The 144,179-nt window shown below is 41.8% G+C and overlaps 5 protein-coding genes across 8 annotated transcripts in view; 4 read left to right on the top strand and 1 right to left on the bottom strand.

Annotated features, from left to right (window-relative positions):
* The first annotated feature begins 4,903 nt into the window (after positions 1 to 4,903).
* LOC132886104 (adenosine 5'-monophosphoramidase HINT3-like) lies at positions 4,904 to 21,015 on the top strand. Its single transcript, XM_060920660.1, has 5 exons — positions 4,904 to 5,083; positions 15,835 to 15,952; positions 16,150 to 16,219; positions 16,333 to 16,450; positions 19,216 to 21,015. The coding sequence occupies exons 1-5, from the start codon at positions 4,955 to 4,957 to the stop codon at positions 19,252 to 19,254; spliced, it is 474 nt and encodes a 157-aa protein (XP_060776643.1). The 5' UTR covers positions 4,904 to 4,954; the 3' UTR covers positions 19,255 to 21,015.
* Positions 21,016 to 24,356: 3,341 nt separating this feature from the next.
* On the top strand, positions 24,357 to 34,023 carry hint3 (histidine triad nucleotide binding protein 3). The gene is made up of 5 exons (XM_060920659.1): positions 24,357 to 24,530; positions 29,328 to 29,445; positions 29,644 to 29,713; positions 29,827 to 29,953; positions 32,573 to 34,023. Exons 1-5 carry the CDS (start codon positions 24,402 to 24,404, stop codon positions 32,609 to 32,611), a joined length of 483 nt encoding a protein of 160 aa, XP_060776642.1. The 5' UTR covers positions 24,357 to 24,401; the 3' UTR covers positions 32,612 to 34,023.
* A 16,649-nt stretch (positions 34,024 to 50,672) lies between these two features.
* On the bottom strand, positions 50,673 to 61,594 carry si:dkey-29b11.3 (actin-binding Rho-activating protein-like). The gene is made up of 2 exons (XM_060920658.1): positions 61,555 to 61,594; positions 50,673 to 51,922 (listed from the first exon to the last, which is right to left on the bottom strand). Exon 2 carries the CDS (start codon positions 51,815 to 51,817, stop codon positions 51,359 to 51,361), a length of 459 nt encoding a protein of 152 aa, XP_060776641.1. The 5' UTR covers positions 51,818 to 51,922; positions 61,555 to 61,594; the 3' UTR covers positions 50,673 to 51,358.
* An 86-nt stretch (positions 61,595 to 61,680) lies between these two features.
* Positions 61,681 to 110,107, top strand: trmt11 (tRNA methyltransferase 11 homolog). 4 transcript variants are annotated; one of them, XM_060920663.1, is made up of 13 exons: positions 61,681 to 61,759; positions 62,662 to 62,727; positions 63,004 to 63,077; positions 63,422 to 63,503; positions 63,593 to 63,685; positions 63,911 to 64,045; positions 64,401 to 64,557; positions 68,059 to 68,139; positions 69,878 to 70,042; positions 71,557 to 71,629; positions 74,060 to 74,194; positions 87,136 to 87,256; positions 109,999 to 110,107. In XM_060920663.1, the coding sequence occupies exons 1-13, from the start codon at positions 61,682 to 61,684 to the stop codon at positions 110,023 to 110,025; spliced, it is 1,287 nt and encodes a 428-aa protein (XP_060776646.1). In that variant the 5' UTR covers position 61,681; the 3' UTR covers positions 110,026 to 110,107. The 4 variants fall into 4 exon arrangements, with proteins under 4 accessions (XP_060776646.1, XP_060776645.1, XP_060776644.1 ...); XM_060920662.1 differs by lacking the exon at positions 109,999 to 110,107 and adding an exon at positions 92,894 to 93,983; XM_060920661.1 differs by lacking the exon at positions 109,999 to 110,107 and adding an exon at positions 92,891 to 93,983.
* A 32,284-nt stretch (positions 110,108 to 142,391) lies between these two features.
* The window catches only part of cenpw (centromere protein W), a 25,788-nt gene continuing 24,000 nt past the window's right edge, over positions 142,392 to 144,179 (top strand). The window contains exon 1 of the mRNA XM_060920657.1: positions 142,392 to 142,561. Within this exon, the coding sequence (XP_060776640.1) occupies positions 142,475 to 142,561 (87 nt within the window). The 5' untranslated portion in view covers positions 142,392 to 142,474. The remainder of the gene's footprint in view (positions 142,562 to 144,179) is intronic.

Raw genomic sequence — 144,179 nt, 5'->3', positions numbered from 1 at the left:
TTTTACATTTTTGAGTTATTTTTAAAGTTAATGTACAAGAGGTCTCATCTCATCTCATTATCTCTAGCCGCTTTATCCTTCTACAGGGTCGCAGGCAAGCTGGAGCCTATCCCAGCTGACTACGGGCGAAAGGCGGGGTACACCCTGGACAAGTCGCCAGGTCATCACAGGGCTGACACATAGACACAGACAACCATTCACACTCACATTCACACCTACGGTCAATTTAGAGTCACCAGTTAACCTAACCTGCATGTCTTTGGACTGTGGGGGAAACCGGAGCACCCGGAGGAAACCCACGCGGACACGGGGAGAACATGCAAACTCCGCACAGAAAGGCCCTCGTCGGACACGGGGCTCGAACCCGGACCTTCTTGCTGTGAGGCGACAGCGCTAACCACTACACCACCGTGCTGCCCACTAAGGTGTCCTGGTTTTCCCAAATCAAAATATGGTCACCCTAGTCCTGGGGTGCCTGTGGACCCCCCCCCCCCCCTTTGTCGGACCATACATTTTTTTCAATAGCCGCATAAGAATATTAGAAAAACGCCCACTGTAATTTTTCTAACATTTTTTTAAACTAGATTGTCACCTCAGCCTCATTAGGGTTTCTATAACCTTGTATGGAGTTGCTGTGGTTTGGGCGCGAAAACCCAGTTCTGCGCAAGCGCAACACGATCGCACTAGAAAGCATGGTCAAGCTGCCAGTGTAGCTGCAGTCTTTTTAGTTGCGAATTACAAGCATTTCCTCTCGTGTTAATAATTGGCCATGCCAAAACAAGCAAAACTTTCCTCCTTCTTTCGACGTGAAGACAGGTAAGCAATTTATTATATATTTTTTCCATCAAAGTTGCATTTTGTGGCTTCGAAGCTAAGTTTTAGTGCTGTTTCTAGAACACATCAAGAAAACGCGGAAGAAACAGCAATAATGGAAGAGCCGGTTTCTAAGCTACCAAAACTAGCAATGGTAATTATTTTTTGTTACATAATGTACTCAGGCTGCCAGTCAGTGTGTGACCCCCCCCCCCCTTTGAAAAATCCTACTCCCCGGTTTATGCAATTTATGTGTGCCTTCTGTTTAGATACAGATTCATCACCACTGTAACAGAACACTGCGATGTTCTTAAAGGCCCCGTCACAGCAGGAATCAAGCAGAACCAGCCGGAATGAAAAATTTTTCAAAATTCGTGCCACATTCGGGCGGGAATTTCAAACTGACCAACATTCTTACAGCTTTGTAAGAATGCCGTTCAAATACTTAGATGCGCTTTGAACCTGCCTCGAATGATTCTTGCATATTCCAGGTGTATTAGCTTTTGAATGCAGTTAAAATGGAGTTGGAACACAGTAGGAATACCTAGAATGCTGTTAGAATGCAGTAAGAATATTAAGAATGCACTTCGAATGCCGTACGAGTGCGGTTTGATTGCTGCCCGAATACCACCCGAAGTCTGGTCGGAAGGTGCCTCGAATGCTGTACGAATTCAGCTCAAATGCAGTCAGAACGCTCCCGGAATAGCCGCCGAATATGTTTCGAACGTCTAAGAATTCAAAGAGAATGCAGCTCGAATACTTAGAATGTACTTCGAATATCCCGGAATATACGAAGAATTTTTATTCCGACGGCATTCCGGCTCATTCGAGGCACATTCAGGACATTCTGGCAGGATTTGAAGTGGCTTGCCATTTCGATTTTTCCCTCGAACGTGATCAGAATGTTTCGAATGCTGTTGGAATGCCGTAAGAATATTTAGAATGCAGTCAGAATGCAGTTAGAATACACTTCGAACGCCGTTTGATATTTCTCCTCTTTGAATACATCTCGAATATTTTGAGCATGAGCAAAACATTTGGGCCGGCCACAAGAATGGGGCTGAATGCTTGGAATGCAGTCATAATTTTTAGAATGCACTTCGAATATCCTGGAATATATGAAGAATTTTCATTCCGACGGCATTCTGGCTCATTCGAGGCACATTTGGAACATTCTGGCAGGATTTGAAGTGGCTTGCCATTTCGATTTTTCCCTCGAACACGATCAGAATGTTTCGAATGCTGTTGGAATGCCGTAAGAATATTTAGAATGCAGTTAGAATACACTTAGATTAGATTAGATTAAACTTTATTGATCCCTTTGGGCAGGTTCCCTCAGGGAAATTAAGATTCCAGCAGCATCATTACAGATAAACACAGAAAAGAAATAGAGAAAACTTCGAGATAAATTAAAAATAAATTAAGTATTTACATATACAAATATAAAAAGAATAAGATATGTGGAAGAGAGGAAGGGGGCAAGGAGGGGGGGAAAAGGTGGGGAGAAGGGGGCGGCGGCAGGAGAGATATTGCACTTTATATTGGACATTATATTGCACACTTTGAGCACTGCTCGATATGTCTCCTCTTCGAATGCACCTCGAATTTTTTGAGCATGAGCAAAACATTCGGGCTGGCCACAAGAATGGGCCCGTATTTTTGGAATGCACTCAGTCAGAATTTTTAGAATGCACTTCGATTATCCCAGAATATACGAAGAATCTTTATTCCGACGGCATTCTGGCTCATTCGGGACATTCCGGCAGGATTTGAAGTGGCTTGCCATTGCGATTTTTCCCTCAAACGCGATCAGAATGTTTCGAATGCTGTTGGAATGCCGTAAGAATATTTAGAATGCAGTTAGAATACACTTTGAACGCCGTTTGATATTTCTCCTCTTCGAATGCACCTCGAATATTTTGAGCATGAGCAAAACATTCGGGCTGGCCACAAGAATGGGCCTGAATGTTTGGAATGCACTCAATCAGAATTTTTAGAATGCACTTCGAATATCCCGGAATATACGAAGAATTTTTATTCCGATGGCATTCCGGCTCATTCGAGGCACATTCGGGACATTCTGGCAGGATTTGAAGTGGCTTGCCATTTCGATTTTTCCCTCAAACACGATCAGAATGTTTCGAATGCTGTTGGAATGCCGTAAGAATATTTAGAACGCAGTCAGAATGCAGTTAGAATACACTTTGAACGCTGTTTGATATTTCTCCTCCTCGAATTCACCTTGAATGTTTTGAGCATGAGCAAAACATTTGGGCCAGCCACAAGAATGGGCCCGAATGTTTGGAATGCACTCAGTCAGAATTTTTAGAATGCACTTCGATTATCCCAGAATATACGAAGAATCTTTATTCCGACGGCATTCTGGCTCATTCGGGACATTCTGAACATTCTGGCAGGATTTGAAGTGGCTTGCCATTTCGATCTTTCCCTCGAATGCGATCAGAATGTTTCGAATGCTGTTGGAATGCCGTAAGAATATTTAGAACGCAGTCAGAATGCAGTTAGAATATACTTTGAACACCGTTCGATATTTCTCCTCTTCGAATGCACCTCGAATATTTTGAGCATGAGCAAAACATTCGGGCTGGCCACAAGAATAGGCCCGAATGTTTGGAATGCACTCAATCAGAATTTTTAGAATGCACTTCGAATATCCCGGAATATACGAAGAATTTTTATTCCGACGGCATTCCGGCTCATTTGAGGCACATTCAGGACATTCTGGCAGGATTTGAAGTGACTTGCCATTTCGATTTTTCCCTCGAACGCGATCAGAATGTTTCGAATGCTTTTGGAATGCCGTAAGAATATTTAGAATGCAGTCAGAATGCAGTTAGAATACACTTTGAACGCTGTTCGATATTTCTCCTCCTCGAATTCACCTCGAATGTTTTGAGCATGAGCAAAACATTTGGGCCAGCCACAAGAATGGGCCCGAATGTTTGGAATGCACTCAGTCAGAATTTTTAGAGATGCACTTCGAATATCCCGGAATATACAAAGAATTTTCATTCCGACGGCATTCCGGCTCATTAGAGGCACATTCTGAACATTCTGGCAGGAATTTGAAGTGGCTTGCCATTTCGATCTTTCCCTCGAACGCGATCAGAATGTTTCGAATGCTGTTGGAATGCCGTAAGAATATGTAGAACGCAGTCAGAATGCAGTTAGAATATACTTTGAACACCGTTCGATATTTCTCCTCTTCGAATGCACCTCGAATATTTTGAGCATGAGCAAAACATTCGGGCTGGCCACAAGAATAGGCCCGAATGTTTGGAATGCACTCAATCAGAATTTTTAGAATGCACTTAGAATATCCCGGAATATACGAAGAATTTTTATTCCGACGGCATTCCGGCTCATTCGAGTCACATTTGGGACATTCTGGCAGGATTTGAAGTGGCTTGCCATTTCGATTTTTCCCTCGAACACGATCAGAATGTTTCGAATGCTGTTGGAATTCCGTAAGAATATTTAGAACGCAGTCAGAATGCAGTTAGAATACACTTCGAACGCCAATCGATATTTCTCCTCTTCGAATGCACCTCGAATGTTTTGAGCATGAGCAAAACATTCGGGCTGCCCACAAGAATGGGGCCGGATGTTTGGAATGCACTCAGTCAGAATTTTTAGAGATGCACTTCGAATATCCCGGAATATACCAAGAATTTTTATTCCGACAGCATTCCGGCTCTAGTGTGACTACCCTATGAAGTTTGATGACAACGGGACTTCTTTTCTACATCAGTGTTTGGGTGAAAGATGTAAACTTCACCCCTTTTGGCAAAAATGGCATTTCAGAGTTGTGTTCTCTGCGCAGTATTAGATGTTCCACATCTCTAATCGAAAGACTCGTCTGCTGATCAGTGAGTCCTGGCTCGACTTTATCTGGCGCTTCTACCTCCATCATGGGCAGATAACGTCACCATGGAGACGAGCTTTGTGACGTCAGTGTTCTGTCGACCCGTAGCATCGTCTGTAAACTCAACCACGTGACGCGTCATCCTTACGAAATCCGGAGCGTTTAAACTGAACTCCTGAAAGGCCGCCATGTTGGAATGACGTTATCAGCGAGAGCCGCGCGCGCACACGCACTCATGCCCGTGCGGCTTTGAGAATGGCGAGCAGTGAAAGCGCAGCGGCGAGCAGCGAGTCTGTCCGAAAGGAACACAATGACAGTTATGAGAGAAAGTGTATTTTCTGTAAGATAGTGAACGGGGAGATGGACACCGAGCTTCTACACAGCGTGAGTGTTAACAGACTAACGTTAATGTTCCTGTAACTGATTGTTTACGTGTGAAACTAGCCGTAATGACTTAGCATAACATTAGCTAGCTAATCAACACTGACTGCAGTACTGTATGTGTTTGAGGGGAGACTTCTGTAACATCACCGGGTAATTTCCTGATCCAGCCTTTCGGTTGTCAGTGGGTTGAGTGACCGGTGTATTAAGACACTTGGCTAAATATTGAGAAATATTTATCATCAGTGTGGAAGGGGAATAGATTCAAGGTTCAAGATGTTTGTCATATACACAATAACAGACACAGCGGTTTATTATTGGGTAATGAAATTCTTATTTTGCAACTGCCCGACCAAACTACGCTTACCAAAATAAAATAAATTTATATATATATATATATATATATATATATATATATACACACACACACACACACACAATGAATATATAAATATAAATATATATACACACAATATTGTGTGTATATATATTTATATTTATATATTCATTGTGTGTGTGTGTGTGTGTGTGTGTATATATATATATACACACACACACACACACACACACACGTATGTATGTGTGTGTATATATTACTGGCCCGTAGCCAGGGGGGATCGGAGGGTTCGTTCGATTCCCCCCCCCCCCCTCCCCGGACACACACGCCCCTCAAGATTACTCAAGATTTATTCATTTGTTCATGTTCGATGAATATACATTGATTCCCATTTAAATTTACAATATCAAATCCAGACTAATCAAAAAAGAAAAGTAGACTAAGTGAGGACGAGTTAGAAAAACGGGTTCATTTCTCCTATGTTTATGTTTACACGTTTTGTTCAGACTGCTTTACACCCCAATCCAGTGGGTGGCGGTAATGCCCCCATTAGACCCCTCTTTCACTGACGTCACCCGAAACCGGAAGTAAACAAACCCTGCGCCATATTGGAAGACCAACAAATTCGTGATTAGGGGAAAATAACGGCAGCGCGCGGTATGTGAACCCATGAGGCACTTGGTTCATCATAAACCTACAATGGTAAACTTTTGTGCTGTGTTAGGGTTCTAACAAAGCTGATGGGAAAGGTGAAAAGAAGTCTTTCTACAGAATACCAGCTGTGATTGAGACACAAGGGGAGCAAACCAAGGAGCTTTCTGCCAGGAGACAGAGAGAGGATTTAGCTGCTTTATGCAGAGCGGATCTGAATACTTCAAGTCTATTTTGTTACTGGTAAGTCACTAGGCTAGAGTGTTGTAGAACATTTTTTTAAATGTTTACTGAGTAAAAACATCCCTAATTTTATCAAATATACTCTACTCTATATTTCATTTCTTTCTTTTGTTTTAATTTTCCTCCCTCCATCCCTCTTTGGATTTTAAATATAGTTTTTCCCCATGTCCAAATAATTCATATATATATATATATATATATATATATATATATATATATATATATATAAAAACAGAAGTAGTAAATTAAAAATAAATTATGAAATAAAAAAATCCATTCTCCCTTGCCCCGAATCTTATCATATGGGTCAAACCCATCAATCACAGCCAGTTTCTCCACATACCGTGCCCTTTCTGCAACTGGTAATGTACTCACATAACCCGAATTATCAGCCATCGTGTCACTTTACTCTCGCTCGTACTTTGTTTTATATTGTGAGTGCATGTACTTGGTCTTCCAATATGGCGCCTAACAAAATCTCGCGGTACGGTGACATCACGCGGTAGCCCTGGATAGAAGAGAAAATGGGGGGAAAAAAGAAGATAAAGACAGAAAACGCAAGAAATCTGCTGCTACTTTGTCCCAAAATATTGGCGCCATGTTCCAAAAAAGGGCCAAAATGGGTAAGGTGCTGAGTGCAGGACTTTGTTTTTCTTTTGTTTACAACAGTAGTGGTAGATCGATCTGTCAGAGTGATCAGTGGGGGGTAGCGTCAGCCCGTCCGTCAGTCTATGTGTGTCAGTGACACGCGCACATAGAGATGAGTTAGGTTGCTCGATGGCTAGGTACTAGTAGCGTCGGACCTGGGGCTGCTTTTATTTTTTTTTCAGCTTGGGAAATCGGAGCTGTGGTGTGGTGTGAAGACAGTAAAATGCGAGACTTTAAGAGCACGTGTTTTTCAGTCGTCATGGTAACATGGCATCATGGTAACATGACGCCCTGTCAGTGGTTTGGCATTTGGATCAGAGTGAAAAGAAACGTGTGCACTAGCTGAAAAATGAAAATGTTCAGACCAGTGTGTGTGAAAAACACCCACTGTTGCTGCATTTGGGCAATTTTAAATTAATTGTCCTTTTAGGGCTGTGCGATATTATTTCAATCTCAGGATTACTTGAAACATTTATCTCAATTAGAAATTATTGTTGTTTTTTTATGCTAAAGCATGGGCAGATCAGGAGTGTTCTGATGCCATAAACAACAACTGAAGTGAGCAACAGAGACAGACAACAACAGACAGACAGAGGAGGGGAGAGCAACGACAGGCAGACAGAGGAGGGGAGAGCAACGACAGGCAGACAGAGGAGGGGAGAGCAACGACAGGCAGACAGAGGAGGGGAGAGCAACGACAGGCAGACAGAGGAGGGGAGAGCAACGACAGGCAGACAGAGGAGGGGAGAGCAACGACAGGCAGACAGAGGAGGGGAGAGCAACGACAGGCAGACAGAGGAGGGGAGAGCAACGACAGGCAGACAGAGGAGGGGAGAGCAACGACAGGCAGACAGAGGAGGGGAGAGCAACGACAGGCAGACAGAGGAGGGGAGAGCAACGACAGGCAGACAGAGGAGGGGAGAGCAACGACAGGCAGACAGAGGAGGGGAGAGCAACGACAGGCAGACAGAGGAGGGGAGAGCAACGACAGGCAGACAGAGGAGGGGAGAGCAACGACAGGCAGACAGAGGAGGGGAGAGCAACGACAGGCAGACAGAGGAGGGGAGAGCAACGACAGGCAGACAGAGGAGGGGAGAGCAACGACAGGCAGACAGAGGAGGGGAGAGCAACGACAGGCAGACAGAGGAGGGGAGAGCAACGACAGGCAGACAGAGGAGGGGAGAGCAACGACAGGCAGACAGAGGAGGGGAGAGCAACGACAGGCAGACAGAGGAGGGGAGAGCAACGACAGGCAGACAGAGGAGGGGAGAGCAACGACAGGCAGACAGAGGAGGGGAGAGCAACGACAGGCAGACAGAGGAGGGGAGAGCAACGACAGGCAGACAGAGGAGGGGAGAGCAACGACAGGCAGACAGAGGAGGGGAGAGCAACGACAGGCAGACAGAGGAGGGGAGAGCAACGACAGGCAGACAGAGGAGGGGAGAGCAACGACAGGCAGACAGAGGAGGGGAGAGCAACGACAGGCAGACAGAGGAGGGGAGAGCAACGACAGGCAGACAGAGGAGGGGAGAGCAACGACAGGCAGACAGAGGAGGGGAGAGCAACGACAGGCAGACAGAGGAGGGGAGAGCAACGACAGGCAGACAGAGGAGGGGAGAGCAACGACAGGCAGACAGAGGAGGGGAGAGCAACGACAGACAACTGAGGTGAGCAACAGAGACAGACAAAGTCACAGCACAGTTGTAGGAAGATAACAGTAATAAGTTAGACAACAGAGAACTTATAACGAATAAAAAAATGTCTAAATTAGAAGATTTGAAGTGTGCTCGTGTATTTGGGGGGTACGGGAGTAGGGGGCCAGATAAAGTCCACTTTTGGGGAAAAAAGATCCCCCCCCCCCCCCCATGTGTGTGTGTGTGTGTGTATATATATATATATATATATATATATATATATATATATATATATATCTCAGGCCCGGAGCCTCTAGCCGCTTTATCCTTCTACAGGGTCGCAGGCAAGCTGGAGCCTATCCCAGCTGACTACGGGCGAAAGGCGGGGTACACCCTGGACAAGTCGCCAGGTCATCACAGGGCTGACACATAGACACAGACAACCATTCACACTCACATTCACACCTACGCTCAATTTAGAGTCACCAGTTAACCTAACCTGCATGTCTTTGGACTGTGGGGGAAACCGGAGCACCCGGAGGAAACCCACGCGGACACGGGGAGAACATGCAAACTCCGCACAGAAAGGCCCGCACCGGCCACGGGGCTCGAACCCGGACCTTCTTGCTGTGAGGCGACAGCGCTAACCACTACACCACCGTGCCGCCCCTAGGAAGGTGATGTTTTAGCAAATATAATTAATAAACATGTGTAGTAGAATAAACATACACATTCTTTCAATAAGATTAACATGGTATATAGCTAGATTGTAATTAATTTGTAACAGACGCGAGATGGACAATCGTAACAGAAGTAATGTAACAGACATCATTTTGGAACTCATAGGCTTGACTTTGGCGCATAAATATGTTTTTATTACATCTCAGAAAATTAAAGTTATCTTTTAACATATCATTCATTAAAGATTACATGTTTTGTGACCTGATGGTAAAAAAAGAAATCGTTTTAGGTGAATAAGTTCATGTCCCCATTTCAGTACCCATAAGCATGGAATCACTCTCTCTCTCTCTCTCTCTCTCTCTCTCTCTCTCTCTCTATATATATATATATATATATATATATATATATATATATATATATATATATAAAATAATTAGAGATGCACCGATACCACATTTGTGAAAACCGATACGAGTATGAGTACTATCATTTCAGTACTTGCCGATACCGAGTACTACCGATACTGTTGATGTTATTAAAATATAATTTTTCAAAAATTGCAGCATTTGAATATTTAATAGGCCTACTTTATCTATTTCCCGTGAATGTTGTTTTCTAACTGGAGTGATCATGCACACGGGTTCACATTGACAATCTCCGCTGCTCCAGAAGCGCAGAGTAGCCTTGAGTCCACGTCACACAGCCAGACAGCGCCTCTTCACGGTAGCGCTTATCTTTTGCAACATTGTTACAATAATGTTGCAAAACCTAAGCGCTGCTGCGCTAGGCCTACTAGGCTACATAACAATGTTGCAAAAGAAGCGCTACCGTGAAATGAAGAGGCGCTGTCTGCTGGCAGTGTAATGTGGACTGCAAGGCTATCTGCGCTTCTGTGTGCAACCTCTCTCAATTGTCGCGCAACATTCACTCCCAGAAAACTACACTCATTGCAAATAGCCTACACAAAGAATTAAATATTTAGCTGCTGCAATTTCTGAAAAAGGCTGCTATTTATTTGGATTAGATTACAATGTCCAACTTTCGAAGTCAAGAAAGACTTGCACTCTTGCAACATGTAAGACCGATTGTTGATGAAGGGAGGAGAGAGCAGTGAGTTACCACATGCAGCGTGATCATTTCACTCCGCTGGTCACTTACCCCCTCTATCATCAGCCTTCCGCAACATTGCGGTCTTGGTTGACTTAAGGGTTGTTCTGGTGGTGCGCTTAAACTACTCCAATTACATTTAGCAACAAGACAAGGGCGTGAAAGGGAGGAGCAGTGACCATCGCAACATCACAGAGAGCGCACAAGATAACAGTGGCGGCCGGCGACGATGTATTATTTAATTTCCGTCGCCAGTAATGCAGACTAAAATATGCCCCCCCCCCTCCCTCCTCTCATGTGCGCACATCCTGCTGTGTGCTGCAGGAGAGTTGAATGCCTCGAGCACGCTCTTGTTCAGTCGCAGAACTTGTTAGGCAGACGCTGTTGCTGTCCATTCGCAACATCGCGTCCCGTGCTCGTGGAGCTCCATACCTGTAGATGGGACGTCAATTTCCTTGGTCTTAGCGTTGCCCTCAACTGAAACAAGTTGGAAAACTCAATCAGCCATTTCTTAAAGCTCTCTCTCTCACTCTTCACTCTTAAACTCTCCCGGTTGGACTCGTACTTAAAAACTCTGCCGGTTGGATTCACCTATACAAAAATCCGATTTTCATTTGTTTGTTAGTGAGTAGCCTGTCCTACAAAACCCTTACCTAGGCGAATAGCCAACATTAAAAAAGGACAACGTTGGGGATCTTAGCGTAGGCCTATCTGCGTATGGCAGCGAAAGGGAGTGGAGTGTGGAGAGATGTTTAAAATGACAGTGTTGGGGAAAGATGTTGTGACGGCACTGTTTCATGACTACGCAAACACATCTTCGTCATGGAAAAATGGGTTGTTGTCGAACAATTTTTTTTGTCTTCTGACGAAATTAGCCTACGCTCAATGCTTGAGATTTACAATTTTTTTCCTGGGAGAGGCTTTTTTTCCTCGAACGGACGCTGGCAAAAGGCGCTTCACGGAACACTATCGGCGCATGGTATAGCCTATCATATTATGCTCAAGCCTGAGCTCAACAATGCTTCAGTTTTTTTTTTTCTCTCTCGAATGGAACAAAAAGCGCTGCGGGGAACATTGGTATCGGCGCATGGGATTGGCACTGGTATCGGTTCATGGTATCGGCAACTGTTTGACAAGTATGAGCATATTAGTGGAGTATTGGGGCCGATGCCAGTATCGGTATCGGTGCATGCTTAATATATATACTGTGTGTGTATATATATATATATATATATATATATATATATATATATATATATATATATATATATATATATATATATATATAATACACATACATACATACACAAGTGCATATGGAATGCAAAATAAAAAGGTAGAGTGAAAAATGAAGATAACATTTAAAAAAAAAAAAGGCAAACAATGTGCAAACATAGAGGTAGATATACTGTGCAATGTCTTGTGCAAAATTGCTAATATAATCCGTGGCTCAAAGCCTGATGGAAATATAGGTAGATGGTGATTATAATCCTTGGTTCAAAAGCCTGATGGCCTGGGGGTAAAAACTGTTTGTCAGTCTAGTAGTCCTTGCTTTCACACTCCTGTAGCGTCTGCCAGATGGTAGGAGTGTGAATAGTCTGTGTTGTGGGTGTGTTTGGTCCCTGATGATGCTCTGTGACCTGGGTGTTGTAAATGCCCTGTAGTGGGGGGAGGACAGCTCCACAGATGAACTGTGCCATTTTAATGACACGCTGGAGAGCCTTTCTGTCCTGAGTTGTGCAGTTCCCGTACCACACAGTGATGGAATTTGTCAGGACGCTCTCCACTGTGCACCTGTAGAAGTTGCTGAGGAGTTTGGTGGACAGTCCAAATTTCCTCAGCTTCCTCAGGAAGAAGATTCTCTGTTGAGCCTTCTTGATGGTCTGTTGTGTGTCCAGGTGAGATCCTCACTGATGTGAGTTCCGAGGAATTTAAATGTTTTCACCCTCTCCACCTGTATCCCGTTGAATAGTGTCAGGAGGAGACTTTCACCTCCTCCTCTTAACAAAATGACAGTTGTGATAGAAAGTGTATTTTCTGTAAGACAGTGAACGGGGAGATGGACACTGAGCTTCTAGCAAAACAGATATCTGTGCAGGCCTAGAAATTCGTGTATTTTTTTTTTTTCACCAGCCAGCCGGACTTGTGACCTTCCAAAGTAACTAGCCGAACAGAAAATCAACTCGCCAAAATTTGTTCATGTATGAATTTTACTTCTGTCAAAAATAACACGAGAGTAGTTACCATTGTTCATGACTAATGCGCATTTATTTCAAGACCCGAGTATTTTGATACTGTTGTTAAATACATAAATGAGAACAACACAGAGCACCGTAATATAATATCAACAAATAATAATATGTTGGAAAACTTGGCAACTTGGTGTATGAGTATTGAAAACAAATATACTTACTATTATGACTAGAGCACCCAAAATATGTCCAACATGCTTTCTGTATTTAACCATTTATGAGAGAGAAAGCATTAGGAGCTTCATATTGACTAGGAATCAACTTGAAAAAAATTACTTATTCCATAAAAATTGTATCGCAGCCAAGTCCTACCCTGCTCCCACGTTTGCTTACAAGTCCTTTGTCGTTTCTCCTTCTCGTACACTTTATCGGCGGCCTTTTTCTCCTCTTCAGACCGAGGTTGCTTTGTCCTCGTGTCTGGCGGTTTCTGTACACCTTTCAAAAAATTCCACATCGCAACGTAGCTTTGGCAGATGTAGATGTAAACAACAACAAAAACACGTTTAAATGGGTGATAATGTGGCCACACCTATTGAATTTGATAATGAGATTACCGCGATATTCAGCGAGATGTGTTATATGCATGCGCAGTAGTGAAAAAACCGACAGCCTGACTCATACACGATATGATTCGGAATTCTTCGGTATTTTCCATCCTGCCAATAAACACATCAATTAACGCAGACACGGCACACGCTTAATATGTGGTGGCTTTAGTTGACGGTGTGTCTGAATCTTCGCTTCATATATATATATTTTTTTTATTTTCAACTAGCCAGCCGGGCTGGCTAGTGACAGGAATTACCCGCCAAATGACAAATTAAGTCGCCTCGGGCGACCGGACCACCGCGAATTTCGAGCCGTGTATGTGTATGAATGAGAGTGTAGTGAAGATGCAAGGAGTAGACGTAAAGAAAGTTGGTGAAGTCTAAGTCTAAAGGTACTTGAAAACCTTTGTCATTCAGTCTGCAACAAGTGTACACCGAACGAAATTTCGTTGCAATTTGGCTCAGCGCAGAAATAAATATGAAGTCTCGTCTCATCTCATCTCATTATCTCTAGCCGCTTTATCCTGTTCTACAGGGTCGCAGGCAAGCTGGAGCCTATCCCAGCTGACTACGGGCGAAAGGCGGGGTACACCCTGGACAAGTCGCCAGGTCATCACAGGGCTGACACATAGACACAGACAACCATTCACACTCACATTCACACCTACGCTCAATTTAGAGTCACCAGTTAACCTAACCTGCATGTCTTTGGACTGTGGGGGAAACCGGAGCACCCGGAGGAAACCCACGCGGACACGGGGAGAACATGCAAACTCCACACAGAAAGGCCCTCGCCAGCCGCTGGGCTCGAACCCGGACCTTCTTGCTGTGAGGCGACAGCGCTAACCACTACACCACCGTGCTGCCCCAGTCAGGACTCTACGGTGGCCAATTTGTGTGTGAAAATGATTCCTCATGCTCCCTGAACCACAGTTTCAGCCCCAAGTTTATGCCCATGCCATCAGGGAAGAAATATCAGTTGATAGGATAACTTAGTCATTCAGGTCGTCAGCTGACTTCATTTTATTGCCGCGTCATGTTGTTGAGCCTAGATGTGACCAAGTGAAGCAACCCCAGATCATAACACTGCTTCCAGAGACTTGTACAGTGGCCACCATGTATGGATTTGAGGTATTGCTTCATACACTTCCATTCTTACCCTGATGTGCCTATTGCTCTAGAGTAGGGTAAATCGGAACTCCTCAGACCACATGATCTTTCTCCATTGCTCCAGAGTCAAATCTGTAAGCTGCATAGCAAATTGAAGCCTTTTCTCCTGATTAGGCTCACTAACAAGTGGTTTTCTTATGGCCACACAGCTGTTTGGTCCCAATCCTAAATTGGGACTAAATTAAATTATACAGCAGCAAAAATATTATAAAGTGCAATGCTATAATAGCAGGGCGGCACGGTGGTGCAGTGGTCAGCACTGTCGCCTCACAGCAAGAAGGTCCGGGTTCGAGGCCCGTGGCCAGCGAGGGCCTTTCTGTGCGGAGTTTGCATGTTCTCCCCGTGTCCGCGTGGGTTTCCTCCGGGTGCTCCGGTTTCCACCACAGTCCAGAGACATGCAGGTTAGGTTAACTGGTGACTCTAAATTGACCGTAGGTGTGAATGGTTGTCTGTGTCAGCCCTGTGATGACCTGGTGACTTGTCCAGGGTGTACCCCGCCTCTCACCCGTAGTCAGCTGGGATAGGCTCCAGCTTGCCTGCGACCCTGTAGAACAGGATAAAGCGGCTAGAGATAATGAGGTTAGTTGGAGGGTGGCACGGTGGTGCAGTGTTTTTAGCACTGTTGTCTCCCAGTAAGCAGGTTATGGGTTTGAACTTGCGAGTTGATTGGGGCCTTTCTGTGTGGAGTTTGCATGTTCTCCTCATGCCTGGATGGGTTTCCTCTGGGTGCTCCGTTTTTCTCCTGCAGTCCAAAGACATATGGATTAGGTCAACTGGCTACTCTAAATTGCCCACAAGTATGAATGTGAGCGTGAATGGTTGGCTTTCTCTCTCTGCGTCGGCTCTGCGATGGACTAGTGACCTGTCCAGGGTATACCCCGCCTCTCGTCCAGTGTCTGCTGGGAAAGTGGAGGTTAATAACCACGGTTCAACCTGGGACATTGTGTTTCCACATTCCTTCAAATAAATGGCTTCAAATCAAAATATGGCTTGGATGAAAACGCAAGTTATGTCATGATGCCAACAGCCTAGTGTTCAAGTTTTCCTGTACTTTAGAGGACTTTGATCTGACTGTGTTCTCGAACATGCTCGATTGGTTTCATTACATGTGTTTCTAAATGAACTGACACATTGTCACAGCTTGCCTCATAATACAGTCCACCGAATCAGTAATGAAATTACTTGCTAGCTGTTTTTATTACCGAATTGTATAATTTTGTCCAGTTGTTGCAGTGCTGCACATGAGAATCCATAACGCGCTTCACGGTCATTATCAGGAGCAAGACTTGATTTGAAGCCGACTTTCACTGGTCATGTTATGATACCACAAGTGATCATTTTAATCATGAACATGTATATGTTACCCTTTCATCATCCTGAAATTCAGTTGTGCTTTCTTCTCTTATGTGGGATATTTGACAGTAACCGATTGTGGTTAGTATCATCTTTTGTGATCAGTAAACTTTTTTTTTCTTTTTCTCAGGATGAAGACATGTCATGTTTCAGGGATATAAAACCGGGGGCTCCTCATCATTATCTTGTTGTGCCAAAGAAACACGTGGGGAATTGCAAATCACTTCGCAAAGAACATATTCCACTCGGTAATTACTCAGTTATTGACTGTACACTGGCTTCAGGGATCCTAAATTGTCATCATTGGGGCAGTGAATGAATTTTATAAATAATTGTAGAGTCAGTCTCCCTCTTCTCTCCCCCCCCCCCTTCCCCCAATTCTATAAAATGGATCCAGTGCAGTTTTTAGTGTGTTCAGCTCTGTGTGTCTCACTGTTTTTCTTAGTGGAGAAATTGGTGGAAACAGGAAAAGCAGTTCTTCAGAAGAACAATGTCACTGACTTAAGTGATGTCAGGTAATTTGAACTGAATTACAATCTTGTATCTGTTTTGTAACATTGTGAGTACGGTAAAGTGCCGTTTTGAAGTGTACCATTGTGTTTCAATATCCTGATCATGTGTATTTTAGGTTTGGTTTTCACTGGCCTCCATTTAATTCTGTTACACATCTGCACCTCCATGTCTTGGCACCCGCCAGTCAAATCTCTCGCTTCATGTACCGCCTAGACTCCTACTGGTTCATCACAGTAAGAATTCTGAATAGATGATTTGAGGCTTGTTTTTGGACGTTTCATTGAAAAGTCTGGGACGAAGGTTACAGGCTGTGTAGGAGTCTGTTCACAGTAGTCTGTTAAGATTTCATTTAATTTGACACTTGGAAGTTAAATATACTGCCTATTTGTCCAAGTTAGCGCAAGGAAAATTACTTGATATTGTGATTTGGCAAAGAATGAAAACCTCTTTTGTTTGCCTCGGCTCAGACAAAACACTGCTGTTCATCTCTATGAAAGGGACTTTCAGCTGATCCTGCATCTCCCTTTAGTAGGCTGTCACAGTACATAGTCACTGCACAAATAACTTATTAACTAGACATTTTTCCTGTTTTTTTTTTAAAGTTAAAATTTTAACAAATCATCTGACAAACAAATCATTTTCACATCTCAGTCCAGAATATGCAGCATGTGGAAAAAGGAAGTCATTTCTGTAGTGATGTTCTAACCTCCCCCCAAATCGTTTATGCTACCACTGACAGTTTCAAATAACAGACCTAAGCATGTGTCCAATTTTCACCCCATGGCATTTGCCTAGCAGTATAACTGTATTTTGAAATAGGTTAGTACTTTAAAAATACACCTTGCCACTTCATAGCGCCAGGGCACTGGCACAATCCTGAGCTCCAGAATCACCATTTCTCCCCCTAGAAATATATGGGTAGGTGGATTGGCTGTGCTAATTTGCCCTTAGTTGGGCGTGGGCGTGCGCACATGTGGACTGTTGCAATGGACTAGCATCCAGGGTTAATCCCATCTCATGCTCACTGTTCTGTGGACAGGCTGTAGGTCCATGGCAACCCTGACCAAGATTAAAGCAGTTACTGAAGATGAATGAATTTGTGATTGAAGCTTGCTGTCCAAATGCTGTCTTGCAAATGGAAAGAGTGGTGATATTTTGAACCTCACGCAGTAACACTACGTTAAATATCCTGTTGTGTGTGTTACGTACATATACGCATATGCCTATCCAGTGCAATCGTTAACTCCTCCCCCAAAGCTGAGTGCACATTACATGATTGTAGCCGTGTTTGTCGAGTCGCTGACTCATTTTGGTGCTCAAAGACTACACTGTACTTCAGCGACTACGTGCTGTGCGCTTCCACAGTGAACGATACCAATGGTGACTTTCCCACTGTAGTCTTACATAATGTGCAGCTAACTGCAGAATTTGTTTAATCTAATCTGAACATTTACCGTTACATTTTACCAACTGCCTCACTGTCCTTTCCTGACTAGGGCTACGTCCACACGACAACGGCAACGAGATGTTATTTTAAAAAATATCGCGTCCACACGGGCAACGATCAGTAAAATATCAGGTCCATACGGCAACGCAACACTTGCTGAAAACGATGCAATACACATGCCACACCTCTAGGGGCGCTGTAAGACGGTCCCTTCGGAGACACCAGAACAATAGAAGAAGTAAGGACGCATGCGCATAAACTAGTATGCGCGAGACTTCATATTAGCCACAAAGTCAGGAAAATCTGTTCGTAAAATTACGTTATAATGACCAAATACAATGAAAAGTATTTTTCCAGTCTCACCTGTGAAAGGTAATCCCATGTGATCTCGTTTGGACGGTAAACCTGTTGGTACAGTTAAACGCAGCACATGAATGAGGCATCTTTATTCTCCGCTTTGACCTATCCAATATGGCGGCGAGGATGACGTATGATTCTACGCGGAAGGCGGCGTCTTTAATGGTCCGGAATAAATTGAATGCTACACGTTGATGGATTAATTTGTTCTTCTACGCCCTTTTTGAGGAATGTATTGTAGGACTTAAACCAACATCTGAAGAGGTGAGATCGCTCCTTTTTTTCCCTATTTTTGCTGGCAGGATTGACTCTGTGCTAAGGGCTACTCTCTCTCTCTCTCTCTCTCTCTCTCACTTTGCACCATTACACAATAAATATTCACAGTGAAAATATTTTGTAAGCGCGTTTCATGAACCAAGTTATAGGATTTGTTGACAACTCGCATCGAGTTCGTTACGCTTCTACCCGGCATGAAGCACTGACAGTCATGTGGTTGTGACGTCATCGTAAACAAATCTGTTCTACTCATCCAGACGACTTCGCAACAGCAACGTTGCCAGATCTTTCCTCTCTGGAACCCGTTCTCAAAAGATTGCGTTTTAGGGCACCCAAAACGCCGGTGCCGTGTGGACGCCAGGCCGAAACGATAAACAATTGTATCGGATTCACCTGAATCCGTTGCCGTGTGGACAGGGCCTAGTTGACATCTCGATAGCAGAAACTAATAAATATATTGGCCTCATTGAATAGTGTATGCAACCACTATTTAGAAAAACAAACTTTTTAATCAGCATAATAAATGTTATGACCTAATAGTGCATACCATTGCATAAATTATTCTTTTTCCTCAAAAGATTTTTTCCATTTTCACTTACCTTAAAAAAAAAAATTAATAGCTTTAGTTTATTGCTATTCAAAAACTTACATATATGCTAATGTGGCCCTATTACAATTTGAGTGACACCCCTGCATGCTTCTCACGCCAGGAAGTAGCATTGATTCTATGGGTGTCCTATTACCAATACACACTACTCCATCACTGGAATAAAATCAGAAGCAGAGATACTTGAGCACTTTCTATGTTGTAGAAAGCATCCTCTGGCATTAAAACAGAAAATAAAAGTTGTATCCTCTTAAATGAGTAGCAAATAAAACCTGTACACTGCCATGTGGTTTTTGTTTTGTATATTACAGGCTGACCAGTTGCTCCAAAGACTGAACTCGATGGACTAATAGACGAATGACAAGATCATCCTGCCTTTACACTGGGAATGTAAATGGATTGACTCAGCGTTTAAGGAAAAAGAGGTGAAGCTGATGTACCTCCAGGTTATGATTTATTTTAATCATTACTTTTGCATGTTGGAGTGTTTGTTTCTGCCAGTCAAACTGGGCAAATTTGGAGATGAACCTCATCTCATCATCTCTAGCCGCTTTATCCTTCTACAGGGTCGCAGGCAAGCTGGAGCCTATCCCAGCTGACTACGGGTGAAAGGCGGGGTACACCCTGGACAAGTCACCAGGTCATCACAGGGCTGACACAGACAACCATTCACACTCACATTCATACCTACGGTCAATTTAGAGTCACCAGTTAACCTAACCTGCATGTCTTTGGACTGTGGGGGAAACCGGAGCACCCGGAGGAAACCCACGCGGACACAGGGAGAACATGCAAACTCCACACAGAAAGGCCCTCGCCGGCCCCGGGGCTCGAACCCAGGACCTTCTTGCTGTGAGGCGACAGTGCTGACCACTACACCACCGTGCTGCCCGGAGATGAACCTTTTAAATGTTATTTTGACGCAAGTGGACAATCTAATTTGAACTTGTGAATGCTTGAAAATAATCCAGCATTTACAGCACAGTCCCTGACGTTGCATTTTTAAGTAATATCCATGTCTGCTAGAATAACTAGAGAAATTATTCCTATGCTGAGAGAAAAAAAAAAATGTACACATTTACTGTATACTGCACCATATTTGTATAGCATGCCATACTCTCAGATCTAATGTGATGTGATGGTTTCATCGGGCGTTTCTAAGGGATAATGCATTCCACTAGTCAGTTTTGGTTAATTACAATTAACCTTCCTGACCATTAATACATATAGAAAGAATCCACATAACTGAGAATAAAGGACGTTGGGTTTTGCTCATATTCAGCCTCAAGTGTCTCATGGTCAATCTGAAGATCAGCACTGTGGCAGGTTTTTTACCTAGGTTCATGAAAGAAAATGGAAAAGATGCAATCTTTTGACTTGGATCGGATGATAGTAATCAACCCTGATTAAGTAATGGAAAATATAAAATTAAATACTTGAAATAAAAATAAATATTTGTAGCGTTTGGGTGGAGATTACCTTTCATGGATGTAGGCAAAAGGGTTGGTATTTTCAATTTGAACTTGAACTGTGTGCGTGTGCGCTTACAGACCAGTCAGAAGTTTGTATACCCCTACTCATTCGGAGGTTTTTTTTTTTTTGTATTTTAACTATTTTCTACATTGAACAATACTGAAGACGTCAAAACTATGAAATAACATACAGAATTATGTGCTTAAACTGTTAAAGAACCAAATGTTTCATATTTTTAGATTCTTCAAAATAGCCACCGTTCACCTTGATGCTTCTTAACCAGCTTCGTGAGGTAGTCACCTGGAATGCTTTTTAATTAGCAGGTGTCCCTCGTCAAGTTAGTGTAATTTCTTGCCACTTTAATGTGTTTGAGCTCAAATAACAAAAATACAGTAAATAACCCTATTCCGTCAAGAACCGCTCAACTAAGTAAAGAGAAACGACATCCATCATTACTTTAAGACATGAAGTGTCTTTTAGCTAATAAATTGTGTGGTGTGCGTGCAGGCAAGGAATGATGATTGACTGGACTTGTTTAGTCTTGGTCATTAACCATGGGCTGCTATACTCTGACCTGAGAATTGTGAATACCTGTGTAATGTAAGAATGTAAACAATGTTATTGTATGTGTACAAAGGTTGTGAATTAAAATGAAATTAATTGACTCAACAGGGTTGGGGTGTGACATTTTATTTTTTTCTCCCTCCTTTCACGGTGTATCAGTGTAAAGGGCATACACACAGTGATTTAGGGTGACAATGTAAAATCAGTCAGCGACATGTTGCGATACCTGGTAAAACACCTGCCGCTAATGTAAAGTGGGCAGGTACAGCATTAAACTGCTCTCAACTTTGAGGTGACTTGACTGACTGAGACTACCAATGGAAGTGAAAAGATACTGTTGAGTGAGAGATGACAACACCCCATTCGATTTTTCCCTCGAACACGATCAGAATGTTTCGAATGCTGTTGGAATGCCGTAAGAATATTTAGAATGCAGTTAGAATACACTTGGAACCAGTGGCGGCTCCTGAATTTTTTTTTCAGGGGGGGCAATTTTCCCCCGTTATGTCTGCATGGACCGTAAATGTCCACAGGACTGAAGTAAATTGACCTAGGTAGCAAATCAATTGGCCGAACTTGTTTTTGCCTGGTAAATTCAGATATCAATATAGACAATATCTCTTCTCTCCACTAGGTGGCAACACTAAAGTTAAAGGTGGCAAACTAGCCTAGTAAACTAGACCCACCCGCCTAGCGCCAAAAATATTTTTGCCTATGAGTGGCAAATATTCACATTTAGTCTGGCTTGCCAGGCTAAAACTAAGGAAGATTCATTGTGAAGCCTTCAAAGCAAAACATTTGGCATCACAATCAATATTACATTACTCATTTATTTTCTCATATTATTCCAGTATTCTATAATAAGTAGACACAAATTCTTAATTATAAACACATTCTAATTTCTTCAGTTCTAAAGAATGCAATTAAAGTGGCAGGATATAAATCCAAAACAAGTGTTTATTTAAGTTTTGAAAAAGATGAAAAGCATAACCATCAAACAAACGTGTGCAGCTTATGTGGTTTTTTTTTAATATGGAATTGCACCATTTTAACAAATAATTCTAAATAAGTCCTGCAGTTTTTTTTCCCAAGAATTCCTACAGAAAGCCATGCCTTAAAAGGAAATTTAAAGTATTACAAGCATGTCAATGAACACAAAAGGCTTTAGTTATTTAGCTATATACACACAAGGTTGGGCGGCACGGTGGTGTAGTGGTTAGCGCTGTCGCCTCACAGCAAGAAGGTCCTGGGTTCGAGCCCCGGGGCCGGCGAGGGCCCTTCTGTGTGGAGTTTGCATGTTCTCCCCGTGTCCGCGTGGGTTTCCTCCGGGTGCTCCGGTTTCCCCCACAGTCCAAAGACATGCAGGTTAGGTTAACTGGTGACTCTAAATTGACCGTAGGTGTGAATGTGAGTGTGAATGGTTGTCTGTGTCTATGTGTCAGCCCTGTGATGACCTGGCGACTTGTCCAGGGTGTACCCCGCCTTTCGCCCGTAGTCAGCTGGGATAGGCTCCAGCTTGCCTGCGACCCTGTAGAAGGATAAAGCGGTTAGAGATAATGAGATGAGATGAGATGAGACACACAAGGTTTTGTAGTCAGTGCAACTTGGCTTAACAAGTTGGAAAAAAGGTAAGGTGCTGCTGGCTCCAATGAACACATACTGTACAATATATAAAAACTGAAAATATGCTTAATTTACACCAAGTCAGAGAGAACTTGAGGCTACTGAAATATTCCAAGCATGGCAATGTTAAACTGACATTGGTAAAACAAAAACATGGCAATGTTAAACTGCCATTGGTAACACACACAAACTTTTGCCTAGTAAATTCAAATATCAGCTATCACTGTACCGTCTGCTGTGCTACTTCCAGGGTGGAAGAGAACGCAAGGGGAGCAAAAAAGAGCATTGACTACATCACAGCCAGCTGGCCAAGTTTTCCGGTGGTACCAGTTCTTGTTAAAACCTCTTGAGCAGGTCTTCTCCCCCTTCGTAGACACTTGCTTGATGTTTAAATTCGGTCTAGGAGGTCCTCGCTGTTTGATTGCCGTTTTCTCCTCATTGGTACGACGACTAAAGGGAACTTCTTTCAGAGACGCTATCGTATTGTTGCACTCAACACTCGCCATCTTCATAGAATGTTCACACATTTCCCGCGCAAGTTGCGTTTTCCAGCCCAAAATTATGTTCAAACCCGCCAAAATGCACTAAAAACCAATCTGGCAACACTTGCGCGGCGCAACAGGCGTATGTCGTAAGCACGCTGCTTGTGCGAGCACATGAAACCTAATAGAAAATGCATTGGGAGCAGGATTTTCGAAAAAAAAACGTACGTACCATTAGTGTCAATGGGAGATTTGGGGGCAAATCTGAACCTGACAGAAATCGCCCCAAAAGGGCGTGGCTACACCAGGCGCGACCTTAGCCTGATTGGACAATGACATTACTGTTGGTAGTAGGAGTAGATTAAAAAAAAAAAACTCCCTCCCTGTTTGGGAGTGCGTCGCCCAAATCGCCCCTATTAACGAGCCGCCAGTGCTTTGAACGCTGTTCGATATTTCTCCTCCTCGAATGTTTTGAGCATGAGCAAAACATTCGGGCCAGCCACAAGAATGGGCCTGAATGTTTGGAATGCGCTCAGTCAGAATTTTTAGAGATGCACTTGGAATATCCCGGAATATACAAAGAATTTTCATTCCGACGGCATTCCGGCTCATTAGAGGCACATTCAGGACATTCTGGCAGGATTTGAAGTGGCTTGCCATTTCGATTTTTCCCTCGAACACGATCAGAATGTTTCGAATTCCGTAAGAATATTTAGAACGCAGTCAGAATGCAGTTAGAATACACTTCGAACGCCAATCGATATTTCTCCTCTTCGAATGCACCTCGAATGTTTTGAGCATGAGCAAAACATTCGGGCCGGCCACAAGAATGGGGCCGGATGTTTGGAATGCACTCAGTCAGAATTTTTAGAGATGCACTTCGAATATCCCGGAATATACCAAGAATTTTTATTCCGACAGCATTCCGGCTCTAGTGTGACTACCCTATAAAGTTTGATGACAACGGGACTTCTTTTCTACATCAGTGTTTGGGTGAAAGATGTAAACTTCACCCCTTTTGGCAAAAATGGCATTTCAGAGTTGTGTTCTCTGCGCAGTATTAGATGTTCCACATCTCTAATCGAAAGACTCGTCTGCTGATCAGTGAGTCCTGGCTCGACTTTATCTGGCGCTTCTACCTCCATCATGGGCAGATAACGTCACCATGGAGACGAGCTTTGTGACGTCAGTGTTCTGTCGACTCGTAGCATCGTCTGTAAACTCAACCACGTGACGCGTCATCCTTACGAAATCCGGAGCGTTTAAACTGAACTCCTGAAAGGCCGCCATGTTGGAATGACGTTATCAGCGAGAGCCGCGCGCGCACACGCACTCATGCCCGTGCGGCTTTGAGAATGGCGAGCAGTGAAAGCGCAGCGGCGAGCAGCGAGTCTGTCCGAAAGGAACACAATGACAGTTATGAGAGAAAGTGTATTTTCTGTAAGATAGTGAACGGGGAGATGGACACCGAGCTTCTACACAGCGTGAGTGTTAACAGACTAACGTTAATGTTCCTGTAACTGATTGTTTACGTGTGAAACTAGCCGTAATGACTTAGCATAACATTAGCTAGCTAATCAACACTGACTGCAGTACTGTATGTGTTTGAGGGGAGACTTCTGTAACATCACCGGGTAATTTCCTGATCCAGCCTTTCGGTTGTCAGTGGGTTGAGTGACCGGTGTATTAAGACACTTGGCTAAATATTGAGAAATATTTATCATCAGTGTGGAAGGGGAATAGATTCAAGATGTTTATTTGTCATATACACAATAACAGACACAGCGGTTTATTATTGGGTAATGAAATTCTTATTTTGCAACTGCCCGACCAAACTACGCTTACCAAAATAAAATAAAATTTTATATATATGTATGTATGTATGTGTGTGTGTATGTATGTATGTATGTATATATATATATATATATATATATATATATATATATATGAGTGATTCCACGCTTATGGGTACTGAAATGGGGACATGAACTTATTTTTAAAAATTCACCTAAAACCATTTCTTTTTTTACCATCAGGTCACAAAACATGTAATCTTAAATGAATGATATGTTAAAAGATAACTTTAATTTTCTGAGATGTAATAAAAACATATTTATATGCCAAAGTCAGAACGTAACAGAAGTGTTGTGGACATATATATTCTCAATTTTAACAATGTAGAATTACTTTTTGAAACATAGGAAGGTGTTGTTTTAGCAAATATAATTAATAAACATGTGTAGTAGAATAAACATACACATTCTTTCAATAAGATTAACATGGTATATAGCTAGACTGTAATTAATTTGTAACAGACGCAAGATGGACAATCGTAACAGAAGTAATGTAACAGACATCATTTTGGAACTCATAGGCTTGACTTTGGCGCATAAATGTTTTTATTACATCTCAGAAAATTAAAGTTATCTTTTAACATATTCATTAAAGATTACATGTTTTGTGACCTGATGGTAAAAAAAGAAATGGTTTTAGGTGAATAAGTTCATGTCCCCATTTCAGTACCCATAAGCATGGAATCACACTCATTTTATATATATATATATATATATATATATATATATATATATATATATATATACACATACACACATATATATATATATATATATATATATATATATATATATAATATACACACACACATATATACACACATAAAATAAATATATATATATATATATATATATATATATATATATATATACACAAAATATATATATATATATATATATATATATATACACACACACACACATAAAATAAATAAATATATATATATATATATATATATATATATATATATAAAATATATACACACACACACACACACACAAGTGCATATGGAATGCAAAATAAAAAGGTAGAGTGAAAAATGAAGATAACATTTAAAAAAAAAAAAGGCAAACAATGTGCAAACATAGAGGTAGATATACTGTGCAATGTCTTGTGCAAAATTGCTAATATAATCCGTGGCTCAAAGCCTGATGGAAATATAGAGGTAGATGGTGAATTTTACTTCTGTCAAAAATAACACAAGAGAGTAGTTACCATTGTTCATGACTAATGCGCATTTATTTCAAGACCCGAGTATTTTGATACTGTTGTTAAATACATAAATGAGAACAACACAGAGCACCGTAATATAATATCAACAAATAATAATATGTTGGAAAACTTGGCAACTTGGTGTATGAGTATTGAAAACAAATATACTTACTATCATGACTAGAGCACCCAAAATATGTCCAACATGCTTTCTGTATTTAACCGTTTATGAGAGAGAAAGCATTAGGAGCTTCATATTGACTAGGAATCAACTTGAAAAAAATTACTTATTCCATAAAAATTGTATCGCAGCCAAGGCCTACCCTGCTCCCACGTTTGCTTATAAGTCCTTTGTCGTTTCTCCTTCTCGTACGCTTTATTGACGGCCTTTTTCTCCTCTTCAGACCGAGGTCGCTTTGTCCCCGTCTCTGGCGGTTTCTGTACATCTTTCAAAAAATTCCACATCGCAACGTAGCTTTGGCAGATGTAGATGTAAACAACAAAAACACGTTTAAATGGGCGATAATGTGGCCACATCTATTGAATTTGATAACGAGATTACCGCGATATTCAGCGAGATGCGTTATATGCATGCGCAGTAGTGAAAAAACCGACAGCCTGACTCATACACGATATGATTCGGAATTCTTCGGTATTTTCCGTCCTGCCAATAAACGCATCAATTAACGCAGACACGGCACACGCTTAATATGTGGTGGCTTTAGTTGACGGTGTGTCTGAATCTTCGCTTCATATATATATATTTTTTATTTTCAACCGGCCAGCCGGGCTGGCTAGTGACAGGAATTACCTGCCAAATGACAAATTAAGTCGCCTCGGGCGACCGGACCACCGCGAATTTCGAGCCGTGTATGTGTATGAATGAGAGTGTAGTAAAGATGCAAGGAGTAGACGTAAAGAAAGTTGGTGAAGTCTAAGCCTGAAGGTACTTGAAAACCTTTGTCATTCAGTCTGCAACAAGTGTACACCGAACGAAATTTCGTTGCAATTTGGCTCAGCGCAGAAATAAATATGAAGTCTCGTCTCATCTCATTATCTCTAGCCGCTTTATCCTGTTCTACAGGGTCGCAGGCAAGCTGGAGCCTATCCCAGCTGACTACGGGCGAAAGGCGGGGTACACCCTGGACAAGTCGCCAGGTCATCACAGGGCTGACACATAGACACAGACAACCATTCACACTCACATTCACACCTACGGTCAATTTAGAGTCACCAGTTAACCTAACCTGCATGTCTTTGGACTGTGGGGGAAACCGGAGCACCCGGAGGAAACCCACGCGGACACGGGGAGAACATGCAAACTCCACACAGAAAGGCCCTCGCCAGCCGCTGGGCTCGAACCCGGACCTTCTTGCTGTGAGGCGACAGCGCTAACCACTACACCACCGTGCTGCCCCGGTCAGGACTCTATGGTGGCCAATTTGTGTGTGAAAATGATTCCTCATGCTCCCTGAACCACAGTTTCAGCCCCAAGTTTATGCCCATGCCATCAGGGAAGAAATATCAGTTGATAGGATAACTTAGTCATTCAGGTCGTCAGCTGACTTCATTTTATTGCCGCGTCATGTTGTTGAGCCTAGATGTGACCAAGTGAAGCAACCCCAGATCATAACACTGCTTCCAGAGACTTGTACAGTGGCCACCATGTATGGATTTGAGGTATTGCTTCATACACTTCCATTCTTACCCTGATGTGCCTATTGCTCTAGAGTAGGGTAAATCGGAACTCCTCAGACCACATGATCTTTCTCCATTGCTCCAGAGTCAAATCTGTAAGCTGCATAGCAAATTGAAGCCTTTTCTCCTGATTAGGCTCACTAACAAGTGGTTTTCTTATGGCCACACAGCTGTTTGGTCCCAATCCTAAATTGGGACTAAATTAAATTATACAGCAGCAAAAATTATATAGTGCAATGCTATAATAGCAGGGCGGCACGGTGGTGTAGTGGTTAGCACTGTCGCCTCACAGCAAGAAGGTCCGGGTTCGAGGCCCGTGGCCGGCGAGGGCCTTTCTGTGCGGAGTTTGCATGTTCTCCCCGTGTCCGCGTGGGTTTCCTCCGGGTGCTCCGGTTTCCACCACAGTCCAGAGACATGCAGGTTAGGTTAACTGGTGACTCTAAATTGACCGTAGGTGTGAATGGTTGTCTGTGTCTATGTGTCAGCCCTGTGATGACCTGGTGACTTGTCCAGGGTGTACCCCGCCTCTCACCCGTAGTCAGCTGGGATAGGCTCCAGCTTGCCTGCGACCCTGTAGAACAGGATAAAGCGGCTAGAGATAATGAGGTTAGTTGGAGGGTGGCACGGTGGTGCAGTGTTTTTAGCACTGTTGTCTCCCAGTAAGCAGGTTATGGGTTTGAACTTGCGAGTTGATTGGGGCCTTTCTGTGTGGAGTTTGCATGTTCTCCTCATGCCTGGATGGGTTTCCTCTGGGTGCTCCGTTTTTCTCCTGCAGTCCAAAGACATATGGATTAGGTCAACTGGCTACTCTAAATTGCCCGCAAGTATGAATGTGAGCGTGAATGGCTGGCTTTCTCTCTCTGCGTCGGCTCTGCGATGGACTAGTGACCTGTCCAGGGTATACCCCGCCTCTCGTCCAGTGTCTGCTGGGAAAGTGGAGGTTAATAACCACGGTTCAACCTGGGACATTGTGTTTCCACATTCCTTCAAATAAATGGCTACAAATCAAAATATGGCTTGGATGAAAACGCAAGTTATGTCATGATGCCAACAGCCTAGTGTTCAAGTTTTCCTGTACTTTAGAGGACTTTGATCTGACTGTGTTCTCGAACATGCTCGATTGGTTTCATTACATGTGTTTCTAAATGAACTGACACATTGTCACAGCTTGCCTCATAATACAGTCCACCGAATCAGTAATGAAATTACTTGCTAGCTGTTTTTATTACCGAATTGTATAATTTTGTCCAGTTGTTGCAGTGCTGCACATGAGAATCCATAACGCGCTTCACGGTCATTATCAGGAGCAAGACTTGATTTGAAGCCGACTTTCACTGGTCATGTTATGATACCACAAGTGATCATTTTAATCATGAACATGTATATGTTACCCTTTCATCATCCTGAAATTCAGTTGTGCTTTCTTCTCTTATGTGGGATATTTGACAGTAACTAATTGTGGTTAGTATCATCTTTTGTGATCAGTAAACTTTTTTTTTTTTTTTTCTTTTTCTCAGGATGAAGACATGTCATGTTTCAGGGATATAAAACCGGGGGCTCCTCATCATTATCTTGTTGTGCCAAAGAAACACGTGGGGAATTGCAAATCACTTCGCAAAGAACATATTCCACTCGGTAATTACTCAGTTATTGACTGTACACTGGCTTCAGGGATCCTAAATTGTCATCATTGGGGCAGTGAATGAATTTTATAAATAATTGTAGAGTCAGTCTCCCTCTTCTCTCCCCCCCCCCCCTTCCCCCAATTCTATAAAATGGATCCAGTGCAGTTTTTAGTGTGTTCAGCTCTGTGTGTCTCACTGTTTTTCTTAGTGGAGAAATTGGTGGAAACAGGAAAAGCAGTTCTTCAGAAGAACAATGTCACTGACTTAAGTGATGTCAGGTAATTTGAACTGAATTACAATCTTGTATCTGTTTTGTAACATTGTGAGTACGGTAAAGTGCCGTTTTGAAGTGTACCATTGTGTTTCAATATCCTGATCATGTGTATTTTAGGTTTGGTTTTCACTGGCCTCCATTTCATTCTGTTACACATCTGCACCTCCACGTCTTGGCACCCGCCAGTCAAATGGGCTTCATCTCTCGCTTTATCTACCGCCTAGACTCCTACTGGTTCATCACAGTAAGAATTCTGAATAGATGATTTGAGGCTTGTTTTTGGACGTTTCATTGAAAAGTCTGGGACGAAGGTTACAGGCTGTGTAGGAGTCTGTTCACAGTAGTCTGTTAAGATTTCATTTAATTTGACACTTGGAAGTTAAATATACTGCCTATTTGTCCAAGTTAGCGCAAGGAAAATTACTTGATATTGTGATTTGGCAAAGAATGAAAACCTCTTTTGTTTGCCTCGGCTCAGACAAAACACTGCTGTTCATCTCTATGAAAGGGACTTTCAGCTGATCCTGCATCTCCCTTTAGTAGGCTGTCACAGTACATAGTCACTGCACAAATAACTTATTAACTAGACATTTTTCCTGTTTTTTTTTTTAAAGTTAAAATTTTAACAAATCATCTGACAAACAAATCATTTTCACATCTCAGTCCAGAATATGCAGCATGTGGAAAAAGGAAGTCATTTCTGTAGTGATGTTCTAACCTCCCCCCAAATCGTTTATGCTACCACTGACAGTTTCAAATAACAGACCTAAGCATGTGTCCAATTTTCACCCCATGGCATTTGCCTAGCAGTATAACTGTATTTTGAAATAGGTTAGTACTTTAAAAATACACCTTGCCACTTCATAGCGCCAGGGCACTGGCACAATCCTGAGCTCCAGAATCACCATTTCTCCCCCTAGAAATATATGGGTAGGTGGATTGGCTGTGCTAATTTGCCCTTAGTTGGGCGTGGGCGTGCGCACATGTGGACTGTTGCAATGGACTAGCATCCAGGGTTAATCCCATCTCATGCTCACTGTTCTGTGGACAGGCTGTAGGTCCATGGCAACCCTGACCAAGATTAAAGCAGTTACTGAAGATGAATGAATTTGTGATTGAAGCTTGCTGTCCAAATGCTGTCTTGCAAATGGAAAGAGTGGTGATATTTTGAACCTCACGCAGTAACACTACGTTAAATATCCTGTTGTGTGTGTTACGTACATATACGCATATGCCTATCCAGTGCAATCGTTAACTCCTCCCCCAAAGCTGAGTGCACATTACATGATTGTAGCCGTGTTTGTCGAGTCGCTGACTCATTTTGGTGCTCAAAGACTACACTGTACTTCAGCGACTACGTGCTGTGCACTTCCACAGTGAACGATACCAATGGTGACTTTCCCACTGTAGTCTTACATAATGTGCAGCTAACTGCAGAATTTGTTTAATCTAATCTGAACATTTACCGTTACATTTTACCAACTGCCTCACTGTCCTTTCCTGACTAGGGCTACGTCCACACGACAACGGCAACGAGATGTTATTTTAAAAAAATATCGCGTCCACACGGGCAACGATCAGTAAAATATCAGGTCCATACGGCAACGCAACGCTTGCTGAAAACGATGCAATACACATGCCACACCTCTAGGGGCGCTGTAAGACGGTCCCTTCGGAGACACCAGAACAATAGAAGAAGTAAGGACGCATGCGCATAAACTATTATGCGCGAGACTTCATACAGTTAAACGCAGCACATGAATGAGGCATCTTTATTCTCCGCTTTGACCCATCCAATATGGCGGCGAGGATGACGTATGATTCTACGTGGAAGGCGGCGTCTTTAATGGTCCGGAATAAATTGAATGCTACACGTTGATGGATTAATTTGTTCTTCTACGCCCTTTTTGAGGAATGTATTGTAGGACTTAAACCAACATCTGAAGAGGTGAGATCGCTCCTTTTTTTCCCTATTTTTGCTGGCGGGATTGACTCTGCGCTATGGGCTACTCTCTCTCTCTCTCTCTGCACCATTACACAATAAATATTCACAGTGAAAATATTTTGTAAGCGCGTTTCATGAACCAAGTTATAGGATTTGTTGACAACTCGCATCGAGTTCGTTACACTTCTACCCGGCGTGAAGCACTGACAGTCATGTGGTTGTGACGTCATCGTAAACAAATCTGTTCTACTCATCCAGACGACTTCGCAACGGCAACGTTGCCAGATCTTTCCACTCTGGAACCCGTTCTCAAAAGATTGCGTTTTGGGCACCCAGAACGCCGGTGCCGTGTGGACGCCAGGCCGAAACGATAAACAATTGTATCGGATTCACCTGAATCCGTTGCCGTGTGGACAGGGCCTAGTTGACATCTCGATAGCAGAAACTAATAAATATATTGGCCTCATTGAATAGTGTATGCAACCACTATTTAGAAAAACAAACTTTTTAATCAGCATAATAAATGTTATGACCTAATAGTGCATACCATTGAATAAATTATTCTTTTTCCTCAAAAGATTTTTTCCATTTTCACTTACCTTAAAAAAAAAAATTAATAGCTTTAGTTTATTGCTATTCAAAAACTTACATATATGCTAATGTGGCCCTATTACAATTTGAGTGACACCCCTGCATGCTTCTCACGCCAGGAAGTAGCATTGATTCTATGGGTGTCCTATTACCAATACACACTACTCCATCACTGGAATAAAATCAGAAGCAGAGATACTTGAGCACTTTCTATGTTGTAGAAAGCATCCTCTGGCATTAAAACAGAAAATAAAAGTTGTATCCTCTTAAATGAGGAGCAAATAAAACCTGTACACTGCCATATGGTTTTTGTTTTGTATATTACAGGCTGACCAGTTGCTCCAAAGACTGAACTCGATGGACTAATAGACGAATGACAAGATCATCCTGCCTTTACACTGGGAATGTAAATGGATTGACTCAGCGTTTAAGGAAAAAGAGGTGAAGCTGATGTACCTCCAGGTTATGATTTATTTTAATCATTACTTTTGCATGTTGGAGTGTTTGTTTCTGCCAGTCAAAGTGGGCAAATTTGGAGATGAACCTTTTAAATGTTATTTTGACGCAAGTGGACAATCTAATTTGAACTTGTGAATGCTTGAAAATAATCCAGCATTTACAGCACAGTCCCTGACGTTGCATTTTTAAGTAATATCCATGTCTGCTAGAATAACTAGAGAAATTATTCCTATGCTGAGAGAAAAAAAAAAAGTACACATTTACTGTATACTGCACCATATTTGTATAGCATGCCATACTCTCAGATCTAATGTGATGTGATGGTTTCATCGGGCGTTTCTAAGGGATAATGCATTCCACTAGTCAGTTTTGGTTAATTACAATTAACCTTCCTGACCATTAATACATATAGAAAGAATCCACATAACTGAGAATAAAGGACGTTGGGTTTTGCTCATATTCAGCCTCAAGTGTCTCATGGTCAATCTGAAGATCAGCACTGTGGCAGGTTTTTTACCTAGGTTCATGAAAGAAAATGGAAAAGATGCAATCTTTTGACTTGGATCGGATGATAGTAATCAACCCTGATTAAGTAATGGAAAATATAAAATTAAATACTTGAAATAAAAATAAATATTTGTAGCGTTTGGGTGGAGATTACCTTTCATGGATGTAGGCAAAAGGGTTGGTATTTTCAATTTGAACTTGAACTGTGTGCGTGTGCGCTTACAGACCAGTCAGAAGTTTGTATACCCCTACTCATTCGGAGGTTTTTTTTTTTTTTGTATTTTAACTATTTTCTACATTGAACAATACTGAAGACGTCAAAACTATGAAATAACATACAGAATTATGTGCTTAAACTGTTAAAGAACCAAATGTTTCATATTTTTAGATTCTTCAAAATGGCCACCGTTCACCTTGATGCTTCTTAACCAGCTTCGTGAGGTAGTCACCTGGAATGCTTTTTAATTAACAGGTGTCCCTCGTCAAGTTAGTGTAATTTATTGCCACTTTAATGTGTTTGAGCTCAAATAACAAAAATACAGTAAATAGCCCTATTCCGTCAAGAACCGCTCAACTAAGTAAAGAGAAACGACATCCATCATTACTTTAAGACATGAAGTGTCTTTTAGCTAATAAATTGTGTGGTGTGCGTGCGGGCAAGGAATGATGATTGACTGGACTTGTTTAGTCTTGGTCATTAACCATGGGCTGCTATACTCTGACCTGAGAATTGTGAATACCTGTGTAATGTAAGAATGTAAACAATGTATGTGTACAAAGGTTGTGAATTAAAATGAAATTAATTGACTCAACAGGGTTGGGGTGTGGTATTTTTTTTTTTCTCCCTTCTTTCATGGTGTATCAGTGTAAAGGGCATACACACAGTGATTTAGGGTGACAATGTAAAATCAGTCAGCGACATGTTGCGATACCTGGTAAAACACCTGCCGCTAATGTAAAGTGGGCAGGTACAGCATTAAACTGCTCTCAACTTTGAGGTGACTTGACTGACACTACCAATGGAAGTGAAAAGATACTGTTGAGTGAGAGATGACACCAACACCCCATATGCGCGCATATATATGCATGCTGGCACATCCCTTTTGAAAAAGTTGGATGTGGTGTACCATTCTACCCTGCGCTTCCTAACGGGCAAATGCAAGGACGCATCACTGTAACCTTTATCATATGGTTCATTGGACATCTCTGTCTATAAGAAGGAAAAGTCATATTTTAATATTTGTTGCAAAAGCTATCTTAGGTAAGTTGCCGTTCTATATATCTAGTCTGCTTGTATGGTGTACGTACTTATAGCACTCGTGCATCAGAGAAAATACTTTTTCAAGTTCCAATGTCACGAACAGAACTTGGTAAAACAGCCTTCTGTGCATATGCACTGTGTGCTTGGAACGAGCTACAAAATACACTAAATCTTGTGACAACACCCTCTATTACATTTTTTAAAAATTGTTTAAAGTCAGTACTTACAGAAGAGTGTCATTGTTTTTAATTAAGGCTACTGCTTCTTCATTTTATACTACTTATGTCTCATTTTTTTCTTACTCTGTGTTCTGTGTGTGATTGTTGACTGTTTGTCTTAGTGTTTTGGTTTATGTTAGTCTGTATTTCTTGTATGAAACTTAAGTCGCTATCTTGGCCAGGACTCCCTGGAAGACGAGATATTGTATCGCAGTGGGACCTGCCTGGTAAAACATGAGATTAAAAAAAAAAAAAAAAGAGTTCCCCCAAACATTTTCCGTTAGGAAACATCCATGACTCTGCAACCATTTGCAATGTAGGAAGCAATGAAATACCTTTGCAATCGATCCCATGCCAGAACATGATTATTGTGCCAAGACAGTTATTTTGGTGGAACTTTTAGCCAGTCATTTTCTTTATAAAAACTCTTTTTGATGAGAAGACTCTGTAATAGCCAGATACTGTGCTCACACGATCAACAGTCAACTAGGTAGACGGCCTAATATGTGCCTAAAGTGTTATAGAAACCAGAAAATATTATGGCTTTGATCTATAAATTGCAATATCTGTGAACCAAGAGATAGATGAACTGTCACTATTGAAGCATAGTTCTGTTTTATATGCATACACTAGTGCTTATTTTATATACACTACCTGGGCAAAAAAAAAACAACTTGATTTAAATAAGCAAATACAACCCCGATTCCAAAAAAGTTGGGACAAAGTACAAATTGTCAATAAAAACGGAATGCAATAATTTACAAGTCTCAAAAACTGATATTGTATTCACAATAGAACATAGACAACATATCAGATGTCGAAAATGAGACATTTTGAAATTTCATGCCAAATATTGGCTCATTTGAAATTTCATGACAGCAACACATCTCAGAAAAGTTGGGACAGGGGCAATAAGAGGCTGGAAAAGTTAAAAGGTACAAAAAAGGAACAGCTGGAGGACCAAATTGCAACTTATTAGGTCAATTGGCAATAGGTCATTAACATGACTGGGTATAAAAAGAGCATCTTGGAGTGGCAGCGGCTCTCAGAAGTAAAGATGGGAAGAGGCTCACCAATCCCCCTAATTCTGCGCCGACAAATAGTGGCGCAATATCAGAAAGGAGTTCGACAGTGTAAAATTGCAAAGAGTTTGAACACATCATCATCTACAGTGCATAATATCATCAAAAGATTCAGAGAATCTGGAAGAATGTCTGTGCGTAAGGGTCAAGGCCGGAAAACCATACTGGGTGCCCATGATCTTCGGGCCCTTAGACGGCACTGCATCACATACAGGCATGCTTCTGTATTGGAAATCACAAAATGGGCTCAGGAATATTTCCAGAGAACATTATCTGTGAACACAATTCACCGTGCCAGCCGCCATTGCCAGCTAAAACTCTATAGTTCAAAGAAGAAGCCGTATCTAAACACGATCCAGAAGCGCAGACGTCTTCTCTGGGCCAAGGCTCATTTAAAATGGACTGTGGCAAAGTGGAAAACTGTTCTGTGGTCAGACAAATCAAAATTTGAAGTTCTTTACGGAAATCAGGGACGCTGTGTCATTCGGACTAAAGAGGAGAAGGACGACCCAAGTTGTCATCAGCGCTCAGTTCAGAAGCCTGCATCTCTGATGGTATGGGGTTGCATTAGTGCGTGTGGCATGGGCAGCTTACACATCTGGAAAGACACCATCAATGCTGAAAAGTATATCCAGGTTCTAGAGCAACATATGCTCCCATCCAGACGACGTCTCTTTCAGGGAAGACCTTGCATTTTCCAACATGACAATGCCAAACCACATACTGCATCAATTACAGCATCATGGCTGCGTAGAAGAAGGGTCCGGGTACTGAACTGGCCAGCCTGCAGTCCAGATCTTTCACCCATAGAAAACATTTGGCGCATCATAAAACGGAAGATACGACAAAAAAGACCTAAGACAGTTGAACAACTAGAATCCTACGTTAGACAAGAATGGGTTAACATTCCTATCCCTAAACTTGAGCAACTTGTCTCTTCAGTCCCCAGACGTTTACAGACTGTTGTAAAGAGAATAGGGGATGTCTCACAGTGGTAAACATGGCCTTGTCCCAACTTTTTTGAGATGTGGTGTTGTCATGAAATTTAAAATCACCTAATTTTTCTCTTTAAATGATACATTTCAGTTTAAACATTTGATATGTCCTCTATGTTCTATTCTGAATGAAATATGGAATTTTGAAACTTCCACATCATTGCATTCTGTTTTTATTTACAATTTGTACTTTGTCCCAACTTTTTTGGAATCGGGGTTGTATTTAGGAGTCTTTGATTGGGTAATTACTACACTGATATATATTTCACCTGGTAAAAGTTCTTTTAACCCTAATTGATGCAGTGAATAGCTTCTCATTTCTTTAAAAACCATGTCTGAAGACATATCCTGTGGTCATGGAAGAGAGGTTACTGTGTTTCAGAAGGGTCAAATTATTGGCCAAAGAAAACAACTAAAGGAGACTGCTGAAATTACCGGAACTGGGTTAAGAACTGTCCATCGTATTATTAAAACCTAGAAGGATGGCAATGAACTGTCAACTTCATGGAAGAAATGTGTTCAGAAAAAAAATATTGACTGAGCATGATCAGTAGTCACTTAAACGCTTTAAGCTGAATCATTTTAAAAAAGAAAAAACTGACATCAGAACTCATGCCTATGTTTAATAGTGAAAGTAGGAGTATTTCCACATGCACAGTGCGATGAGAACTCATAGGATTGGGAATAAACAGCTGTGTGGCCATAAGAAAACTATTTGTAGTAAGGCTAATCAGAAGAAAAAGTTTCAATTTGCTAGGGAGAATAAAAAGATTGGACTCTAGAGCAATGGAAAATAGTTACGTGATCTGGTAAGTCCAGATTTACCCTATTCCAGAGGGTGCATCAGGGTAAGAAGGTAAGTGCACAAAGCGATACATCCATCATGCACAGTGGCCATCTGGATGCAGTGTTCTGATCTGGGGTTGCTTCAGTTGGTCAGGTTGAGGCTCAGCAACATTATGTGGCAATAAAATGAAGTTGGCTGACGAACTAAATGACCAGGTTATCACATCAATCGATTTCCCTTCCCTTAGTGCATGGCCACAACACTGGGGCCAAATTGTGAAAGAGTGGTTCAGAAATCATTTTCACACATGAACTGGCCACCACAGCGTCCTGACCTCAACCCTATTGAAAGTCTTTGGGATGTGCTGCAGAAGACTTGACACAAGAAGACTTGGTTCAACTCTCCTGTCATCAAGACAAGATCCTGGTGAAAAATTAATGCAACTCTGGATAGAAATAAGTGTTGGGAGATTGCGTAAAGATGTTGGAACAATGCTGCAGGGAATGCATGCCATAATCAAAGCTAAAGGTAGTCCAATAAAATAGTGTGGGGAACTTTTTTTGGCTGTGCAATATATATGCGCGCTTGTTTCACTCAAACATTTGAGGATGTAAAATATTTACATTTATGGCATTTTGCAGACATCCTTATCCAGAGTGACTTACACAAGTCACCCCATGTAAAGATTAGTAAAAAGCGCTAGAAAAAATCCACTTGTTGAAGTAGCTTCATTACTGATGTAGGTACAGTCCACTATACTTTTAAGAAACTACATTTCCCATCAGCCAACTTCTGCGTTGACCTACGTCACGCCTGGGCAGGATCACTTTCATCACATCCTCCATGATTCCGTAAAGGACCTGGAAATCCGCCATATCTTTATCTCTTGTGTCCGGATTCCAAGCGGTCTGGACGCACAAAGAGATACGCTCCGCCGGGCAAACCAAATAAGATGTCTTTTCTTTTTTCATTTCTTTGTTTACCACTAGCTACGGTAGATTCTAAGATCGCGCGATTTTTTTTTTAAAGATATTTTTTTGGGCTTTTTGCACCTTTATTGGATAGGACAGTGTAGAGACAGGAAATGAGCGGGAGAGAGAGAGACGGGAAGGGATCGGGAAATGACCTCGGGCCGGAATCGAACCCGGGTCGCCCGCATTCATGGTATGGCGCCTTAACCACCTGAGCCACGACGCCCCCGGGATTCGGGGGCGATTCGGGACTGAGCCGCTGTGCGCAAGTCACTTACCACTTGCAAGTGGAAGGATGGCAAGCCTAAAGACCATCATAACTACACAATGGGCAGTATTTGCATCAGTATTTGCAGTATTTTCATACTTTTATACTCTTTAATGAAAGGTGATACAAGGCAGAAGTCCGCGCCGTTTTTCAGCAGTCGCGTTACATGACCAACACCAGCGAATCAGGAAGGTGGATGTCACAGTGACGTTGTCCAATGACGACGCCAGCTAGAGCTCAGCACAGCGTATCCGCGTATTCTCAATGTTTACACAGCACCGGATCAGACACGATCTGGATTGAATACGTGGACCCTGGCAGATTCCCGTTTTCCGGTGTTTCCAGGCGTTTTAATGTAAACGGACAGTGCATCCGCGAAGAAAACGAAACAGATACGGTCTAATGTAAACTTGGCCTTAGCTACACAAAGCTAATTCTCTTTTAAGCCACACCCACACAAGGCCTCTCACATACACACACACCGTTTGTATATATTCCATCTGGTATTATCCATTTTTATCTTTGTTATAATAAATTCATTTATTACTGAAACTGTGGGTTTTTTTTGTGTTCCAATAATATACTCGAGGTTGCCCAATCTCCAAAGAATTCAGAAAGGTGCATATAAGTTATGTAATACGGTAAGTGATCATAATAATTTGGAATATACCATAATTTGTCTGTTTGGTAATTTATTATTAAGCACCAAAATTAACGGTACGATTCACCTGAATGATTCACTTGAATGAGTCAATTTAAACAATTCAAATAAGACTGATTCAATTTAATTATTAACCTTCAAATTTAATATGAGACTGATTTAATGAGATTGATCACTCAATTACCCAAATGCACCCACATATTAAACTGGTGCCCCGTGTGAGGAGATTGGTTTGTTGACTTCTTGAATATTGTTGCAACAACAGATAAACCATCAGTTTGTTTAAGCAACTGCTAAGGTATATTCCCAGGTGTTAAACGGTTAACAGTAGCGTGATAACCATGTCACAAATACTCATAACCTATTCATAACTTGGGATAAGAGAACATTTCCAAACAACAAGCCTTTTTGATTAATTATGTAGTTAGTTAATTAATAACGATTAATTAATAATTAACTCATTGATTCATTAATTATCCTAGTATCCAGCCTAAGTAAAATGGCATCCCCTCGTGTCTCAAAAATTGAAGACAACGCTCAAGACGTGTCTCATCTTGAGGTCATCGCAGACCTCATTCACTGCTCTGCCTCCAAAAAGGCGAACATTAGGAACACGAGTAAGAGTGAATGCCAGAACAACATAGATAACTCGAACAAACATATGAGAGATCCAAAAAGAACAACTTTTAGTGTCCAAGCGGCACTCGGTAACCTATTCCTGTCATACTTCCGAGATACTGATTCAGAAATCAGATGCCTCCGCGGAGAGGTTGAAAGGCTGACCACCAGCAACGCCGAGCTGGCAGCCGATAATAATGATTTACATAGGGAGTGTGAGCTCTTGAAGAACTCCCTTGGGGATGGCACCGAAAGGCTAGAGAAAGCCGAAAAGGCTGCCAAGAGGGCTGCCGAGGAGCAGACCCCCCAAGAAGAGCGCGAGGGGCATGACAGACCCCCAACAATGCGCCGAAGCTCAGAGCGGGAAGAGGCGTCTGAACCGGACACCGTAGATGACCTGGTCGAGGACCAGACACCCCGCCAAACTCCATCAACTCGCTATACGACTTCGTCGTTTAGCCAGGGTGGAGCCATACTGTGCTCATTCCGAGCCCAGGACCATAGCACACCCAGGTCAGTGTGCTACAGTACCCCTGATCAATCTTCGGATGAATCAGGCTATGAATCCAGTGCGAAATGGGAACAAGACCAGAGCAGCTTAGATAGTGAGTGCTCAGAAGAGCCAAGAAGGTCGCACAAGGACGTGCACCAAACCCTTCACTTACAGCAAATTGACCTACTTGCCAAAGATGTCGAACGATTCGATCCCGACAATCAAAGAACTAATGCAAATGATTATTTGCGAGAAATTGACCGATGCCTGATGGACCTGCCAAACGCCACAACGCGAGAAAAACTTAAACTAATCTGGAAGACCTCCAGTAGCAGCGTTCGTGCCCTTTTAGAGACACTACCCCCAAACATTCACGATAGTTATTCGAAACTTCGCAACTACATGAGGGAAGAATATGCGCCATACACGGATGAAACCTCCGCGATATTGTGTGCATTACAAATCAAACAAAAACGGTCTGAGGCGCCTCGTGAATATTATAGATGGCTACGTACTGCCTATTTCCAAGGTAGTAGCGCACCAGGTTTGGAAGAAGATAGAGGTTTCAAATCCCTCTTCTTACATAACCTCCACCCAAGCGTGCAGACTCACGTCGCACTGACGTGTCGACAGGGTTTCCACTCGATGAGGGAAATTAGGCGACTAGCCCAAATGACCTGGTAGACCATTGTCAAAACCGCAAACGGAAACGATGATAAACCCAGAGTCCTTAGTCTCCAGAGTGCAGACGAGTCCCCGCTAGCCTTAGGAGGCGGCGAAGCTCCAAAAGGGGGACCCCCCTGGAGAAATCCCGGTCCAAACCGCCCCTTGCCGAGCCATCACCAGTGTGAGCGGAGAAATCGGCAAGGTAAGGCCAGGAAGGACTGAAGGCAAGTCCACAGTGACTATGGCAACCGCCCATCACATAAAAAGGGTCGTAGGGAACAAGGCGGTTGGCAGCAAAACCGTCATCCCCGCTCTGGCCAGAGACGGCAGGAGCGTTCCGACCATAACACTAAACGTAGGGGTAGAGATGAACAACACAGTGACTCAGACCAACCTGGTAAGATCAGCTCAGAGCTGGAATCTTTAAAAGCCCAGTTGGCGGAGATTAAAGAACTGTTACAACAGAGGTCGGACCCCTCAACAAAATAAATCGAAACGAGCGTAAAAGAACAAAAGGCCTACTACGACCGAAAAGCCTCCCATCACACATATCAAATAGGCGACAAAGTCCTATATTTTAACTTTACCAAGCCGGTAGAAGTCTCAAAAAGTTCCTACCACATTGGTCGGGACCTTTCGATCGTAGGAAAACCGTCCCCCGTCGCGTATCGCATTAGGACATCCAGGCCCAATCAAACGCTCTCATATCGATTTCCCTACCAATCAAATCAAGCCTTTTGAACAGTCCTCACTCCAAAAGGGGGGGGGGGGGACGACAGCTAGGCCCATCCTGTCCACCTAGCTTGTACGCCTCACTCACCCATAAGCGTACACTAACATTCCCGGTCAGACTTACCAACCCAATAAAGTAATAACCCTTCGGTATAACATGGTAGATAAAATACTAAAATCCGCTATTATTACTAGTGTGTATTCATCGCAAATACACCTGGCATATAGTCTTGGCAGTGCTATCCTCATTTTTGTGAATCCACAAGACTTAGAGATGTGCACCTCCACTAAAGACATCCACTGGGTCTGCCCAGGCAACCCATACATAACACTACACGCCAAGCTGGATAAGATGATCTGCGGCCCTGAGAGCTTTAGCCGCAGTAGCGCACGCTTTCTGGCCAGACCACCCACTGCTATTGAGGTATTTCACCTGACGTCACAGGGTCACGTGACGCCCCGGTGTCCGCCATTTTGGACGGCAAGCTAGCTAATGTCAACAACAGTAGCTGGTATGTTACTGTAGCAATGTTTACGTTCAGTCATTTGGATGACTGTTAAAACCTTTCAGTCTCAAGTTTTTCCTTTACTGGATTTACTAGTTTACTGAACCAGCCGGCCCCGGAGCGCCGGCCAGCCGGCCCCGGAGCGCCGGCCAGCCGGCCCCGGAGCGCCGGCTAGCTAGCCCCGGAGCGCTAGCTAGCTAGCCAGCCAGCCAGCCAGCCAGCCCCGGAGCGCTAGCCAGCCGGCCCCGGAGCGCTAGCCAGCCGGCCCCGGAGCGCTAGCCAGCCGGCCCCGGAGCGCTAGCTAGCCAGCCAGCCAGCCCGCCCCGGAGCGCGCTCAGTAAACTAGTAAATACAGTAAAGGAAAAACTTATAACGGGCCATGTCTCAACAGACTAAGAAGTTATTTCAATGACATTTAATAACATTTTGTTTATCTTGAGGACCGAAAGTAAATGAAAATGTGAACAAACCTTAGCTGTCAGTGAACAATCCTGGTGGAAGCAGGTAAACGTCGTTCTCCAAGCCTGCTAACCTCAATTTTTGCAAATACCTCTCCCTCTGCTCGCCCTGTAAATGCCCTACGTCGCTGGATAGTGAAGGTGTTTTCTGCATCTCGCTCCTTTTTCTTTTATGTTTTTCGTTTGTCACCTTCCTCGCATTCAAACTGATTCGAGCCGTGCCGTCCAAAATGGCAGCGTCACATGACTTGGTCACGTGAGTGAAATACTTCAATATCACCTTCCCAGAAGATTAGGTTTGCCAACCCAAACACTAATACTTCTTTCTTTCCTTCATTTCTTCTCTTTTCTTGTTTTTTTATGCATAGGAAATTGAACACTACATGTTTCATGTTTAATTTTTTTGATGTGATGTTGACCTAGTTAGCTAGAATGATTATATGCCCAAAATGCCTATAGTGATTATATGCCCAAAATGCCTCTGCCTCCAACTGTCTTACTGGAACTCATGAGTTTACACAGTTTTCACAGGACACCATGGACTGTGCAGAGCAAGGCTACCTCAAGGACTATGGACATGCGGATTGTACGGTACTGTGCTCTCAGTGCTACGACTCCATCATACCCCTGAGACCAAAAGGGGGACTGTAGGTACAGTCCACTATAATTTTAAGAAACTACATTTCCCATCAGCCAACTTCTGCATTGACCTACGTCACGCCTGGGCGGGATCACTTTCATCACATCCTCCATGATTCTGTAAAGGACCTGGAAATCTGTCATATCTTTATCTCTCGTGTCCGGATTCCAAGCGGTCTGGACGCACAAAGAGATACGCTCCACAGGGCAAACCAAATAAGACGTCTTTTTTCTTTCTTGCAAGATCCACCATTCAGCGCGATTTCTTTGTTTACCACTGGCCATGGTAGATTCTAAGATCGTGCGATTTTAAACTCAGTGAGTTACAATCGGTTTTTCATTCATTCATTAAGTACGTACGACTGCAGCTCAAAGCAGTTCATTTATAATTAAAGCCGCAAGCGGCCTCGACGGGCCCTCGCGCCAGCGGCCAAGGGGGGCGGGGGCATGCGTCCCCGCGAAATACCTTCCACAGCTTCTTCGGCAAGAGACATTACCACAAGGTAGTGGTGTGAAGGAAAAGCATTATGGAATTATTTACCAAAAACCCGTGTTGGAGCAATTGCGTCGGCCAAAAACAGCGCCCCCCATGGACGAAAATTCCCAAAATGTGGTATACATGACATGGGAGGTAGTAAGAGGGTGGCCGTGAAGTCTGACCAAATTTTAGGAAAGATTGGATTTTTTGCCCAAAAATAGCGCCCCCAGTGGCGAAATATCACAGAAATTGGGTAACATGTCAGAAGCCCAATGAGTGACTTGCGTGTGAAGTATGAGCAGTTTTGAGCAATTAGAAGATTTGTTATGAATTTTTAAGCATGTAAAATTTTGCAGTGAAAATTGATTGACGTATAACTTCTGAACGGTTTATGCCACGTGAAACGTATTTAGAAACTTTTGTCAGCCATGTCTGTAGATCATGTGTATCAATTTTGGTGACATTCCTATGAACGGTCTAGGAGGAGTTGCGCCGTGTTCGTGGCCATGCATTTCGCACAAAAGTGAAATTACCTCACTTCCTTTTGGGCGTGGCTAATGCAGTGGCATTACATTTTTGTCCGGCTCAGTGAGATACATATGCGTACCAAATGGCATGCCACTACTACAAACTACATGGCAACCAGGCACCTTAATGCGGGAGGCCAAAATCACAACGAGTTAGGGGGCGCTATAGAGGCCCTGAGGCCCGCCTGGATCTGGGCTTCTGGTTCTCAGTAGCGGTGGCAGTCTAAGAAAAAGGAGCCAAATTTCGTGCGTTGTCGACCATGGCAAGCGCCCCAATAAGGGTCTTGTAAAGAGTTTGCTTGGCAAGTTTGACAGATCAGAAGCTGCAATAGCATTTTTGCCATAACCAGCACCCCCAGGGGCGAAAGTGCACAAAATTTGGTGTAGATGTCAGGTGAGCTATGAAGAGTTTGCGTATGAAGTATGATGACAATTGAGTAAATAGAAGATGAGATATAGATTTTTGAAGAATAAATTTTTTGGTTTTTCCCATGTCAGTAGGTGGCGCTATGCTGTACATGAGCGATTATGAGTTGGAAAAATAAGTGTCTACAACAGCAACGTACTATCACAAGGTAGTGGTGTGAAGGAAAAGCATTATGGAATTATTTACCAAAAACCCGTGTTGGAGCAATTGCGTCGGCCAAAAACAGCGCCCCCCATGGACGAAAATTTCCAAAATGTGGTATACATGACATGGGAGGTAGTAAGAGGGTGGCCGTGAAGTTTGACCAAATTTGAGGAAAGATTGGAATTTTTGCCCAAAAATAGCGCCCCCAGTGGCGAAATATCACAGAAATTGGGTAACATGTCAGAAGCCCAATGAGTGATTTGCGTGTGAAGTATGAGCAGTTTTGAGCAATCAGAAGATTTGTTATGAATTTTTAAGCATGTAAAATTTTGCATCGAAAATTGATTGACGTATAACTTCTGAACGGTTTATCCTACGTGAAACGTATTTAGTAACTTTTGTCAGCCATGTCTGTAGATGATGTGTATCAATTTTGGTGACATTCCTGTGAACGGTCTAGGAGGAGTTGCGCCGTCTTCGTGGCCACGCATTTCGCACAAAAGTGAAATTACCTCACTTCCTGTTGGGCGTGGCTAATGCATTGGCATTACATTTTTGTCCGGCTTAGTGAGATACATATGCGTACCAAATGGCATGCCACTACTACAAACTACATGGCACCCAGGCACCCTAATGCGGGAGGCGAAAATCACAACGACTTAGGGGGCGCTATAGAGGCCCGGAGCCCCGGCCAAGTTTGGGCTTCTGGTTCTGAGTAGCGGTGGCAATTCTCGGAACTGGTGCCAAATTTCGTGCGTTTTCGCCCATGGCAAGCGCCCCGAAAATGGCCCAACAGCGGAGAAAAATAAAGAAGAAGAAGAAGACGGAAGAAGAAGAAGAAGAAGAAGAAGAAGAAGACGGAAGAAGAAGAATAATAGTGAACTCTTACAAGAACAATAGGGCCTTCGCCCATAGGGCTCGGGCCCTAATTAGGAGCAACCAGAATTCCTCCTGATTGAAGCGCTGTGCACATTATTTTGATCAGAGACTTTCTTTTCATGGGCGGCACGGTGGTGTAGTGGTTAGCACTGTCGCCTCACAGCAAGAAGGTCCGTGTTCGAGCCCCGTGGCCGGCGAGGGCCTTTCTGTGTGGAGTTTGCATGTTCTCCCCATGTCCGCGTGGGTTTCCTCCGGGTGCTCCGGTTTCCCCCACAGTCCAAAGACATGCAGGTTAGGTTAACTGGTGACTCTAAATTGACCGTAGGTGTGAATGTGAGTGTGAATGGTTGTCTGTGTCTATGTGTCAGCCCTGTGATGACCTGGCGACTTGTCCAGGGTGTACCCCGCCTTTCGCCCGTAGTCAGCTGGGATAGGCTCCAGCTTGCCTGCGACCCTGTAGAACAGGATAAAGCGGCTAGAGATAATGAGATGAGACTTTCTTTTCATCACGACCGTCGTCAGATCAAGAAGTTCTCTGCTCCACAGAATCGACTCACGTGCTCCACAATGGCGAACCTCCGAAGTCTCGGAAAATCTTTTCATAATCTCGCGTAGAAGCGGGATATTAAGTAAGACTTTGGCATTTGGGCATAATTAAGCTAGTCTTAGGAATTTGCTTTTATTGAAACAGTGTGAATTTAAACTCAGGAAGGTTTTGTTTACACTATTAGACACGCAGCGTGTCGAATTGAATTGTTCTGTTTGTTTAATCTCTCAATTGTGTTATTAGATAGGCTGTGCATGCTTCTTTATTCCTTACTAATATCCTCAATTTCATTATCACACATCTTGATCTCATCAAGATTTCAGCGGATTCAGTATTGTTATGAGCTAGTGGGTTAGCTACCGGCTAGCCCTTTGTTACTTAGAAACACGTGTTCACCAGGCCTGGCCACACACAAACACACATTAGCAACACAAAGCTAATCTAGGCCTACCATGTGCTCAAACACACCCTTCTTTTGTTTAACTCCACGAGGTAGGGTCCTTGGGCTTTAGCTAGCCACACGGCTAATTCCTTTGTCTCGTTAGCAAGCTAGGCTAACCTTTGCTCAAGCCACAAGGCCTACACCACGTGGGGACACACACACACAAACACACGTGGAGTTAGCTACACAAAGCTAATTCTCTTTTAAGCCACACCCACACAAGGCCTCTCACCCCCCCACACACCTCACCATTTGTATATATTCCATCTGCTATTATCCATTTTTATCTTTGTTATAATAAATTCATTTATTATTGAAACTGTGTGGTTTTTTTTGTGTGTTCCAATAATATACTCGAGGTTGCCCAATCTCCAAAGAATTCAGAAAGGTGCATATAAGTTATGTAATACGGTAAGTGATCATAATAATTTGGAATATACCATAATTTGGCTGTTTGGTAATTTATTATTAAGCACCAAAATTAACGGTATGATTCACTTGAATGATTCAATTTAAACAATTCAAATGAGACTGATTCAATTTAATTATTAACCTTCAAATTTAATATGAGACTGATTTAATGAGATTGATCACTCAATTACCCAAATGCACCCACACTGACAAAACAAGAAAAAGCCAACCTTTCTCCAACCGAGTCATGGATTACAGCTTGAAAGTTCCTACACACTCCAATCACCTCAAAAGCGTATAATTTAAATATGCTTCAGTTGCAGTGTTCTTTTAGCTTCCAGGGTGCCAATAATCGTGGCACGTGTTTTTGTTGAGCATAATTTCTTGATGAGGGATTTGTTTTTCTTTGAATGAATTTATTTCAATTTAAAGTTGTTTTTTTTTAGTGCGAGATGAAGCTAATTCACCAAAAGGTGGATTTTTTTCAAACCCTTTTTACAAATCTTTACAAGAGGTGCCAATAATTATGGAGAGCACTGTACATATACAAGAGGGTTACCTAGGCAATGAGAGCTTGGCCTATGAGCAAATCGCTTTACATCTAGACAGCCCTAGCAACAAACTATCAGCGACAAAGTGATGGGCAACAAGAAAATTGCTTCCTGTGTGTATGCCCCAGAAGAGGTCTTCTCTGTATCTGCTTCCAGAATGTGTATTTATGCAGATCACAAATCTAGTGTGTGATTTTTCAGCCATTTCAGTGTTTTAATATCCATGCTGACACTACCAAAAAATATTGTATTTTTCATATTATTATGGACTATTCATACAACCTACCTATTTCTTCAAAAAAATAGTTTAATAAGTTATTGCGACTTAACACATTAATCCTGTCATCATAAAGTGCAAATTTAGTTTGTAGCCTAAAGAAAAACATGTAAGAAATTGTAATTGCTTGTGTAAGAAAAAGAAAGAAATGCATTTATATTGAATTGCCATGGGGCAGCACAGTGGCACAGCTCCAGGGTCTTCAGTTCAATCCTGAGCTTGGGTTCAAATCAAAGTCCTTCCCACGCCATGTGGCGCATAGGACGGCGCCGATCTCCGTTTCCGTAGCCCTCGGCCTCTCGCCTATTACGTAGCTAGGGTTACAGTGGGGGGCTAGTCCTCTGGTAACCGCGAGAGTTTGACTCCCCACTCGCATCTGTATTGCAGCGTGCCTTGCCAGATGGCAGTAGGTACCATTTTTATGATGGTCTTTGGTATGACTCGACCGCAAGTAGAACTTGCGATCTCCCACTCAAGAGGTGGACACACTAACGGCTAGGCCAACTCACGATTGAGCTTGGGTTACTAATTATGAAATTGTGGAGTTCTGTGATGGACTGACTGATACACACCAGTGCTTGACATTAGCACTTGCCCGATGGCCCGGCGGTGGTTTTTTACGTCTTTCGGGCCAGTTTGGGCCACTAAATTTGGCCAAACAGTGGCCCGGGCGGGCCAGTACGTTTTGATACAAATTAACAAATTTTATTACTCATATTTTACCCAGAATTGTGAAGAAATTGTTCGTAAAAACGCACCTTTTCGATACGAGGTCTTTCATCTTTGTTTTCGTCACACTCCGCTCCGCAGCAGGAGCATGTAGTCTTTGTGCATCTTCGGAGATGTTTGGCACTGTTCGGAAGCGTCATTTTGGCGGGAAAATAGCATCTTGTAGACGAAGACGGTTGCGGCAAGGAGACCATCAAAACGGTGAAATTCAAATAGAAATATGTTCAAACTCCACGCTCCCCAACCTGGCCAAAGGCCAGGTAAACAGTTTAAATACGATCGTGCGTAAATTAACTATCGGGTGTTAACGAACGGCTTCATTTTGAACTCGGCAGCCAATCAGAGCGCACGACGTCACGCTCGGTTTACAACTCGCCAAATATGGCGCCAAATCGTAAAACAGCATTTCAACACACGCGCTTTAGCTTCAGATGGTGTAAAATCGTTCAGACTTTGTATATTAATATCAAAATTTCAGGATACACTGCCAAGAAATATGGCTACATGTGTATCAACTTTTAGTGATTAAAGAATGAAGTATAAATGTTGGTTGCTATGACTGAAATAGAAGAGATAAAATAATGTGGTAAATTAGATCTGATCCCATATATTATATTATTCAAATATCCAAAGATAATGAAATATCTCAAAGTAGCCAAACTAGGTTTACATTAGTTCATTACAACAAATAATAACTATTCTGACCCTCTCTGGTACAACCAGACCATGCTAAGCCCAGTATACCCCCAGTTGCTTGGGTATCTGCTGTTGCTATGGCAATGGTTTATGCAAATGAGCTGAATTTGCAAAAATTTACTACTAGTTCCCCCAAGGGCATATCCTGAAAATTTGGTGTTTATATCTTGTCTTATTAAAAAAAATACAACATTTCACCCCTTTTTGGCTCACCTGAGCATACCTGTTAATTAGCTAATTAACAGATAATTAGGGTTATAAATCACCCCCGAGCAGGTAAGACTTTGCAAAAATCTCACTAGATTATTCCCCAAAATCCACCCTTTCAGGAAATGTATGGTTTGTCAATGATTCTCATGATATTTTATTAATTAAGAAGTAAAACTTCTTCATGGACAATAAAAATGCCCATTTAAATCCAGCATGATGAGGGTTAGTATGCCACCCTCACCTTTCATCCAGACTTGGGACTGGCCTGTGTGTGTCTTGTGGCTATTATATAAAGGTGTATGTAAAAAGTTCATTGTACTTCTATTTCTATAAGCATATCTACAGTGGTGAGAATTCAATATCTACAATGTTGAGAATATATGAGCCAAAGTTGAAACCATGACAAAAAAGGAAAATATGTCTCCATCACACAGGGTGGGTTACAGGCAAAGCTTATTCTATAAACAAGTTAGTTGCATGGTGAGGCAAAACTTAGCTTATAAAACTTATACAAACAATTGTTAATGTAAAACAGTAATCAACAGCATGTGTTAAATGAACAGAGAACAAGAACAAAGGAAATTTTTTAATGTAACTAAGAAATTGATAGAACAAGAAATGCAAACAAAATATAATAAATGTTAACAAAATATGAATAATCTTATTTTCATTAATTTCACCTTAAAATGCACCAGAATGCCCGAATATTAATTGAAAAAATCAAAATTTTCTGGGGGAGGGCCCCCGGACCCCCCTCTTTGTGCAAGCACCTGTGGTGCTTACAGCGGCTGCCTGCAACAGCCGTGGTTCGGGTACCGCGCGCATTCGGGCCACCACATTTTCCATTTGGGCCAGTAACTTTTAAATTCTAGTGGCCCAATGGGCCACCAGTGGTAAATGCTTAATGTCTAGGCCTGCACACCCAGGGTGTATTTTGCCTCATGCCCAGTGTTCACATGAGTGTGATCAGGATAAAGCAGTTACTGAAGATGAATGAATGAATGAATGAATGTGACTGGTGTCCTTCGGTAGTTCCATAAATATTTCATAATTGTTAATTCATGCAATTATTAATGCTTAGATTAATTAAGATATCTTAAATAGCTTGAAGCTGTGATTCTGTGCTTTCACTAATTTCTTCTCTAGTTTCTGCTGAAGGGGTTAGAGGCAGCTGGGAGGTATAGGAAGTCATATAAAATGTTTTCATGACAGTTGCAATTTTCTGAGCAGACAGCAGAGGGCTCTGAGGATTACACACTGCTTCTTTAATGCATGTGTCACTAAGCTGAATCCACTCAAGCAAGACCCAATTGAAGCTTTGCTGCAACTGTGAACTCACTCAGAGAAAAGCCAAGGATACTGGCCTTATTCTGAGAGTACTCCATATAATTACAAAAAATGTTCACAACATGATTAATCTATCATTCAAAAGGCTCACAATATGATTAATCTATTCATTCATTTTAATAATTGGTTATGGAAGCAGTGAGATAAGCACTAGATCATCTTTCCCTTGCCACAGCATCTCCCCCTCGAATTGCACAAGCCCTTGTTTCCGTGCCCGGAGCAGTACTCCCACCAGCTTGTTCGAAATTGAGACATAATGATCAAACAGCGTGCCAAACTCAACTTCTCGTCTCCCATCTTCTCGTCTGTGCCCAAGTTCTCTAATAATCTGGCACAGCTCCGTCACCTCCCTGCCGATGTGGGAGTGAGCTTCCTTCCCTCTGCGCTCAGTGTGAGAACCCTCCGGAGGTCGGCCATAGTCCTCCTGACCCCACTCGGGATGAACGGCCAGCACCTCATCACTAGTGAATGGATTGTGCTTCTGATAATCCTTGTGATCTTCAGACCATTTCTGCCAAGTCTGTGTTAATCCTTTCACTGAAGCTGCTTTGTGTTCAGGGGTTTCTGATTGCCTGGCTGTCTCCATGATGCACTTTATAACATCTCTCTGTTGGATTGACACGCCAGGAGTGCGAGTGCTCAGCTTCGTGTGTCATTTACAGGACACCAAGGAGATCCAACTACAGCAAACCTATAAATATTTTAACAGAAGTACAAACAAGGTTAACCTGCTGTACTTAGTCCTTGTCTTTATAGTTAAGTAGAGGTACACTCCACTCACATTTGCATTTTTTTGGAACAAAATTAGAGTAATGCTTGACACTTGTGTGACAGCACACACACATGATATTACATGGTTGCGCGAAGATATGAAGGTTATCTTCGAGTGGTGAACATACAAGTGAGCGAAGTGAATGAGTGAAAAATATTTATAACACAAGAGAAACTTCATATCTTCATGCCACCATGTAATGTTCTTTATATTCTATGGACTCATCCACAAAAATAAATTTTATATATGCGCGCAAGTTAATCAAAACAATTGTAATTTTGAACCGGTTCGCTATTTTGACAACGCGCGTCCAGTCAGCAGGAAAACACTGGGAGTGACGTCATCAGAGTGAAATATCGAGAATTATTATACATACAGGACATTTTTTCAATGGAATAAAAACACATGTTCTATTCCCTTCCAGCAGATTTCATTCATTTGGTTTGATAGCATGCAATATTGTTAGCATATCGCTTATCCTACCCAATGGAGAATGAGCGTTGAAGATGGTTTATGATATTGCATGGTTGTCAAGACAACATGACGTCACACGTCGGAGACGTAAAACTTCCGCGCTAGTGAGCGACTGGGACAATTTGTAAACAAACATTGCCAGCAGGTTTGCTTCGTTAAATACGGAAGATTTTGAGAGAATTTTGAAAGAGAGGCGTTGAACACCCAAAAGGAATGTGTATGTATAATAATAATAATAATAATAATAATAATAATAATAAGGGCTGACTTTTTTTCGTGGTATAGCATATATTCCATTCAGCTAGCATGATACTAAACTTGTCTTTGACTCGTTCAGTATCATGCTAGCTGAATGGAATATATCCAATATACCACTTAACACCAGCCAGTATTATTTAAATGTCACATAGATCCATGATGCATTTCGTATGAAAAATGCGAGTTTTTCAACACGAAAAGATAAACTTCATATCTTCAAGCTAACATGTGATCTACAGACACATTCACAAAGTACCTAAATTTATCAGAACAATTCATCGATTTCCTCATGAGTAACATATAGAGATTTATGTCACAGTTTTGGTTCTCCATGTCCCAGATGTACAACCCCGATTCCAAAAAAGTTGGGACAAAGTACAAATTGTAAATAAAAACGGAATGCAATGATGTGGAAGTTTCAAAATTCCATATTTTATTCAGAATAGAACATAGATGACATATCAAATGTTTAAACTGAGAAAATGTATCATTTAAAGAGAAAAATTAGGTGATTTTAAATTTCATGACAACAACACATCTCAAAAAAGTTGGGACAAGGCCATGTTTACCACTGTGAGACATCCCCTTTTCTCTTTACAACAGTCTGTAAACATCTGGGGACTGAGGAGACAAGTTGCTCAAGTTTAGGGATAGGAATGTTAACCCATTCTTGTCTAATGTAGGATTCTAGTTGCTCAACTGTCTTAGGTCTTTTTTGTCGTATCTTCCGTTTTATGATGCGCCAAATGTTTTCTATGGGTGAAAGATCTGGACTGCAGGCTGGCCAGTTCAGTACCCGGACCCTTCTTCTACACAGCCATGATGCCGTAATTGATGCAGTATGTGGTTTGGCATTGTCATGTTGGAAAATGCAAGGTCTTCCCTGAAAGAGACGTCGTCTGGATGGGAGCATATGTTGCTCTAGAACCTGGATATACCTTTCAGCATTGATGGTGTCTTTCCAGATGTGTAAGCTGCCCATGCCACACGCACTAATGCAACCCCATACCATCAGAGATGCAGGCTTCTGAACTGAGCGCTGATAACAACTTGGGTCGTCCTTCTCCTCTTTAGTCCGAATGACACGGCGTCCCTGATTTCCATAAAGAACTTCAAATTTTGATTCGTCTGACCACAGAACAGTTTTCCACTTTGCCACAGTCCATTTTAAATGAGCCTTGGCCCAGAGAAGACGTCTGCGCTTCTGGATCATGTTTAGATACGGCTTCTTCTGAGTTTTAGCTGGCAACGGCAGATGGCACGGTGAATTGTGTTCACAGATAATGTTCTCTGGAAATATTCCTGAGCCCATTTTGTGATTTCCAATACAGAAGCATGCCTGTATGTGATGCAGTGCCGTCTAAGGGCCCGAAGATCATGGGCACCCAGTATGGTTTTCCGGCCTTGACCCTTACGCACAGAGATTCTTCCAGATTCTCTGAATCTTTTGATGATATTATGCACTGGAGATGATGATATGTTCAAAATATTTGCAATTTTACACTGTCAAACTCCTTTCTGATATTGCTCCACTATTTGTCGGCGCAGAATTAGGGGGATTGGTGATCCTCTTCCAATCTTTACTCCTGAGAGCCGCTGCCACTCCAAGATGCTCTTTTTTATTGCCAATTGACCTAATGAGTTGCAATTTGGTCCTCCAGCTGTTCCTTTTTTGTACCTTTAACTTTTCCAGCCTCTTCTTGCCCCTGTCCCAACTTTTTTGAGATGTGTTGCTGTCATCTCATCTCATCTCATTATCTCTAGCCGCTTTATCCTTCTACAGGGTCGCAGGCAAGCTGGAGCCTATCCCAGCTGACTATGGGCGAAAGGCGGGGTACACCCTGGACAAGTCGCCAGGTCATCACAGGGCTGACACATAGACACAGACAACCATTCACACTCACATTCACACCTACGGTCAATTTAGAGTCGCCAGTTAACCTAACCTGCATGTCTTTGGACTGTGGGGGAAACCGGAGCACCCGGAGGAAACCCACGCGGACACGGGGAGAACATGCAAACTCCGCACAGAAAGGCCCTCGCCGGCCCCGGGGCTCGAACCCAGGACCTTCTTGCTGTGAGGCGACAGCGCTAACCACTACACCACCGTGCCGCCGTGTTGCTGTCATGAAATTTCAAATGAGCCAATATTTGGCATGAAATTTCAAAATGTCTCACTTTCGACATCTGATATGTTGTCTATGTTCTATTGTGAATACAATACAAGTTTTTGAGATTTGTAAATTATTGCATTCCGTTTTTATTTACAATTTGTACTTTGTCCCAACTTTTTTGGAATCGAGGTTGTAGCTTGTATGGAAAATATGAGTGGTGTATTTCCCAGTAAAACACTTGTGTCCATATGATATGTATGTATATACAGTGCCTTGCAAAAGTATTCATCCCCTTTAGTGTATATCCTGTTTTGTCGCATGACAAGCTGGTATTAAAATGGATTTTGGGGGACTTAGCAACATTTGATTTACACAACATGCCTACCACTTTAAAGGTGCACATTGTTTTTTTCATTGTGATAAACAATAAGATGAAAAAACAGAAATGTGGAATGTGCATAGGTATTCACCCCCCTCAAAGTCAATACTTTGTTGAGCCACCTTTTGCTACAATTATTAGCTTAGCACATCCACACCACCGTTCAAAAGTTTGGGGTCACCCAGACTATTTTGTGTTTTCCATGAAAAGTCACACTTATTTACCACCGTAAGTTGTAAAATGAATAGAAAATATAGTCAAGACATTTTTCTGGCCATTTTGAGCATTTAATCGACCCCACAAATGTGATGCTCCAGAAACTCAATCTGCTCAAAGGAAGGTCAGTTTTATAGCTTCTCTAAAGAGCTCAACTGTTTTCAGCTGTGCTAACATGATTGTACAAGGGTTTTCTAATCATCCATTAGCCTTCTGAGGCAATGAGCAAACACATTGTACCATTAGAACACTGGAGTGAGAGTTGCTGGAAATGGGCCTCTATACACCTATGGAGATATTGCACCAAAAACCAGACATTTGCAGCTAGAATAGTCATTTACCACATTAGCAATGTATAGAGTGGATTTCTGATTAGTTTAAAGTGATCTTCACTGAAAAGAACAGTGCTTTTCTTTAAAAAATAAGGACATTTCAAAGTGACCCCAAACTTTTGAACGGTAGTGTAGCCACTGGGATTTTTGCCCATTCCCCAAGGCAAAACTGCTCTAACTCCTTCAAGTTAGATGTGTTGAAGATTGCTGTACACCAACGCAAGTTATGTCACTGATTCTCAATTGGATTGAGGTCTGGGCTTTGATTAGGCCATTCCAAGACATTTAAATGTTTCCCTTTAAACCACTCCAGTGTAGCTTTAGCAGTATGTTTGGGGTCATTGTGCTGCTGGAACGTGAACCTTCATCCCAGTCTCAAACCTCTGGCCGATTCAAACAGGTTTTCCTCCAGAATTGCCCTGTATTTAGTGCCATCCATACTTCCTTCAGTCCTGACCAGCTTTCCTGTCCCTGCAGATGAAAAACATCCATACAGCGTTATGCTGCCACCACCATGCTTCATTGTAGGGATGGTGTTCTCAAAGTGTTGGGTCTGTGCCACACATGGCATTTCCCATGATGGCCAAAAAGTTAAATTTTTGTCTCATTTGACCAGAGAAACTTCTTCCATGTGTTTGGGGAGTCTGCCACATGCCGTTGAGCAAACTCCAAACGTGTTTTCTTCAGCAATGACTTTTTCTGGCCACTCTTCCATAAAGCCCCACTCTGTGGAGTGTATGGCTTAAAGTGGTCCTATGGACAGATACTCCCATCTCTGCTGTGGATCTTTGCAGCTCCCTCAGTGTTATCTTTGGTGTCTTTGTTGCATCTCTGATTAATGCCCTCCTTGCCCGGTCTGTGAGTTTTGGTGGGCGACCTTCTCTCGTCAGGTTTGTAGTGGTGACGGGGTTTTTTTTTCCATTTTGCTATAATGGATTTAATGGTGCTCCGTGGGATATTCAAAATTTGGGATTTTTTTATAACCCAACCCTGAGTTATACTTCTCCACAACTTTGTCTCTGACCTGTTTGGAGGCTCCTTGGTTCTCATGTTGCTTGCTTAGTAGTGTTGCAGAGTCAGGGTCCTTCCAGAACAGGTTGATTTATACAGACATCATGCGACATTTTGATTGCACACAGGTGGATATTAATCAACTAATTATGTGACTTATGAAGTGAATTGGTTGGAGCAGCTCTTATTTAGGGGTTTCATACGAAAGGGGGTGAATACCTATGCACACTCCAGATTTCTGTTTTTTCATCTTAAAATTATTGTTTGTATCACAATAAAACAACAATTTGCACCTTTAAAAGTTGCAGACATGTTGTGTAAATCAAATGATGCTAACTCTCCAAAAATCCTTTTTTTAATTCCAGCTTGTAATGCGACAAAACAGGACAAACACTTTTGCACAGCACTGTAGTTATTTATATGTACCTAAAATTTTTGCACAGTACAGTAATATATATATATATATATATATATATATATATGGGTCTGTCTCAGAAACTGGGTACTGTGGGGGTACCCCATTAAATATACTCACAGTCAAACTATACGGTTTTAAATGGTGATGTTGGTTTTAATTTGAAATAAAATGATGAAAGAAATAATACAGGTAAAACTAAATCTTTTATGTGAATACTCTATTCAGAATTTGGCAAAATTTCTGCAAATTTGTGGAAAAATGGCGGCTTAATCTGGGACATGATAAATGGTTGACTACATCGCATTCCCTTAAAAGGTTGTAGTCCACTGAAAAGTCTACAGTTATCACTAATTATATTTTAAGTTGTAACTTTATACACCTAAAGACTGGTGCGCTCACAGAATAATCATAACCATAATAAAACATCATGCAAAATATTTGATCACCATCGTAACTCCATTTTCCGCACACCCAAAACCAATACGATCGTGTGTTTTGATCTAAACTGAAAGCCTCAGGGTCAAGGTCACGATCTCACCAAAAGTAGTAACTTAAAATCACTACGCCATATAAAAATTGTTATAAATCTGTGATTTTGTTTTTTTTAAACGAAAGCTGAACGTTAGGTATAGAATATGTTTCTTACAGAATATGTTCAGGGGCTTCAAAGTTTGGGAGAACAGCAGAGTACAAATAATTTACAGCAGGGTGCAAAATGGTAAAAATGTCTGCCAGTGGCAGACAATGTACGCAAAGCGTGCAGGGGGGGTTCAAAGGGGGGTGCGCCCCCCTTTGGGCACGGAAAATGTTATGAAATGCAGTGGCCTCTGGTAACTTTTAACAGTGAAAATAAAGGGTAATCAATACTATTTGGAAACTTGAAATATGAAACCATACCTCAGTCATTTTATCAAATTTCAGAAATATTTGCAAGCAAACACATAAAAAGTAGTCCGATTGAAATCCACATATGGATGATATAATAATTTTAAGTCTGATGTGCACTTTGACTAAGCTAAGGTGACAAGTTTCTCCAGATTCTCTAATACTATTGAAGAATATGGTGAAATCTTGAATACAGATGAAGAACAAAACAACTTCAATTATAATCAAAATGTTTATTTTTTGGCAGTCAATAAACTGTTACATAAAATGCAGCTACATGTACTTCATCAGCTGACTTCATCGTTATTAAAAAACAGCAGCTAGCAGCACTCATTGACAGTCTCAGCATTTCTATTGAAAATAACTTTTATCCAAATCTTATCAACCTAATCATGTAAGGGCCTACTGAATAGAAATTATATAAATCTAGTTATTTAGTGCGGGTTAGGCACAACAAATATTATGATTGTGTGTGTGTATATATATATATGAGAGAGAGAGAGAGAGAGATGCAAGTACGAATTTTTCATGGGGCGGGATGGTTTGGAACAGGTCATCTAAAATTGGGATAACATTTACCCGGGACGGGTATTTGAGGCGGGTCGTCTAGCTTAAGCTTGATTAGCGTTGTTACGCACACAGTTTGTTTTTTCGAGCAGCTGTCAAACGCAGAGTCAACTTTACGATCTGCGATTATAATGTCTTAAGCAGGGCTGAGAAACGGTAGTCTAAGACGTATTTATTTTTCTATATCAACACAATGACAGAATAAATTTGCGTTCAAAACGTACTTACCTTTCCCTCTAGATCTTTTTAGCCACGCATCCAGCATGGAGCCACTTACAACTCTCTTCGTTGCCATTTGTGAGTCACATGATGGTATGAACCATTCACAGTCCATGGAACACTCTAAGCCAATCAGAGTACGGCTTACATATGGCACAAGGGGCAGTAATGGCTGCACTCATGTCGAGGATGTAAACAAAGTTGACGCGGCAACGGACATACATGACATAGTGGATGTAATTTACGTTCACAACTTTTTTTGCAGTCAGAAATATTTAATATTAAATTTTGTGACTCGACTGACAATAGCCGGCGGCATAACAAGCCACAGACGGCGATTTGCTGCCGGTGACCGGCTACTTTTGAGACCGCAGTATGTTACGATGGTAGCTGGTCTTGTATGAATTTCTGAGCTATAAAATGAGTTGTGGTCTATTTTTTACCGTAGCGTGTTATTTGTGTGCGGGGAAGGACACACATTAACAATTTGCATGTGTAGAATGGAATTTTCCACTCCAACAGTTAGAAGTTGATCGTGCTTCCATTTGTGGTCTTTCTGTTACGCGAGTGATCTGTTCGGAGGTTATCACTGAAAAGGTGAGTTGACAGTTTTATTTTGTTTTAGTCTTGCAGTATAAGGCAATAGAATGTTTCTTTTTCATCTTACTTTCATATTTCATAGTGTTTGCGTATTTTTGGCCAATATTTTGCAACCATGGTCAATTTAGATCGAACTTTTGGATGGAATCTACGGCCAGTCATTTTGCCCTGCCTCGCGCTCCGTCCGGTGCGGTAGTGATGTCCCGTTGCTCACGTGCGCAGAGTACAGTCGCTTCAGCCGGTACAGTCACTGTTCTTTTACCAGAGCCATTATTCTCATCTTTCCGGTGTGTTCTTGAGTTTTCCATTGTGTCCTATTTCGCCATATCAAATACCTAAAATGTATCATATTATTCATATTTAAGTGAATAATCAATTCAGTCATCATAACTTGGCATTTTTAACCCAAGCAATCAAAAAGAGAAAATTTATTCAATATTTTCACTCATCTGTGAAGAAGGGGCTTTAATTCTTCATGATGTAGTTATTTTATATGTAAATCAAATCAATTTTACAAAAGCATTTGAATTGTAATAAAAAAAAAAAATTTCCACAGTGGAGGCCAGATAAAGCAAGATGCTATCTTTATTCTTATTAAACATGACAAAAGAAACATTGAGTTTTAGGTAAATGCAAAAAAAAAAAGGAAAATTAAATTTATTTTTTGACCATAATGTCCCAAATGAGAGACCAGTTTCTGAGATGGACCCATATATCATCTCATCTCATTATCTCTAGCCTCTTATCCTGTTCTACAGGGTCGCAGGCAAGCTGGAGCCTATCCCAGCTGACTACGGGCGAAAGGCAGGGTACACCCTGGACAAGTCGCCAGGTCATCACAGGGCTGACACATAGACAACCATTCACACTCACATTCACACCTACGGTCAATTTAGAGTCACCAGTTAACCTAACCTGCATGTCTTTGGACTGTGGGGGAAACCGGAGCACCCGGAGGAAACCCACGCGGACACGGGGAGAACATGCAAACGCCGCACAGAAAGGCCCTCGTTGGCCACGGGGCTCGAACCCGGACCTTCTTGCTGTGAGGCGACAGCGCTAACCACTACTTCACCATGCTGCCCTATACACATACATATATACATATATATTACACTGTGCAAAAATCTTAGGTACATGCAAAGAGTGAATATTTGGTGTGGTGACCCTTTGCTTTAAAAAAGTAAATTTGTAAATGAGCTGTAGGTTTTACTGAGCAGCTTGCAGAAGCAGCCACAGTTCTTCTGTACACTTTGACTCACACACTTGCTTCTTATTTTTCCCCCCTTTCTTTTAAATCTGAAAAGTGTCTCTTACATCACACGCTGCTTTCTCAACTGACATACAAACATTTTTCTGTAACATTTAATTTTATAAATTAATGTTTGGAATCTGAAATGTTTTGTACTGACTCCATAATGTAGAAACCATAAAATACACATCTATAACAAGGTTTCCCTGGGGGACATTTGCACAGAAGGGACACAATTAAGGCACAATATTAGAACTTAATTACAACTACTGCGTTTTTGTTTTTCTCCTGGGTTTATTTACACTGCTTCTACGTTGGGAAACAAACAAGTACTTGTTAAAGATATTTGTGTACTTTCTGAAGTAGGGAATGTATTAGTGCATTTTTTTATCCAATTATGGGCAAAAAGGACATGAGACCCTCCCTGAGACTCTGTACTCCAAAAAATAAAAATAAATAAATAAAAAAGAGTTTTATTGTTCAGAGAGAAGAATATTCAGTGTAAAAGTCTCAGCTGAAACCCAAAAGGTTTTCGTTTTGAGCGAGTTTGTCTTTTACTTGTCGCAGTAAAGTGGAGAGAAAGAAAGATTGCAGGATTATACAACGACCTGTGTCTTTTAGTAAAGAGAGTAAAATCACCTGCTTGTAATCTCTGGCAGTTTCAAAGCCATACAGTATATAAACAGTAACCTACTTACATTCCTCATGTGCTGCATCATAATCTTTTCGCAGTCTGCAAAAAACTGCAGCAGTATAATGAATCCACGAGTATTTCGATCAACACCGAGTACAAATGATAAGTAAAAACAAATAAATTCATCCATACCTTTATCAGACCAAATCCCCAATTTCTCTTCAGTACCACAGTTCCTACCAATCGACAACGCCAGGTAGGAACTGTGTTTGTGAAGGCAGCGTTGCCTGTCGGACTGTTTTGTTCGTTGCACTAAGACATGGCGCTACACTGTGGGAAAGCATGCCGGCAATATTTACTACATTTAGCACACGACAATGTCGACTTCAGATTACCGGTATGTGATACTAAACCTGTAAACACCACAATCTCTTCTTATACTCGATGAAGAAGTTTGATTTTATGATTTCAAAGCGTGGCTTACTGTAAAATCCTGTTAGCAAGCGATAGTTAGGTTGATTAAATATTTTGCATCAGGTGATAATGATAATGAGTTTATTTGGTAAAATAATGTGCAGAATACAAGTATGGTGCACGTTAAAATACATGGATAGCACAATAAAGTGTAAGCACTTATTTCCATTGTGGTCCAAGTGGTAAAAAAAAGGGTGTAAACAACAACAACAATAGCAAAAAGGATGTACAGGAGGTATACAAAATAAAATATGGCATAAGCTAGAAAAACTAGGACATAATAAAATTATTTTGTGATTGCTGATAAAATCGATCAAATTAAAAAAATTCTTGATATTGGATTTAAAACTATGTAAAACATTTATGGACTGTAAATAACTTGGTAGTTGGTTCCAGGCAGTGATCACGGTATACCTAAATGAAGAAGGGCCAAATGACTTTACAGAGGGAACAAAAAGGGACAGGACCTGAACGGGTATTATGGCAGGGATTCCGAACACTTATAGAAGATGTGAGATATCTCAGAGCATTACCATACAACATGTTGTGGATGTGATTTAGTTTTAACTGTTTGACTCAGAGATAGACTGGCAACATGTTGACCTGCTTGAACTCAGTATACCCTATAAGAGTCCTGGGGAAGGCACTAAGTATAAAGCGGATAATTTTATTTTGAGTAACCTGAAGACGATTCGTATAATTCTTGGTAAGGCCAGAGTACCAGGTAGAGCTGGCATAGTCAGAAGTATCAGAATTAAATAATCTATGTAAATATATGAATGTATGTATAATTATTTTGTTTGTTTATTCCTTTGTTTGTGTTAGGAAATAAAATCATTGCTGTCCCTTGTGGGTCGGCAGTGTGTTCCAGCAGAAAACTTCAATGAAAGGGTAAAAACCATCATGACACTTAACAGATGCTTTAACATTTATATTCAGGTTTTATAAGAGCATGAAGTCAATGAGATCATATCACGTTTTAAAATAGATCCAAAAATATATATTAGAAGCTTATGGCTTTCAGGACCCAATTATACAGGAAAAAAACAAGAAGTGCATTGCTGTCAGATCTGTCTACACCCATTTTTATTTGCTTCTGTCTTTGCTTAGCTTTTTACAGCTTTTCTCTTAACAAACCAAAGTGTGATTTCTTTTCCCCTCCTTCAGTCACCCTTTTGGCGCCTGCATGGCCTATCAGAGGATGACGTGAGGAGCGTTATGGCAAGAACAGTTTGTGCCAAGTAGGTGCGAGTGACATTGAGCAGAGAAACTAATCCGAGATTGTTTTCCAGACAAAGAATAAGCATAAGGAATAAATCATGTACTGTATGTTACTACAGCTCAGTGGGTTAGGTTTTGTGATTTGTGATAGGAAAGTTTAGTTAAAATACAAGGACTGCCAGAAAGGCTTATTATCCTCAACTATTTATCTGTATCCCTGGACCATTCCACATCACTTGTAGTTTGCTTTAAATAAAAGTGACTGCCAAATGATTAAATGGAAATGTAAGAGTTGGTGTCGCTATACTATGGAAGTCTTGAGTGGAGCTGGAGTGTTGCTGTACATCTTTAAATACACATTTAGGTCTGCATTTGAGCTTTGGGGTTACGGAAAAACAGTGTCCGAGCTGAAGTCGTCAGTACTGGAGTATCCCACAGAGCATATGGTGTGTCAGTTGCTTGGTTGTTCAAATTATCCATTTATTGTTTTGTACAAATTTCTTCTCACTAACTTTTATGCATTTTTTGCACATAGACTCCTTTTCTACAACATGAGTCAACATACAAGATTAATGTCTACACTTTCAACAAGACATTATTGTTCAAAGACAGAATAGAGAAGATAGATGTAAGTATCATCTTATTGCAAAGTTCTTCAGTTTCTTAATACTTATAAGACTGAATACCCATAGCACATAACTTTAAATGAAATACACGGCAATGTGCTAATGTACAAATGTTGAAAATACATTTTAGCTAAATATAATGTCTCCACTGTCTCTCTTGTTTTCTAGGTCAGTTTATTTTGTTAAGTATTAATAGGACAGAAAATTAACCACCTGTTTTCCAACAGGCCTTAGACTTTCTCCCTTTTCAAGGTAAAGTCAATCTGAAGGATCCCGATCACACTTTCTGTTTATTAGAAGACTATGGACTGGATCCTAATGACATTCCTGATGAGCCTTTCTGCATTTATTTTGGACGATTTGTAAGTGAGCATTTAAGGCATTAAGACTTTTTCGACAGTTATATACTTTAATTTGTCTTTTCTTTAAATGTTTTCATCATTAATTGCTTCAGCAATTGGCACCAAGGCACATTTATATTTTGAATATGTAACCAAGCCCTGATGGTTGTAAGCAAAACAGCAAAACTAATTTTAGGCTTTAATGGATCAGTTTAATTTCATATGTTGTATGATATTATTGAAAAGAGGTGGGTTTTGGCTTAATTAGTGCAACCCATCTTTACCTTAAATTATTTCTTGTAGTAAAGCAGTACTTGGTGTTTTTAAAGGCTTGAGTGATACCTTGCTTAAGGTTTTAACTCGTAATTTCTCCCAGATTGCAGACGGGCAGAGGGAACTAATCCGCTCTCACAGTGTAAAGAAGAGACACTTCATTGGGAACACCAGCATGGACGCAGGCCTTTCTTTTATAATGGCCAACCAGGGCAAAGTAAAAGCTCATGATCTGGTGTATGATCCTTTTGTTGGAACAGGTGAGATAAAACACACTCTAAAGTCCAGCTGTAAGTGATGCTGTGATGTGTAGGTCAGGCTTATTTTTACATTGTGTGTACAAGTGTGTATGCAATGTGCGGATGACACAGAAGTACAGACAGAGTGACTGTGGTCTGGGCCATTTTGCATACACCTAAATGGTTTATTTATTGTAAATTTATAACTGAAGTTCTGCACATCATTTGTACAACATCTTTTTTTTTCAGCACCAACAGAAATGAAATATTGTCATGACTCATTTAGTCATCATAAAGCTGTTTTCTATCCAAAAAGAAACAAAAATGGACGATCACTTTGAAATGACAGTCAAAATATATTTTCCAGGGACTTATTTATTTATTTATTTATTTATTGCATAAATACGATGCCCAATGCCTTTGGCTTCTCTACATCTAAAATAAAGGTTACCGCTAATGTTGAGGCTACTTTTCATTCACAAAGATCCTTATTTTGTAGCCTTTGAGGAGGAAGTTCATGACTCACTAACAGTAAAAAAAAAAATAGCAAAAATAAAACAAAATTAAATTTACTTAAAGGAGAACTGAAGTCATTTTTAAACTTGCTTTATTTCTTAACGTGTTATTCAATTACGTTTTCGGTTTCAGTAACCTTGTATCGTGACTCGTATTGGCAACTAATTGCAATAAAATATTATACTTATCGGTCTATTTGGTTTTTAGCCATGTTGAATTTAGTTCGTTTGGTTCACGGCAGGCGTCGCTTATCTGCGCGATCTTCACGAGACTTGTGAGAGACTTCGAAACGTGAAGTGTCAGCCAGGTGTTGGTGCCGCCATTTTGAAAACTGTTTTCCAAACGAAATATTGCACAAAAATGAGTTTAAATGACAATTACTGCCTACTTTTTTCAAACTTTCCTGATTGCCATCAAAACAAACAAAACTTCCGGCTTGATTACATCAGCATTCGAAAGAGGGCGCGCGCGTCTTTTGACATTGTTGGCAGATGTTGGTCACTTCGATTTCCACTGTACATTTTACTTCCGTCCTATGAAGTCTCGCACAGGTCTCGGTGAATCTCGTTTACGGCCATTGCTTTGACATATGGACTGATATATTACAGAGCATATTTCAAACACTCATAACTTGCTATGGCAGTGACAAAATAGCTATCAAAAATGCATTCCTATATTTAATAAAATGAGAAATAGAATTTTGATAATTTGAAAATTGAAAATTTTACACAATTTTTTCCTGCTTCACTATAACCCAGTTCAAGAGACTGTCATGCATCACGTGGTGAACTTTCCCCGTTCACGCAAGGCATTGTGGGATACAAATTTGAAACAGGAGAGAAAAATAGAGGACGTGAGTGTGCGAATGAAACGTGAAAGACCGAATACAGTAACAAAAGCAAGAAGAAAAGACGTTATGTTGTGAAGGAAAGGAAACGCAGGACCAAACTAATAGATATCGGCGGTCAGCGAGCACCTCGGTGTGATCAGCTGTTCATTTAGCGACAGAATGATGTAACTGTCAGTGCACGGTCAAGGTAAACCTGTAGATGGCAGTAATGCAACACTGTGGATGCCAGCTGCTGTAAAACCCAAAAGAAGAAGAAGCAGGTAAACCTGCGCATGCGCACACGGACTTCCTCTGTCTGCTTGACTGCGTGAAGCGAGCGATTTCATGCACATTATTTGCTCGGGAATCTCCTCAAATTAAATAACTTCCCAGCCACAGAACGGCCTGATATTTTTTTTTTTTGAGATGTTACAGAAATAAACATATGGCCAAATTTCAGAGGGAACTAAATTTCACTGATTTTTTGAAATTGAAAGTCCGTCTACTTTTAAGATTTAATTACAGTTTACTTTTCTATCATTACAAAAAGGAAACAAATATATCCTTGGTCAAATAATAATAATAAAATAATAATGATTATAATTAAACATTGTCAATCGGCTCCAACAGCTAAAGGTACACATTTTCTACAAACTTTCATTTTGAAGCACACATGCATGCCTTGAAAACATGGCCAGTGTATCTACTGGCATGTTTTTTGGGTATTTAGAGGAATCATGAGAACTGAGGAAACCCACGGTGACATGAGAAGAACATGCACTCAGGTTTGAACCAGTGACTCTGCAACTGCGAGGCCGCTGCACCATAGCGCCACCTTCTGTGGGTCTTGTTTGAATTGACTATTGAATAAATTACAGCGGGCGGCACGGTGGTGTAGTGGTTAGCGCTGTCACCTCACAGCAAGAAGGTCCGGGTTCGAGCCCCGTGGCCGACGGGGGCCTTTCTGTGCGGAGTTTGCATGTTCTCCCCGTGTCTGCGTGGGTTTCCTCCGGGTGCTCCGGTTTCCCCCACAGTCCACAGACATGCAGGTTAGGTTAACTGGTGACTCTAAATTGACCGTAGGTGTGAATGTGAGTGTGAATGGTTGTCTGTGTCTATGTGTCAGCCCTGTGATGACCTGGCGACTTGTCCAGGGTGTACCCCGCCTTTCGCCCGTAGTCAGCTAGGATAGGCTCCAGCTTGCCTGCGACCCTGTAGAACAGGGTAAAGCGGCTAGAGATAATGAGATGAGATGAGATAAATTACAGCACAAAATGTCTTAGATTTTACTATTAAATTCAGAAGTCTTTGATTGAAATTTGAACAGACGAATCAGTTTCCTGGAAAGGCAGGCTGCAAAACACAATTTACAGGAAATCTCTACAAAATGGAGGTGTGAACCTCAGGTGTCAACACATTATGATACAAGTATAATTAATAAGGCAATGATTCAATAGTTGATGATGTTTCTAAATGCATTTCGGTTTGATGTAGTAGCCTCTGATCGATTTGTGACCAACTTTGTTCAGAACATGGGGTAGGCCTAATGTTAATTCATGAATGATGATGTATAGAAGGACTATTGTAAAAGAGATGGCGGTTTTAGATAATAATCTATATATATGATTATATATGATTGTTGCATCATTTAATTTCAACCGTCGCCTTTGAAATTGCTGCATCGATCCAAATAATTAGATCCTGACACTCCTACTACCAACTAATGTCAAGTTATTAATGGAAATGTAAGAGGATACATTCATGGTTAAAAGGGATTGAGTTTGCATGGTCAAGGAGAATGACCATCATTTATAGCTTTATCTGGAGCTTATGTTGTTTTAGGGTGGAATGTAACTTTAACCACATCTAACACTTCTGAGGTTTGTTCTCCTTTCTGTGTGGGTGTAGCGTGCCATAGTGCCTGTGCTTTTGCCAAGCGTGTGCTGTTGTGCCAATCATTCTCTAAGAGAAGTGTGAGATCTGCTGGCCAGATGTGCTAATTTCCTACCAGCTTCAGTGGAAGACCTGGGCATGTCTGGACAGAGCTCTCTATGCAAACTTTAGATCTGCACTGTTAAAGCATTAACGAGGACATTTCTGGATTAAAAAATGTCAAATTAAATTGCTAAACTTTTCTTGTTCTTTCTGCATTTTGTTTTTGTTTCTATCTTCTCTAGGTAGTCTTCTTGTAGCATGCTCACACTTTGGAGCTTATGTGTGTGGAACAGACATTGATTATAACACTATACATGGAGTAGGTAATTGAGAAGATCTGTTATTTTTTTGGAGCATACAATGTCTTGCAAAAGTATTCATCCCCCTTGGTGTTTGTCCTGTTTTGTCGCATTACAAGCTGGAATTAAAATGGACTTTTGGAGGGTTAGCACCATTTGAGTTACACAACATGCCTACCACTTTAAAGACAAAAATTGTTGTTTTATTGAGACACAAACAATAATTAAAATGAAAAAACAGAAATCTGGAGTGTGCATAGGTATTCACCCCCTTTCGTATGAAACCCCTAAATAAGAGCTGGTCCAACCAATTCACTTCATAAGTCACATAATTAGTTGATTAATATCCACCTGTGTGCAATCAAAGTGTCACATGATGTCTGTATAAATCAACCTGTTCTGGAAGGACCCTGACTCTGCAACACTACTAAGCAAGCAACATGAGAACCAAGGAGCCTCCAAACAGGTCAGAGACAAAGTTGTGGAGAAGTATAGATCAGGGTTGGGTTATAAAAATGTATCTCAAACGTTGAATATCCCAGGGAGCGCCATTAAAGCCGTTATAGCAAAATGGAAAGAATATGTCACCACTACAAACCTAACAAGAGAAGGTCACCCACCAAAATGCAAAGACCGGGCAAGGAGGGCATTAATCAGAGATGCAACAAAGACACCAAAGAGAACACTGAAGGAGCTGCAAAGATGCCTAGCAGAGATGGGAGTATCTGTCCATAGGACCACTTTAAGCCGTACACTCCACAGAGCAGGGCTTTATGGGAGAGTGGACTGACAAAAACTCATCGCTTAAGAAAACACATTTGGAGCTTGCCCAACACACATGGAAGAAGATTCTCTGGTCAAATGAGACAAAAATTGATCTTTTTGGCCATCATGGGAAATGCCATGTGTGGCGCAAACCCAACACCCTAAGAACACCATTCCTACAGTGAAGCATGGTGGTGGCAGTATCATGCTGTGGGGATATTTTTCATCTGCAGGGACAGGAAAGCTGGTCAGGACTGAAGGAAAGATGGATGGCACTAAATGCAGGGCAATTCTGGAAGAAAACCTGTTTGAGTTGGCCAGAGGTTTGAGACTGGGATGAAGGTTCATGTTCCAGCAGGACAATGACCCTAAACATACTGCTAAAGCTACACTGGAGTGGTTTAAAGGAAAACATTTAAATGTCTTGGAATGGCCTAATCAAAGCCCAGACCTCAATCCAATTGAGAATCTGTGACATAACTTGAAGATTGCTGTACACCAACACAATCTATCTAACTTGGAGTTGGAGCAGTTTTGCCTTGAGGAATTAGTAAAAATCCCAGTGACTAGATGTGCCAAACTTATAGAGACATACCCCAAGAGACTTGCAGCTGTAATTGCAGCAAAAGGTGGCTCTACAAAGTATTGACTTTGGGTTTTTTTTTTTCTTTTTTTTTTTGGTGGGGGGTGTGAATACCTATGCACACTCCAGATTTCTGTTTTTTTTTTAATCTTAATTATTGTTTGTGTCACAATAAAACAATAATTTTCACCTTTAAAGTGGTAGGCATGTTGTGTAAATCAAATGGTGCTAACCCTCCAAAATCCTTTTTAATTCCAGGTTGTAATGTGACAAAACAGGACAAACACAAAGGGGGATAAATACTTTTGCAAGACACTGTACATGCTGTGCTTATTAAATCTTATTTGGTTTCTGACAAATGTAACAGTAATGAAGCAACATGCAGCCATCTATTGGTGTATGTCTGGTTTACAGGGAAAGCCAGCAGAAAGAATCAGAAATGGAGAGGTCCAGATGAGAACATCCGAGCGAACCTGCGCCAGTATGGGACGGAGTGCTTTTATGTGGATGTCATGGTGTCTGATGCCTCGAAACCTGTATGGAGGAAAGGGGCACTGTTTGACGCCATTATTACAGACCGTATGTTTCTGCTGAAGGATTTCACACCCTTTCTCAGCACACCTGCTTCATTTTATTGCTCGACTTTTATTGCATTTTTAAATTAATGCCCCAGTTTTTGTCATATGCAAAACCAAGATCAAATATTTCATTTTCCTATACATCACATAAAAATCACATTTTATGTGATTTTTAAAATCCTGTTGTTTCCCCCACTTTTGCCAGGAACAAGTAGCAATTTAATCATACTGCAAATGTGTACATCATTTTGTAAATAACACAAATGAATCCAGATTGTTCAGGTTTTTCAGTTGGCTATTGCAGTTAATTACTGTATGTCAGATAGCTCGCTTATACATCTGAACTGTGAATTACTAGCTTTGAAGTTTATGCTGCTTTCACTTGTCTGTAGTTCAGTGATGGGTTTCCCAAAAGCCTCTTAACGCTTAGAGCATCTTAACAAGGAGAGAGAGTGTTCATTGTGCTGCTCACTCTCCCATTTAACAATGATCTTTGTGCTACGATGCTTTTGGGAAACTCAGTTCAGTTCTTCATCTCATCTCATTATCTCTAGCCGCTTTATCCTGTTCTACAGGGTTGCAGGCAAGCTGGAGCCTATCCCAGCTGACTACGGGCGAAAGGCGGGGTACACCCTGGACAAGTCGCCAGGTCGTCACGGGGCTGACACATAGACACAGACAACCATTCACACTCACATTCACACCTACGGTCAATTTAGAGTCACCAGTTAACCTAACCTGCATGTCTTTGGACTGTGGGGGAAACCGGAGCACCCGGAGGAAACCCACGCGGACACGGGGAGAACATGCAAACTCCGCACAGAAAGGCCCTCGCCGGCCACGGGGCTCGAACCCGGACCTTCTTGCTGTGAGGCGACAGCACTAACCACTACACCACCGTGCCGCCCCCTTTTAACAATAGACAGTGTCACAAAGCAGCTTTACAGAAATCGACATGTAGATTTAGATCCCAAAAGAAGAAGGGAAAACACAAACTGCTGAAAAAGTTAATGCTGACACCTTTCTGTTTTAGCCAGCATTAACTTTTTCAGCAGTTTGTACTACAGTAGCTCTTCTCTGGGATTGGACAATATGGGCTAGCCTTCGTGCTCCATGTGAATCAGTGAGCCTTTGACACCCATGATCCTGTCGCCGGTTCACTGGTTGTCCTTCCTTGGACCTCTTTTGGTCAGTACTAACCACTGCGTACCAGGAACACCCCACAAGATGTGCCGTTTTGGAGATGCTCAGACCCAGTCATCTAGCCATCACAATTTGGCCCTTGTCAAAGTCAGTCAGATCCTTACGCTTGCCCATTTTTCCAGCTTCCAACACATCAACTTTGAGAACTGACTGTTCTCTTGCTGCCTAATATATCCCACCCCTTGCCAGGTGCCATTTTATGAGACAATCAATGTTATTCACTTCACCTGTCAGTGGTCATAATGTTTTATATATGTGTGCGTGCGTTTTCTTGTGCTAGATCATGTCTTTTCTATTTTGGCTCTTTCGCAGCTCCTTATGGAATCCGTGAATCAACAAGGAGAACCGGTTCCCACAAAGAGATCATGTCTCCTCCTGAGAACTTGTAAGTCTATTATGTCTCTCTCAATTCATTGTATTGCAGTTAATTAACATCAATTTGCTAGTTAACTGATGAGCCAGGCATCAAATCAAAGTGATGTTTGAACTCTTACAAAGCTGTGGATTTTCTTTAAAATTTACACTTTTAAAAGGTTTCTGACGAAATAGTCCCTTATAAAGGATTTACAGTCTGTTTTATAGTGCTCTGTAAAATCTAGTGTTGGCTACAGCATAAAACGTAGAGATCCATTCCCCAGCTTTCATGCACCAAGGATTTAAGGAAACATGCATTTAGATATTTAGCAAACTCATTATGTTAATAGTTGTAATCAGCTTCTTGTGAAACTTGCCTTGCCTTTTTGGACTCAGTCTAACATTAGCCAACTTTCCATCCAGTGAATTTTGTGTGAAAAATATTTTAGGAATGTGAAATGTTTGCCAAAGTAGGCAATGAAAAAGGCATTTATCTGTGCTGTTTTTCTCTATTTAACTTCAGAGGATAATTTTTTTTTTTGTTCTATGAAATGTCAAGAATAACCACAACTGAAATATTTTTGTCAGGAAAAATACTACAGTTAGTGTAAAATTATGTGCGGCATGTTTTGTAGTGGCATGTGGCATCATTTATTCGGTTTCTTTCCTACAACAAGCCAATAAAACACACCAACGGAAAAACTAAGAAAACGGTGTGTTTGCATATCTTGTTGTTTTGATTTTGCTTGTTACTTTTTATATTCATTACTGACTATATCTTTATTTTATGTACTTTATGTACACTCGTGAAAAAAATAAGTACATCCCATGGAAACTGTAGACTTTTCTCAACATATTTAAACAAGCAAACATTTCACCCTTTTGATACAGTGCCTACAGACAACGATGATTATACTTGAACAAAACAACAAGGAAAATTAGCTCTCTTTCAATCATTTATTCAACAAATATATCAATAGATGTAATATTCTTCTGTGGAGAAAGTAAGTACACCCTTGGCTTCAAGAGCTAGTATTGCCCCCTTTAACAGAAATAACTTCTTGTAAGCGTTTTGCATAATTATCCACCAGTCTCTGACATCGGCTTGCTGAAATCTTTGACCACTCTTCCATGCAAAATTCCTTCAGTTGCAAGATGTTTGTGGGTTTTCTTGCATGTACTGCCCTTTTCAAATCTTCCCACAACATTTCAGTGGGGTTCAAATCTGGGCTTTGACTAGGCCATTCCATAACCCTCCATGTCTTGGTGGATTTGCTCGTGTGTTTAGGATCATTATCTTATTGAAAGGTCCACCTCTGGTTCAACTTCAACTTTTGAACAGATGGCTTCACATTATCTTCAAGCACTCTTTGATATGATTCAGAATTCAAAGTTGAATCAATGAATGTAAGATTCTCAGTCCCTGAGGCAGCGAAGCAACCCCAAACCATAACATTTCCACCACCATGCTTCACAGTTGGTATGAGGTTCTTCTCCTGAAACGCCATTTTTGGTCTGCGCCCCACATGCGTACTCTTACTGTGGCCAAACAACTCTACCTTTGATTTGTCTCTCCAGAGCATGTTATTCCAAAAGGCCTGGTCTTTGCTTGTGTGTTCATTGACAAACTGTAGTCTTCCTTTAACTTTCCTAATGTACAGCAAAGGCTTTTTCCTGCACACCTCCCATGCAGGTCAAATTTATCCAATCACTTTCCGATTGTAGATGTATGTACTTTCACACCAACAGTTACAAGAGTTGCCTGCGGATCCAGTGATGAAATTTTTAGGGTTCTTGAAGACAACTTTTAGCATCAAATGGCCTGCTGTTGGGCTGAATTTGCTGGGGCAGCCAGTCCTGGAAAAATTGGCAGTTGTTTGAAATCTACACCACTTGGAGATGATTTTCCTGACAGTGAAATGATTTATTTCTAACAATTTGGAGATCCTTTTAAATCCCTTGCCAGATTCATAGGCATCCACATCCTTTTTTTTTTTTCTGAGATCATTAGAGAGCGCTTTAGATCTTGGCATGATGACACCACACACCTCAATAACAAAGAAAACACCAGACCCTAGATGTCAGGTTTAAATAAGACGGGTTCTACCTGCACCTCCACCTGTAGGACGTACTAATCAGTGGTACCTAATCTGGAACATTTGATTCTAATTTTATGCACTTGAATGTGTGATGAATGTAAGGGTGTACTTACTTTTTTTTATTATTTAAATTATGAAAATGACTACAAAATGTCGATTTTATGTGTCGTTTGTTGGCGTATTCTACCTTCAATTGCAGGCATTGTATCAAAGAGAATTAAATGTTTGCTTATTTGAATATGTTGAGAAAAGTCTACAATTTCCATGCGATGTACTTATTTTTTCACATAAGTGTATGTATGATGCTGTATAAATGAAGTTCTGTGTATTAATGTGCTGCTGCGTTTTGTTGTGCTGTGCAGTGATGGCGAGAGTCATGTCCCTGTTTCCATGGAATACCATCTAAGTGACATCTTTGCTGACCTCCTGAATTTTGCAGCTCATCACTTGGTCCTGGGTGGACGCCTGGTTTACTGGCTACCAGTTTACAGACCAGAGTATGTAATAGTTATTATTCTACTTCGCCTACAGGAATACTAAAATGTTAACATGTCTGCAGTCTATTTAGCATTGGTCAGAGTTGAACTGGCCGTGTTGATGTCATTCGGCTCCGCAGTCAGCCACTTTTAGTACAAACCTTTAGTTTTATTGCAGATGTTTCACTAGGGGGCAGCGTGGCACTTTGTGAGAGCTGTAACCTGCATGATAATTATGAGCTTGCTCACTTTGACCTGCTGAGGCCTGCTGCCTGTGGAGCAGGTGGGAATAAGGGACATTCCACTCTGCTCCTGCAGATGCTGACTACACACAGCCGTGTCCATTCGGCCACTGATTACAGGGCTGAAGAGCAAAACTGAGGAAGAGGGAGGTGATCTGTTTTACAGTCAGCGCTTACCTCATCTGACATATGCAAGCCACCATCAATAGATTGTTTTTTCTTTGTGGGGAAACTCTTTTCTTCAGGCTTGCTGACTCAGACAGTAATATGACAGGCTTGTATGTGGTCTGTTTATGTAAAAAAAAAATGTTGCATGTGAAAGTGCTGTTTACTGCCTGTCTGAAGAATTATAATAACAGAAGTATGACACATTTCTCGTCATTCAGGGAACGGAGTCAGGGTTAATCCTTCATAATGCATGTATAGATTAAACAGAGTCATGCTCTAATTTAGGGATGATATGGGTGTTCTGTTTCAATTGACCTGAATGCGTGAGGCTCTGATGACAGACATAAAAGGATTTCAGTAAGAGCCGTGACCACACAGACCTCACAGGAGGTCAAGTTCCTGACGTATAGGCAGTTGGAACGTTGTCCGTTTTTACACTATATAATCTTTTAAAGGTGGAGTCAATGATTTTTAGGTTGGTAATATTTGATGAAGTTCACCTTATATTCATGCAGCTTTTAAAGAAGTATTTGATCTGGGGGATAATTCCAGTCTCTATGGCACACCAGACTCTGTAAACAGCCAAAAACAAACAAATGATGGGGACCACCAATATCCAGCCAATCAGGACATTGAAGTGTTTCGGCTTGCCTATCAAACATGTTATGTATCAGTTGAGAGCACTCCCTCTTGGGCATTAGCATTCAAGCCTTCTATGGCTATGGCACGGGAGGGAACACCAAAGAGACAGGCTCGATTTGTTTGAATTTACATCTGCCAGAATTACTAAGTGCACCTTTAACTAAAGTTGCACTTAACTTATTTTCCTGCTGTGTCAAAGTAACATCATCATACTGGAACTGAGCAGATAAGAAAAGAAGAACAGGAGGTCTATAAGTAGTTCTTACTCTTACTGATGATCTGCAGGGTCTCTTTGACAGACTGTATCTAGAGTAACTGTGTGTAGCAACACTGTTGTTTATAAACAGCAGTGTCTAAAGACTGGACGACTGCCACAGAAATGTGGTGCTGTGGTGCCACTGGGAAGCCCACAGTCAGTTCGGGAATCAGTGGACTTTCCCCTCAGGGAACACAAAGGCTTGGCCACTGAGCTCACCATCAACCTCCACAGCAGTTGAAGCCAAACAAAACCCAAAAATAAATGTCGTTTGCCGATCACGGCAAGTTCCCTGATGTGCCCTTCACATGTTTAAATTTAAAAATAAAACTTTATAACAACAGTTTATCCATTTTGAAAGTGATGATATTGCTAAAATAGGCTTACCTGGCCCAGTCATTTGCACTGAAACTGAATATCTGCTTGAAACGTAACTGGATCAATAGTACACTGTTTATCTTAGTAACACAGAGCCATCAAATAAAGGCTTCTAATTCTAAAAAAAAAAATTAGGAGGCGCCACTGTTCTCTCTCTCTCTCTCTCTCTCTCTCTCTCTCTCTCTCTGTGTGTGTGTGTTCACTGTTTCAGATGGGTTAAATGCAGAGAAAAAACTTCACTGTGTTATAATATGTATGTGACAAATAAAGGCTTCTAATTCTAAAAATCTAAGCAGAAATTTGTTGTAACCATGTGATTTTTACCGGCAATATAATACGCCAATCAACAGACTCCACTTTTATGAAGCTTAAATCTAATTTGGCTAGATAACACACATGCAGTACCGACACACATATAGACGTGGACAGATTTTTTCGTACCCTTACAATTCATTGAAACAATGCTTTATACCTCCTGAAAAGTAATAAAATTAAAAGTAATTTTCTCATGTATACTTGCATGCCTTTGGTATGTCATAGAGTAAAGAAAAAAAAATATGAAAAGAAATGATTTTATTGTTTATTTTACAAGGATATTCTAAAACAGCCTGGACATATTTGTTGCTCCCTCTAGAAAAGATTATAGTGATATTTCAAACTAATTGTTTAACCTTAATTAGCATCAGAGGTGTCCTTCAATCTTGTAATCAGTCATTCACTCTATTTAATTGGAGAAATTTGCTATCGTCACTCTGCCATTTGGTATCGTCGTGTGCACCACATTGAACATGGACCAGAGAAAGCAGAGGAGGGAGTTGTTTGAAAAGATCAGAAAGAAAATTATAGACAGGCATGTTAAAGGGAAAACCTATAAGACCAATTCCAAGCAGATTGATGTTTCTGTGACTACAGTTACAAATATTATTAAGTTGTTTAAGTTCCATGGGACTGTAGCCAACCTTCCTGGACGTGACTGCAAGAGGAAAATCGAGAACAGGCTGAACAGAAGGATGGTGCCAATGGTAGAGAAAGAGCCAAGGACAACTTTCAAAGAGATAAAAGTTGAACTCCAAGGTTAAGGTACATCAGTGTATGATTGCACCATCCAACACTTTTTGAGTGACTGCAGGCTCAATGGAAGAAGACCCAGGAGGGCTCCACTGTTGGAAGAAAAACTTAAAATATAATAAAATAAAATGAAAATAATTTAAAAAAGCCAGACTGGAATTTATTAAAATGCATATTGACAAGCCACAATGTTTCTGGAAGCATGTCTTTTGGACAGATGAGACAAAACTCAAGCTTATTGGCAAGTCACATCAGCTCTATGTGCACAGAAGAATAAATGAAGCTTTTAAAGAAAAGAACACCATACCTAGTGTGAAACACAGAGGAGGCTTGGTTATGATTTGAGGCTGCTTTGCTGCGTCTGACACTGGGTGCCTTGAGTCTGTGCAGGGCACAATGAAATCTCAAGACTATCAAGGCATTCTGGAGCGAAGCGTACTACCCAGTGTCTGAAAGCTCGGTCTCTGTCACAGGTCATGGGTCCTCCAACAAGATAAAGGACGGGAAGGAGCAGTAGCCTAGCCTAACAATAAGCAATACCGAACAATGTGCAATATAATGTGCAATATAAAGTGCAATATCTTTCCTGCTTCCCCCCCCCCACATACACACACTTACCCTAACCCCACTTCTCCCCCCTTCCTCTCTTCCCCATATCTTATTCTTTTATATTTGTATATGTAAATACTTAATTTATTTTAATTTATCTAGAAGCTTTTCTCTATTTCTTTTCTCTGTTTATCTGTGATGATGATGCTGGAATCTTAATTTCCCTGAGGGAACCCTCCCAAAGGGGTCAATAAAGTTTTATCTAATCTCTAATCTAAAGACCCAAAACACACAGCTAAAAGCACCCAAGAATGGCAAAGAATAAAACATTGGACTATTCTGAAGTGGCCTTCTATGAGCCCTGATCTGAATCCTATCGAACATCTGTGGAAAGAGCTGGAACATGCAGTGTGGAGAAGGCACCCTTCAAACCTGAGACAAGAGTAGTTTGCTCAGGAAGAGTGGACCAAACTACCTGTTGACAGATGCAGTCAAGTCTCACTGAGAGCTACAGAGAGCACTTGTTAGCAGTGATTGCTGCTAAAGGTTGTGGAACAAACTATTAAAGGAGAGACGCAGAACCATGGCCTCACTTTCGTTTATAAATGCCTTGAGACCTCAAGAATGACACAGGAATAGTTTTAAGTGTTAACAATAAATCTCATCTCATTATCTCTAGCCGCTTTATCCTGTTCGACAGGGTCGCAGGCAAGCTGGAGCCTATCCCAGCTGACTACGGGCGAAAGGTGGGGTACACCCTGGACAAGTACAATAAACCTAATATAGTAATTTTTACGATTAAAGTGATTCATATAGGTAGCGGTCTAAGTGAATGACCTTGACGTCCGTAACGTCACAGCAGGAAGTTTATCGGTCTCATCGCCATTTCCGCTATACTAAAAAACAGAGCTGACTGCAACTCCGATCCTCCGTTTTGAGCTAATTTATCGCCATGCCACGTAGATGTGTTGCTGGCCAGTACAGCAACACGACAGAAGGTGGATTTATGTTGCATTCATGGCCCAAGAATGTTCAAACTGCAAAGATTTGGACGCGTTTTGCCAGAAGTTCACGGGCACATTGGGCAGCTACGAAGTGGTCTCTCCTCTGCTCTGCACATTTTACTGAGGACTCGTACGAGACCTCTGATCTGTTGAGGAGTGTTGGCTATAAGCCTGTATTGAAAGAGGGTACAGTACCCACAATTAAATAAAACTACAAGAAAAGGAAAGTATTTATTTATTTTATTTATTTTTTAAAGGAAAGTAAGTTCAGATGCACCAGTCCTCCTGGAGTGTGAGCCAAGGGTTGTTGGTAAAACTGGGGACAGAACGGGACGTGACATATTATCACTTGGGCAGTGACCTCCCAACAGTTGTTGCTAAAACCGGTGACATCCCGTCCCGGGTTTTAGTAATTGCCTGAGCCGAGCAGTAATGGCGGAGTACTCAGTATGGAGAATGAGTGGAGCAGCCGTCTGATTTCTCTGCTGGATATTGCTGCCATCTCACCCTTACGTGGAAGAAGCAAATGAACAGAGAACTGAACGAACAACTGAAAGTTAGATTGTTTTGAAACAATCAGCCACAAGATCGGCCTTCAAGAAGCGAGAACACAGACGGGTAAGCTCCGACTCTCATTTGGATACAAAACAACAAAAACAACACGTTGTTTACCTGCAATTAGATTAATACATGTAACTTGTATTGTGTGTTTAAGTTACCGGTATAAGATTTAATTTGCTTCAGAATGTGATTGTCTCAGTTCATCTGATTATTTAATTAGCCTTTTACGTTTTATCAGTGAAAATGCATGCATGTACATGTATGTTGCATGTACATGTAAGTTATAACACCTATCCTGTTTTAATGAGAGTCAACCCACAATCAATGAAGTCAAATCAGTCTTAGTTGAGCAAGTCGGTAACGGTATTTCTTACTTTCACCATAAATTTTTATTTATATGACTTTGGTCTATAGCTGTCAAAGGCCTCGGCTTTAAAACCGGTTACCGCTGTGACGTCACGCGCTCAGGGCTGGCTGGCTCAGCGGGGCAGTTCGAATGCCAACTTTGCGGTCGATTTTAACTCTCAAAAATATATATTTTTTTATTCCCATTTATACAGCATACAAGAATCAAGGATGGAGATACTATCCACTCAGAAATGTATTTAAAAATAAAAGTTCTGCGTATATCCTTTAAGTTAAGGGTACCATTATTTTTGTCCATGCCATTTTCATTTGTTTTGTTCTGTAAAATCTTCAGTTGAGTCAAAAATCAAAAGCAAAGTCTGATTCGTGTTAAACATGGAATAAGCAAAGATGGATGCCATTAACTTTTGTCAGTTTCAAGTTATTTCAGAGATAATTGTGGGGCTTTTTTTGTTTGTTTGGTTTGTTTGTTTGTTTGTTTGTTTGTTTGTTTGTTTGTTTTTGTTTAAGTGGAAGAGTATATACAAATTTATCAATGTCCATTGCCATAGTAACACAATTCTTGCTGTTGAAAAAGATTATTTTTCTCAGTGAATCAAACCAAACAAAAGCACGTCACCATAAAAGTACAAGGAAAAATTAATTTTTGAGGGGAAAAAGATATTGAGTAGCCAGTGATGTAGCGTTTATAGGCAACAAAAGGCTCCCAAAAGGGGTGTGTGTGCGTGTTCACTGCTTCAGTCTCATCTCCTTATCTCTAGCCGCTTTACCCTGTTCTACAGGGTCGCAGGCAAGCTGGAGCCTATCCCAGCTGACTACGGGCGAAAGGCGGGGTACACCCTGGACAAGTCGCCAGGTCATCACAGGGTCACTGCTTCAGTGATTGAGTTAATTTTTAGAAGAAGAAGAAATAGCCTTTATTTGTCACATGCACACTTAGGCACAGTGAAATTCGTCCTCTGCATTTAACCCATCTGAAGCAGTGGCAATGAGCACACACACATACCCAGAGCAGTGGGCAGCTATGCTACAGCGCCCAGGGAGCAGTTGTGGGTTAGGTGTCTTGCTCAAGGGTACCTCAACCCAAGGCCACCCCCATGTTAACCTAACCATATGTCTTTGAACTGTGGGGGAAACTGGAGCACCTGGAATAAACCCACGCAGACACGGGGAGAACATGCAAACTCCACACAGACAGGTCCCTGTCAACTGCTGGGCTCGACCCAGAACCTTTTTGCTGTGAGGCAAGTCAAGTCAAGTTTATTTGTATAGCGCTTTTAACAATAAACATTGTCGCAAAGCAGCTTTACAGAATTTTAACATAAAGTTCAATTTAGCAACACTGCTAACCACTACAACACCGTGCTGCCCACATGATTAACACTCGGGCATCTTCAGGGTTGTTTACAATAATTTAGAAGCAATGTATCCACTAGATCTCTGCCTCGGTAAGTGTAAGCGTGTAAGTGACGTCACGATCTTGGATTCTCTCGCATAATTTTTACTCTGAGTGCGATATTTGAACCTCGGAGAGAGTGAGATGTCAGCGCCCAGGGACATTGTTTTTCTTTTAAAATAAAATCTATAAACAGGATACAGGTACAAATATGAACAAGTGAACATGTCTTGTAGGATACTATCTGTCAGTATAAAGAAGTTTATTTTTTGGCATGGACGTCGTTAGGTCCATTTTAGGGGGGCTTAAGCCCCCCTAAAATGTTCCCAAGCCCCCCTATAATTTTCAGTGTCTAGCTACGACACGAATACAATTATCGTTATGTTTCCCAGCATAGCCAGGTAGGCGGGCATGTGCGGTTCAGGCGGGAGCTGTATGTTATTAGGCCTACTTGCTGTAATGTTACGTTCCTGAGGCCAGCAGAGTTATTAAGAGAAGAAGAAGACTTAATTCTCAGTGAATGATACAGTGAACAAGAGATTGTAAGTTGATGTCAGTCATTGTTAATTGCTTAACGTTACCTACGTTTATCTAAGGGGATGAAAATGTGATGTTGTAGGCTACTTGTCCCTTTTAACATTATGGCAGCTAAATTGAACTTTATGGAAAATGTTAGCCAATGTTAGCGTGAACAGTTAAACTTGACAGCTTTCTATATTCTGTCCCATCTGTGTATTGGTATGTTCTTCAACTATTGCAAGTGAAAACTAAATGCCATTAGTTGCAATAGTTATGGCGAGAGAAAATTGAATGTGTCCTTTCAATTCATTGGCTAGATGGATATACGATGATTTTTTAAGAGAGTGAGTGAGGAACAGGAGAGTGACAAGGGAGCTGATGCTGAAGAGGTCTGCGTGATCGAGGTCAGTAAATGTCAACAGAGAAAACAGGGCCGAGTTCAACCAATGCACTGTTTTGAGACGGTTTGATCTAGGCCAGTAATTGAATGAGGTAGCCTATTTGGCCGCAACGTAGTAGCTCACAACGCTTTCCTCGAGTCAAAGATGACAACGCATTGCATAAGAATGGAAACTGTAGGAAAATATTTCAAAACATTGTGACCGCATTGGCCTTTGCAATTGGCTTCTGAGTTTGTTTTCTTTCGTTTGGTAGGTGTGTCAGAAGTCACCATATCAGCACTGCTGTGCAGGCTATCAAAAATGCACCAAATTAAAAAGACAACATGCACAGTAGGCTATCCACCTCCAGTTGAATGATATAAGAGTGAAAATAAAGTAATCCCCATATTTATATGCCTTAATCAAGCTTGGATAAAAGCAAATGGCAAGCGATGGCCCACTCAGCTGCTCCTGTCTGATCAACGCCTTTAGATTCTGATAAATGTTCTTCAAGTAATGAATAATTGACGAAGCCTATGTAGGAGCAATAAAAAAAATTTTGGCGCGCGCGCATTACTGAACACACTCCTGGGGCTAAGCCCCCCCCCATCTCTCAATCCTAGTGACGTCCATGTTTTTTGGGTTTTGTTTGGGTTTAAACACCTCAGTGCAGAGGAAGCACAGCCTCTACCATGCATTAACACACAGTACAGCTTCTTGAACTCTGCTCGTTTTCCACTTTATTGATGTCAGAGATGTTGTAATGTTCCAGCTACAGCAGCATTAGTCTTGGCCAGTACTGACCAGAACATACATGGTCAATGCTATCTCATGGTCTAATGCATTTTTCAAGAAAACAAAAAACTAACATCAGCTTTTTCTAAATACACAGGCTCATGAACTTTAATTTCTCCTGCCATGTTTTGTAAGCCACCAGAACTCCAGAAATGTGAGTCAGTGTGATTTTCAGACACTACGGTGAACATGTCTGAAGTGAATTGCACCACGTCATATTGCCTTATTTAATTTACTGGATTTGAAGTGTTGTGTGTGTATATGTTACAGGTCAGAATTGTAGGTCAGATGGAATTTTTTAACCTACTGTAGGTTAGAATTTTTAACCCAGTTCATAATTTGCTACTTGTATTAGGGAGATTTACTATATCTAGGGTTAGGTTTAGGATTTGGGAAGACTTTGTATTTTAAGCTACTTGATGATGTAATAAGACTGAACTCATTAATAATAAATTCAAAATATTTTTATCACTCCTTTCATCCCAATCATTGTTGGTTAAGGTGTTGGGCTAAGAATCAGAAGCTTCCAAGCTCAAATCCCGGTTAAGTATGAAAAAAATATACATCAAAAAAAAAAAAACCTAATTAGATAGATAGGAATAGGTAGACAGACAAGAGGAAATACTAGGTTGGTGTAGACAGAGAGGAAGTGGATGGAAGAGAGATAAAAGAAGTGATGGAAAATAACTTTTAAGGAGCTGAGATAAATTTTACCTAGGTTGGAAATTATGAACTGGGTTAAAAATTTTAACCCAAGTCAAAAAAAAAATTTATATATATATATATGTGTGTCTATGTGTCAGCCCTGTGATGACCTGGCGACTTGTCCAGGGTGTACCCCGCCTTTCGCCCGTAGTCAGCTGGGATAGGCTCCAGCTTGCCTGCGACCCTGTAGAAGGATAAAGCGGCTAGAGATAATGAGATTTTATATATATATATATATATATATATATATATATATATATATATATATATATATATATATATATCGCCTATGTTTAATTTTTTTTTTAATCTGTAACATATACATTAATATTGGGTTAAAAGGGTGATTTTATTCATCTTGGTGTGTTAGCTAATCATTTTGGCGTATTTACAATACACTATTCATGTAAATGTTATTACATCTTGTGGTTATAGAGAAAATCACATCAATGAACCTGTTATCATTTAACCAAATTAATTGAACCGTGTACATATTATTTCTAACAACTGATTAAAGATGAGTGGTGAGCCTGTTTGGCAGCAGTTGTCAAAGATCTGCAGAGTCCTGTAAGCTGTACAAGGTAACACAAAGCAAAAGTATGCAAGCTCATAAATAGTGTGAAAGCTTTTCTCTCATCACTGTTGTCTTAGCCTTCACTGTTTAATCCTAACAAACACTGGCTCAAGTAAAATATGTGTGGCCCTTTAAACAACACGGGCACCACAAGACTTAAAGCCTACTGAATGTAATCCACACAAGTTCTGACTTAGTCTTATTAAAGCATCCAACAGCAGTGCTGGATGGCATCAGTCCACTCTGACTCACAGCTCTATATTCTGAAGAAGACCGGTCAGCTGATTTCTATAACTGGGTCTCTAGAGCACGCTTTCCCGGAAAGAAGGCATGTTTAATATTTCTCCTAGGTGACAGCAAGAGTACCACGTAAACCTCTGAATGGAGGTTGTATGTGTGTCTTTCATTGGGCCTTAGAAACACTCTCTGGGGTTAGGGGTCACTGAAAGGGAAGAAAAGACCTTGTGAATTGTACATGTTCATATAAAACACAAATGGGGTGTTTTGTTTTTGTTCATACTAGCAACTGACAAGTCACTTGTATTGCTTGTGGCTTGGCGTGTAGTGACTTACTGTGGTCAGTTGTAGGTCAGGCAAGGGTTTCTTTGTTTGTTTGTTTGTTTGTTTGTTTGTTTTAGTTCCTATGAGATGCTGTATATAGCTTAGAAACCTGATGAGTTAAACACAAATGAAGTAATGCCTCAATATTTCTGAAACTTGTGTTTGCTATACGGTGGTGCTTGAAAGTTTGTGAACCCTTTAGAATTTTCTATATTTCTGCATAAATATGACCTAAAACATCAGATTTTCACACAAGTCCTAAAAGTAGATAAAGAGAACCCAGTTAAACAAATGAGACAAAAATATTTTACTTGGTCATTTATTTACTGAGGAAAATTATCCAATATTACATATCTGTGAGTGGCAAAAGTATGTGAACCTTTGCTTTCAGTATCTGGTGTGACCCCCTTGTGCAGCAATAACTGCAACTAAACGTTTCCAGTAACTGTTGATCAGTCCTGCACACCGGCTTGGAGGAATTTTAGCCCGTTCCTCCGTACAGAACAGCTTCAACTCTGGGATGTTGGTGGGTTTCCTCACATGAACTGCTCGCTTCAGGTCCTTCCACAACATTTCGATTGGATTAAGGTCAGGACTTTGACTTGGCCATTCCAAAACATTAACTTTATTCTTCTTTAACCATTCTTTGGTAGAACGACTTGAGTGCTTAGGGTCGTTGTCTTGCTGCATGACCCACCTTCTCTTGAGATTCAGTTCATGGACAGATGTCCTGACATTTTCCTTTAGAATTCGCTGGTATAATTCAGAATTCATTGTTCCATCAATGATAGCAAGCCGTCCTGGCCCAGATGCAGAAAAACAGGCCCAAACCATGATACTACCACCACCATGTTTCACAGATGGGATAATATTCTTATGCTGGAATGCAGTGTTTTCTCCAAACATAACGCTTCTCATTTAAACCAAAAAGTTCTGTTTTGGTCTCATCCATCCACAAAACATTTTTCCAATAGCCTTCTGGCTTGTCCATGTGATCTTTAGCGAACTGCAGACGAGTAGCAGTGTTCTTTTTGGAGATCAGCAGCTTTCTCCTTGCAACTCTGCCATGCACACCATTGTTGTTCAGTGTTCTCCTGATGGTGGACTCATGAACATTAGCCAATGTGAGAGAGGCCTTCAGTTGCTTAGAAGTTACCCTGGGGTCCTTTGTGTCCTTGCCGACTCTTACACGCCTTGCTCTTGGAGTGATGTTTGTTGGTCAACCACTCCTGGGGAGGGTAACAATGGTCTTGAATTTCCTCCATTTGTACACAATCTGTCTGACTGTGGATTGGTGGAGTCCAAACTCTTTAGAGATGGTTTTATAACCTTTTCCAGCCTGATGAGCATCAACAACACTTTTTCTGAGGTCCTCAGAAATCTCCTTTGTTCGTGCCATGATACACTTCCACAAACATGTGTTGTGAAGATCAGACTTTGATAGATCCCTGTTCTTTAAATAAAACAGGGTGCCCACTCACACCTGATTTGTCATCCCATTGATTGAAAACACCTGACTCTAATTTCACCTTCAAATTAACTGCTAATCCTAGAGGTTCACATACTTTTTGCCACTCACAGATATGTAATATTGCATCATTTTCCTCAATAAATAAATGGCCAAGTATAATATTTTTGTCTCATTTGTTTAACTGGGTTCTCTTTATCTACTTTTAGGACTTGTGTGAAACTCTGATGATGTTTTAGTTCATATTTATGCAGAAATATAGAAAATTCTAAATAGTTCACAGACTTTCAAGCACCACTGTACATGAGATGTGCTAGCTTCTTCAGCAATTTAAGCATGGCTGGGTGTAATATGTATGAACTACATACACTCACCAGAGGCAAAATCAATTTATGCTATATAAAGTTTCATGTTTGCATCTCATACAGTAATTCAGGACCAATTGCTGGTAGGAAGTAAAGTTGTGAGTTGGAACTTGAATGAAGCTGAAAGAAATGTCAGACCACATACACCAAAGGATTGGTCCACAGAATCATTCAAGCCAATCTCATATATATATATATATATATATATATATATATATATATATATATATATATATATATATATATATATATATATACACACACACAACTGTTCAAAAGTTTGGGGTCACCCAGACAATTTTGTGTTTTCCATGAAAAGTCACTTTTATTTACCACCATAAGTTGTAAAATGAATAGAAAATATAGTCAAGACATTTTTCTGGCCATTTTGAGCATTTAATCGACCCCACAAATGTGATGCTCCAGAAACTCAATCTGCTCAAAGGAAGGTCAGTTTTATAGCTTCTCTAAAGAGCTAAACTGTTTTCAGCTGTGCTAACATGATTGTACAAGGGTTTTCTAATCATCCATTAGCCTTCTGAGGCAATGAGCAAACACATTGTACCATTAGAACACTGGAGTGATAGTTGCTGGAAATGGGCCTCTATACACCTATGGAGATATTGCACCAAAAACCAGACATTGAGTAGAATTTAGCTAGAATAGTTATTTACCACATTAGCAATGTATAGAGTGTATTTCTGATTAGTTTAAAGTGATCTTCATTGAAAAGAACAGTGCTTTTCTTTCAAAAATAAGGAAATGTCAAAGTGACCCCAAACTTTTGAACGGTAGTGTATATTTGTGACTTCTGATTTGCATAGATTTAAGAAAATCTCAGTTCAGCTATCACTTTGTCACTTTCTGCTGTCACTGAAACCGTGAATCTGTGTCAAGCATACACAGAGAACAAATAGTAATCTGAACATAGAGTGATGATTGATCTGTTTTTATGTTTGCTACAGGTACTGTGAAGAGATGGTGCCGTTACATCCCTGTCTCACACTTGTCAGCAACTGTGAGCAGATTCTGTCCAGCCACACATCCCGAAGGCTCATTACTATGGAGAAGACCAAGGAGCCAGAGGTGTGTGTGTGTGTGTGTGTGTGTGTGTGTGTGTGTGTGTATTTCATTTAAGTATTTGTTTTTAGAGCAGTTATGTTTACAGTGTGTTAGTTAAGAGTAGTGGTTACATGATGCTCAACATCTGGCTGTAGTTGACTCACTTTTTTATACTACACTTTAATGTCTTAATCACACATTGCATGGAAAAGAATTAATCTTTGAATTTGACAACCATTTCACTTCAATACCCCAAATTGTTCCCATAAAGGCTTGTGTGAATCATTCACACACAAAGGAGCAGTATTTTATATCTGTGAAGACTGGCATGTGTCTCAGGCTGCTTGTGCATCAAGCCTGGAACATATAACGTGTCACGTTTCATAGCTCGTACTGTTGCTGCTGTTTGCCCCCTCCTCATTTTCAGGAGAGCCTGATCGCTTTCATATGATCACGACTGCAGTTCTCAGCCAAGAATATATTTTTGCTCAGGGTTTCTTCGAAATAAATATTTAGTTTGTGTGACACTTGTTATTTTTCATGCAAGTTTAGCCAGCTATAATTTACTCGCTCAGAGTTTCTCAGCCTTTTGAATGTGGTTTGCTCCTCACTGAAACAGTAGTACTGAATTGAACTTTCATGAAATTTTACCTGTTTATGTTTTATTGACCTATTCCTGTCTCTAGAATTATCTCACAAATTAGTCTTACATCCTTGGTTCTTAATACATAACTAAATGTTTAGATCGGGTTATGAGTCATGCAGTAGCCAGTGTTATTCTTTGTGTGACTGGGACAGCATTACATGAGTTTACATTTTAATAATTCTTTGTTATCGAGTGCAGTATTCCATGCACTTGACCTTTTCCTGCAAATAAAACAAGAAATTACACTTCATGGTCATATATTAAATATAAGTATGTGATAGTTATGTATTCCTTTTCCTTTATGAGAACACCCAACCTGTGATTTACCTTAAAATAGATTATCACAGACCCCTTTACATAACATGGAAATCGTGGCTGGGGAAGCTTTTTGACTAATTAATCATTCACGTCATCATAAGCACTATAATTTAAAAAAATGTATTAAAAATATAAAATGGGCAAAATAGAAAGGCGTCATGGCAACAAAACCAAAAAGGACCAGTGCTCACTGACTTGAAAGCATTTATCACAGCCTATACTGCTCAGTTATCTCTCTCTCTCTCTCTCTCTCTCTCTCTCTCTCTCTCTCTCTCTCTCAGCAAGAGAACAGTCAGTTCTCAAAGTTGATGTGTTGGAAGCTGGAAAAATGGGCAAGTTTAAGGATCTGATAGATTTTGACAAGGGCCAAATTGTGATGGTGAGATGACTGGGTCTGAGCATTTCCAAAATGGCACCTCTTGCAGGGTGTTCCCGGTATGCAGTGGTTAGTACTGACCAAAAGTGCTCCAAGGAAAGACAACCAGTGAACCAGCGACAGGGTCATGGGTGTCGAAGGCTCACTGATTCACATGGAGCATGAAGGCTAGCCCATGTGGTCCAATCCCAGAGAAGAGCTACTGTAGCACAAACTGCTGAAAAAGTTACTGCTGACACCTTTCTGTTTTAAACAGCATTAACTTTTTCAGCAGTTTGTGCTATAGTAGCCTTCACCATTTGGCCCTTGTCAAAGTCGCTCAGATCCTTACGCTTGCCCATTTTTCCTGCTTCCAGCACATCAACTTCGAGAACTGACTTTTCTCTTGCTGCCTAATATATCCCACCCCTTAACAGGTGCCACTGTAATGAAATAATCGGTGTTATTCACTTCACTTGTCACTGCTTTTAATGCTATGGCTGAGCAGGGTGTGTTTTATTTACATATATATATATATATATATATATATATATATATATATATATATATATATATATACACACGTGTGTGTGTGTGTGTGTGTGTGTGTGTGTGTGTGTGTGTGTTCATACTGTACTAACCTCCCTAACAATGGAACTAATATGAGGATGTGTTTGTAATAGAAATTGCAAAGCACTTCTGTAAGTTGCACTGGATAAGAGCACCTGCTAAATGCAATAAATGTACAGTGGTGCTTGAAAGTTTGTGAACCCTTTAGAATTTTCTATATTCCTACATAAATATGACCTAAAACATCATCAGATCTTCATATGACCTAAAACATCATCAGATCTTCACACAAGTCCTAAAAGTAGATAAAGAGAACCCAGTTAAACAAATGAGACGAAAATATTTTATTTGGTCATTTATTTATTGAGGAAAATGATCCAATATTACATATCTGTGAGTGGCAAAAGTATGTGAAACTTTGCTTTCAGTATCTGTTGTGAGCCCCTTGTGCAGCAATAACTGCAACTAAATGTTCCCAGTAACTGTTGATCAGTCCTGCACACCAGCTTGGAGGAATTTTAGCCCATTCCTCCATACAGAACAGCTTCAACTCTGGGATGTTGGTGGGTTTCCTCACATGAACTGCTCGCTTCAGATCCTTCCACAACATTTCGATTGGATTAAGGTCAGGACTTTGATTTGGCCATTCCAAAACATTAACTTTATTCTTCTTTAACCATTCTTTGGTAGAACTACTTGAGTGCTTAGGGTCGTTGTCTTGCTGCATGACCCACCTTCTCTTGAGATTCAGTTCATGGACAGATGTCCTGACATTTGCCTTTAGAATTCCTGGTATAATTCAGAATTCATTGTTCCATCAATGATGGCAAGCCGTCCTGGCCCAGATGCAGCAAAACAGACCCAAACCATGATACTACCACCACCATGTTTCACAGATGGGATGAGGTTCTTATGCTGGAATGCAGTGTTTTCCTTTCTCCAAACATAACACTTCTCATTTAAACCAAAATGTTCCATTTTAGTCTCATCCGTCCACAAAACATTTTTCCAATAGCCTTCTGGCTTGTCCACATGATCTTTAGCAAACTGCAGACGAGCAGCAATGTTCTTTTTGTAGAGCAGTGGCTTTCTCCTTGCAACCCTGCCATGCACACCATTGTTGTTCAGTGTTTTCCTGATGGTGGACTTATGAACATTAACATTGGCTAATGTGAGAGAGGCCTTCAGTTGCTTAGAAGTTACCCTGGGGTCCTTTGTGACCTCGCCGACTATTACACGCCTTGCACGTGGAGTGATCTTTGTTGGTTGACCACTCCTGGCGAGGGTAACAATGGTCTTGAATTTCCTCCATTTGTACACAATCTGTCTGACTGTGGATTGGTGTAGTCCAAACTCTTTAGAGATGGTTTTGTAACCTTTTCCAGCCTGTTGAGCATCAACAATGCTTTTTCTGAGGTCCTCAGAAATCTCCTCTGTTCATGCCATGATACACTTCCACAAACGTGTTGTGAAGATCAGACTTTGATAGATCCCTGTTCTTTAAATAAAACAGGGTGCCCATTCACACCTGACTGTCATCCCATTGATTGAAAACACCTGACTCTAATTTAATCTTCAAATTAACTGCTAATCCTAGAGGTTCACATACTTTTGCCACTCACAGATATGTAATATTGGATCATTTTCATCAATAAATAAATGACCAAGTATATTGTTTTTGTCTCATTTGTTTAACTGGGTTCTCTTTAAGTACTTTTAGGACTTTTGTGGAAATCTGATGATGTTTTAGGTCATATTTATGCAGAAATATAGAAAATTCTGTTTTAGGTCATATTTATGCAGAAATATAGAAAATTCTAAAGGGTTCACAAACTTTCAAGCGGCACTGTAATTGTACGTGTTTTTTTAAAAAAATACTTTCTGTATGTCACATAGTTCCGTGTGTGTTCTATATGTTGTATCCAAGTTTTAGTGTCTTCAGTATTGTTCTGCGGTGTAGAAAATGGTAATACAAAAAAACTGATACAAGTCACTGTACTAATGCGTATCACTGATACTGTATAAATCCCTTAAGGATTAATTTGCACTTTGAAAATCTACCTCTTCCCTTGGTTCATTGCACATCTTGTGTTCATTGTTTGTGCACTGCTGTCTTTGTCTATTTGTTTTGTTGTATTGTATAGCCTTTGTCTCATCTCTCTCATCTCATCTCATTATCTCTAGCCGCTTTATCCTGTTCTACAGGGTCGCAGGCGAGCTGGAGCCTATCCCAGCTGACTACGGGCGAAAGGCGGGGTACACCCTGGACAAGTCCCCAGGTCATCACAGGGCTGACACATAGACACAGACAACCATTCACACTCACATTCACACCTACGGTCAATTTAGAGTCACCAGTTAACCTAACCTGCATGTCTTTGGACTGTGGGGGAAACCGGAGCACCCGGAGGAAACCCACGCGGACACGGGAGAACATGCAAACTCCGCACAGAAAGGCCCTCGCCGGCCACGGGGCTCGAACCCGGACCTTCTTGCTGTGAGGCAACAGCGCTAACCACTACACCACCGTGCTGCCATATAGCCTTTGTGTTGGTATAATAAAAAAAAGGCTTAATTGAATGGTCAAAAATGTAAGTGTAGGCAGTATCGATCAGCTTTTGAAGAAACTTGCTGATAAACCATTGAAGTGTCTTGTATTCAAAGTGATTATGGCAGAAAACACAACTGTTCTTTTAATTTTTGTGGAAATGCTAGAAGTGTCATATGGTGATCTGTATGATAATGTTAAACATTGCCTGAGTGTTTCTGATATATTAATAGGCACAGGTAATTGAGAAATGGAAACTAGCTTGTACTATTGTCAGATATGCAGTGTTCTGTCAAGTTATTTAAAAAAGCATGGAGCTTCACTGTGTTAGTTTGTCAAACAACACTCAGGCACCAGTGAAGACTTGGTTTCTGTCTTTTCCACACACACTCAATCTCTTTATAGCTCCACTTTAACTCTGTTTGTTATTTGGGATTTTTGGTGTTGGGGTAAGACTGGATTGAGCCAGACTGGCAGAAACCATGTGTAAAATGGACGGAAATAGTTGAAGGCGGCAATGATGATGCAAAGAGGTGGATTAGTCACTTCCAGTTTTTCATGTCTCTGGCACCTCGTTATGTGTTTTCCTCCTGGTCTGCATCAGTAGTCCCAGCTAACAACCTGGCCTTAACTTCATACAGGAAAAACTGAGGTGCTTAATATTTTTGTCATTACATGTTACACTGTGAGCTTATGAGCTACGTAAACAAGATAGTAGGATGTAGATTACTTTTGTTGATCATTGTCCTTGGTGTAGTGGTGGTGCTTCATTTTTCAAAGTTGAGGAATTTACAAAATTTCTGAATTAACCGATTCATAGCCCTCTTTTGCGGACTTAATTGCTAACTGATGAAAGATGATAGGGGCACACTAGACTCCAGTGATGTTTGGAACAACTTAAACTTGTGTTGGAAACAATTAGTGGAAAATTTGACCCAGCCAGTTTATGCCTAGTGGAAACTTTTTTGAGCAAATTTTCATATTTGTCCATTTTTCATAATGTCTGTGCAGTTATGGGATTTACCCGAATAAAAATAAGTCTTGTGTGTGGAACATCTTGCTTGCAGCCACCAAAAGTGTACAATAAATACAGTCAGTACTGTTGTTTGGATAGCAAGGCAAACATTCTGCCAAAACATCATGGCCTAATAGTACTATAAAATATCCAGTAATAAAAATAATTATGCTGTCATATTGACATACATCTGTGTTTTCTTGCAGAAGTCAGATGTGTTAGCACAGTTAGGAGACCCACGCTTCAGCCCATACCAAGGCCATAACTCTTTCAGGGAGAAATATTTCAGTGGCATCACCAAAAAGAACGGAAAAGGCAACGGGAAAGAACTGCATCGAACAAAGGAGGATGATGGATGAAATTTAAGATTTTAAACGAGCACATTTATACATGTTGCTTTATTAAAGTTCTTCGTAATTTAATTTTTACTACTTCTTTTAAAACATACTTTACTTCAGAATGTGATTTCAATTAAAAAAGCCTGCCTCTTGTCCTTTTTTGTGCTCTCTTTTATATCTCACCTTAGGTGAAAGCAAGCCCAAAGGGATCTGATGTTATTTATGACTGCATTATCGTTGAGTATTTAGATAAAGTGTGAAAGGGATTGCAGTAATCCCTTTCACGGAGCAAATGCAGCAATGATGTAGAGGCAGTTTCACCTACTGTACATTGTGGGAGGATGATGGACTGCTGCTTCCTGTTGTATGAACTTTAGTTAAGATAGCTGATTAATGAATCGCTCTTGAATTTAACTCCAAGAAAATCATCTGGGAGACTTATGTTCAACATAAATTTGATCCATGAACATTAAGGAAAGCAATTGCTCTTCTTTGGTTGGACATAAATCTAATATTATAAATCAAAAAGATGCACATCCAAGTGCTTCTGCGAGGATTGTCTTCAGGTAGAAGTCATTTTGTATGGGCTTACATTACAGATTGTACATTCCAACTGTCACCAAATCTCGTGAAATTTTTCTTCTTGTTTTCATTGTTATAATTTGTTAGTTGCAAGATTTCACTCATCTTGGTTGGTGTGATGGTGTGATGGTCAACTGTTGCTTTTAGAAGATTACATATCTTCAGAGACAGCAGTCTGTTATTATAAGTGACAGTATGTATGTACTGTATGTAGCAAGACTGAAGGTTAGAATTTTTTTTACCATAAACACGATGCTGTTCGTTACATATGTAAACATGGTTCTGGGAACCCCAAGCGAGGGGTCAAACACCTGGATACCTCTTTGCCATCTCTCATACATACAGAGATCTTTCAATAAAGTCTCTACATGACATATAATATTTGGAATAAATGCTTCAACATTTGGGATCCCATTTCATGAATGCTCACAGCTCTGGCATGCCTAGGTAAATCAGTAATGCAGGCAGCTGCCATCAGCCTTAGTATCCTTGAACTATATCAGCAGTACAATCTGATAGGCAAGTGTAATAATATCTGTCATTAAGGTGATGAAGTGGCGATGATTCTCAAAGAATCTGAACTGTGTGGCCTGCCTTAGTTATAGGGAACTTTTCTGAGAGTTCAGTGTAAGACCATGATGGATGTATAGTGCTTCTAGTACTTATGAAATATTTCAACCTCACTTAACACCTTTGGAGTGAACTGGATCACTGATCACAAGCCTCCACACATGACATCAGTATCTGACTTCGATTAAAGTTCTTGTAGCTGAATGGTCATAAATCCAATAGAAAACCTTCCCAGAAAAGTGGAGATAATTATAACAGCAAAGTGGGGACTAAATCTGGAATGGGACTCGTGAACTTTTGGCCATATAGTTAAGGGACCAAATCTACTGTATTTAATTGTGCTTTAATATTCTTCATTATAAAATACTAGTTAACGCTGCTATCCATCCATCCATTATCTATACCGCTTATCTGTCAGGTTCATGGGGAAGCTGGAACCAATCCCAGCAGACTTTGGGTGAGAAGCAGGGTATACCCTAGGCAAATAGCTAATCTAGGGCAGGGCTCATAGAAACAAACAGCCATTCACACCTATGGGCAATTTAGAGCAGCTAGTTAACCTAATCCACATGTCTTTGGGCTGTTGGAAGAAACCCACGCAAGCATGGGGAGAACATGCAAACTCCACACAGAAAGGCCCCAGTTGGATGCAAAGTTCAAGTTCAGACCCTTCTTGCTGTGAAGCAACAGTGTTAACCACTGTGCCGCCCATAACTCTGCTATTTGGGGAGCTTTTCCACACCAACAAACCCACACTGGCCTTCAGCAACCATCATATTGTCACCAAAATATTTCTGAAAGAATATTGATGGAGATTTCACTTTTTGGAAGAAATTTGTCAGTCAACTGTAATACTAATTTATCTGGCTGTGTTGCTCAAATATGGCATTTTTGGTCATTGTGAGTTTAACACATATGAGTCGCAATGTTTAAAGCCTGTTCTTACCTAGAAAAAAAGCTACATAGGTTCTCATCTCATTATCTCTAGCCGCTTTATCCTTCTACAGGGTCGCAGGCAAGCTGGAGCCTATCCCAGCTGACTACGGGCGAAAGGTGGGGTACACCCTGGACAAGTCGCCAGGTCATCACAGGGCTGACACATAGACACAGACAACCATTCACACTCACGGTCAATTTAGAGTCACCAGTTAACCTAACCTGCATGTCTTTGGACTGTGGGGGAAACCGGAGCACCCGGAGGAAACCCACGCGGACACGGGGAGAACATGCAAACTCCACACAGAAAGGCCCTCGCCAGCCCCGGGGCTCGAACCCAGGACCTTCTTGCTGTGAGGCGACAGCGCTAACCACTACACCACCGTGCCACCGCTACATAGGTTAACATACTTTTTTAAGTATTTCAATTGGGGCTTGGCTTTCACTCTTATAAGTGCTTGAAAATATCCTAATTGACATTAATCTGCATACCTTCTTTTTGTTTGTAAATGAACTGTGAAGTTTAAATTGGGTGCTCATGAACAAGCAATAAAACTAATAACCAGCAAAAACAAGCACATACGCTTTTAGCAAACTAAGGAGACCAGTGGAAACTGCTTTATTAGATACAGATGGTAGCAAAAACAAATGCTTCTCATTCATCCACACACTCCACAATATGTTTAGGGAAAGAAAAGAACAAATAGCCAAGGCTAGACCAAATATCCACCCTTTAGTTCTATATTCTTCACAGTTTGTCAGCAGCTTCCCCCCCAGCCACAGTTTACAAGTGGCCATGCACTTATCCACCTCAGAATTCTCCACCACAATTTGTGGTGCTCTGTGCTTCCACAAATGTTTATCAATGAGCTATAGCTTTGAATACGTTGTCCAAAAGAAAGGCAGTCACTTTATGCTAGGTTTTTTCAGTGTGTATAGTTTCAAGTTCCCATTTTGGCTTCCTGGGATAAGCCACGAGGACTCCCCCTTCTCTCCTTCACTTCGACCCAAGTAAACAAACAGTCCATACAGAGGAACAGATGTGTAGTCCAAGCTTGTTGTTTTTGTTCCCCTATCCCATGGAAATTTGCCACCATGTAACATTTAAGACCAGGTCGAGGAAAAGATGTCCCGTTTTTGTAAATTTCATTTAGTATAGGGCTTAGTTTAAGATGCACAATGTATATATATGCTTATTCTTATGGCTCTCTACTGTTATTCCCAATATTCTTGTTGTATATTATATACAACGTATATATGTCATCTTTATATTTTTCTCAGGGTTTTTTTTTTCAGGTTTGTAATGGATGGATAATGGAGGTTTTAACATTTGCATGCACTGACCTTGACTGAGTAAACTGATTAAAAAAGGCATCCTTTGCCAATATATTTTGTGAGCAGACAGTGACATCTCAGCTTGCTGCCACTGCCTTCTGGTTCATAAGAAAAGGCTCCCTGAAATGCTGAGTCAGATATTTGGAATGATTAAAGAGCAATATCTAGGGCCAGGCTGATATAGTCATCACTCCCTTAAAAACACAACGAGAGGGTGGTCAGTATGAAGCAAAGGCCAGTTAAATGCCTCAGTGCCAAGCTGATAAAGTTCTTCATTTACTGGTTTTGATTGATTGGAGCTGTGGGAGGATTTCAGCTAAATTCAATGTAAACATATGCCTCTGTGCACAAAAACTAACACCAGATGTGTGAGAGCCCCTGGATTGCCTATTGTGCATCGTTTCTGTCCAAAGAAAACCTTGTCTATCTAACAGGCCTTGTCTGATCTAGATCAACATGTTGTATAGAGTTGATATTATTGCTTTTATTGAATGTAAAAGGTAGGGGATACGATGAGGTCTGCAGCAGCCAGTTTGTTGATAAAATACAGAAATTGTCAAAAGTGGTAACTTTCTTGTGGCTGTTCATTCAAAGGTCACCTGTGATTACCCAAACTGCCATGCATATGGTAACATGAGAGCAAGGGTTCATTAATTCTATCCATAGGCCAGCGTTTCACAAACCAGTCCTTGCTTCACACAACTCTCTAAACCCCAGATAGTCTGGAGTACTTCAGCCCCAAGCATAAGGTCTATTTTTGGTATTACGAAGTGTTCTTGGTTTAGGTGTTCTGGTAGCTGGGAGAAAGAAAAAATGAGCCCCATGCTCAGGGCCAGAGAATCATTTTGGGTGATGCTGGACTAAAAATGCACTGCCGAATTTCATTATGAATCAAATTATTCAGAACTACTGTGTAATAACTCGACAGCAAGAGATTGGAAATAATTAATTCTGCTTTATAGTGTCTCCTTCAGGTTTTTAACTTTTCCTCAAAACCTGATAATATGCTACTGGGATATAGTTAATATAATTGATTCTTAATCACCACAATACTTTCAAGAGCCAAGTGTGGTAATCATGAATCTCAGTGGTACAATCTGTCTAGGTTAGTGTGAGTGTCTACCAAATGATTGTGTCAAATCCATTATTTGCTTTAATATTGTCCAGACTGGCTCACACTTCCTTCAAAAGATGGAAGGAACAATGTCTGGAATCCTTAAGATACGGAGCATAAGACATTTGATATATGCCCTTTTGGATGTGGACAGGTCAGTGATCTGGAAATGAACAGTGTCAATGACCGGCCTGTCCTACAACTTGAAGTCTGCTTCTGCTATCCTGGCCTAATTACAATACCATTATACAACAAGATTTTTTTTAGTACACAGAGTGTTTATTTTTAACACATCATGCACCTAAACCTCGCTTAAGCTTTTAAACTCTCTGGTTCTTATTCAGTTTATCTTAGATTCAGGAGTGATGTAATTTCAACGACTATTAATTATAAGAATTATTTTGTTACTAAAACTATATTCCTAATAAAGGAATATAAAACTGGACTCACCAATATGTCCTCAGAGTTTAATGGGTTTATAAACTGTAATGAGGTCCTTGATAAACAATAACATTGGATGGGAGAGGAAAAGTGATTAAATTAATCACAATTAGTCATAATGAAATTAATTTCTTGGTGTGGTGTTTAGAAAGAAAGAAAGAAAGAAAGAAAGAAAGAAAGAAAGAAAGAAAGAAAGAAAGCACAACTTTATTCATCACACACTTGTGAAATTACTTTCTGCATTTAACCCATCTGAAGCAGTGAACACACACATACCCAGAGCAGTGGACAGCCATGCTAACAGTGCCTGGGGGGCAGTTGGGAGTTAGGTGCCTCGCTCAAAGGCACCTCAGCCCAAGGCCGTCCCATATTAACCTAACCGCATGCCTTTGGACTGTGGGGGAAACCCACGCAGACAAGATGCAAACTCCACACAAAAAGGCCCCCACCAGCCGCTGGGCTCGAACCCAGAACCTTCTTGCTGTGAGGCAACCGTGCTAACCACTTACACCACATTTGTCATACCTCTTTTTAATTATGCAAGATGCCAAATGGGCAAAAGCTCCATGACGCCATCGTTAGTACATTTCCCTTTCTGTTCAATCTTACAGATTCCTATTGTTTCTATAGTGACCCATTCTGAAGCAAAAACAAGGAGGTTAATTTAGGAAACCTAAGTCATTCTGTCCATTACCAGTTGTTGTGTCTTTGAGAACAGTTCCAGTAGGTTAGATTTATTCAGTGTTGTCATTTTGATACATGCACATTTTATACACGACTATAAAGCTTTTATGCAAGCAGATGTGATTTTAGATGAAGGGTCAATGCTCTTAATCTTAATAGCATCTAACATTCTTCATTTTGACCATAATCCTGAACTCACAGGGATGTTTTTGATTTAAATGTCTGAGATAAGCCAAATTCTTTATGAAGTAATGTTTATAACGTCCTTACTAACTGATGGAAGAGGCTTTACATTACTGTCCATACTAGTTCAGTTACAAAATAAATCCGTTACAGGTTAAATCTTATGTGAACTTGAGAAATGGTATCTTTTTGAGGTAAACTTTTCTCATTCTAAAGTGTTTGCTGTGAGGGTCGTTGAGTTTGAATTTCAGCAGTGTGTCTGAGTGCACATGGGGAGGGTGCACTGGTTCTGTGTGTGTGTGTGTGTGTGTAGGCATAGCTGCCAAATTTTGCTCTCATGGCTGCCTTGCATGGTGGAATGCACGCACGATGAGGGCACACGTTAGCCAAGGCCAGGAAATACATATGCTGCTGAGATGTTGTTTTCTCTCTCACAGCTCCACACCCTTATCAAGGTAGGTACATCTGTAGAGGTAAACATGCTCCTTTCTGGCCGAGACAGAGTACCACCTGTTTGTGGCCCATAGGTGAAAGTGTTACAAAGGCTTGCCCACATTTCGGTTCAGCCCCAGTGTTCACCAAATCCTAAAACATTAATATGGAATGTTTATGTGGAGCCATGGTTTTCGCCTTATAGAGTATACAGTATGTTCAGATATATGTCAGTGTGTAAGCATGAGCGCAAAGCTCAGTAATCTTTATAAGAATGTATAAATAATCTGGTTGTGTTCAGATTTGCATTATATTTAGACTCATGGATGTTATCTAATTACAAACCTGAATGCAAACATATATATAATTAAAATCACTTAAAGAGGCATATAAACTGATCTAATGCTGTAAATGTCAAAGTAAATTACAAGGTAACATCCGTTAATGTACAATGTTTTGACTAATAGTCTTTGAGTTTGTCTGGTAATTTTCTTTTTTTAATTCTTTTTTTCTATGTTTAGAGAATTAGGTTAAGCTGATTTTCTTTCAGCATTTTCGCTGCTTTCAGTTAGACTGATGTTTTAGATTGTTTTGGCATGTTGCTCACCCTTGAACCATTTCATTTTATTTGTAAGGAGATTTCTTTCAAGTTCACAAACAAAGAAAGGAAAAATAAATAACCCATTACCACTGAACATGGGTTTTTGTTTGGGCTGGAAGTTGGCTTGGCAATTCTTTATGTGCAGCCTCATGTTTTTCTCTTTAAAACTTAGGAGAAAAATGTAACAAGCTAGTCAAAGAACAACAGTTACAACTGGCTATGTGCTTTATACACCAAACACTCTATTATCTTAACCACTAAGTGGAGATCATTTAGCATTGATCTTGTACTTAGAGATTACAGTGGTGCTTGAAAGTTTGTGAACCCTTTAGAATTTTCTATATTTCTGCATAAATATGACCTAAAACATCATCAGAATTTCACACAAGTCCTAAAAGTAGATAAAGAGAAACCAGTTAAACAAATGAGACAAAAATATTATACTTGGTCATTTATTTATTGAGGAAAATGATCCAATATTACATATCTGTGAGTGGCAAAAGTATGTGAACCTCTGGGATTAGCAGTTAATTTGAAGGTGAAATTAGAGTCAGGTGTTTTCAATCAATGGGATGACAATCAGGTGCGAGTGGACACCCTGTTTTATTTAAAGAACGGGGATCTATAAAAGTCTGATCTTCACAACACGTTTGTGGAAGTGTATCATGGCACGAACAAAGGAGATTTCTGAGGACCTCAGAAAAAGCGTTGTTGATGCTCATCAGGCTGGAAAAGGTTACAAAACCATTTCTAAAGACTTTGGACTCCACCAATCCACAGTCGGACAGATTGTGTATAAATGGAGGAAATTCAAGACCATTTTTACCCTCCCCAGGAGTGGTTGACCAACAAAGATCACTCCAAGAGCAAGGCGTGTAATAGTTGGCGAGGTCACAAAGGACCCCAGGGTAACTTCTAAGCAACTGAAGGCCTCTCTCACATTGGCTAATGTTAATGTTCATGAGTCCACCATCAGGAGAACACTGAACAATGGTGTGCATGGCAGGGTTGCAAGGAGAAAGCCACTGCTCTACAAAAAGAACATTGCTGATCGTCTGCAGTTTGCTAAAGATCGCGTGGACAAGCCAGATGGCTATTGGAAAAATGTTTTGTGGACGGATGAGACCAAAATGGAACATTTTGGTTTAAATGAGAAGCGTTATGTTTGGAGAATGGAAAACACTGCATTCCAGCATAAGGACCTTATCCCATCTGTGAAACATGGTGGTGGTAGTATCATGGTTTGGGTCTGTTTTGCTGCATCTGGGCCAGAACGGCTTGCCATCACTGATGGAACAATGAATTCTGAATTATACCAGCGAATTCTAAAGGCAAATGTCGGGACATCTGTCCATGAACTGAATCTCAAGAGAAGGTGGATCATGCAGCAAGACAACGACCCTAAGCACTCAAGTCATTCTACTAAAGAATGGTTAAAGAAGAATAAAGTTAATGTTTTGGAATGGCCAAGTCAAAGTCCTGACCTTAATCCAATCGAAATGTTGTGGACGGACCTGAAGCGAGCAGTTCATGTGAGGAAACCCACCAACATCCCAGAGTTGAAGCTGTTCTGTATGGAGGAATGGGCTAAAATTCCTCCAAGCTGGTGTGCAGGACTGATCAAAAGTTACCGGGAACATTTAGTTGCAGTTATTGCTGCACAAGGGGGTCACACCAGATACTGAAAGCAAAGGTTCACATACTTTTGCCACTCACAGAAATGTAATATTGAATCATTTTCCTCAATAAATAAATGACCAAGTATAATATTTTGTCTCATTTGTTTAACTGGGTTCTCTTTATCTACTTTTAGGACTTGTGTGAAAATCTGATGTTTTAGGTCATATTTATGCAGAAATATAGAAAATTATAAAGGGTTCACAAACTTTCAAGCACCACTGTATATTCGGTACCAATGGATAAGCTATCCAACAAGTTCAGAAACCTATTAGTGTAGTTACATAAGAGGAAAACAGTGATGAAGTGAGGGTGCATTCTGTTCGCAGTAATCTGGCATTGATTGAATTTTTTTTTTTTTTTTAATGTTGAAGTTTGGGTGGCACAGTGGTGTAGTGGTTAGCACTGTTGCCCCACAACAAGAAGGTCTGGGTTTGAGCCCCGTGGCTGATGAGGGCCTTTCTGTGTGGAGTTTGCATGTTCTGTCCATGTGGGTTTCATCTGGGTGCTCTGGTTTCCCCCACAGTCCAAAGACATGCAGGTTAGGTTAACTGGTGACTCTAAATTGACCATGAATGGTTGTCTGTGTCTATCTGTCAGCCCTGTGATGTCCTGGGTGCACCCTGCCTTTTGCCTGTAGTCACCTGGGATAGGCTCCAGCTTGCCTGCGACCCTGTAGAACAGGATAAAGCGGCTAGAGATGATGAGATGTTGAAGTTTTCAAGTTATCCTTGAAGCTGCTGATCCCTCAGAACAGTCAAACTTCCAGGATTGTCTGCCTTGGGCATATACCAAATAGACTTCTATAGCATAGAGGTCTTGCAGGTAGAGGCAAAAAAGCATAATTTTAATTTTATTGTTAAATGTATGTATTTGTTTATTTATGTATTTAAAATAATAATTAAAAAACTTCACTCTTTGCAAATAGAAGCTGTTTGTTTGCTGAACTAGTCAAGATATAATGTTAAAAAAAAGAAAAAGGAAAACTATATCTTATACCTGCTCAGTATAGTACACCAATGATGTGAAGGTGGGCTATGCATATTTTGGATGTATCCAGTTATATACAGTGATGTCTGATTTACTATCTATCAAGGCATTGGGGGGGGTAGCGTAAATAATCCAACTCGTTCACATTCATTACACCTCAGATTATACTTTATTTATGCCTTCTCAATCACTGCTAATGATGTGCTATGGATGTGTCAGCGACATGTGCTGAAAAATGTTGGCCCATACAGAGATCAAATCTAGAGAGTGTTTCATTCTATGCAACTACCTGGCATGACTGCCACTGAAAGACTGATAGAGTCTGGGCTGCAAAGAAGTCAGCCCCAGCCTTGCTTCAAACCATTCTGTGTATTTTACTTCAGACCGTTGGTGGTGCTATTGTGCTTGGTTCCATAAAACCCCAAAATTATTCACCTTTAGACATTTGTTAACAGCTAATAATCTGATTTGAATGCCACAACCGAAACCTTATATTTATAGCATTTTATCTTTGAAAAATGTTGCCCTGCTATCTCATTTATACTAGCTGCTCTTGGTCTTATGGTTCCGTTATATATCCATCCATCCATTCCATTCTGTCTATTATCCATAACCACTTATCCTGTGCAGGGTTACCGGCAAGCTGGAGCCTATTGCAACTGACTATGGGTGATAGGCGGGGTACACCCTGGACAAGTCGCCAGATCATCACAGGGCTGACACATAAGCTGTGTTCATATATATACACCGGTACAATAGTGGTATAACTGTATCGATAAAAAGTATACCGGTACAGTTTAGTGCATCTGTCCACACTAGCGAGAAATGTTTGCGGTTTTCTTTCACGGTAGTTGAAATGCACGTGCGCGAAATGTTTCCGTGGTTACCGAGTAACTTTCTTCCGAGAATATGGCGGATGAAACAACATGTGTGTGCTTTTTGTTGTCAATGTACAGTCTGTATTTCTGGTGGTCATTTATTCAGTCGAATCATATAAAACGCGTGAGGCAGTTGAGCATCGCTCGTCTCCCCAAAGCTCCAACAAACACATAACTTCGTCTTTGCTCCATGTAGCTCCACAGTCGTTTTGAGCCATTTTGACGTTTTATTTACAGCTGGAAAGCACATGCGTATTGTATTGTATGAATAACCCGGAAGAAGTAGGAATGGTTCATTGCGCATGCGCATTATATTTGTATCGATACAGAACCGCTTCATCTGTCCACACTACAACGAAGCGCTACAGTACCGATACTGTACCGGTATGAAACCCATACATTTGTGGGTTTCGTACTGATACAGTTATACTGCTACAGTACCGGTATAGTTGCTAGTGTGGACAGGTGTTGCGGTACGAAAGTAGTATCGTATCGGTACAAAATCCCTAGTGTGGACAGGGTAATAGAGACAAACAACCATTCACATTCACATTCACACCTATGATCAATTTAGAGCCACCGATTAGCCTAACCTGCATGTCTTTGGACTGTGGGGGAAACCGGAGCACCCGGAGGAAACCCACGCGGACACGGGGAGAACATGCAAACTCCGCACAGAAAGGCCCTCGTCAGCCACTGAGCTCAATCCCAGAACCTTCTTGCTGTGAGGAGACAGTGCTAACCACTACACCATTGTGCCATCTCAAGTCCAAGTTTTTAAAGAAAATTTCGAGTTGAGTCCAAGTCCATCCATCCATCCATTATCTGTAGCCGCTTATCCTGTTCCACAGGGTCGCAGGCAAGCTGGAGCCTATCCCAGCTGACTATGGGCAAGAGGCAGGGTACATCCTGGACAAGTCGCCAGATCATTGCAAGGCTGACACAGAGACAAACCACCATTCACACTCACATTCACACCTACGGTCAATTTAGAGCCACCAATTAGCCTAACCTGCATGTTTTTGGACTGTGGGGGAAACCGGAGCACCTGGAGGAAACCCACGCAGACACGGGGAGAACATGCAAACTCCGCACAGAAAGGCCCTCGTTAGCCACTGGGCTCGAACCCAGAACCTTCTTGCTGTGAAGGGACAATGCTAACCACTACACCACCATGCCGCCCCATACATATACATTATATATATTGTTACAATTTTTAAAATTTTTTCTAAGCATTAATACTTTACCCTGCATTTTCTCCATCTCAGCACATCTGTCCTAGCACTAGCAGTACTACATAGTTTGAAGGAAACCTCTAGGAAAATCATACCAAAGAAAATAATACCAAATAACACTATGCAGAATAATATTTACTGCTGGAAAATTGAGGATTACAGTTTGGATTCTGTGGCTAGGGTGATGGAAAGCAAGGGCTCACAGATCTTTTTGCTCTCAGCAGGCTTTTCGCATTCATACAGAATTATGAATTTGGAGCCTTTCTATTTTTATTTCTTTTGAAAAATATTAAACTCTGCAACTTTATTGGTGTTGACTTCCTGTTGGCCCTCACTTTTCATATGTGGAAAGCTTACAGATCCAACTTTCCACAATTAAAAAAAAAAAATTGTAAGATTTTACATCCCTCATCGCAGTAGCTCTGCAAACTACTGATCCTACTGATCAGTGCACAAGCTATGATGGTGGCACAAAATCTTTTTTGTTGCATTAGATTGTAAAGCAAGATACATTATTCTCATCTTGACGGGTGTAATTTATATGGAACCCAGGGGTTCTCTTAAATCAAATAAAAATAATAAACAGGAAACTGAGGGAAAGGTTTCAGGAGTAGTCTGTCAGTGGTAATCAGAAGACGTATGAGTTTATGTGATTCCTTGAAGCGGGCAGTCATCAAACTAATATCCTACTCTTTCAACAGTCTTTTTGGTCTGTAGTGAAAGATAAAAAAAATCCCTGAATGAATGATGCCTTCTGAACGATGCAGTGGAAGGCATGATCCATTAAACATCAGTTGAAAGTGGAACTATTTTACTTGCAGTTAGCCCAGAGGTTTGCAGAGATTTGAAAGACTCTTACCTGATTTAGTGAGTAGTTTATGAGATACTTAGCACCTCATCGCTTTCTCCCAGATGGAACCATAAAAAGATGGAGCCTGGAGCCTTACCAAATACATATGGTGCTTTGCAGCTGATGGCACATCAGACCCTCATTATCAGACCTGCGCCTGTGTGCTGTCTACATTGTAAAGTTGAGTAGCTGGGTTTTACTCCCAGACAGAGCTTTTCAACTCCAGTCTTGGAATTTTAGTGCCTGGAGAGTTTCCAGGTTTTGTTTCTCCCAAAACACCTGATGCAGCTCTTTAGCAAATTATCAAGACATTCATGAGTTGAATCAGATGTGCTTCGAGCAGGAGCATTTTGAAATTGTGCAGGGCAGTGAATTTTGACGGCCTCTCTTCTAATAGATCAGAGAAGGGAAATCACGGAGCACCACAGTAAAGAGACTCAGGGTCTTCTTGCATTCTTTGTAGGTCTCACAGATCCTCCTGGGTTTCCAAAGCCAGCAAACCAGAAAATGGCAAGTGCAGCACCACAACATTTCCTTTTAAATTTTGATCTATTTACCTGTTTGTTAATTTTTTGTAACAATAGTAAAAGTAGACATTATAGACATTCGCCTATGCGTTTAAGATACTAATTTGACTTTGCGTTTCTTCTTCATTTTACTTCATGTTAAGCAAATGCTTTTTAATTAGACCTCAACAAAGTGATTATGTCAATTGTACATTAAATTTTAGATGCTGTAGTGTCTGTAGAATAGAAAAGACATGCAGGTTAGGTTAACTGGTGACTCTAAATTGACCATAGGTGTGAATGTGAGTGTGGATGGTTGTTTGTGTCTATGTGTCAGCCCTGTGATAACCTGGCGACTTGTCCAGGGTGTACCCCGCCTCTTGCCCATGGTCGGCTGGGATAGGCTCCAGCTTGCCTGCGACCCTGTAGAACAGGATGAACGGCTGCAGATGATGGATGGATGGATGAACTAATGTGTAGGCATCAGTAGCCAATTTCAGAGCTTTTTTGTTTTTTTTGTCTAAAAGTGCAAAGCCATTCAGTTCTGTTTATTAGTATCTCCCAATAGTCTGAATTTCAGACCGTTGGCTGTGATTTGTCCCATTGGCCCAGGAAAAAAGAACATCATAAATTATTTTGGACATAACATTAATCTATCAAATATCAAACAAACCATCCCTGAATGAATATTAATGAATATGTGCGTACTATATGCAATGTATCAAAGGCTTTCTTGTATTGTTTCAGGATCTAGTTTCTTCAAAAAATACAATTAATCAGACAAATGTGCTTTAGAAATCTAGACACTGCATAATATTACAGGCAGGGATATGCTCAACATTTTTGTTTGTTTGTTTGTTTGTTTGTTTGTTTGTTTTACCCACCCACCCATTTGTTATAAATTAGTGTGGTTTGGTTGACATTAAAGTACTTTCTTTCTTTCTCTCTCTCTCTCTCTCTCTCTCTCTCTCTCTCTGAATGATATGGCTAAGTGTTTTTCATAATGCAGTTTCAATAAGTCATGAAAGGCACATTGATCTTTCATCCCATAATCAATCCTTTCATCTAAATGAGTATTGACAGAGTGATTTGATTAATTGTGAAATATAAGATAATGGCAAATGGATCTTGATTATTGATTTTTAATTACTAATTAATTATCTCTTTGCTCATGTTTTCTTCCATGGTGCTTTGGCTTTGTTATTCTGCTACAGTGAAACCCATTTGTGCAGATATTATCATCAGTAGAGCCCCCTGATGCTCTTTCTGGTTTCATGAACTCTTACCTAACTTGGCTCAGGAATGTCAAGATGAAGAATTATGAGCTACTTAGATAAGGTGCATCCCCTGTTTATGGATGTTGGTCTGACAGGTTCGAGCTTCTGTTCTTTTAAGAGAAACAAGATGTTGCCGTCCAGTAAGTCCCAAATGCTTATATATTGCACCCTGAAATGTAAAAAAGATGTAGATCAAGGCTAAGCACAACAGTTATGCAGTATATACAGTAATATATTATAGTATAGTATATGATGTGGCATTGTGCAGGTAAAAAAGATATAACCATGCAATGCCATGGCAGCATTTTGTAGTTTTCAGCCACTTGCTTTAGTTTGGCATCATTACAGTAATTATTGATCCCATATTGGGTAATTATTCACTTAGAACTTGATCAGTTGATCTGTACATGGCACTTTATAGGACCTGGACTGTTACTCTTCATCCTAACAAGATAGGACACTTCTGTTTTATTCTACTCCAAGTAGCTAAATTCTCTTCAATTATAAGTGAGTGGAGTTTACTGATCTGATATTTCTTTGGCTAGTACATGCACAAATGCCATACCACATTGTGGAACACCTGGTGAAAAGCCACATTTTGAGAAAATGCAAAATCCCACTTGATTTATATTATGGAAATTTACTAGGTTTATATTCACATCCAGTTCTAGCCAGCAGTATCAATTGCTTGCCAGTGAGCATTAAAAGTTCATTCCATGTCAAACACAAGAGTCCATGTGAGCAAAATAAGCATGAGAAATATCGGGGAACTCAAACATTCTTCAAATTTCCAGATACGTAAATATCTCTTTGCGGTAATAATAATGGCTTATGACTGACAAGTTTAGAGAGCAATTGGCTAGATAGTTTCAAACTGAGCATAGAAACTGGTGCAGCTGAGCAGATTTCATTGCAGTGAATGGAACCAGTATAGACCCTTAGGTCCATAGAGATTTCTAATTCATCCATCACCAGACAAATTTAAGAGATCTTTAGAAGTTCTCAATTGTTTGGTCTGAGAGAAAACAGTTAGAGACTATTGCCTTATAGCTGTGGGCCTCACTAAAGGAGAGCAAAGCAGCAGTTTGCAGAGGTATGTGGAGGAAAGCAGTGACAGGCTTTTTAAGCGTCCTCTTTGATGTCCTTCCTCCTCTGGGAGTTGAAAGGGTAACCTGAGAAGCCAGAGAGCACAATGCTGCTCTCACCTGTGCCCTTTGAAGATCCAAAAGGGCCAACTATACCCAGGACATCTCCATCACTAGATCCATAGATGCTTGTGATCCTTCCCCCTCCCCCCCCCCCCCCCCCCCTTATTTTTTTTTTTGGTCCCGCGTGCACAAGTTAGGCTCTACAAAGTCTTTGAGGTAATGTGTCCCTTGGTGCTTTGGTTACAATGGCTCTTGTTCAGTATGGGGTGAAGGACATTCTGCTTCATGCCTCAATTACTTAGTGCCTGTATGCCATTCAACCATAAGGTTCACCTCCTAGCCTTGCCACTCATCTGACCAATCTTTCTCCATATAACAGTTTCCTTTAGACACCTCAACAACTGTTTTAAAGTCTTGTGAGAATGGAGAATGGATTGAACTAACAAGCTACAGATAACTGAAGGGGCTGAAGACATTTCTTTTAATCAGCACTTAATCTGTAGCCTCAGTTGATTGTTATAGGGAAAGATATAAGGCTCATAATACAGTCATGGGGAAATCTTTCTGTCAATGCAGCTATGTGAAGGAGTTAGTTGGTCAAGAACACTGAATACAGGTCAGCATGAAGAGTGTAAACACAAATGATATCCACAAAAGGATAAACAAAAACTATTCAAGAGGCTGTGAATTAACAAGAGCATTATTTATGGGACATTGAAAGATATGGTTTGAATCAAGATGAAGGTAGTATTCCAGCGCAGACAGGTGAAAAAGATACTCTTCCATGTCAGGGCAAGGTCATCATGCAGGAGAAAGAAGAGCAACTCTGCATGAGGTAATTCCTTAACAACCACACATACAGGTGTGTGTGTGTGTGTGTGTGTGTGTGTGTGTGTGTGTGTGTGTGTGTGTGTGTGTGTGCAGACTCACATACACACACACACACCAATTTCGTATGGCAAGGGCTCATTGTCAGGGCAAATACTGCTGAAGGGTTCTGTCCCTCTTTGGTCGGGTCACAGAGGACCTGCTCTGAAACAAAATAGCCCATACACCTGCCAGCCATCCAATGGCATGAAATATTCATTTGTATTCATATCTAGCTTTCTAAACAGACACCATAACAGTAAAAGTAGTATAAAGTGCCGGTAGCATCTTTAGACTTTGCATTTCATATAGTCTGCAGACCTTGTGACTACTGACTATCGCAGAAACTGAAGTGCTATATACTGTAAGTAACCTTCTATGATCTATACCCTTCCCCTAAGCCTTAGTGAGTCACCCAGTGTATCTCCGTCAGGAGCCCGAATCCTCCCTATCATATTTCCATCTGGAAATAATAACCACATTAATCTGGCCTCTGTGCTACTCATCACCCATAAGTCTCTGCTACAACCTTCATGACCCTCACCTCCACTGGTGTCTTTTCCATACAAAGGTCGAGTCGCTCTTTCCTGCCTGTCCACTCAGCCAGCAGCTTTCACCTCTGAGTGACTCTAACTTCTGGCAGCATGACAATCTCTGTCTGTCTCCACAGGACCCGCCTGAACCAACACTGGCCTAATCCCCAAGGTTGCCTTCCCCTCATGGGGATACAAGCACTGACCAGCCAGGCAGAGCTCCAGAAAACTCTTCTTTTAATCTCTGTGCAAAAGCAAGCCTGATCATAGACACATTATTAGCACAGGTGGTGTATTAGCAACCTTGTTTATTACTTTCAGATGGTGTGATGTGGTAGTGCTATGTGCTTATGGGTGTTTATGTTTGCCTATTTATTTACTTTTAGTGAGCCTGCAATTGACACGTTGTACAAGATACAATAATAAGAAATGACAGACCTGATCCAGATCTTGTGGACTTAGCTTGCATTGTTGAAATTTTGTCAGTACCATTTTTTTTAATGGAATGATGGAACCTGCCAACTATTTTTGAAGATGATACTGGAATGTCCATGGTCTTTATTTAGTCTCAACATGCCAACTGGCAAGGCCAGGCAGTATTAGCAGGTGCTGCTAATCAGACAAAGTAACAATAACCGACTAGGGCCACAAATAGGTGTTATATAGTTTCAGAATCTGTAATGCCTTCCTCAGTAGCACTTTGACCATGATAAACTGTTTGGATATGCTTAATTTCAGCACTCAGTCATGGGTCAGACAACAAATTACCGATAGGGAGGGTTTAGTAGCCATGTTGATTTAAAGACATCACACACATCACTGTTTTCTCTCCTCATGTTCTACTTGAAGTTGTGAGGACCTCCCACACCAGTGTAAGACCTTTGTAGAATGATCTCATGAACCACAGCTCTTGATACCTTGTATTGTAGAAATAGATAAGATCAGGTTTGATAAAAATGTGATGTTGTATAAGGAGAGACCCTAAGAGTGAGGAGACTAAGTGAATGGGACTGCAAGCATGAGAGGCATCTCAGCCCTGTAGTCCCATATGTTCACAGGCTAAGGTCAGTGAACCCAAGCACGTAAAACAAACTGTTAAGCTAACAGAGGGCACCATGCCTCACCGCACACACATTCTTGTCAGGAGGAGCTCCCATGGCTCGCACAGTCAGATGGCTCGATTGAGTTTATTTAATCCTAGAAGAAAACTTTGACCATGGACTCCAGTCTCCCAGGCAGATGCTGTGAGACAATAGTAGATAGGATTTGTCTGTTTGTCTGTCTGTATGCCCGGACCACAATGGAAATAAGTGTTATACACTTTCTTGTGTTATCCATGTATCTTAATGTACACTATATTTATGTATTTTGTGCATTATTTTACGAAATAAAATCAATCAATCAATCAATCAATCAATCAATCAATCAATCGTGTGTGTGTGTGTATATGTGTGTCCTATGGTTAATTGGATTGTGACAGGGATTGTTGATAGGAGAAAACAGTCAGCCTGCATTGCTATCAGAGTAGTATTGACTTGATAACACAAACACTCCATTCCCAAAAAATCCCACATCAACCCTGACAGGAGCTTTTTTCACTCCAAAATGGTTTCACACAGACACACACAAAAAGACCATACCTCAAATCAAAATTACTCACAATTTTTAACCTATTAAACTCTCACCTTATTATTCTCTTATTCATATTAAAGTACATTATTTTGTACCAGCTATGAACTATTCAGTTATTCCAACGTCATTCATTGGAAAAGGTATGAAACTGATGACAAATTTACATATACGGTATATTTACAAACAAATGGCTGGCATAACACAACTCATTTACAGTTAAGCAGCTAACATCGCATTATGCTCTGTGACGTTTAAAAATGCTGAAAAAAATTGATCTATTGGAAAAACATCAATAAACATGATTGGAAGTGTGCATATTGTGCTTGTGCATTCGTGACATAAGGAAAACTGAAGAGCAACTGTTCTTTGGGTGATTGAGAATGTCAATGCAGGGTGTGATCAGATGTTGAGAAAGAACAGTTCATCTACAACTATACAGAGGGAGATAGTACAGTTAGGTTACCATGTATTAAACCCATTATTGCAAAGAAGATTGTACACTTGTGATTTCAGTGGACCAAAATCCACAGGCACTGGTCTAGCAGTGTGGGGGAAAAAGTTATATGGTCAGATGGGTTATCTGTCACCATAGAAATACGTATGACAATACTTTAATCTTTTGTGAAAATAGTTTGAGTGTCATCATCATCGGCGATCACTCATAACGAGTATGATTGTCCTCCTGACGGTGAGTCTGGTCACCTCTGGGTCATCAGGTGGTGGTTGAGGCCAATCCTCGATCCACAGTCTCTATTGCAGTGGGGGCATATGTAGATTGTGGTGGTTTGGGTTTGGGGAGCCGTTTTGATGGTGGTTCTCTCCTTCCTCAGTTGCCTTTTAGTTTCTGCGGCACGGTGGAGGTCCTCTTCTAGGTGAGCTGTACCCTCATGGACCATCCTACTCCACTCATCGCTTTTGAGGGCAGCCTCCTCCCAGTTATTGAGATTGAAGTGACACTTTCTGAGGTGTACTTTGATCATGTCCTTGTACCGCTTCTTCTGCCCTCCTTGGGTATGCTTTCCTTCCTTTAGTTGGCCATACAGAATCTGTTTTGGAAGGCAGTAATTGGGCATGCATACTACATGACCTGTCCATTGTAGCTGGTGCCTAGCGATAATTGAGGTGATGCTGGCAATGTTGGCTTCCTTTAAGACACTGATATTAGTCCGTCTATCTTCCCAGCTGATCCTGAGAATCTTGCATAGGCATCGCTGGTGATACTGCTCCAGGGCTTTCAGATGTCTACTGTAGGTAGTCCAGCTATCAGCTCCATAGAGCAGGGTGGGAAGAATGACGGCTTGATAGACCAGGAGTTTGGTTTTGGTCAGGATTTCACGGTTGCCAAAGACCCTGTCTCTCAGCCTAGCAAAAGCTGCACTGGCACACCCTATGCAGTGGTGGATTTCTGCATCAATGTCAGCTCTTGTGGATAGAAGACTGCCAAGATACATGAATCGGTCCACATTTTCCAGGGTGTTGTTGTCCACATGGATTGCTGGGACTTGAGAGTGTGTCAGGGGCTGGTTGGTACAGTATCTGAGTTTTCCTGATGTTAATATCAAGTCCCAGGAGTTGGTAGGCTCTGGCAAAGGTGTCCATGATGCTCTGGAGGTCCGCTTCAGAAAGAGCCACTAGGGCGTTATCGTCAGCATATTGGAACTCCATGATGGAGGATGTGAGCACCTTGCTTTTTGCCCTGAACCTGTTGATGTTGAAGAGCCCGCTGTCTGTCCTGTATATGAACTTGAGACCCTCAGGTAGGTTTTGGCTGGTGAGGTGGAGGATGGTGGCAATGAAGATGGAGAAGAGGGTTGGTGCAATGATGCAGCCCTGCTTGACACCGGTGTGCACTTTGAAAAGGGGCTGTTTCACAGCCACCATTTCCAACTATGGTTGCGGTCATGTCATCATGTAGTAGGCACAAGATCTTCAGATACTTGTCTGGGCATCCGATCTTGGATAGAACGCACCAGAGGGCAGGTCTGTTCACGGAATCAAAGGCCTTTGTAAGATCGATGAATGCCATGTACAGGGGTAGGTGTTGCTCTCGACATTTCTCCTGCAGCTGGTGAGCTGTGAAAATCATGTCGGAGGTTCCTCTGGCGGGGCGGAAGCCACACTGTAACTCTGGGAGGATCACTTCTGACAGTGGCAGTAGTCGGTTGGCCAAAATATGGGCCAGTACTTTGCCTGTGGTGGATAGGAGGGAGATGCCCCTGTAGTTGCCACAGTCCGCTTTATCTCCCTTCTTGAATATGGTGACAATCAGGGCGTCCCTGAGTTCGGCAGGGAGTTTCTCCTCCTCCCAGATCTTAGAAAGGAGGCTGTGGGTGTGACTGAGGAGTTTGGGCCCGCCTTGCTTGAGGATTTCTGCTGGAATCCCATCTGGTCCAGAGGCCTTGTTGTTACTCAATCTCCTGATGGCACCCAAGACCTCACTTTCAGTGGGAGGGTCATCCAAATGCTCCATGATGGGCCGCTGAGGAATTTGGTTGATGGTTTCTGAATCAACTGTGGTGTTTCGGTTCAGGAGCTCCCGGAAGTGTTCTTCCCATCTGGAGCTGATCCCTTCCTCGTCCTTCAGCAGGGTTTGCCCATCTTTGGAGCGGAGGGGATTGAGGCCTTGATAACTTGGGCCATACACAGCTTTGGTGGCATTGAAGAAGCCCCTGGTGTCACCCGAGTCAGCAAGCCTCTGGATCTCCAAGGCTTTCTCTGTCCACCACTGGTTCTTTAACTCTCGCACCCTGCACTGGACAAGTGCCTTTGCCTTGGAGTGGGCCTGTCTTTTAGTCTTACAATTGATGTCATTCTGCCAAGAACAAAAGGCTTTCCTTTTGGCATCAATTAGCTGTTCTATTTCGGTGTCACTGTTGTCAAACCAGTCTTGATGTTTCCTGGTCTTGTAGCCAAGGGTGTCCATGCAGGTCTCGAGTAAGATGGTCTTAAGGGTCTTCCAGTGTTCTTCCATGTCCTCAGGATATTCTTCAGGGAGTCGTTCAAGTAGGGTCTTCTGAAGTTGTTGCACTCTTTCTGTATCCCCCAAGCTGTCGATGTTGAATTTAGGACGTGTTTGCTTCCTTTGGGTCCTCCTTTTCTGATGTAGCTGGATGTTCATTGTGGAGCGGATTAGGCGATGGTCTGTCCAACAATCATCCGCACAGGTCATGGCCCTGGTGATGTTAACATCCTTGCGATCTCTAGCCCTGACAATCACATAGTCAATGAGATGCCAGCACTTTGATCGAGGGTACATCCAGGAGGTTTTGAACCTGTTTCTCTGGCAGAAAAGGGTGTTTGTTATGACCAGCTCATGTTCAGCACACTTTGACAGTAGGAGGGTTCCATTGGAGTTAATATTTCCAACACCCTCTTTGCCTAGGGTGCCTTTCCAGAGCTTGTGATCCTTGCCAACCCTGGCATTGAAATCCCCGAGTAGGAGGATCTTGTCTTCCTTCTGGACCTGGTCAAGGGATGCATAGAAGGCCTCCTTGTCTTCATCCTGTGAGTCCAAGGTTGGTGCATAGGCACTCACAGCAGTGGCCATCTGGTTGTTTGAGAGCCTCAGGGGCAGTGTCATGAGACGTTCATTGATACCTACTGGAGATTCAGAGAGTTGGGAGATGGGGCGGTTCTTGATGGCGAATCCCACTCCGTGGATTCTGGCTTCATCAGCTGGCTTTCCCTTCCAGAAGAAGGTGTATCCACCTTTCTCCTCCTTCAGTTGCCCCTCATCGGCCAGGTGGGTTTCAGACAGGGTAGCAATGTCGATGTTAAAACTTTTCAGCTCCCTAGCAATTATTGCAGATCTTCTTTCGGGGCGATCGTTGGGGGCCCTGTCCATAAGAGTCCTCACATTCCAGGCTCCAATGTTTATTGTTTTTTGTTTTCGACCGCTATGAGATGAACCCACTGGGTGCGGTATTCCAGCCAGGTTTAAGAGGCAGGCTATTTTTAGGGCACCTTTTCTAGCCCCTTCCCCATTGTGGGGTGAGCAGAGTGGATCCTTAATAGGGCTGCTCAGACGTGAGTGCTGCTACCAAGATGCTTTCTCTGCCTCAGTCCAAGAGCAAAACAACTGAATCAGACACCCACCGCCTATGTGCCAGTGCATGACTAGGAGCTCCCAGACTTCACTGTCCTGCTCCCGTTACCATTTCCTGATTGCCATAGGACTTGAAGAGGGGTTGGGTGTTGGGTGGGGGGGCAGGAGAACGCCTGTGCGTGGAATCGTTTAGAGTGGGGAGACTGGTGCACTGGCAGCCACCACACTGTTCTTGGCAGAGAGAGAGACAGACTCCAATGGCCTCTCTTTGCTGCAGCCTTCTTCTGCCTTTGTGACCATTGTGGTGCACTTCTGCCACCTTCCTCCACCCACTCCACCGTTGAAGGACTTGTTTGGGTCGCTCTTCGTCTGGAACCTCCCCTTCGACCTTACCGCCATGGGTGACCCTACCAGGAGCTTAGGCTCCAGACGGCTTTGCTCTCAGGTTCATCGGAACACACAAGGCTCTCCACCACGGCAAGGTGGTGACCCAGGGAGAACAGTTTGAGTGTAACCCTTGGCAGAGAAAACACACACAAGGGGCTGAATACCAAATGGTCAAGGTATAATGGAGCTGAACACCTTATATCCTATGTAGGGCCAAACAAAATGAACATATACAGTGGTGTAGTGGTTAGCACTGTCGCCTCACAGCAACCAGGTTCTGGGTTTGAGCCCAGTGGCCAACGGGGGCCTTTCTGTGTGGAGTTTGCATGTTCTCCCTGTGTCTGTGTGGGTTTCCTCTGGGTGATCCAGTTTCCCCCACAGTCCAAAGACATGTATTTAGGTTAACATGGGGCGGCCTTGGGCTGAAATGCCATTGAGCAAGGCACCTAACCCCCAACTGCTCCCTGGGTGCTGTAGCATAGCTGCCCACTGCTCTGGGTATGTGTGTGTGCTCATTGCTTACATGTGAGTGCATGTGTGTTCACTTCTTCAGATGGGTTAAATGCAGAGAGGAATTTCACTCTGCTTGAGTGTATGTGTGATAAATTTGTTCTTCTAACTGGAAACTGTACTTGGATCACATACTGTATAAGCTTAAGCTACATATTGATAAGACATTACTGTAGGTAGGTAAATAAAACAAAACTGCTTAAATGATGTAAATTGCTGGCCTCTTAAATCCACCAGACAAATGACTTTGGAGAAGAGTAATAAATATTGGCAGAGACAACTCTAGCCTACTTTTAATGATTTTTGTGCTGGTAGAGTAGAGAAGGGACTTCAGCCAGACACATTCATCAGGATGATTGTGGAAAAGTGCTATTCGAGGGAAGGGTCAGTGCAAATCAATAGAAAGTTCTTCTGACTGACCACCTTTATCCTATCATGAAACATTTCTACCTTGATGGGCATGGCCTCTTTCAAGAGGAGCCCATCTCCATCCATATTGCATGAGGGCTTACTGGATGGATTGATGCATATTAAATGAAAATGCTATGATTTATACAGTTACCAAATCTCAACCCAGTAGAACATATATGGGAGATTTTGGAGTGACATGTTAGACAGTGCTCTCTATCACCATTATCAAAACACCAAATGAGAAAATACCTTTTAGCACTTTACCTTTTACCTTAATGAAGCACTTTATGTTGTTTCTTCCATTAATTTGTCGCTCATCAGTATATAGTTATGAGTGTTATGAGAATTGGTCTTGGGAGTTTAAAAAAAAAAGGATGACGAGGATTTCATACATGAGTCATCCATCCTCTAGAGTAGTAACTCAAGCCTAGACAGTTTTATGTAGTGTGCAGTTTCCAGCAAAGGTGCAATTAATCTGGTTTGTTTGCTCATTGCACCCATTACACTTCTCTAAAACTTTGACTTCCTTAACTATACTAAATATTGTGCTGAGGATAGGGTCAACATCTTAAGCATTTAGTTATAAAATCATCGTTATTTTATACATACCTGCATTTCTGTCAGATTTCTTTTCAAAGATTTCAAAACTTTGTGTTAATTCTTTTAATACACTCTTATTGAGTGCAAATTATAAATGGTCAGATCACTTCAACTGACTGAGTCATATAATAAATGCATGTTCTCGTAATTGTGCATAGTTTCATGATCTCTTTCCTGAAAGCTTTTAGGAGGCCAAAAGCCACACTCTACACTCATTTTCTGACTGTTAATGGGGAAACACTGGTGAACGGATGCAGTCAGTGCATCTTGGGAGAGCTCATGATGTTCGGATAAGACTGCAAGCTGTTGGAATCTTCAGTGTGTCTCTGACACCCAGGAATGTCATCAGATAACAGACTGCATGAAGTGAGACAGGAGTTTTATTCTCTCTGTGGGGGGCAATGGAGGTTCAGGAGAGGGAGTTGGATAAATGTTCAGGAAGTGGAATCATTGTTAAACCGAGAACCAGTGCAGTCTCACATACAATATCCAGATATTAATACAAGCTTGATGAAATAAGATATGCTGTATTTAAAGCATACAAGATGTGCGGATATTAGAGAATGATGGAATGAGCACAACATTTCTCGCAACAATAAACACACATTCTTTAGCTGAACAGCGTTTTCAATACTACAATCAATGGCCAATCCTGTGACAGCTGCTTGTTATTCTTCAATCAGAAACCTTTTGTTACAAGTAGTGATCACCCACCCACCCCCTTAATCCATAACCTTGTCAATATTTATCATTCTTAATATGCAGAGCTCCGGAGTGTCTCGCTCGTACAACCACAGTTGGGTCTGTGGTCAGTCGCTGTACCACAGGGAACATAAACACCATGCGGGAATGCAAACAAACGTTCCATCTCTCTTCACTGTTTCCACTTTCTCTCAGAGCCACACTCCTTTTACTTGCTTCCGCAAAAGATTGCATTTCAAAGGCCACACGGACAAAGCTCTCAATAAACTTCTTGGCTCTGGAGTTGAAACATTTAGTTAAATAAGCACAAGCCTGATTGATTGGGTTTGTAGTTAGGCAGTTATTCTAGTAGCATAAAGAGATGCTGAAGACAGATGTATAGCAGGATGTACATCACATCCCACCAGACTGAATGATTGATATTCCTGGGCAGGACAGGTGATTCTGCTGATCAGCAGATGTCAACTTCATTCATGACTCATTTTCAGATAGTTTATATGTTCAGTGGATTCGATATATACAAGAAATGTACTAAACTGTGCCATTCCTTGTTGCTGAGGTATCCTCAAACATACATTTTTTTTTACCATTACTGTGTATCTTTTACATAGAAAGGAGCATTTAGTGTGCCTATAAAACTGAACACTAAAAAGGTAATTGTGGTCCAATAATATACCTTAAATCTTTTTTAAAAGTGAACTATACCCACATTTCAGCAAAAGATACAGTTCATTACCCTTTTTTCTAAGATGGTAGACGTGTTTAACTGAGAAAGAATTTGTGATCAACATGCATATTGCTGTTTTAGGCTTATGGTTGTGACACTTCTTTTAGTTGTTGCCATATTTACCTCATTATGTCTTATCAGGTAAACAGATAATTCACACACAGTTCTAGAGACAATGAAACATCCAAAACTCCCGACACAAGATCAGATAAGGTCATATACAATCTACATTTATGTATAATGTGTAAAAGGACAAAACTGACATGTTTAAATACTTAAAAGCCTGTCTCTCATTAAAAAGCCACAGAAAAAGTATACTCCTGATAGATATAAACCTCCTCCTGTTCCTGTTCACCTCCTCTTCTGATGAAACCCTAAGATTTGACCAAAAAAAAAAAAATCCATTTGGACCACATGGTACTAGTAGAACTTTCCTCCTACAGTGAAACATAATTCCACACTGTCCCACCACATTGTTTTTCTCTCTCCTCATGATATTCAACTTTCTCACCAGAACGGAAAGTAAAACTGTGAGGCATTGTTATTCATGGTATGGAAATAGCAAGAAGAGGATACATACGAATATAGGCACAAAGAAAATAGAAGATTTGAGTATTCAAGGTTTTTATTCAATAAATTCTGTGAATTCTGTCATATTTAAACATTGTATAAAAAATCAGATGTTATCGTACCTTGAAACCTTCAACAAAGCTAAAGATACCATTATTAGAGTGGATTTCATGAATGCGGGGCAGCACAGTGGTGTAGTGGTTAGCACTGTCGCCTCACAGCAAGAAGGTCCTGGGTTCGAGCCCAGTGGCCGACGAGGGCCTTTCTGTTTGGAGTTTGTACAGTATGTTCTCCCGGTGTCTGTGTGGGTTTCCTCCGGGTGCTCCGGTTTCCCCCACAGTCCAAAGACATGCAGGTTAGGTTAACTGGAGGCTCTAAATTGACCGTAGGTGTGAATGTGAGCATGAATGGTTGTTTGTCTCTATGTGTCAGCCCTGCGATGACCTGGTGACTTGTCCAGGGTGTACCCTGCCTCTCGCTCATAGTCAGCTGGGATAGGCTCCAGCTTGCCTGCGACCCTGCACAGTATAAGTGGCTACAGATAATGGATGGATTTCATGAATGCCAGACAAACCCACTGAACATCTGTAAAAGTGGTCTGGACCAGTATTCTAGATGTGAATAATTCATTAATCACATGTATATGATTCACAGAGGGCGGCACGGTGGTGTAGTGGTTAGCGCTGTCGCCTCACAGCAAGAAGGTCCGGGTCCGAGCCCCGTGGCTGACAAGGTCCTTTCTGTGTGGAGTTTGCATGTTCTCCCTGTGTCCGCGTGGGTTTCCTCCGGGTGCTCCGGTTTCCCCCACAGTCCAAAGACATGCAGGTTAGGTTAACTGGTGACTCTAAATTGACCGTAGGTGTGAGTGAGTGTGAATGGTTGTCTGTGTCTATGTGTCAGCCCTGTGATGACCTGGCGACTTGTCCAGGGTGTACCCCGCCTTTTGCCCGTAGTCAGCTGGGATAGGCTCCAGTTTGCCTGTGACCCTGTAGAACAGGATAAAGCGGCTAGAGATAATGAGGTGATTCACAGAATTCTGGAAATACTTGTCATATTCTTTTATATTTCCATAAGTGACCTTATGTCACACACACACACCTCAAAAAGAAATTGTATCACAAGTATATTGCAGCAATATGCAGTATATTTACATCTACAGCATGGGCGATTGCTCTAAGACAACGAGGGAGGCTCAGCCTCCTCTAAAAATGACGAACATCGTGTAGGATGAATTGCGCTAGGCTTATGTTATAGCCGACCTTATAACATTGCTATTTCAGATCCAGAATCATAGAAATATATGTGCTCAACCCAACTACAGTCCGAAATCATTCCATTATAACTTTAATGTGTGCGTGAGTTTTTCCCCCTCGTGACAGTGCGATGCAGCCCAGCCTCAGTGGACTTCAATGGCATTTGGGAGCTATGCGCTTTTCAATCTCAAAATGCAAGACGGTTATTGGACAAATACTGCGAAAACGCCCACCCACCGGACTCCCAGCCTCAGTGGACTTCAATGGCATTTGGGAGCGATGCGCTTTTCAATCTCAAAATGCAAGATGATTATTGGACAAATACTACGAAAATGCCCGCCTACGGACTCCGAGCCTCACATGGGAGGGACATGGCAAAGCTTTCCGCGAGGAGACTGGTGATTGGTGAAAGCGGCCGGATATTTTCTTTGATTGACAGCTCGTTTCAAATATAGACAGGCAGCGGTGAATTTCAGTTCAGTCCCATGCGGATTCGCAAGTGCTGTGGTGTATTGTAAGAGATCAGCTTACATTTCGATTTCATTCATTACATACGATTTCTACCAGCTTTTTTAGTTTGTATATATTTTCATTGTAAATAAAGTGTAAATATAGTGTTGTCAAGTTTGCTATCTTAGTTCCAGAAATTTCGTTTATTTGAGTGACTGAACTTGAACTTGAGGGGGCTAGTCAGCTAGCAAGAAAGCTGCGCACGGATGCCAAGCATTGCTGATTTAATTTTGGCGAAGCCATTTGCCAGTCTTCCTTTCGAGGAAAAAATTAAAATTAAAGAGCAGGGTAGACCAACGCCTCAAATTGACTTGGTGAAAAAGGTAGGGAATAATACTCGTTCCTTTCAGCTCTCCTGGTACGAGAAAGTGAATTGGCTAACAGCAAGTGACCCACATCAACAACAGTAAATAGGCTACTTTAGTAATATGTCATGGATGGACCAAAAATATAGAATCTATTTAAAATGTTTATGCTGAGTATATTATATTGGAATATATATTTTTCTGGATATGAATTAAACACAGCTACAATTTGGAAAACATTTTTAAACAAAAACACAGCCGAGAATATTTCACACTACAGACCTGGATTAAAAGTGAAGGGTTATCAAAATTGTCAATAAAACATTTCTCAGTCAAAATAAGTAAAATATAGGGAAAGTGTCATTGAATGAAATGTGTGGCACCCAGCTCTATGTTTGGCTCCCCAAGGTCAGTGCTTGTGCCTATTCCAGAACACTCTGCTGTTACTGCTGAGGTTTCTGACAAAGAGCTGCTTTCAATAATGATCAATTTTTAAACAACATGCCACAATTTTAAAATATAAAATGTTAAAATATACCCCCCCAACACCACCATCATGTATATTGGACAGTAGGCTAATGGGCCAAAAGAACCTGTTATTTCACAGTTTGTGACCCTGCCAACAATCAGCCAGATCAGAGGCAAGAGTATGGGCAAAATTGATGTGTTTTCTTTTTTCTTTTAAAATCTGGAAATATCGTAACCGACCAGCCTACCCTGTTTGAAAGACTACCAGCCGCCACTGATCTACAGTTAAACTCTCAGATTGGATTAAGTGCTTGCACACTCATGGGGGGAAAAAAAAATCAGTGAAATCTGTACTTTGCCTTTAGCTTGAATAATTTTGGGAAGCAAGAAAGCTTTAGCTATCCAAAGAACCCTTGAAGATTCTGAGACTGCTGAGAATGCTTACTTTCATTAATAATAATAATAATAATAATAATAATAATAATAATAATAATAATAATAATAATAATAAGGAACATGCCTTATTGATTACCTCAAATAGTATATAAAACAATAAGAGTGCTGGGAGTGTTTCTGTAAATGTTAAAGTGGTGTTTGAAGGTTGTAAACAGAATTGAAAGAATGAATAAAGAGAACAATTCAATGTTTGAATGACAAGTGAGAAAATATTCAATGTCAATAAAAAAAAAATGCCATGGCATAAAAGCATGAATTAAACTGTCTTTCATTGAAGAGTGGCACATAGAAAAAAACTAAACTAGTCCAGCAAATATTAATGTGGCAGCGGGGGCGTGGTCAAGCGTCGGTCTGTGACCGGAGGGTGGAGTCAGGGAAGGTAAGTGGCAGAATCACTGCACCTGATGTGAGTTAACGTGTGTTTGTGTGTCTTCCCCAGTGACCATGCCCTATATAAGGAGAGGGAGAGAGAGCAGAGGAGAGAGCTCTCTCCCCAGCCAGAGGACCTGTGTGTGTGTGCGTGCGTATGTGGCTGGGAGAGGTTAAAGATCACTGAAAAGTGCCAATAAAGAGGGTTTTTTTTAACTCAGTTCTGGCCTACCATCCTTCTGTGCTCCACCCACCCATCTGAATTTCCACAGTACCGAAACCCAGGATCAGAGCACAGAGAAGAACAGCCCCATGGAGTCCTCCCCCTTCGCGGACCTGGTCCACGCCCTTGCCACGGCCCAGCAGAGCCAGCACCAGGCGCTAGTTGCCCTCTGGAAGGAGCAGGAGCAAAGGTTTGAGGCCCTGGTGCTGGCGCAGCAGGAAGATTGTCAGGCGTTCCGGCACCTCCTCGCATCGGCGGGGTCCACCACCTCCACCGCCGCGGGCCCTCCCCACCTCACCCTAATGAAGATGACCCCGAGGCCTTCCTCGTGCTCTTTGAACAAATAGCAGAGGCCTCAGGCTGACCGGTGGAACAGCGCCCGGCGTGTCTCCTCCCCCTGCTAACGGGCGAGGCGCAGCTGGCCGCGCTACAGCTCCCTGCCGACAGCCGGCTGGTCTACGCAGACCTCCGCCAGGCCATCCTCCAGCGTGTGGGGTGCACCCCAGAACAACATCGACAGCTACACCGCGCTCTACACCTGGAGGAGGTCGGCCGGCCATTTGCGTTTGGCCAGCAACTCCGGGACGCCTGCCGGCGGTGGCTGAGGGCTGACAACCGTGATGCCGAGGGAATTGTCGATCTGGTGGTACTGGAACAGTTCATCGCCCGACTACCCGAAGGGACCGTAGAGTGGGTCTAGTGCCATCGCCTCGTGTCGCTGAATCAGGCCATCGAGCTGGCGGAGGACCATTTGGCGTCTGTTCCGACGGCAGGACAGCAGATCTCCTCTTCTCTCTTCTCCCCTCTCCTCTCTCTCTCTCTCTCCCCCTCCCCTCCTGTGTCTCATCCTTGCCCCGTTCCCTCACCACAGAGGTGGGGGCGGTTCCACCCCAGCCGACCCACTGCACCCACGGTGCCCTCCCGTTTCCCACTTCCGTGTCTGTCTCTTCCCCCCCTCAGGTGAGTGAGCCCCAGAGTGCTGGTGCAGAGAGAAAGCCCGGGCCGGTTTGCTGGCGCTGCGGGGAGCCGGGGCACCTCCAGCAGCAGTGCTCGGCAATGGAGGTGGGCACGGTGGTCCGGATCCCCGACACACCAGGAGCCGCCCTCGATCGGACCGGAGCGTATCGCATACCGGTGAGTGTCCAAGGGGATACGTATCAGGCTCTGGTGGACTCTGGCTGTAATCAGACCTCAATCCACCAAAGCCTGGTGCAAGACGAGGCATTGGGGGGAGCATAATTGGTGAAGGTGTTGTGTGTGGACGGGAATGTTCACAACTACCCTTTAGTGTCGGTCCACATTCTTTTCTGAGGGGAAAAATTTAGTGTAAAGGCAGCGGTTAATCCTTGCCTTACCCACTCGATAATTTTGGGGATGGATTGGCTGGGATTTCGGGAATTAATGACTCATTTAGTTAAGAGTGGGTCCTGCCGTAGTTCAGCAGGGGGTTGTCCCAGTGTGGCATTGGCGGGAGCAGCTGTCACAGAGCCTTCTACGTCATCACCGCGTCAGAGCGAGGAGCCGCAGGCTCCTCCTCCTTCTCTCGGGGAATCCCTCGCGGATTTCCCGTTAGAACAGTCGCGGGACGAGACTCTGCGGCATGCGTTTGACCAAGTGAGAGTAATCGATGGTCGAACGCTCCAGCCAAATGCCACCCCATCCTTCCCCTATTTCTCCATTATGAGGGATAGGTTATACCGAGTGACGCAGGACACTCAGACTAAAGAGCTGATTACACAACTTTTGATTCCAAAGAGCCGCCGGGAATTGGTATTCCAGGCGGCTCACTTTAATCCCATGGCTGGACACTGGGGTCAGGATAAGACACTAGCCCCAATAATGGCCCGGTTCTATTGGCCAGGGATTTGCGGCAATGTCCGTAGGTGGTGTATGGCATGCCGCGAATGCCAGTTAGTAAATCCAGTGGCCATTCCAAAAGCGCCTTTGTGCCCTCTACCATTAATCGAGACCCCGTTCGAAAGAATTGGGATGGATCTCGTCAGGCCATTAGATCGGTCAACACAAGGGTATCACTTTATTTTAGTTCTGGTGGACTATGCAACGCGATACCCGGAAGCAGTGCCTCTTCGCAATATCTCAGCATGCAGTATTGCAGAAGCGCTCTTCCGCATCATCTCCCGAGTCGGAATCCCCAAAGAGATTCTGACTTATCAAGGCACCTCATTTATGTCACGCACACTGAGCAAACTGTATGGGTTATTGGGAATTAAGCCGATCCGCACCAGCGTTTATCACCCACAAACGGACGGTTTAGTCGAACGGTTCAATCGCACACTCAAGAACATAATTAAAAAGTTTGTTCGCGAGGACGCACGCAATTGGGATAAATGGCTCAAACCACTGTTGTTCGCAGTGCGAGAGGTCCCACAAGCCTCCACGGGGTTCTCCCCATTCGAATTATTATATGGGTGTAAGCCGCGCGGCATCCTAGATGTACTGCGGGAAAATTGGGAGGAGGGACCTTCCCTGAGCAAAAATGAAATTCAATACGTTATTGACCTGCGCGCAAAACTCCACACACTTACACACCTAACCCAGGAGAATTTGCGGCAGGCCCAAGAATGGCAAACCCGCCTGTACGACAGAGGTATGCGCCTTAGAGAGTTCGCACCGGGAGATAAAGTACTCGTACTGTTGCCCATGTCGAGCTTCAAATTGGTTGCCAAGTGGCAAGGATCCTTTGAGGTTACATGGCGAGTCGGGGATGTTGACTATGAGGTGAGGAGAACGGACAGGCGTGGGGCGCTACAGATTTACCACCTCAATCTGTTCAAACTCTGGAACAAGGAGGTTCCTGTGGCGTTGGCGTCGTTGGTTCCGGAGAAAGCGGAGCTGGGGCCGGAGGTTCAAAAAGGGACATTGACATCGCTTACCTCTCCGGTCCCCTGTGGAGACCACCTCTCCCTGACCCAACTCACGGAGGTTGCCCAGTTGCAGACCGAATTTTCGGACATGTTCTCGCCCCTGCCCGGCCGCACCCGCCTCATAGAACACCACATTGAGACGCCCCCGGGGGTGGTAGTGTGCAGCCGCCCTTACAGGCTACCCGAACACAAGAAAAAAGTGGTTCGGGAAGAACTCGAGGCCATGCTCGAAATGGGCATTGTCGAGGAGTCCCACAGTGACTGGAGCAGCCCGGTGGTCTTGGTTTCCAAGGCTGACGGGTCGGTCCAGTTCTGTGTGGACTATAGAAAAGTCAACGCGGTGTCAAAATTCGATGCGTACCCAATGCCTCGTATTGATGAATTGCTGGATCGACTAGGCATGGCTCGCTTTTATTCGACACTGGATTTAACAAAGGGATATTGGCAGATCCCCTTGACTCCACTATCCTGAGAAAAAACGGCCTTTTCCACACCGTTTGGCTTACACCAATTTGTCACACTTCCTTTTGGGTTGTTTGGGGCACCCGCTATGTTCTAGCGGCTTATGGACAGGGTCCTCCGCCCCCACGCCACCTATGCGGCTGCATACCTAGATGATATTATAATCTATAGTAATGACTGGCCGCGGCATCTACAACACCTGAGGGCCGTCCTTGGGTCGCTGAGGCGAGCGGGTCTCATGGCCAACCCGAAGAAGTGTGCGATTGGGTGGGTGGAAGTACGGTATCTGGGCTTCCACTTGGGCAATGGGCAGGTGTGTCCCCAAATTAATAAGACAGCAGCGATTGCAGCCTGCCTGAGGCCCAAGACCAAAAAGGGGGTGAGACAGTTCCTGGGGCTGGCTGGCTACTATCGTAGGTTCATACCTAATTATTCGGACGTCACTAGCCCGCTGACTGATCTCACTAAAAAGGGGGCACCAGATCCGGTCCAGTGGACGGAGCAATGCCAGCGGGCTTTCTCTGAGGTGAAGGCTGCACTGTGTGGGGGGCCACTGTTACACTCCCCTGACTTTTCTCTCCCCTTTATGGTGCAGACGGACGCATCGGACAGAGGGCTGGGGGCTGTTCTGTCCCAGGAGGTGGAGGGGGAGGATCGCCCTGTGCTGTACATCAGCAGAAAGCTGTCGGTGCGTGAGGGATGCTACAGCACAATAGAAAAAAAGAGTGCTTAGCCATCAAGTGGGCGGTCCTCGCCCTCCGCTACTACCTGCTGGGATGCCCTTTCACCCTCTGTTCGGACCACGCGCCCCTCCAGTGGCTCCACTGCATGAAGGATGCCAATGTGCGGATCACCCGTTGGTATCTGGCACTCCAGCCCTTCAACTTCAAGGTGATCCACAGGCCGGGGGTGCAGATGGTCATGGCAGACTTCCTCTCCTGTCAGGGGGAGTCGGCTGCAGGCCGGACAGCTGCCCGGCCTGAGTCGGGCAGTGGGGGTATGTGGCAGCGGGGGCGTGGTCAAGCGTCGGTCTGTGACCGGAGGGCGGAGTCAGGGAAGGTAAGTGACAGAATCACTGCACCTGATGTGAGTTAACGTGTGTTTGTGTGTCTTCCCCAGTGACCGTGCCCTATATAAGGAGAGAGAAAGAGCAGAGGAGAGAGCTCTCTCCCCAACCAGACAACCTGTGTGTGTGCGTGCGTGCGTGTGTGGCTGGGAGAGGTTAAAGATCACTGAAAAGTGCCAATAAAGAGGGTTTTTTTAACTCAGTTCTGGCCTGCTGTCCTTCTGTGCTCCACCCACCCGTCTGAATTTCCGCAATTAGTTAACATAACTATCAAACAAAAGTATGCAATATACAATGCAAATAGATATACTTATCTTAGTGTAAGAACGAATTTTAGTAAAATATCAAGGAAACGTCACTGATTTGAAATCCTTTGGAAAAAAAAAAACTATAACTGATGTCTTCTGTTGTGACTCAATAGCTGTGCAAATTGCCATCCATGGAAGTGAAGAGTGCAAAACTGGCCATGCTCTCTGGGTGGGAGAGATTCCATACTATCTCCCTTGTCAATCACAGTGACGCTCGCTAATCATGGGCATCTGTGAGCTCATGATGTACGAGGAAGAGGACAGATAGCATGAGCAGATAACACTTTCCTCTGAATATGTTACGCTGCCCTGTGCTGCTCCATGAGCAGCAGTTTGTAAAGATACAGAGACTGGCTTCATGTGTCTGAGGAAGCACATGGTAGCCTTCACCCTCTCTGGTTGGTAGCTATCATATGATAGGGGAAAGCTGGCTGATGGGTGGGAATTGGCTAAGACCAAAGAAAGAAAAACATATCTTGCCATTAGAACACACACTAGCGATTTGATATTGTGATTTTCCATGGTGAAATGAATTATTCAAAATTATAGAGGTTGTCAGCTTCAGTGCCTTTTTATGGGTCTTCAGTAATCCGACAGTTACTTTATATCTATATTCCACACATAAAATAGTATCAATAGGCAGTAGGCAGAGTCTTACTTTATAGGACTTTTACCCAAAAATATGAGGTACACTGAAATGTAAATCAATGGATCTTCAAAGAAATACTGACATCTTTATGTAATCACCTCTCACTCATGTGTGGAACTTATTACCCAAGGTGTTGTGATATTTACCAGGGACAGGAAAATCCTTAACATATATTTCGTTTGAGTTTGTGTGCTATGTTATGGCATTTATGCACCTGCTTTAAATTGCAAGTCTGTGTTGGGAGTCTGGACTCTACAACTGCTGCATGAACTGACAGATGTCTTAAACATGAGAGTCACTTTGCAGATAGTAATTATTTCCCAAAGGTGACTTTGACACCTGAACTTTCTGTATCACATTTAACCAGGCACCAAATGTTTCAAAACCTTTCGACTAAATCATCAAGTGTTAGCTGCATTTATGTTAGCTCTGTTTATAATAGGAGTAACTCGTGTGAAATTATATTTCATTTGGCACTTGATCTGGAATAAACCTTAATATCTTTAAAAAAAAATAATGTTGATTACTCTGACATGATCTTATTATACTGTGAACCGAACAAACCAAAAAGTATTGAATGGTTAACACGAAGACTAATGTTTTTCCTAATATTTCTCTCTTACCTCAGATTGGATCAAAAACAGGACAAAGATACTGAAATATACTTGTAAACTGTAAATATGAGGCTGAACAGAGCACAAGCCTGGAGAGCAGATGCTTGGGTCAAATCCTTCCTCCATCACTATGGACCTAATAAATTAGATGCACGTTGGGACAGTGTTTGGACAAAGTAATTCACCAAGCTAAATATCTGTTGTCTGCAGGGCTCCTGCGATCAATCTGCCCTCATTAGATGATTTATCAAAAAGGGGTATCCACAAGAATATTGTAAATTTGTGTCACTTGAGTGCTTTTGAGTGATTACAGAACACATCTAATACCCCAGTATTTCACTGACAACAGTATTTTTGGGTAGTTTCCCTAACAAACACTGCAGGATATTATGGTGAGATTATAGCAGCTCAAGTGCAGAGATCACTGTGCACAGAATTAATGGAATTAAAAGCAGAGCATGAAGATGAGGGCGATAAAGCTTTATAGCGGGAGTTGTTTTAGCAGTTAATGATGTATGAAAGAGCTTTGATCACGCAAGCACAGAGAAAGCTAGAACGGTGCTGAACCAAAAAGTGGAAAAATATGGTGCTTTCCGCTGACAGCTTACAATCTACAAAAAGAAAGGCATTTGGCGTGAACAAAATCTTATTCTCATATTCTCCAATCAATCCAATATGTAACGTATTTCTAAAAGTCATGTTTCTGCTTGGTTGAGTGGGCTAATATTTATAGCCACTGTTCTGAAATTTATACTCGAGGTAACCAAAAATCATTACGAAAATCCTTCACTGCAGTCTGTGAACTTTAGCTTTATAGGGAGTCAGGGTCAAGGAGTGAGTTAATTTGTACATCTGCATTAATTCAGAAATGATTTATGTGGGCATAATGGTAATTATTAAAATTTAAAAGTAAATTAAAAGAAAACCGAAACAGCCATTTGAATAAACGACCACAAATGCCTATTTTATTTGAAGTTGCAATTCTGTCAGCATTCAGCTACCTGTAATGTTTTATTGTTTAATCAGTAAACAGTGACTTTATCTGCTGTAATTTATCTATGTGCAAACTTTATATATCATCCCAAATACAAACAGGATAATAGGGAAAGAGACTCCAAGACACCCTTTTTCTTGAACCTTTTACTGAACGCTAGACATGATTTTGCACTGTTAAACCTGAACTGCTGCTTGATAATTTGATAACACAACTTTTCTCAGCCTTAATGTCTGGGACAACCCTGTCTATTATGCTGACATATTTGTATAAGACCCTTTTTGTACTTTAGTCCTTTTATGTTTGTTATTTAAACACTAACTGATGAAGAGAGAATAAGTGAGAAGGTATAGCTTATACATATTATTAGTGAGTATGATGTTTGAAACCTGGGGCTAGGCAAACACCCAGCCAAACGTCAAAGCCTAAAGACATTAATGCAAACCAAAAAAACATGTGCCTTTAAAATGGACTCAAAGTCCTGGCAGACTTTCAGATAAATATTATATTAATTTTTTTTTTTTTAATTCGGCAAATGATCTGCAGATGTCTCATGTGCTTTGTACTTTAGTAGCAATACCTAATGCTTTGCTGTAATAAAGGACATAACATTGAACATCTTGGCTATAGCCTAGCTGCCACATAACATAATTACTAAGGAATTATGCAGGCTTGCAGCAAAGTTCACTCCAATTTACAAAAGCCTGTAGTCATTTGCTATATTAGTAGATGTCAACTGACTTACTGAGATAAAGAAACAAAAAGAAACTAAGGAATTTTTAATAGCATTTCATTAGTTTGAAGCACAAAATAGACAGATATCATCCTGCCAGTTGTACAACCAAAAAGTGTGCTGCGTTCTGGTATCCAAAAATAAAACAAAAAACAAACCTTAAAAATACAAACACTACTCGGAAAACACACTGGGATACTAGACAATGTCTGTGTTTCCAAGTGGGGAAGTTTACAACTTGTGATATATAATATCATTATTTCACCTGTCTAGCACTCTGACAAATGATCCTACATACCGAGAATCTTCTTATATCTTTCTGTTTTTCTCTATGGCATTGATGTAGATAGGTGAGCTTGTCAGGCCCTGCCCAAAAGGCCCAGCAGAGGAAGACCTGGAGCTCAAACCCTGACCATCCAATCAGTAGCCCAGAGCTTTAACCCACTGAACCCCGTCCTACAGGTTGAGAATAAGTTATTTAAAATATAGAAATAAACTACAGGTAGTTGTCGACTTACGACTGCATTTGGTTACAACTGACCGGTCGTAAACTGATCTGGTCGTAAGTCGGCCTATGTTAAATGAACTTAAGTATATTGTGATGTGTAATGATATTGTAATCATCTTAAAGTCTTATTTTATCAACATTTTCTTATTTCATTACCATGGCTCATTATTTGGTTTAAGTCAAACACTGCATACTACACTGCGTACAGTACAATTCATTTAATATGTGCAAAACAAAAAATATGAAATACAGGTGTGAAAAATAGAAAACATTTTAGTTTGAAACATACCAAAATACAAATGTAAAACATCGCAAAATACAAAACTTAGTGACTGCTGGCATCACTGGTGCTTGGCTGTGGGTCGTCTACGTCATCATCAGCTGTTGCAGCGCTCGGGCTGGCGGGAGGATTTGCTAGTTTCATAAACCAAAACCGAGATGTGTTTAAATAATATTGGCTGATGTTGAGTGGTATATCAGATATATTCCTTTCAGCTAGCATGATATTGAACTCATCTTCGAGTCTTTCAATATCATGCTAGCTGAATGGAATATATCTGAGATACCACGAAAAAAAAGCCAGCCAATATTATTATTATTATTATTATTATTATTATTAGTATTATTATTAGTAGTAGTAGTATAGATAATCGTATGGGGCCAAGTAAAATTAAGGATTAATTTCACGAGTGATTTCAAAGATTTGAAAATTGCCCAAGTCACGAAATTATTTCAAAACTTTGAAATCACGAGTGAAATTGATCCTTAATTTTACGAGGAACCATATGATTACTTGTTTATAATATATCGGGCCAAATTCATACTTCGGAAGCCATTCAAGTTCACAACATTTGGCATTCACGTTTTCTGAACCAATCAGGGTGAGAGACTATCTTGCACATTTGAATCAGTTTCTAAAGCGTCGTTCATCATGACATGGCGACACGGTGTATTCTAACTCACAGCATTCACAGGCCACTGGAGTCATTTATTTGTCTTTCTGCAGCCCATTTCTTAAACACGGAAAGCCAAAAATTTGTACTTTTTTTGGTATTTTCATTTTTGCTTGCAGCTTTCAATTGGTTTATCATTTCTTCGTCAAATATAGTGAAATGCGGCATTGCTGAGTCAGCAGAGTCAGCCATTTTGTTGACAAAATTTGCTAATTTTTGTAACCGTAACCAAGCAACGAACTAGCCAATAGCATTTCAGAAATACGGCCCTGTCTTAAGGAAAAAAGCCCTCCTTGATTGACCAATCAGAATTGAGTAATTTGGCCCTATGTACAGTGGTGCTTGAAAGTTTGTGAACCCTTTAAAATTTTCTATATTTCTGCATAAATATGACCTAAAACCTCATCAGATTTTCACACAAGTCCTACAAGGAGATAAAGAGAACCCAGTTAAACAAATGAGACAAAATATTATACTTGGTCATTTATTTATTGAGGAAAATGATCCAATATTACATATCTGTGCGTGGCAAAAGTATGTGAACCTTTGCTTTCAGTATCTGGTGTGACCCCATTGTGCAGCAATAACTGCAACTAAACGTTTCCGGTAACTATTGATCAGTCCTGCACACCGGCTTGGAGGAATTTTAGCCCATTCCTACGTACAGAACATCTTCAAGTCTGGGATGTTGGTGGGTTTCCTCACATGAACTGCTCAATTTAGGTCCTTCCACAACATTTCGATTGGATTAAGGTCAGGACTTTGACTTGGCCATTCCAAAACATTAACTTTATTCTTCTTTAACCATTCTTTGGTAGAACGACTTGTGTGCTTAGGGTCGTTGTCTTGCTGCATGACCCACCTTCTCTTGAGATTCAGTTCATGGATAGATGTCCTGACATTTTCCTTTAGAATTCGCTGGTATAATTCAGAATTCATTGTTCCATCAACGATGGCAAGCTGTCCTGGCCCAGATGCCGCAAAACAGGCCCAAACCATGATACTACCACCACCATGTTTCACAGATGGGATAAGGTCCTTATGCTGGAATGCAGTGTTTTCCTTTCTCCAAACATAACGCTTCTCATTTAAACCAAAAATTTCTATTTTGGTCTCATCCGTCCACAGAACATTTTTCCAATAGCCTTCTGGCTTGTCCACGTGATCTTTAGCAAACTGCAGATGAGCAGCAATGTTCATTTGGGAGAGCAGTGGCTTTCTCCTTGCAACCCTGCCATGCACACCATTGTTGTTCGGTGTTTTCCTGACGGTGGACTCATGAGCATTAACATTAGCCAATGTGAGAGAGGCCTTCAGTTGCTTAGAAGTTACCCTGGGGTCCTTTGTGACCTCGCCGACTATTACACGCCTTGCTCTTGGAATGATCTCTGTTGGTGGACCACTCCTGGGGAGGATAACAATGGTCTTGAATTTCCTCCATTTGTACACAACCTGTCTGACTGTGGATTGGTGGAGTCCAAACTCTTTAGATATGGTTTTGTAACCTTTTCCAGCCTGATGAGCATCAACAACGCTTTTTCTGAGGTCCTCAGAAATCTCCTTTTCATGCCATGATACACTTCCACAAACATGTGTTGTGAAGATCAGACTTTGATAGATCCCTGTTCTTTAAATAAAACAGGGTGCCCACTCACACCTGATTGTCATCCCATTGATTGAAAATACCTAACTCTAATTTCACCTTCAAATTAACTGCTAATCCTAGAGGTTCACATACATTTGCCATGCACAGATATGTAATATTGGATCATTTACCTCAATAAATAAATGACCAAGTATAATATTTTTGTCTCATTTGTTTAACTGCATTCTTTTTATCTACTTTTAGGACTTTTGTGAAAACTGATGATGTTTTAGGTCATATTTATGCAAAAATATAGAAAATTCTAAAGGGTTCACAAACTTTCAAGCACCACTGTATTATAATTATTATTATTATACATTCCTTTCAGGTGTTCAATGCATATTTCTCTTTCAAAAGAGAAAAGGCAGCCATGTTTGTTTACAAACTGTCATTGTCATTCGCTAGTGCAGAAGTTTTACGTCTCCGACGTGTGACGTCATGTTGTCTTGACAACCATGCAATATTATAAACCATATTCAACGCTCATTCTCCATCAGGTAGAGTGGACAACCACGATGTTAAAATGAGCTGCGAGCTCCCTGCAGTCCATAGCGAGGAGCACAGGCATCACCCACGGCAGACCAAGGCCTGGAGGGAACCGACGCCCAAAACTGGGTCCGGAGCTACACCACAACCGGCGGACAAAAACACTCACACAAAAACAAACATCAAACTACACAAACACCAAAAATAAAAAAATAAAATAAAAAGCTCCGGTGAGAAGCAGCAGCCAGAATGTGCATGGTGTACTCTCAACTAGAAATGGAAATGAAAAATAAAATACACGTAGGATAACTGATATGCTAACAATATTGCATGCTATCAAACCAAATGAATAAAACCTGCTAGAAGGGGACAGAATACAGGGCTCATAATTCGCGGTGGTCCGGTCGCCCGAGGTGACTTAATTTGTCATTTGGCGGGTAATTCCTGTCACTAGGCAGCCCGGCTGGCTAGTTGAAAATAAAAAATATATATGAAGCGAAGATTCAGACTAGGGCTGTGCGATATATCGAATATACTCGATATATCTCCGAAAATTCTGTGTGAGATATATAAAATTATTATAATGTAACTATCGAGTATTTTATGGTCATCTGCCGACTTGCGTTTGTTTAAAACCTTTTCTGGTGGTTTTCTCCCTGTCCCTCAGGCAGTAACGTAAGAGGCTGCCTAAGGGTAAAAAAAAAACAAAAGTGTCACGCACTCGCCAACCAATCCCAGGTGACATCTCGGTGCTGAAAGGAACTTGCGGTAAGATTTCCTAGTTTTGGTTTACAGCGCTGACTCAGTTCGTGCAGTCGCTGGTGTTGTATAGGCTACCGTGTAAGCTCTGTCAATTTCAGCGACAAATTAAAAATGGAAGCGGACGAATTTGTTCCTAAAATAACTACTAAGGGGTCAGTCATCTGGCATTTTTTTGGATATCGCGAGAAGGACGTGGAACAGAAAATGCCAATTTGTAAAGTGTGCAAAAAAAAAACCAGTATCAAAATACTCGGGTCTTGAAATAAATGCACATTAGTCATGAACAATGGTAACTACTCTCTTTTGTGTTATTTTTGACAGAAGTAAAATTCATACATGAACAAATTTTGGCGAGTTGATTTTCTGTTTGGCTAGTTACTTTGGAAGGTAACTAGTCCGGCTGGCTGGTGAAAAAAATATATGAATTTCGAGCCCTGGAATACATACATGTTATTTACCAGCTGGGAGGTCCGTATGGTGAAATACCGTGACCGAGGTCTTGAAAGTACTGAGCGAGGCCCTCTGGGTGTCATGGTCCTACCTGTGGGTTTCCTCTCGTCAGGTAACATCTCCACTCCTCTCCATTCAGCATTACCAGCCACACCCGCATACACTTCCTCTTATTTACTCTCAGTGGCTGTTATTGGCTGTTGCCCATCACCTGCTCCTCCTCTGTGTGTATTTAAGCTGCTGTCTTCCCTAGCTTTAGTGTCAGATCATCTTCTAGATGTTGACTCCGTCAACTCTTCAATCCTGGTAACCTGACCCTGCATTTCTGTCCCTTATCTTGCTACCTGATCTGTGACTCTGTGTTCCAGCCTGTTCCCTACTCCTGCCTGTTGTGCTGTCTTGTCTGTCTGCTGAGGGACTGCTCGCTGGGAGACTGCCTGAACACCTAGTGCTGTCAGCTTACAGCCTCACTGCTCTGCCGTTCCTGTACGAGCGCTGGGTGGACATCGTCTCGGCACTGTTACACACATCACAGCCCCCGTGACAATGCTGCTGTCAGGTAACCACCAGGAGTCCATCCAATTCCACCTCCTACACTCACCCAGCCAACCACTCATCCTAGGATACCCGTGGCTCCGTCTACACAATCCCCAACTCGACTGGGAGACTGGCACCATATGAGAGTGGGGAAGGGGCTGCCATCAGACCTGCTGGAAGGGAGCCGTCCTACCAACCAACCAGGAGACCACCAGCTCCACCCCCGACATATCCAAGGTTCCTGTCTGCTATCACCACCTGAGGAAGGTGTTCAACAAGTCCAAGGCCATGTTGTTGCCCCCACACCGACCATACGACTGCGCCATCGACCTCCTGCCAGGCACCGCACCCCCTAAGGGCCGTCTCTATTCCCTGTCAGCCCCGGAAAGAAAGGCCATGGAAGACTACATAAATGACTCTCTGGCTGCCGGCCTAATCTGTCCATCGTCCTCTCCTGACGGAGCTGGATTTTTCTTCGTGAGGAAGAAGGATGGTTCTCTTCGCCCATGCATAGATTACTGGGGCTTGAACGACATTACGGTTAAGAACCGCTACCCTCTGCCACTACTCTCCTCCGCCTTTGAACTACTGCAAGGGGCCACAGTGTTCACCAAGCTAGATCTCCGGAACGCTTACCATCTGGTGCGAGTGAGAGAAGGCGACGAGTGGAAGACTGCGTTCAACACCCCGACGGGACACTATGAATATCTGGTCATGCCATTCGGTCTCACCAATGCCCCAGCAGTGTTCCAGGCGCTGGTAAATGACATCCTCAGAGACATGCTCAACAAGTTCATTTTCGTTTACTTGGACGACATTTTGATCTTCTCTAAAACCCTGTCTGAACACACCCACCACGTCCAGTTGGTCCTGCACCACCTGCTTGAGAATTCGTTGTTTGTGAAAGCAGAGAAGTGCGAGTTCCACGCTCAGTCTGTCTCGTTCCTGGGATATGTGGTTACCGAGGGCAGCATACAAATGGACCCTGTGAAGGTGTCGGCAGTGACGTCGTGGCCGGTTCCAGAGAGCCGTAAGAAGCTGCAGCAGTTCCTGGGGTTCGCCAACTTCTATAGGAGGTTCATCCGGGGCTACAGCACCGTGGCAGCCCCACTCACCGCACTGACCAGCATCAAACAGCCCTTCCTATGGATGGCAGCAGCTGACAAAGCCTTCGAAACCCTCAAGGCCCGTTGCACCTCAGCTCCCATCCTCCGGATGCCATCATCGATGCTTCGGATGTGGGAGTCGGGGCTGTGCTTTCCCAGCGGGCAGCTGAGGATGGTAAAATGCACCCCTGCACCTTCTACTCTTGAAGACTGACCCCAGCAGAGAGCAATTACGACATTGGCAATCGCGAGCTACTGGCGGTCAAGCTCGCTCTCAAGGAGTGGCACCACTGGTTGGAGGGGTCTAAGGTTCCGTTTGTGGTCTGGACAGACCACAAAAACCTGGAATATATCCTGACAGCCAGGAGGCTAAACTCCCGCCAGCGCCGGTGGTCACTATTCTTCACCCGCTTCAACTTTGTCCTTTCCTACCGTCCTGGCTCCCGCAACATCAAACCAGATGCACTCTCCCGGATGTTTCAGAGGGATGAGGCTTCCAAGGAGGAGTTAACACCATCCTCCCAAGCCCCTGTGTCGTTGCTGCCCTGACCTGGGACATCGAGGAGCAGGTTCGAGAGGCCATCAGGGACCAGCCAGGCCCCAGCGCTTGTCCCTCCAACCGTCTATGTCCCAGCTGACCTGAGGTCTCAGGTGATTCAATGGGGACATGACTCCCGCCTGGCCTGTCACCCCGGGGTCACACACTCTCTCCATCTGCTGTCTCAGCAATTCTGGTGGCTGTCGATGAGGAGGGACATCCAGGATTTTGTGAGAGCCTGCCCCACTTGCAACCAGCAGAAGTCTGCCAGTCAGCCCCCTGCCGGGTTACTCCAGCCCCTGCCAGTACCCATGCGTCCCTGGTCCCATGTCTCCCTGGACTTTGTTACTGGTCTTCCTCCATCGGAAGGTAATACGGTCATCCTCACCATCGTGGACCGCTTCAGTAAAATGACCCACTTTGTGCCTCTCCCTAAACTGCCAACTGCTAAGGAGACTGCCCCGGTCGTCTTGGAACACATCTTTCAGGTCCACGGCCTGCCCAAGGATATCGTTTCTGACCGGGGCCCACAATTCTCCGCCAGTTTCTGGAGGGAATTCTGCCACCTCCTCGGGGCCACTGCCAGTCTGTCGTCCGGGTTTCACCCACAGTCTAATGGCTAAACGGAGCGCATGAATCAGGAACTGGAGAAGGCACTTAGGTGTGTGGCTTCGCGCAACCCCCACGCCTGGGCTCAACATCTGCTCTGGGTGGAATATGCCCACAACTCCCTCACCAGCTCTGCCACCGGACTCTCCTCCTTCCAGTATGTGTATGGGTATCAACCACCTCTGTTTACCAGCCAGGAGGGAGAAGCCACCTGCCCATCTGCTCTCGCCTACGCCCGCCGCTGCACGTGGGCCCAGGCCCGCACCGCACTCCTGAAGTCCAGTACCAGCTATGCTATTGGGGCTAACCGGCGGAGGACCCTGGCACCCGTTTACCATGTCGGCCAGAAGGTATGGTTGTCGGCCTGAGATCTACGACTACGGGTGGAGTCACGCAAATTGGCGCCTCACTACATCGGACCCTTTCCTGTACAGAAGGTCATCAGTCCCACGGCAGTTCGACTGCTACTGCCCAAGACCATGAGGATACATCCCACCTTCCACGTCTCCAAACTCAAACCGGTGCACAAGAGCCCCCTGGTCCCGGCAACACCGCCGCCTCCTCCTCCACGCTTCATTGATGGTGGACCAGTCTACACGGTCCGGCGACTGCTCCGCTCATGATGTAGGGGTAGGGGCATCCAATACTTGGTAGACTGGGAGGGTTATGGTCCTGAGGAGAGGGCATGGGTCCCTGCTAGTAGGATTCTGGATCCAGCCCTCATCGCTGACTTCCATCGGCTACACCCTGACCAGCCCTCCATCCGACGGGGTCGACGTAGGGGTTCTCACCGTGCGGATCCACTTCCGGACCCTGCCCTTGCTCCAGTGCCCGAGCCTGACACTGAACCGAATCCTGGGCGGGGGCCCTTGGATGATGAGTCTTCCAACAGTAAAGATGGTGCGGAGGCTATGGACACTGACCGGTCAGAGGAATTCTGACCCTCCACCGGTATTCCCCCTCCTCCCGCCCGTCTTGGTGGATCTGTGGCTAGGGACTTCTGGAGCCATCCCTTGGGGGGGGGGTTCTGTCATGGTCCTACCTGTGGGTTTCCTCTCATCAGGTAACATCTCCACCCAGCATTACCGGCCACGCCCGCATACACTTCCTCTTATTTACTCTCAGTGGCTGTCATTGGCTGTTGCCCATCACCTGCTCCTCCTCTGTGTGTATTTAAGCTGCTGTCCTCCCTAGCTTCAGTGTCAGATCGTCTTCTAGACGTCGACTCCGTCAACTCTTCAATCCTGGTAACCTGACCCTGCATTTCTGTCCCTTATCTTGCTACCTGATCTGTGACTCTGTGTTCCAGCCTGTTCCCTACTCCTGCCTGTTGTGCTGTCTTGTCTGTCTGCTGAGGGACTGTTCGCTGGGAGACTGCCTGAACACCTAGTGCTATCAGCTTACAGCCTCACTGCTCTGACAACACCTGATCCTGTCTGATCTTTGAAGCTAAGCAGGGTCAAACCTGGTCAGTGCTTGGATGGGAGACTACAGACATCACCACCATGCTCCCACCTGCCTCTCAGTCCTCCTGCCACTGAACTTCACACATGCATATCTTCCCAACTCCCTTTCCCCTGTTATCAATAAAATTCAAATATTTAACTTGCGCTCTTGGGTCCTCGTCTGTTTCTCCTGACACTGGGTCAGTATTCAAGGCCGAGGTCACGGTATTTCACCATACAGACCGACCTTAAGCTGGTAAATAATATATTTATTTTTTCTTTACCAATTTCTAACAGAAAATGAGAGCACCCGAAAGGGAAAACCGAGCTGAGACGCCATTTTGAATCCTCATTCATGGCTGTAATGCAAAGTGCTTCCTCCTCGGTATACAAGTGCACTTCCATGGCAGGATAAAAACCTCAATTTTGCCGCCTATGTAGTCCCCTATTTATACAAATACGAGTCATTCAGGATTCAGCCATGTTTTTGCTTGGTGTTAGCAAGTTAGAGGTTTTTAGCTTTCTCCTGAAATGTTTTATTTTATTTCTTCTTCCTCAGGGTAGTAAAACTTGCTTTCGCTGTGAACACTGTCGTTATCGCTATCCATGCTGTAAAATTAATGCTATTCTCCTGAGAAATGCGAAAATAAATGTTGACAAAAATTGCTATGATGTTCGTTGTTGTGAACGAGCGAGTCGCCAGAGGTCTGTAACCCGCTTGTGCACAGGATTTGATGGAAACCGGACTGCGAAAAAAATAAATTGTTTTTATTCCATCGAAAAAGTGTCCTGTACGTATAATAATTCCCAATCTTTCTCTCCGATGGTGTCGATCCCAGTGCTTTCCCACTAACTTGGCACGCGTTGTCAAAATAGTGAATCGGTTCAAAATTAAAATTCTTTTCATTAACTTGCATTTTTTTTATGTCCATATATTACAAAGAACATTACACGGTGGCGCGAAGATATGAATTTTATCTTCTCGTGTTGAAAATATTTTCACTCATTCACTTAGCTCACTCGTGAAATACACAGTCACCACTCGAAGATAAGCGTCATCACTTCGCGCTATCATGTCGCATCCTCTGTGCATGTAGTCTATCGGATAAAATGTAGGGTAATATACATAGATATACATAGAAGACTAGATGCCTCACCGCGTATTCCAGAACGTCCGCACAGGGCAGCCATCTTACCACAGGCAAGCTTTTCCACAGAATTTGCGGTACACTGAGGTAAGACCATTGAGAAGCTTAAATGTTTATACTCTTATCTCGCTGAAATTTTGACGTATATACAAATGGTTTGATTTCTTAAAACATTATTAATGTGGTTGTAATTCTGGGTGCTTGAACATGCTAAATCGTACCTTTTCTCTTCAAAAACGACTTACTGCAGCTTTGTCAAAGTTGTTTCATGCTAGGCTAGCTCGTAGCACCAAGTAATTTTACACGGAAGGTCATGAGATAATATTTTCAATAACTGAAGTTGCACTTGCACATGGTTTTCATTTTCAGGTTGGTTAATTTAAAACAACTTACATTATGATTTCTAGAGGAAATTAAATTACTGACTGTGACAAGATGCCAGACTTCTGCGCTGCTTTCGGTTGCTCAAACTGGCGATGTCTGGAAAGTAGGGCACGCGGGATCACCTTTCACCAGTAAGATAATACATCATTTTTTTAAGGATAATCGGTAGCGTTATTTACTTAGTGAAATAATGTCCAATACAGTTCCTGATATGAGCAGCTGGGCTTTTTTTTGTCACAAACTACCGTGAGTCGCTGTCACTGTTTTATACTATTACTTACTCGGGCAGTGCATTTGTTATTATGCTATGATGTGAGTTTACATTTGTTATTATGCTATGATGTGAGTTTACATTTGTTATTATGCTATGATGTGAGTGCATTAGGTTTTTGAGGTGGATGAAGTATTTCTGAAGTTTCAGAAGTGAGTAAGCTATTTATTTTTTAGCTTCCCCAACGGCCCTATCACATGTAAAAATATTTTCACTAAAAATTGGAAATAAATTGTATGGTTATTTGTCCTAAGGCCGCAGTTATCCATAAGTATGCAGTGTTAGGCTTCTCACAGCATAGGAATTTCAGCATGTATTTTTTTAAAAAACATAAAATGATTATTCATCATTAATATCATAAATACATACTTCCGTTTGTTTTTTTTTATATAACAAACCAAACCGTTTGAATATCGATTGAAATTTGAGGAAGTTACGGTCATCTGAAAAGTACATATCGCTACCAACACAATGTAATGGGTAAGCCAGCTGTCTGAGGTAAGATGGCCGCCATGTGCGGACGTTCGACTTCGTTGACGGGCAACGGGGACGAGGCATCTAGTCTTCTATGTAAATCTATGGTAATATCATCCGGACCGTTTCCCGTTTTGTCAGTGTATCTAACATTCAAGCATCAGAATGAACCATTTGACTCTGAAACTGTCTGTATCTACGCATATGGCTCCTGACTCTCTTTATGTGCTACAGAGACTGTAAAATACTTTATTTAAACGCCATACAGAGTGAACTTCATATTTATGAAGAGGCGATTGGGATTTGTCCATTGGCCAGGCTTCCTTTGCGTCATCATTATGCGACGAAGCGCGCGCAGGTTTAAAACAGTGATAATTTGTTTTTAGCTTTTTATGAGTGTGTGTTTATCAGGTCAGTCATGTTGAAGAAAGCACCCAGAGCAATCTTAAAATCTCAAATGAAAAAGAAATCGGACATACGTATTGGAAAAAACGCAGATTTGATGGTAAGTTTTGGGCGGCAACAAAAAAACAGCTCGGCTAACATTAGTTAGTTAAATAGCGATTAAACTTGTTTACATGTACGCATTGAGTTTCATGAATTAGTTTATAAATTTACCTTCGTATTAAACTCGTGTTGCATGATATTACACGGAAAAGCATTTAAATACAAACTGTCGGTTTTTCCTCGGAGTGGACCGGCTGTATTTTTATCAAATGTAAAGAAAGATAACCAACCGTAGTAAAGTAAATTCAGGATTGCTGGTGTATAAATCAGAGCTGTAATAACATACTAATGAACTTAAGAGTGCAATTCATTAAGTCAGCTTTGTGAATAGGTGTCCATGTTGTTATTTTTTCTAATGGAGAAAATTTTACTAAACATACTCGTCTACTGTATATAATCTCTATGTATCTATTTATCTATCTATAATACTGTATTTCATTACAGTGGCGCCTGATGAGGGGTGGGATATATTAGACAGCAAGTGAACAATCAGTTCTTGAAGCTGATGTGTTGGAAGCAGGAAAAATGGGCAAGCAGATAGATACTAAGTCGACAAGTGCTAACACGGTGGTGTAGTGGTTAGCACTGTCACCTCACAGCAAGAATGTTCTGGGTTCGAGCCCAGCAGCCAACAAGGGCCTTTCTGTGTGGAGTTTGCATGTTCTCCCCGTGTCTGTGTGGGTTTCCTCTGGGTGCTCCAGTTTCCTCCACAGTCCAAAGACATGCAGTTAGGTTAAAGTGCATATTCTGGACCAATTTCGGTTTTTTTTTTATATGAAAGTACAACCCCGATTCCAAAAATGTTGGGACAAAGTACAAATTGTAAATAAAAACGGAATACAATAATTTTACAAATCTCAGAAACTGATATTGTATTCACAATAGAACATAGACAACATAACAAATGTCGAAAGTGAGACATTTTGAAATTTCATGCCAAATATTGGCTCATTTGAAATTTCATGACAGCAACACATCTCAAAAAAGTTGGGACAGGGGCAATAAGAGGCTGGAAAAGCTAAAGGTACAAAAAAGGAACAGCTGGAGGACCAAATTGCAACTCATTAGGTCAATTGGAAATAGGTCACAGTGTTTTCCCCAGAAAAAAATTAAAGCCCTAAATTCTGGCATGATGATACACAGAAAATTGAGTGCCAATGGTGTGAAAGCAAGCGCCAAAGGCGCGAAGCGAAACTGGGGGGGGTTTGAAAATTTTTTTGAAAATAGATGCTCTCAGGTGCATTTTCAGGGTCTCTGAGAGGTTTTAGATACATGATTATAGGATAGATTTTACCAGTGTTTCAATGATTTCTGACCTAAATAGTATTAATGTATACACATTTGAAATTTCACCTTAAAGTTTAACATGTAAGTTAAACTGTTTTTTGTTATAGATTACTGAGGTATATGATAGATTGAAAATCTACTGGGATCCCTTAATTATCTATGATCAAGTAGTGTTGTAACAAAAATGTGCATGAAAATATGAACAGTGGTTTGCTCCAGTTTATGCAATCCAATGAAGAGAATTGATCATCATGACCTCCTGTTGATCACAAAGGGATCTGAACCTAAGAACTGCCACCTTAAAATAAGTTGCTGTATTACTATAACTG

The sequence above is a fragment of the Neoarius graeffei genome, chromosome 5 (genome assembly GCF_027579695.1).
Source record: "Neoarius graeffei isolate fNeoGra1 chromosome 5, fNeoGra1.pri, whole genome shotgun sequence".
Taxonomy (NCBI): Eukaryota; Metazoa; Chordata; class Actinopteri; order Siluriformes; family Ariidae; genus Neoarius; species Neoarius graeffei.
Note: the sequence above shows the minus strand (reverse complement) of the source record. Positions and strands in the feature narration are given on the sequence as shown.

What these genes read in the sequence shown, in the direction of transcription:
- si:dkey-29b11.3 (XM_060920658.1), bottom strand. Translation starts at nt 51,817, where the DNA reads ATGGAGACAGCCAGGCAATCAGAAACCCCTGAACACAAAGCAGCTTCA.
- hint3 (XM_060920659.1), top strand. Translation starts at nt 24,402, where the DNA reads ATGGCGAGCAGTGAAAGCGCAGCGGCGAGCAGCGAGTCTGTCCGAAAG. An exon ending in ACACCGAGCTTCTACACAGC is followed by an intron (nt 24,531 to 29,327) that starts GTGAGTGTTAAC and finishes TCTTTTTCTCAG; the next exon opens with GATGAAGACATGTCATGTTT. An exon ending in ACTGACTTAAGTGATGTCAG is followed by an intron (nt 29,714 to 29,826) that starts GTAATTTGAACT and finishes TGTGTATTTTAG; the next exon opens with GTTTGGTTTTCACTGGCCTC.
- trmt11 (XM_060920661.1), top strand. Translation starts at nt 61,682, where the DNA reads ATGGCGCTACACTGTGGGAAAGCATGCCGGCAATATTTACTACATTTA. An exon ending in ACAGAATAGAGAAGATAGAT is followed by an intron (nt 63,686 to 63,910) that starts GTAAGTATCATC and finishes GTTTTCCAACAG; the next exon opens with GCCTTAGACTTTCTCCCTTT. An exon ending in TGACGCCATTATTACAGACC is followed by an intron (nt 70,043 to 71,556) that starts GTATGTTTCTGC and finishes GCTCTTTCGCAG; the next exon opens with CTCCTTATGGAATCCGTGAA.
- LOC132886104 (XM_060920660.1), top strand. Translation starts at nt 4,955, where the DNA reads ATGGCGAGCAGTGAAAGCGCAGCGGCGAGCAGCGAGTCTGTCCGAAAG. An exon ending in ACACCGAGCTTCTACACAGC is followed by an intron (nt 5,084 to 15,834) that starts GTGAGTGTTAAC and finishes TCTTTTTCTCAG; the next exon opens with GATGAAGACATGTCATGTTT. An exon ending in CAAAGAACATATTCCACTCG is followed by an intron (nt 15,953 to 16,149) that starts GTAATTACTCAG and finishes TGTTTTTCTTAG; the next exon opens with TGGAGAAATTGGTGGAAACA.